Consider the following 140,603-nt stretch of genomic DNA (forward strand, 5'->3'; position numbering starts at 1 on the left):
GGTGATTTGTGGAAGCGAATTTATTCAGTAAGAGGAAAGTGTAACAAACAATTTCCCAAAAACAGAAACAAAATACGTCAAAACAATTCTGATTGGTGTGTTTCCTGAAGTGTTTCGCCTATGTGTTGTGTTTGATAAATATGTGGAAGTGTTGGATCTGGTGTTTGACTGTTTTGTAAAAGCCCTAAAACTATAACTAAATCTATCAATTCGATCTGTGCATTCGAAACTGTCAACAATATGCAAAATCGAACCAGCGAACATTGTATACGTGATCTGTTTGCTAGCCCTGATTCAGTGCACACAAGTAAAAGTGAAAACATAAACCAAACCCAACAATTGGCCATAGCAATTTTTATTCTTCGCGGGTCAGCACAGGCCGAGGCCAGCAAACAAAACAAACAAAAAAAAAAACTATCGACAGGGCACACAAAAAGTTTCACGTGGAGGAGCGGACAAAAAAAAATCACATCGACACCACGTACCGCCAAACAAAAAAAAAAAACCCCGAAACCGGCCCAGCCTATAAGGCACCGCTAGGTGATTTTTCTTGCCAAGAGTTCGATCCGGTTTGCGAGCCCGTTAAAGGTTTTGCTTTGCAGGACCGAAACCTACCGAAAAAATCATTCCGCGAACTTCTGGGCCGGAGCGACACAAACAAAAAAAAGGAATTGAATAAAGGCAGCAAAAATAAAACAAGGGTTGTCAACGTGTAGCAGAGTGGATGGTTATTGATGTATTAATTACCTTCTCTGATTGGGTGCGGTAATGTGGTATGGAACTCAGTGAATGATGTGGGGCTAAGCGATGCATATTCCCGGCCCAAAAATTGTGCACAGTTTGTCAACGCGATAAACGATGCGAAATGGTGAGAAGTGAAGAATCTTTGGCAAAAACTTGGAGAAGGAAAACACACCAAGGGAAAAAAAAACAAAAATATTGAAAAGAAAATAATAGAAAGGCAGTGAGAGCAGTAAATCATACCTCATCAACGAAAGAGAGAACGAATCTGAACAAGAATGAAATGTTGGGAGATTATAAATGATGTTAAGCTCAAGGAAAACCCAACACATACGCAAAAAACGATATGAAAACTCGCCGACACGCCACACGTTCTCGTGCCTTTAACAATCGTGTGCATCGCTCATAACCGATCGTGTTTTCCCTGCCTGGACAAGCAACACGTGTTTAAGATTGGGGCTTTCCACCCCCTTCGTCTAAGTGTCAACTTCCCCCCTCCCCCTCCCCCTCATACCACCGCCCTTGGTGCGTGTACGTGTGTGAATGGTGGGTGATGTGTGAATGGTTTTCTTTTGGGAGTTTATTCTTTTTCCCGTCCCGTTCGCCCAACGCTGCCCTCGACCCATGTGCCCACAATGATCTACAATTCGGAACCGATCGTTAAGCGCCCTCGCTTGGGACGAGAAAAGGAACAACTCCAGTAAAAAAAAAACAACCACCCTTCCGAACCGTTGTCGTTGACGAAAGTGGTCTTGAGAAAATATTGAATTCGGTCAAGTTCAAAGTGACTTTTAATGAAGTGATAGTTTTTTTTGTTACCAGTTCCCCCACCCCATATCTTCCCCCTGCCATCTCAGTTCATCTCACTTTCGTTCGTCGCCAGTGGGATCGGGCTTCATTCTCGCTCTTTTGCACTTCCCGCCCATTTAATCTTTCCAGTCGAATGCATATATCCCTAAATAGGGTTTAACATGAGCTCCAACTTTTTCCCTATCCATCCTCCGCCTGCCGGTACGGCCGTTTCTCATTTTACTTTTCGCTGTTACTTCTCTCCCCCTCTACGCCGTTTCGTGCTCATCATTGCCCGCGACCGGTGATGGTGATGTTTTATTTGTCCACGGATTCGTGACTTCCTTACTCGGCCAGTGTGTCACTACAGTGAGGAACGGGGCGTGTTTTTTTTTATTGTCTTCTCAACGTTATGCGTTTCCGTCAGCGTATACGGGATACATTAGCCGAGCGACGAGAATTCCCATAAGGTGCGCCCCAGTGAGCCGTTACAGTAACGCAACAGTTATCGACCAACTATCTTAAGGTGAGCTGCAAGTTGAATAACTAAATGTGTTTTTATATCACTTCAAGTGTGATGTTTATGACATTGGTGATACAATTTATCGGTGAAAACTGCAGTAAATATAAACGATGAAATGAAGATCGTCATAAATTGAGCAGCTTGTTTGGTAGACGTTATATGTTTAGCCATTTCTAGAATCTTTTCAAGTTGAAGTAGAATATGTCAAGTTTTATGTCGGTTCTTACTTACTTTTGCAAGGTGGAATTGATTTTTAGTACGAAAAATCGACGAATGGACGCTGCAAATTTCTAAGTTGAGATCTTTGCGTTGATCGCAATTCATAAACGAATTCATTTTAAAATAAATCCAGAAAGAGGAAAGGACTCAATATATACGTCTGTACACATTCCAGTTCAACGTGAAAAGAATCCAGAAATGGTTCATACTTCACAGGAGATTCAAAGATGATATTACAGTCGGTGCCATTTCTAGATTTTATTGCCGAGATACCTCTGGAATCCTTCGAAATCCTTATCTGGATCTTGTTTAAAAGGAATCGTATCCTTTTCTGAACTATCTTGAGTGACATACAAGGTACAGAAAATACGAAGAATTCCACATCATCACCGCCAGATGTAGATTCTAATTTAACATGTGCAGAATCTAGAAAAGGCGAAGACTTCACCAGATAAACTCTTAAATACTGTAACTAAACAAGTCCGGTAAAACATCACCGTAGAAGCATTTATCGGATGTTAATTATTTCCGCAACACTCCCCAAACAAACGAGAAAACAATTCACGCTTCTGTGTGGAAAACAACGAACGGAGGCGGAAAACTTGCTCAAATCTCTCTGTAACTAACGTAACTTGTAATTCGTTAGACGTCATCACCGTCCCAGCACTCGTCCGGTTTGCCCTCCCGCGCAAAACCTGCTAACTGCCCCATCCGATTTTAGCATGCCCGGCCAACGTTGGGTAATCGTCACGATGCTCGGCGCGCCGCTCATATTACAGCTAATTTAGGGCTTTTCAATGTTTGCCCCGCATTGCGGCACGGTTTCGAGGCGGCGTGTGGCCACTTTTCCTGTGGCGGAGAAAAGAAAAACAACGCAAGTTCGCAAGTTTGTTGCCTTCCGCAACAACAAAGCCGCTCGTATCGAAACCCTATTAATCATCTCTTTGACCCGGGCATCGAAGCTTCCGGCACATGCAGGGGGGGGGAGGGGAAACTCCTCTTGCCTAGTTTCGGTTACTTTATCCTTCCCTTTAAAGGAAGCCTGTGAAGGCGATTAACTCTAATCAGTGTGGAACGAATTTGCACCACACGTGATTTGATCATCGGATATGTTTGGATCCATTATTGGCCCAACCTCACCCACCCACACGGTAGCTACCAAACCACTGTCTATCTGTCAGTGATTTGCGCGTGCGAAATGGAAACTTTTACTTTCATTCAATTACGAGCCGATAGAAAAAAAGGCACATCATATGAAACAGCTGGTGCTTAGGTTGGTTAGGCAGGGTTCGCTTTGTTGTAGTAGTTTGAAGCGTTTTTCACGCGGTGTGAATAATCGAACCGAAGTGCATCTTGCGCCGAAGATCAGCTCGCTTACGTAATATTGATTAATGTTGGTTCGCGTGTTTAAAGTGTTTCAGTTTTTGTGTTTTCCTCCACAGAACCTAAACGGGGCACTGCATCATTTGAGTGTGGTGCTGGTATCGGTAAAGGAAATGCAAAACGATACCATTGAGAGCATTTCACAACACGATCTTGGTGGCGCGATGCTGTCAAGGAGCTATTTACACGGCGGTTGCTGTTAGAAAATTGAGCACAGGGCTTTTGTAATCGCACCCGCACGACTACGGGTGGCGTGATTGTGCAACCAGTAGCATGACAGGTGCGCGGTAATCGATCATAATCTCGCCCGAAAAGCTCATCCACATAAAACACTCAAACGATGAGTGATAAAGCGAGTGCATCGTTGTAATGAGCAACCAGCGAAAGTGTTTTCGTGGCCATTGAGGCCACCAATCGATGCGGGGCAGTTTGTACGACTCGGGCATCAATCGCACCAGAGGTTGCTTGGTTCCATTAAGACTAATATGTTTATTTTCCACACTCTCTTGCACCACAGATTCCCGCAATAAACGCCGTAAGTCACATCGCGATGCGCCGCAACCGAGTGTGGCCGTGTGTGGTGTTGCTGATTGTTGTCTGCGCGGAAGCGACCGATGCTCACGGGCATGGCGGCGTGGAAACGTTGCTAGCACACGACACTACATCGAACGATGCTCCAAGGGATGATTTCAATAACGGTAAGTGAAATAAGCTGCGATCGACCCGGAACCAACCTTCGGTTTCCTTCAATCATGTTTTCTTTGTGTATTAGCTGAAGTGGTAAAAAGATTAATATTGTTTTCTTTCATGCTATACCAAAGCAAGCTTTCTTGCAGTGGAGTAGATGTCAGACAGTCATTGAAAACGTATCAAAACCAGAATAATAATGTTTAATTAGGAGGAATGGTGTAAATTTTCTTACCGGGAATAGCCTTTAATTTTTTTCAGGCGAATTTCACACTATTTTCTAGCACTTTAGGAGACTTTTTTTTGTAAATGCATTCATTGTTTTGTAATGAGCAAATTAATCACAAGTTTAATATCATCAATTGCTAGTTCATGTATTTAAATATCTCGAATTTTTGTCTAGAAATGGAAAAATTCAAAATCTGATTCGTCTAATACTATCTTCTCAATTAGTATATTTAAATTAATGTGTTTATTTTATAAACAGATTTTCTTACTCTCAGACTCCTCAGACTCCCGGGTTCGTATACTTTCATTTGAAATTACTCAAAAACAAATATTTCACATAGTTTTCGCCTTAAAAACATGACAAAAAAGCCCTTTTTTGAGCTTCCGAGTGTACACTTCTTTTAAATAATAGAATAAAAAGACTGTTTAAACGAAATAATGTTCAAGCAAATAGTGTACAAATTAAATCCACCTTTACTGCCCATCGAACGCGCAGCACGATTAGTTGCGTGCTATTCTTGGCGTTTTAAGCAGCCACCCGATCGCTCAACACAATGCACCTATACAACCCACGGCTGAAAGTAACGTTTAATCGATCTATTTTTATGGCAAAGCTCAAACGCGTCTCACTCAAAAACCGTGCCTAATCCGCACATGGGCAGATCAAGGGTGGGCTTCACGATCAACGGAAACCAGCCACATCGGCCCGAGCATACAATGTTGCTAGATGCAGGGATAGAGCCGCGGCAAAACCTATCTAAACCGCTCGGCAACGACCATTCCAAAGGCAACATTTGGGGCCCGTGTGCTTCGCAAACTGATAAAGCAAAATAGAGGCGCCCTCGACCGGCTTGTGGGATTCGTTTCGCGCATTCACTGCCATGGCCACGGTCACCGTGGACCGGCACGACCCGGGCAAGTACACGGGGCTAGGCCCATTTTGGGAGAGTTGAACCCACCGTTCGGGTCTTAAGGTCTTCACCGGACGGACGCAGAGCGCCCGGGTACGCGGGATCTGGTTCCCAGGCTGGCTGCGTAGCCGCGCTGCGCACGGTCCATTCTGTGCGTCAGCCGGCTTGGTGTCGTGATAATCAACTAAAATATTTTATTGATTTCATTAGTGAAACTACCCCGGCCAGCAAATGGCGACACTATCGACCGTTTGGTGTCGTTTCGTTTTCCCAAGCGCTGAGCGATTGCTTTAGATGGTGGAGCGCTTTCGGGATTCGCAAACCCACGGTACAGAGACTTGTTTATGCTACTTAACCATTTATGTGCTTTCTGTTTGTACTTCATTCACACCGAGCATCGATCGACCACGAAACGGGTGGTGATTGCGACATGTGGACATGATCTGCTGCTGTCTCACGGGCTGATCGAGCAGGCGGGACCGTGTGTATCATACGGGCGCTTCCCAATGTTGTACATGAATGGGCCGATAACCGCCCGGACGGCTGCTGAACGTGCCAAACAAGCGCTCTCCATTGGCACTGCGGGAATATTGCGGGACGAAAAAGGGCGAAAAAATGTTGAATGAAGTCGCTAGCAAGCGTAGATCACGAGAAAGAAAAAAAACGGGTGAAAACAAGAATTTTCCTTCATGCGATTGTGGGTGTTTTGGAGGGTGAATGTAAAATTTTCACCAAAAAACAAAAGACTTCAACAGTCGAACAGGCGACGAACCTTTCATTCTCGTTATTAATAAAGCATTTAAAAGGATGCATTCATGTTTTTTTTTTCTCATGAAGATGCTCATGCACATAAATCACATTATGTGGTCACTGTTTTACTAGCAGTGAGTTGGCTAATACAGACCAGCATCATTTCACCATTCATCACGTTCCTTAAGATGGGTTGCTTTTTGCTAACTTATCACCGCCGGGATAAATGTCTACATTACCGGTTGGCCACAAACCCGGTTCCCGTTTGCACCGTCTGATAAACCACCAGCCACCAAACCGTTGGAACACCCAATACGCTCATAGCTTATTGTCACTTTCTATCCGCAGCGTCCTTCTTCCCTTTGCTCCCTTGACGGCAAAACCAACCAAGCTCGGAAGAAGATTTATCATTCAACTATCATTTAACAGTGGCCATAATTCGCTCATTACGTGCCGCCCGTGTGGCAATGGCACTGATCAATTGTGTTCCGTTTGTCTTCTGCGGCAGGCGAACCAACACGATTGCAGCCGGTTGATACTCGCGGAAGTACGTCGCGATCCCGTGTGCCCGAGCCCGTGTGAAGGAGAAAAAAGCATTTCGCAGGAAGAAACATCGCGGGGCAACCAGGGAAGCAACCGGCAGAAGCACTAGGTGCAGTGAAATGGAGAAGAAACGACCAATTAGGTAACACTGCCAACCGACAAGAGGGATCGGGTTTTCCTTTGCTTTTCTTACATGGCTTTTTTTTCTTCACAACAAAGAGAAACGTCCCGACAAAGAGGAAGACACTTTTAAAAATAAACATCCTCTTGTTCTCTGCTGCTCCCCACATCCGACACCCAACTGATGATGATGGGAATAATGCATTTCCCAAACTTCCAGCAACATCAGCTACAGAATGGCACACACGGACAGGACAGTGACTTCCCAAGACTCAAGGTGCAAGACGCGCCAATGAAAGGGCGACATGATTGACTGCCGGGGAAAAGTGATCACCTATTCGTGGTGGCTGCTGTGTTGGGAAAGGGATCGGGTTGGAGCGTCGTACTGAACACACTGCACACTGGTGGCAATCGTCGGATTCAAACATTCGACATGACCACGAACCAGTAGCCACGAAAAGGCGGTGTAGTTCAATGGTTAATTCAGCACCTTAACCATGACCTAGGGTGAGGAAGAAGCTGCAAGTGGGAGTCAATCTATTCGAGGGCTTAACGTGGTTTGTACAGTGCGGTTCAAGCTTTTACCATTACCTTCGGTTAGCGTAAATATTCAAATTACTATCATCATTCTTTCGAGAATTTGTTCATAAACCTTATTCATAACATTTACACATTTTGAAGAAATTGATCCTAATATTCAGAAATTCTTCACTACCTCAGCTCAAAGCAATAAACTTGAAGCTATCTGTAGTGTCGGTTCTGCAGACGAGTTCAACAGCCTTTACCGTGGCCTATGGTGATGGTGGCACACTTGCGAAGGTTAGCATCATGAAGTACCCAAGATCGCTTACCAACCGGCTCCGAAACAGGTGCAGTTGCGCAGTTCACCAACTGCCATGCAATACGGGCTGGCGTGAGGCTTGTGTGTGTGTGTGTGTTTTTTTATTGGCCATTGTTGTCTCCCGGCTCCTGGTAGGCCCGCAACCTACCACCAAATGACCCCCATAAACGAGACTTTCCATCTCGCAGGTACTTGGCGCATGATCGCATCGTTAGAGAGAAATAAAGGTTGCGGGCTAGCGCTGGTTGCTTACCTTTTCCGTTGCTTCTTCACTATTTCACCTGATCGAATGTTTGAATTTTTCACCAAGACGACGAGTTCAAGGGGATCCGTTTTCCACATACGCAACCAATACGCAAGAAGAGAGCAGCACCTGCGAAATGCGAAATAAAACAAAACGCAATCTCGTCTGTTTGGGTTTAAGATCATCGTGGGTAGGATCCATTTCGCACACGCGTTAATTCCGCCTCCGCGTGACTTGGTTTCGTGAATCGCAATTGACAGCTATCTAAAAGTAGAAGCAAAGCGCAGATTTATCATTTAATTAACAAGAAAACTCCAGGAGCTCAGGGGAGCATGAAACCCAATAAAAGATGATCAAGTACCGGCACCGAAAATGAAATCTCAAGGTCTTTTCCCTTAGACCAGTTGAGCCCGTGAATCTATTTTTAAGCACACGTTGAGACTTAACCGTGCGCTTTGCTTTCTCTTTCAATCTTTATCCCATCCTAATAAAACCAATGACAATGGAACTGCCGAAAGGAAACACAAATGTTTGAAGGTCTTAATTAGGTGCATGAACTGTCTAATTGAGGCGCGTAACGAAACGGTGCAAATCTATCCATATCTCAGATGGGTAATGAAGGATTATGGTTATTATAGGAGTAAAACAAAGCTTCTTGTTGCTCACACCATGATACTGGCACTCGAAAGCATTGAATCTAACGAAGTTGTTGCTTATCGTTTGTTTGATTGTTTGCAATGATAATAAAATGGAAATGTTTAATAAAATATTCTTCTTATTATTCTTATAAAATATTTGCTTCTTGCCAACAATATCTTCTGCAAACTTCGACTGCGTTCTACCGAAACTAACCACTCATATAATTATAAGAATAAATCCGCACGTGCGCACACATCGAAGGTTTGGCACAAAGAGAACAGTTCGCTTCGCGTTATGCGTTGATCTCTTAACGCCGCAGTGCTGCCATCAAGTAGTGTTTTTTACCATACTGTTTATATTACGTATTCTACTAGAATACAACGGATAGCGATGATACATTTATAATTCTATCTTGGCTTACAAACAGATTTGCCACGGAACTTTCCCTCGCCACGGTTGGAATACAACGAATGGTTGCCGGTAGGACGAGGTGATCCACTCAAAAATGATCCAACGTACGACTACAGTCCACCGGTGCTGGACCGCGTCCGGTACTGGTCAGACGGCGCCAAGGATAAAACATCCGGCAACGACATCCTGCTGCTGGGCGTTCCCTCAAAGAAGACGGTCGGCGTCAGCAAGGAATGGAACAGCTTACCCGTGCGTCGTAACTACTACTCGCCGGCACTTCACCAACATCATGCGATAGCAGGCCCGAATCAGTTGCCTCATACCGTACTAATGCCACCACCACTAAACAACTATCCGGCTGGTATAGAAGGTGCTGGATTCTGGGGTGGTGCAACTTCCGCTTCCCAACGAGTCGACACACAACCGGGAGATGGCTTTAAATATCGTCCTGGAAGCTCTTATCACGGACAATTAACTGGTGAGTTGAGCATCTGCGATACGTTTCTTCTATCTACAATATGCATCCTATTTTTCTTCATTTATTCCAAAGGTGGAAAGCCACATCCGGAGCCGCCGATTTCGCAACCCATCACGGCACAATTTCATCATCATCATCAGCCTCAACTGCAAAGTGGCAGTGGGTTTAACCGTCAACAACAACCGTACGTTACGACGATTCGCCTTACCACTCCAGCCGGTGACACTGTAAAGCGACCATTGCTGAAGACAATTCTGCAGAATGAACATTCCTATCCGTTCACTAAAACCGCTATGACCAGTTCAGTGACTGAGTACACTTCCGGTGGATTCTATGATGCACAGAACATCAACGCCATGGCACAAACAATCTTTCATCCTCCACAAACCACGGAGTATCTTCAATCGCAACCACTGCAGCAATCCACTAAAACAGTCCCAAAACTAAACAAGGATATCCGCCCCCAACACGTAACGAATGCCGGTCTGTTCGTAACACCAGTGAGTACTAACATGCCAACTATGATGTCCACAACGACTACGCGAAGTCCAGCGATGACGGTATCGGGCACTTCAAGCACAATGCACATCATGGTAACGACACAGCCTACTCCGCAAACCATGACGACCGATTCAATATTTTCTCACTACAAGCAACCAGCTGCACCGGAACGTTGGTCACCGTACCTCATTATCGAGGGTCACTCAAAGGTAAAAACGTACGGCTTAAACACGAACGATACGCTAATGCAATTGCCGCGAATGGTTCCGGTCACTAGCACGAAAGATCCGATCGTACGGCATGTGGTTAACCGGGATCCCGAAACCGGAGCGGAGCTAGGTGTAACGCACATCGCTACCAAACGTCCTCCAGTGTACGAGGTGCACACGGAAGCGGGTCCTCGGACTACAAAGAAGAATGATTCTGTAAAACAGCGGCAAGACGATGCGCCAGTCAACACACTACTCACACTGCTCGATGAAGCTTCCTACGACGACATGCTGAAGCAGGAAGGAACCGCAGAAAACGTACTGGACGCAAGTGTGGCCACCTCTGGCAGTAAGGATAGCAAGACGCGTCGAAATGTGCGCATCACGAGACAAATTTACCGGCTCGAAAGGCCATCATCTTTACAGTGAGATCAGGACTACCCAGGACTATCCTTTTGCCCCGTTTTCCCTTTGCAAGGCACAAGCAGCACAATCTCAACGGCCATATACCAGGACAGGATCTACTTTCACTGTACCGCACGTTATAAATCAAACAATACAAACCATAGTGTAAAAGAGCACCATTTGCCACCGACTCGGGGTCAACCAGAGATAACACGCACACACACACAACAAACAACCATCGGGCTCGTTTCTTCGTAAGTATTCGTGTTTGGTAGTAGAGATACGAGTTTTATCTGCACAAAGATCATCTGTAAATAGTATGCGTGTATGTTAGGTTATATTTTGTAAGCACAAGTAGGGTAAGTCGATTTGTGAATAATTTACGAATAAAAAGATGGAATAACAGCGAATTGAACCATAAACACATTTTGAAGGCATTTACAGCAGAATGTTTATTTACTTTAAAAAAGCCCGGCCTTTCGAATGCGAAGAAGTTGTTGCCTTTCGCCTGTTTTTTTTTTGCACGCGAAAGTCCCTACCGATAATCGAACTACTCTAAGCATGATTTTATTCTGTACGATAATGAAGATGTCTAATGTCTAAAATTTACTTCTTATTTCTGTAAGAGTTTCCGTTCTTTTATGTTTGCCCTAAAGAACGTTGGATGCCTTCAAACGAACCTCTGCTCATCAATTGGAACTCGATGGAGGCTAATAAAATAAAAGCTTATATCGATCTACACACAATATGCAATCTCGTCTCTTTCCCTACAGAGGCCTAAATAATCTAGAGCGCTAATACCGAACACACGCCAAGTCATCCCATAGCGGAACAATCAGGGCGAATAACGTGAAACACGGATATTGTATAAAGTGAGCGCCATTCCCAGCGAACAATCCACGACGAGTACTGATGGATGCGAAATGCTCCTCGCCATTTTACTTGGGATGTGTTCGTCGGGCGCCTGTCAATGATTGTTAGGATTTTTTCTCGGCCGCCGTCAGCAGTGGTGGTGGTGGCCCTGGTGCCGATCCGGGTGCTCCCGTACCAGCGGACGGTGCCGTCGCTCATAACTTCCGGAGATCCAGCACGAACACACTGCCGTCACTGGCACTGGCGCCGACTTTGCTGCCGCGCGAGTTCCAACACACCTCGAATATACCGCCGGTTCCCTTGTAGCTGTGCACCAGCTGTCCGCTTTGGGTGCTCCAGATGTGGACACACTTGTCGAAGCTACCGGACGCAAGGAATTTGCCGTCCGGGCTGAACGCCACCGAATACACCGGTTCCGTGTGTTTCGTGAGCGTGTGAATGCAAACACCTCGTTCCACATCCCATAGACGTACGGTCGAATCGAAGGAGGCACTTGCCAGTATGAGGTTCATGTTGGGATTCTGCGTACCCGTACCCGTTGGTGACCATTTAATCGTGTAGATCTCTTTCGAATGAGCCTGAAAGGGAATAGAACGCATCCATGCATGAAACGTCTTTGGACCTTACTATTTAACCTATCCTACCTGAAGATCATGCACACAAGTGTCCTGCTTCATCGACCAAATCTTCAGCGTCATGTCGTCCGAGCAGGAAGCCAACAGCTGTCCCTGAGGATCCCATTTGATGGCATTGACTTCATTCTGTAAAAGAGCATTTCAATGAGCTGACGATCGCTGTAGCACGCAAGCCTTCCATTATTACCGTGTGTCCCTGGAACGATTTGATGGGTTTGTCTACGCCTAGCTTGCAAACATGAATGCATTGATCTGTACTGCAACTTGCAAATGATTGATTCGACTGCCAGTCCACATCCAGCGCCGGAGCTGAATGGAAGCTAAATTGCTGTGTACACTGGCCGGTCGCAGCATCCCAGATGATGGTCGTTTTGTCCACACCAGCGGAAAGAATGTAATTACCCCGTTTGTTCCACTTCAACGCGAATATGGGACCTTTATGTTGACCGAGTGTGCTTGCCAGCAATCCATCCGTACGCCAAATACGAGCATATCCGTCGTATGAACCCGTCGCCAGCAGTGTACCGTCACAGTTCCAGTCTAGCGATGTTACATCCTTGTTGCTCGGTACTTCTGTACCACCCTTCTGGATGCAGTGACGCAGTACGAGTTGGTTCGGATTAGCCGGATTATCGGACATATCCCAAATACGTGCCGTGCTGTCACCTGACCCACTGGCAAGCAAATCTGTACTCGGGTTCCAAGCACAGATGAACACCTCACTTTCGTGTCCTCGAAGAACCGTCGCCTTGGAGGCGGGTATTTCAATGCTTTGATCCACTTCCATCGTTTCTACCGGAGCTGGCGTTGTGGAAGCAGTAGTCGTCGTAGTTGGCGGTGGAGCAGTCGGTTCCTCCGTCGTACCATTCGTCTCCGGGGGTTCGGTTTTCGTTGCTTGCTTTTGCTGGTTTTGCATATTCTGCCTGTTGGCGACCACCTCCGGCATGACCGCATCGATGAGACTCAAACTTTCGCCCAACCGTTGCTCGGTACCATCTTCACCTATACTAATTTCGGCTTCGGTATACTGCAACCCTTTCTGTAAAATGCTCAACAGGGCGGCCGGTGGTACAAGGGCTCCATTGATGTTGCTTTGTGAGATGTGTGATTCGATTCCGAACGTGTACGCGGAATGAGAAAACCCTGCCAGAGAGTGCAAAAAAAATGAGCGCGGTGTACCGATGGACACGATCATAGATTATCGTTGTTCATGGTGCGTCTACTTACCAGACTCCTGCAGATAGCGGTAAACTAGGAAGTTTACCTCATCGCTTGAAAAACTCATCTTGCTCTGGATGTGTTTTTGCTTGATCGGATGTATAAATCCACCCGAACCCGAATGCTTCTATGGTTGTAGATTATGCACTAAGTGTAGTTGAATCGTTTCGGGGCGTACTCACAACATAAATTCGCAATATTCTACGCTGGAATGCGATTTGTTTTTACTTGCAATGGTTGTTTTTTTTCAACTCCCATTGACAGCCGACCCAAGCTATCGTAGCGTCTAGCAAAGACACACACCTTTGAATGGGCTTATAATTTTATGCTATTTTTGTAAAAAGTTAACTGAAAATGTAAGTGTGGTTCATTAGTAGGGTAAATGTTTCAAATTACACATTAAATAAGCTAAGAATATGTATTTGTCGGTGGAAAATGCTGCAGGATCTGCTTGCAGCGAGCGTAACAAAAAATGTTTTATCTAAAAAAAACTAGTAACTACAATGCATTAACAGTGGTTTCCATAAAATGAACCAATTCATACGAATGTGCGGTTCTTGTAATAAGAATTCCTCAGTAATTCCGCATAATTAGAGAAAATCCAAATGCCCAAAAATCCTGAAAATATCTTGCAAGAAACATGCTCGTAGACATTTTCTTGACACGCTGTCAAAAGCTGAAGTGTGCTTGGCTAGCGGAACCTGTCCCGTAAACTTCCTCTTTTGTGATTTGTCGTGAAACTGTGCAGTGTTCTCCTCCGAGCTAAGGTCATTTTTTGACGACTTGCGCGGTTTTATTGAAAAGAACCCCCTTAAATAATGGCTCTTAACAAAGCTGAACTAGCCTGTGTTTACTCGGCACTGATTCTGGTCGATGATGATGTTGCCGTGACGGTAAGTTGTCGGGTTTCCAAGATTGCTCCTGTGCTCTAGTGTGGTGTGTGTGTGTATGAGGACACTCGCGGCGGGTTTCGTCGTTTGACTGCAATTTAAATGCTAATTCGTTAGTCAATGCATGGTACCTGTGTGAATGGAAAACAGGAAGATTGAAATTTAAAAGAATGTTCCGAGCATGTATTGGGAATGCGGATTTTCCCTTGCCACATAGCACACTGCGGCTCGTGCTTGTTTTCTAGGTTATGGTTTCGACCGAATGTTTACATCGTCTGTTCTTCTTGTATCTACGAAAACTTACAGGATGAGAAGATTGCGACCATCCTGAAGGCCGCCAACGTTGAAATCGAGCCGTACTGGCCTGGCCTGTTCGCCAAGGCTCTGGAAGGCATCGATGTCAAGAGCCTGATCACTAGCATCGGCTCCGGTGTTGGTTCCGGTGGTGGTGCCCCGGCTGCTGCCGCTGCTGGTGGTGCTGCTGCCCCGGCTGCCGCTGAAAAGAAGGAGGAGAAGAAGGAAGAAGAGCCAGAGGAATCCGATGATGACTTGGGATTCGGTAAGTGATGCAAATGTGGTGTGTGGTGCACAACTCGATCTAATCTGGAACTGTTTTCTTGTCCTTTTCCGCAGGTCTCTTCGGTTAGATCTTTCTCGCCGTTCTGGAATGTACAATGCAAAAGAGAGTTCCATCTCTTTTTACTGTACTGGTATTTGTACAACTATTCTGTACACGTATGAATAAAACATTGATAAATACCTAACATGATGGTACAGACCTGGTGTTCACATTGGCTTAATGAAGAGCATTCGAAATGGATTTGTTTCTGCATTTGATGATATGAAAGCTGTCGCCATGTAGCTTGTGATACGTTGGTCCGCAAGATTCGGTAGTCTTCTCTTGAAACGCACGTGTTTTCAGATATTTATATCGAGCGTAGTTCCGAATTACAATGCACTCACTAGAACTCACTAGGGCGATACGTTTTATTATTCTCAAATATCCGCAACATGCTCCAAACAACGATCCCGGAAGAACTCATTACGCTTTCTGTTCTCGTTTTTAGAAGCCGAGAAATACTTGGATAGTTTCTCGCTTCCATATGTAGCTTTCTGATTACCCTTCGCGTCCCCTTCATCTTCAAACTCCATATCGTAAGCTTTCTTTTCAAGCGCATTGCTCGCAGTAGACCAGCTGAATCGAACCAACCGTGGAAACCCAAACACAAGATCAATTTCTCCCAAAAACCGTTTCGTCGTTGGATCCCCAGGATATCCGCTACCGAAAGTGTTCTCTTTCTCGTTCAGTCGTTCACGGAACCGCCAAACTTTCAAGGCGTGATCTCGCGTAACTTTCGCAGCAATACTTGCCGCCGATACGATTGGATAGGTACTATCGGCTTTCTTAGCGACCGTTATCTTGAATTTGGGAAAGATAGCCTTCAACTTGGCTTGATATTTCTCCGGAGGACCCACCGTGTCCACGTACACCTCGGCAATGTTAACACCGGCTTCGATCGCGGCGTTGATCAACCCAATCGCGGAATCCATCGACACTTCATTTAATGAATGCTTTGTTCTTCTCAACATGCTCATCGAGATCACGTTCGGTGATATAGCTTCAACGGCCCATCCAAGCGCTTCCACAGCGTAATCTTTCCGGTTCATCTCATCGAAAATTTGGTCTCTCTTTTCCTCAGTCAGTTGCTTAGAATCCGCAAATCCCAGCTGCTTCAGGATGTCCTTTTTCGACAGAGGACAGAAAGCAATACCGTACACCATGGGGCCTGTAATAAAGGCAAGGACTATTGCAATCCATACAAATAATTAAAATTTTTTATCTTACCGAGAACTGGTCCACGGCCGGCTTCATCCACTCCCAGCATACAAGGCTCGTCCTTGCACAGCTGTGGTATATCGGAAACGTATACGAAGTTCTTTGCATTATCCTGTTCCAAAATATATGGTCCCAGACTTTCCAAACTATTTATGGTGAGCTGTTGCGTTTCAGATTCGCTCTTAATTTCCTGTTTCACTTTGGTATCCATTTTAAGGGCGGAAAGCGGCAGATCTTTTATTCTGAACTACCAACAGAATTTGCTGATTTGCCGCGCAAAGTTTGTAAACAGCGTTGGAAGTGCTGCCAGTTGTATCGTGAAAATAAACAATTTGGATAACCAAAAAAGTTGCATTTGCTAGGACTGTATTGTTGATAAATGGACAAAAAATGGTGGTACATATCTTGTAATTTTGTAAAATTAAAATTTTCACAGAAATTCTCAATTTTTACATTCTGTTGCATTGCCAAATCTGGCAGCCCAGCGTTTGTTGTGACAGTTACATTTGACAACAGTTCCCAAACTGTTTGACGTTGGACTGTGTATGTGGAACAAATGTTTCGGAGATTTCTTTCCTCTCGTTCGGATTACGTGTGGAAAATCAAAATACGGCCAAGACTATTTTCCCATCTTCAATAAATTCGGTGTATTTGTGAATGCGCGCTCGACGTCCTAGTCCTCTACCATGGCCGATTGGGATGAAATCAAACGTTTGGCCGCCGACTTCCAAAAGGCCCAACTTTCCACCAGCCTACAAAGGTGAAATAAAGTTTGATGTGGCAAAACTGCTCGGAACATTCCTTTCACCAAGATGTTTTCTTCTTCAACGCTTCTACTTGCAGACTCTCGGAAAGAAATTGTATCGAGATTGTAAAACTACTGATCGACAAAGGGCTCATCGATGTGATCTACACCAACGATGGCAAAGAGTACCTCACGCAAGATCATCTGCTGCAGGAGGTGAAAGATGAGCTGTACGTTCGTGGTGGTCGTGTAAATTTGATCGAGCTGGCCAAAGTTTTAAATGTTGATTTTGCAAAGATCGAGTACATTGCCAAACGGCTGGTAGACCGTGAACCTGGTCTGCACCTTCTGCTTGGGCAACTGATCGATACGTCCTACATTCAGCGTGTGGCGTCAGAAATCAACCAGAAGCTGGTCCAGTACGGTGAAATCAATATAGGACAGTTGACTACAACGTACGATTTGCCGACAGATTTTATCCTGAACCAAATAGTGTTGGGAAATTTGAACAAAATCATTTTCGCCAAACAGGATCCCACAAATGCGCACATCTTTTTCACGCAATCGTATATAATGCGCAACAAGGCTAAAATCCGCGGTGCACTTGCCGCGATTACAAAACCTACACCGATTTCCGTCATTTTGAATCTAACCGATGTACCGGCACGCATACTGTATATGTCGTTGAACGAACTGGCGTCGCTCGGTTCGGTCACGGTCCAATCACCGGCCGGTCAATACATACCGCACGTGTACGAACGAATGCAAGCCGAGTACGTGAAAGATTACTTCCAACAGAATGGATACATAACGAACGACACCGTGGCCAAGCTGGGAGTTTCGGATGTTCGTCCGTTTGTGCGGACCCGTTTGCCGGATGAGAAGTTGATTTACATGAAGAACTGCATCGTCAGCAATCGGCTTATTGAACGCGTTACCTACGCGATGGATGTTTGCATAAGCAGCAATTCGTATCTGGATATGTCAACCATTCTGCCCCCGGCCTTCAGCAACGATAATATGGAAGAAATTTTAGCGCACGTTCTAACGCCGGCAATACGTAAGCAGACGTACGTTTTTGGAACGGTTGTACTGACGGTAAACTTTATGGATGAGTGCGTTAAAGGTTGCCAGGAACTGGTTAACGAACACGCAAAACGAGCCGTCGAAAGTGGCAACTATCAGAAGTACATGGCGGAAAAGATGATGCAGCATCAAGATGTGGACCATTTTGCGATGGACGAAGGAAAGGTGGATAAACGGGAGGAACGGCGCAAGAAGGCCGCCACTGGAAAGGGTGGCGGTGGAGCGCAGGGTCGTGAAACAAAAACAAAATCTACCAAGAAACATGCACGAGGAAACAAGGGCAATGCGATGGATTCGGATGACGATGTGGAGATGCAATCTGGTGCGGGTGGAAAGAAGAGTGGAAAGGAACCGCACATTGAGCTGATTACGGTGAAGGAGATTGCGAAGGTGGTGGAAAAAACCCTCGAACCCGAAGGTCTGGAGATGCTCGACAAGGATCTCGCAAATCATTACTACCCGTAAGTGGCCTCTGTTTGATGATTTGTAGGAACAAAATATATTAAATTTTTATCTTTCTAATGATTATTGTTACAGCATTCTTAGTAAACAGGCGCTGGCCAAAGCGCAAGAGTTGTACGAACTGACGCTTCAGAAGAGTAATCAAAACCGTCGTCAGACGCATGCCAGCATCCAGGAGAAGCTAAACACGCTCTACAACGATATCCGTTTGTACGAGAAGGGCTTAAAGCTGTTCCCGTCCGATGTACAGGGCCAGCTGTTAAAGTATCTGCTCAAAACGATCGGCACGGACGTGTGCAACGAAATATGCCTGTACGTCGCGGCCGAATGTAATCTTAACACAAACTTTAACGCACCCCTAACGGTCGAACAGCGCACAAAAATTGCGAACGACAGTGGCGCGGAGTATCGGGCCTCGCTGCAGACGCTCTGCAAATCGCTCACAGCCAGCGAAACCGTCGAAGACTTCCTGGAGAAAACAGAAAAAGCGATGCAGGCGTGCAGCATGATGCTGAAAAAGATTGACAAGAAAAAGGATAGGTACGTGTGCGCGGGGTACGATGCGGAAGCGGATTCCGTTCATTACGGCCAATTAACGTAGATAACGAATTTTAATTTGCCACTCGTTCCGATCCGATACGTTGTTACGATATCGATGCGATGATGCTGCTTTTCCATTCGGTTGCTTATGTTACTAAATTGGACATTAATTAAGTTAAATTAGTCGTGGGGAGGGTGAACGTAACACGATTGATACGCCTAGAAGTGGAACGGCAATGCGTTGGGATCGTTTTTTTTTGTCCAAAGTTTAAGAAATTCTTCATTTTTTATTGATATATGATTGTTCGCTAACTTGTTCCCTTTCGTTGCTCTAGAAACCTAATTCTTTGCCACAAACATGGTCTGCTGGAGCAGCTTACCAACTGTACCGATCCGGCATTGGTACTTCATCTGGCCGTGCTAATTATCTTCACCATTTCCACACAAACGATGCTTCACGCTTCCGGCCGCCATGTGTCTGCCGTTTTAAGCTTCCTGCAGACGGTGCTGACCGCGGAAGACTCAAAAGTGTTCACCAACTATCATGGTAAGTAGAGCAACTTAAGCGTGAAGCATTTAAATTTAAATACTTAATAACTTACACTCTAACTTGTCAGATCTTGTACTGAAGCTGCTGAGTACGGAGAGCGCCAACTCGGAGGAAGCCAAGTCAAATGCTGAAGATATTACCAAGCAGCTGGGCGAGCTGACACCGATCGTGAAAAGTATTGCTGGCAACTTCAAGAAAGCGGGTGTTACGGCCGTAGAATAATGTTAAGATAATCGAACGGCGTCATTAGACGAAACCGATGGGAGTTATGTTACTTTATGTGGAAGTATTCTTCTCTTTCCGCTTCAATAAAGCTAAGCTTGTTAATTATATCACTTAATTAATTAACGAGTTCTTGATAACGTTTCTTTACATTCCGAAGCGATGTAGATTGGTATGAATTCTGGATGTTAGTTTCCATTTGTTTGAACACTACCACACGGCCCATTCATGAGCCATACAAACATACGATGGATCGTTTCGATCAGTTGGTAAATAATTACAGTAATCCAACGATCACAGTAACCAAGCGTCTTACCGACAACGTGACACAACCCGATCATTTGTCCGCAAAAAAAAGAGTTGCGTTCTAATCTCGTTCACTGAAGCGCGAGAAGACGACGTTTATCGACGAATTGCGGTCACGTCTCTCTCTACACTGTCGTGGTCAAAGCGTCCGGCGTCGTAAAACTTGCGCTCTATGCTTTTGTGAGCAAATTAACGCGTACGAATTGATTCACAAGTGGTTGTGTACTATTATGCCGCTAAATGGTGGTTCAATGGGACTAGCGCCTAGGAGAGCTCCCCGCCCAAAAAAAAAAAAAAAATCACAAAGATGAACTCCCCAGGCATTGACGACAGTTTGCCCGGATCGGAACTGGTGTCGCGGTACGGGTGAATCCAGTGTGCGTGTTTTCGGTTTAAGGGTGCAAAGGGGGAATTTTGTTATTATTGCTATTGTTGCGCTCGAGACACTTTCTTAAAAGTGTGAAAACTGTGATACTGATACTGAACCGCTTCTTCACCTAATTGAGACACTCAGGCACAATCTTCACCCATTTGCCATCACGTGGAGACCGTTCCTTAATTCATGACCCAAGCGAATCGAGGTGTGTGAGGAAAGGCAGGCCCACCGCCCTCTTCCCCACTTGCCGTCCACTTTTGCCGGCTGATTCAATCGGAAGCGAATGTTACATCAGTTTTCTGTTAGATGCCGCACACCGACGTGTTGTGCAGGGTCAAATGTGAATCCAGGTTGTTTTTTTTGCAGGGGTGTCCGTCGGTAACCCGCTCGATATGGCATTTTTGATTTCCGTTCGGTCCGGTAGTGAGTGGTGGGGTTGTTTTCCTTCGATAATGGTGTTTCGTTTTTCGTTTCGTAGCTTTCTATTTGCTGTCCCATTTTCACCGTTGCTAAGGAAGTTCAACTCAGCAAACCCAACAATCGTTGCGAACTGCAGCGAACAGGGGTGTGTGTGCGTTTTGTGAGGAGTTTGAACAGCAGGTGAATGTCAAGATTTGCGTTTCATTCGCTTATCGGTCCCTGCACGTGGACCACGCATCCCCGTTACGACACGATCGCGCTGCACTTGTCGGAAAATCGTAACTCCAAACGACCACCGTCCTTGATTGGACTCGGCCGCGTGTGCCGTGTCGTTGTTGATAGTCGTTTCGGTGATAAGATTTAGCGGCACGATAAGATTAACGGTAGTGGCACCTACAGGATTTCCCATTAATGAAGGTGCGTAATGCGAATCAAAGACTCCGCGCAACGGTACGGTACAACGAGACGTTTGATTTGATAAAACCGTTCCTGTCCACGTATTCTCGAGTGTGCGGTACACCGGATTGGTTCATTCAGTGTCTCGACGGTCGTTATCGTGTGCTTTCTTGCCGGGTTTCCCACACACGGCGTACGCAAACATTTCGTCGAAGCGAACGGTTGATACAATTTTCACGGTCACTGGCGTGTAGGCGCCAAAACGGCAAGAAGGGAGACCGCCACTACACGTGATTCTGGAATTAAAAATAGATGCTTCCCGGCACTACACCGAACCGCAACACGCCAACGCATCGATTCGATTCGGAACTAACTTGTGTATGTGATGTGTGTAAATGAATAGCGAAAGGTTAGTATGGGTGAGGAGATTTTCACAGGCTTCTTGGAAACACTCGAACGCGTCCAACAGTCGGGCAACTTCCACGTCTAGTATCCTACACTCGGAATGTCGGAAACCGCGTGCCTTTGCCGTGTTACGCAGTGTGTAACGCCATCGTGTTGCGCGCCCCGTTCAATCGATAATAATAGCACGCGACGGGTGTGTAGTGTCTAACGAAGGGACCCCCATACATGCACACACGCGCTGTCCATTTTAGTGAATCAAACCGGCACGGTCGAGTACGTCAGAGGCGCCGGCCGCTTGCATAATATCGCGTCCCTTGTCCCCGGGTCCTATGTGTGTGTATAAAAAAAAACCCCCCGATAAGAATAGTGTACGTGGTGGTTTTGGGTGTGTGCGAACGTAAACAAAAGGGTGACGTTAAACGTGGCCAAAAAGTAGCAAACGGAGGGAGGAAAGATTCAAATCGCTGACGTGCCGTAGCAGTGCAGAGGTTTGCGGGTTGCTTGGATATCGTGGTGCTAGTTGGCGTCGTTCACACTTAAGCCTCGTAAGCTGGAAAAATACGTAGTTTTGTGCGATTTCCAGACATATCATTGATCGTCGAAGATCGTACGTTGATCGATGCAGGTCGGCAGATAGATGTTTGTGTAGTTGCACGTGCATCATGTTGTATGTATTGTCACGTTATGCGAAAGATATCTTCTTCAATATTTGAAGCGTTTCTCTTGCGATCCTTCCCCTGATTTATGCGTCACGATAAGCGTAAATTGAAACAAAATGGACGGATATCTGATGGCATTCCTGGACAATTCTGTTGTCTGTAGATAAGCAATCAGGTGTAAAAAGTCGGAAAGATTCTTGTTGGGAGGGTGGAGATCTAATTTATTTGTCAAATTATTGGTCGGAGGCCTATTTGCACCAAGAAATATTCAAATAACAAACAAGTCTCAAGGCAATGTAAGGGTTGGTGGTTGGTATCATCATCATCATCACACAATTAACGTCCAAGAGTCCGCTAGTGGACCAAGATTCCTCAGAGAAATAGGAAAATGCCTGTCAACTGATATCAGACTGAGGTTTAAACAATAGCTAGTTTATTGTTTGGTTATTGAATATTTATATACAAATACTTATTTAGTTCATAACGCATTGAATTGCTCAGCGCAAAGTTTCCGTCCCATAGAATATCCGAGAGGACTCTTTTGTATAACTTATTGCCGATAAACATGGTTTGGATATCAAAACTACAATTGATATCTTCAAATATTGATTGATTGGAAAGCTTTTAAAAGGATGAATAAATCTATCCAACAACAGCATTTTTCGAAATTGGAATTTGAGTGGAATTTGGTGTAATGGTCACATACACACCCCCTATTAGAACGGGACGGAAATGTGATCCCTTGCACTTTTATCAACCTCTTCCACTGCGTGCGTTGGGTTAAAAATACATTTCTTAAATATTCACGTCTTCGCTACCGTTTGTACGAACATGACACACTGTTGGCAAAAAATGGCAAAGAAAGCTAAAAGTAAACAAAAACACAAAAAATATGACCTCAGCGAAACTTGACGCGCACGGGAAGGATGCGGAAGGTCCGGGTGATGGCGCAGGTTGTTTTTGTAGGATTTCGGTTTACGCACGTGTTTCTTTGGCTTTCGCGCCATTACTTCGAACGATGCTAGAGCGTCGGTATGTCAGGATGGGTGGTAGCAGAAGAAGCAAAACACATACAAACAGACACAGGTAGTGCAAATTTAAATGTTAGGGGGTGGAAAACCGAGCCTCCCAGTAGCTGTCCGCTCACGTTAGCTGCTCACGTAAAGTAATTCACGTGGAAACACAGCAAGTATAACCGAATTCCCAGAGCGCTCACGGCGAGGAATGAGATAGTTTGCGTTGGTGTGTTTCGAATTGATAAGTTTCGAGTAGAGATCTGGCATCAACAGGCAAAGTTTCGCATAGAGAACCAAATTCCTGGAACTCTTGTTTATTGTCAGTGTCGTAGTCGAGAAATGTTGTGAATAATGTTTTGAGAAGAGTCATTCGTAGGTGCAGTCCTCTGGTAATTCATTCATTCTATACAAGTTTGACTTCAGATTGATTATTCTGAATCAGATTCACCCATCCCTAAGAAAATGTTAAGATCAATATAACATCAAGTACTGAGCTAACTGATCTAACTGAGCGTATCAGACGCTAACTGAGCCAGTGTAGGATCCTCAGAAAATCTTTAAATGTCACTGATGCCAAGGCAAAATTGGCTGCAGCAGAAGATTAACAGCTTTTTTTTGTTAGAACGGACAGGCTTGGATCGATTTATTTTACTTCGTAGCCGGATAGTCAGTCCTAAATACGGGGGAACGGTTCGGATGACATTTTAGGTCGGTATTGTCGTTTGAAGACCCAGTAGTGCCAGGAATAAACAGCGAAAAAATACATAAAATTAAGGTTATATTACAATTAACTGAAAATATGCTGTTTTTTATTGTATAACAAACCTCAAACTTAAAGATGTTTTAATTGTAATAAATTTTAATTGATTTAATTTAATTGATGTAGTAATTAATTCCTATATAGTGTTGTGTTTAATAAATCTTTTGAGAAGAGTCATTATATGAATCTAAAGTAAAGACGGATTCATTTCAGGAATTGATTCCCAAAAGATTCATGCATGAAGGACAAATTCCTTAGAGATTATTAATCTTGAATGAGTCGTACGTATTGGAGGAATCGTTAATTTTCCAAGATTATTGAATCCATAAAATAGAGTTGTAAATTCATTTATTCAGTTCAAAGATTCATTCCGATTCACCCAACACTATAACTGTGTAATCAGTTAAATTATTTTCAAAATTAAAAGCAAAAATTAACATGAGTTTTAGTCACACGAACGAACCGGACGAAAATCCCATCCGAACCAATCCCCCGTAGCAAGGACTGACTAACCGGCTACGTGGTAATATATATCGTTACGGCCAGGAGGCCATTCTAACGAAAAAAAAAATCATTAGTTTTAGAATTAAAAATTATCTTATCTTGTCTGTATTAATACACGATAGCAAGGGCTTAATTGTTATGTGTTAATATATTTCTCAACACGATATCTTGGTCCGTTATCATAATATTGCACAATTTCCTTCCGTCTTCCGTAAACTTATCATCCGACTGCCGGGCGGAACTCATCCCTGCGTACGGAGTGTTGCACGCCGGCTCACCAATCCGGTGCTTTCGTGCCATACGAACGCACCCGATCGACCGCGTGTGTGCCGTTCGCGCGCGCGCGTGCCTGTGTTCGTGGTAACGCAGCGTAACCACCAGTACAGATGGCCGACACGGTCGCACGATGCCGCGTACGGCTAGTGGTGTGCGAGCAAGCGCCGAGATTCTATACTTTCTTCTATCTTCTATTTAAAGCTGCTGCCGGGACATGCTCCGATCGCATAACGGCACCGTCGCTTCACTTGCGCTCTGGTCGTTGTCGTCGTCGTCGTTAACGGCAGTGGACCACACTCGGTACGGTGGACCACCGGTAGACCACCGGCAGGCACATTCGCATCCCACTTCAACGCCAACGCTCGTTCCGTTCGGGTGCGACGTCCGGACGCGTACGATCAACGCGCGCGGCACACATCCTGCTACGGCCGACAATGTCCCACTGCCGGACGGTACACTGTACGGTGTCGTCGAGTGCGTGATCACACTGAGGGGACAGTGAGAGTGATTTACCGGCGCCGTTGATAATCGACTAGCGATCGCGCGGTTCAAGTGAAACTATCGACCACGGACGTGTGATTACGATCAAGGCGAATCAGTAGCTTATCAGTGTTCCGTTGCTGGGAGGGTTGGGTTGGTTTTTGGGTAGAACGAAGACCGATCGGGCGCTGACCGATATGACCGAGAACTCGAGAATCGTTAAAGATAGTGTGGCGCCCGTGATCGTCAAGGGTGCGACCGTGAACGGCCATCACGCGCAGCTGAACGGTGGCCATGCCGCACTCGGGAAGGATGGCAAAAAGGTGGCCGTCCCGCTGCTGGAGGCGGACGCTCACGCCACGTTCGAGCCACCGGACGGTGGCACCCGGGCCTGGCTCGTGATGATCGGTGCGTTCCTGTGCAACGGTGTCCTGTTCGGGGTGATCAACACGTACAGCGTCGTGTACCTGAGCCTCCAGAAGCAGCTGCAGGAGATTGGCGATAATGAAGCGTCCAGCAAAGCAGGTAAGCCGTGCCACGTGGTTTGGTTTGATTTTGCGCTACACAAAAATCGATGGAGGCGGATGGTGATTCACGGTGTGCTTATCGGGCGCATGTTTAGAGTTGCGGAATGTTGGGTAGTTTGTTTGTATAAAATGACGCGTTCGTTTAACCGAGTGCGACCCCACCAGGGGGAGGGGGGTGGTATTGGGGATGTTGGGACGGGCGTATCGAAAATAACTACAACACCTCCGTCCTGGCACACTCTGCCGTTGTATTGGGCTGATGATGGTGGCGTTTGAAAGTTGGCAAGGGCAAGGTTGGCCCATCCACCCCTATTTCGCACTGCTTTGCACAGCCGTGCCGTTTCCGCAGCGGTGGCTGACTGATCTGATGCAATTATTTCGCCGTGTTTCAAAGCAACTTTCATTATTCGGGGCTGATTAACGTTCCGCTAATTTGGTGTGCCCGTTTTTTGGCCGTTTTCCGCGCAAATGGTTTGACCCTGCTGTCAGGCTGCTGCATGCACCCCTAGCATGGTTCCGACTCCGAACAGTCGAGGGGGTGGTGGTGGAAAATGATACGACCGAGAACCCAAATAAACAAAAACACCCATCACGAATTTCTTGCTCTTTGTCTTTCGGTGGCTGGGTGATAAGGGTGCCGATCGTTAACGGAATCGTTCTAGTGCGTTTACTGCGAGGTAAACAACTGCTGATTATGCTACACATTACACAATGGGTTGTTGTCGATAGGAGGAGCGGCCGGCAACGGAACGCATGGTAGATGGCACAGGTCGTTGTTACACTTTCACAATTCAACTGGACCAGTTGAACGACCGGCTCGGGGTAGTTTGGATGGTTTTGGGGGGGTAGTTAAAAAATGACCCTCAAGAAGTGCCATCCTTCAAAATGCAGCTCTAACCCGATGGCAAAACAAAACCTCAAACACCTTGGTGACAAACAAGGTTGAATGAAAGGTTGGGATTACATTTATTGCCACTCAGCGCTATCACTGCCCACCGTATGGGCCTGGTAGTTTTGTGGGGCGGAATTTATGGCACTCTTAAACGGTGCTAAAAGAAGGCATCTAAAGCGGTCCCGGTTGCGTCTCACCCACTTATCAACTCATCCCCCCGCACCGGGGATTGCTGTGGTGCGCAAAATTATATGCAAATATAATTCGCATCAAATTAAAACAACACACCTGATAGTGGCACACCTCGCCCGGGGTTCGGAAGCCAGGACCTTGAGCCGTTTGCGGTAAACAACTCCCGGTGCCGGAGGAAACGGTGAAAGCCCGGTGCTCCAGACGCGCCGTGTTGCTAGGGAAGGCATCACTTGCACTTATTGTGGGTTCATTACGATTATTGCACTAGCGGACGGGCTGATCGCTATCTGATCGAGAGCCCGCAGAATGTGGTAGATATGAGATTAGCAAGCGTGTTTGCTGGTCGAGTGGCAAGCGACACGCGGCCACTTTGAATACGGCAGCAATCGGTGGAATGAGTGGTCGTTTTCGGACCCGTCCACTTGACGACAAACTGGACTGTTTAATTCCATCGCCATCCATGCGATTAGAGGTGTCTCGTGTGTTGTGGCTGGCTGGTTCGATTGACAGTGATCAATCATCAACCGATTTGTAGCCTATTTTGTTTATGTACGTCACCTCCGGGACACGGTCACGCATCGAATTGTATCGCATAACAATGCACTCTGTGAACCGTGCACCTTTCGGGCGGATTAGAAACATGCATTCTGCAAGATCTGATTAGAAACAATGCAAAGAAAACCGGCCCTTTCGTGCTTTCTTTATCACCACCGGTCAGCCGACCCGCCTATCGGTGGAGATTTGCTGGTTGGGGAAACAAATAAATGCCAAATGATTGCGTGAAGCGAGCGAGCCCCCCAAAAAAAAACAGAATTTGTTTGCGTTGCGCATTCACAACACTGCGGCACAGCACACAGCGCGAAACAAGCGGCAAGATGAATGTTTGTCTCGGTAAAAAAGAAAGGATACCTTTTCTTTCCTGCAATGTCCACCCCAAATATATATCACACACACACACAGACAGACAGACAGACATAAGCACAGCATAAGCGCAAAAACATTGCAAACCGATCATAAAAATAGATTCGTCTCGATTTTGCGTCTCAAAAGTCGCATTGGGCAAGGAAGGGGGAAGTAAAAGGTGTTGAAAAGGTGGGAGTGGTGAGTCCAACACTTCAATCACAATCATTAGTAGGATGTTTTGTCAATTTTTAGCTTCACTTTTGCTACACTTTCTCTTTGCCAACGTTTGGCATGGCTTATGTGGTGCGACACAAGCATTAAGGGGGTAGTACACTACTCATGATTAAAAGTTAGGGCTATTTTTTAGCTTAAAACTTGAAGCTTTAAGAGACACATGTCATGTTCATGAGTTTTAAATTCTTACTTTTAAAATTGTAATTACGGGCAGTTTCGAGCCCGAGATACGCTATTAAAGCGGATAGCTATAATGATGCGCGTAAGTTGAATCCTGATGCAAAATCGTTTATACTTCAAAGTTACATAGTTGACTTCTTTCTCTGCACTTTATTTATTCAACAATACAGGTGAATTTTTGTAAAAAAAACATTAAAATATATTAAAATGAAATGTTTTATGTGACAAAGGAACGTATTTTCGACCAACTTTTTATCTGTTTTGCTTAGATTTTGTGCTATAATTAATTCAGTAGTCAAATTTCCAAAAAACCGTGCTTCTCCGAAGAAAAATCGCGAATCTCGGGAACTGTCTGTATCGTGAAACCATGTTTTAATGGATATAACAATTAAAAAATCGTTCGTTCGATTGAAATGCGGTTTAATTTTTAAAGTTTCCACAATTTTCTTTGTCTTGTTCTTTCTCCACAACCTATGTGGATTTTGAACTTTATATTAAAACATTAATTCGTCGGTGTTGGTTCAAAATGTTGCCATTTTTCTATTTTTCATCATGATCAAAAAATGCTACGTGCAATGACAAAAAAAACTGTTGGAAATTATGACAAAAATAATAACTTTGCTCTAACTTCAATGGCGCCAATCAGCAAGTTGTCGTCAGGGGTGTCCAAGGGGACCCAAGGAGTTGCCCTATTTGGACCAAAACATAAATCTTTGTGGTAGGAAAATTCCATACTTACATACATGTATAGTTGACTTGAAGAAAAATGTCTAAAATCCCCTGTTGCTCAGGCCGCCATAGTGACCACCTACCCCCTTACCAGCAAACTACCAACAATGAATTTTCGGTCACATGACGCTATGTTTCGAAGCGGTTTTTTCTATTGACGCTTAACACTTCAGGATAAGCCGATGACGCCAGGACACATTCATTATGTGACCATCCGCGCAGATCCGCTCGGCTACGCAAAACAACACACACGAAAGGGAAAAGGCTTCTTGACACGTGCCAATCATTCCCGGTTGGTCGTCATCGGCCATTGACGCTCATCAGGTGTGCGTTTTGCTGTCTTGTCCATATCGTTATGTTGGAAAACATACTTTAATTTTGGATACACAAAGAAATTGGTCTCCCAATATGGTAACAGCGGCCGCATGCTGGTTGGCCTAAGCGCGATGTGCGGTATTTCTTCATCTGGCATCGCTAATAAAGACACCCGCAACGCGATGTATCAATTGTTGGCGGTTTGTGTCTAGAAGGAAAAATCAACGAAGCAACCCGCGCGCGCGCGTCCCCGATTCATCATGCGATAGCATCCTCATCAACCGCATACAGACGGGACAGTTCAATTGATAGATAATTCGTTTGACCGATTCCGTACTATCAGCTCTCCATCCATCGGTGGAGTAAATTTCGATCGCATCGCGTCGTTTGGGACAATTGTCTCCAAATTTAGTGTGCACAGTTTTCATCAGCAGGGGCACAACATATTTGGACACAAACAGGGCGCAATTTAAGGGGTTGAAACGCAAAACGAAATGCGACAGCAATCGTACTTCACACCATTGACGTAAGTTTACAAAATAAAACAGTTTAAACGACATTTTAAAACAAAACACATTCTAGACGAAGCGGCATCACACACGTTCTAACGCATAACAAAGCAAAAAAAAAGGCTTTTAAGAATGTTTTCTGTTTTAAGTTGTGCTTTATGTGTGGAAAAATATTTTGCCCACAACAAGCGGCTCGCGCACACACCCCATTCTTTGCAAGCACGCACCGGCGATCGGTCAGCGTAAGGAAGGCTGGCACAAAGTGAGTGTGTAACCTTGCAAACACCGAGAACGCCGTATCACCTGCCGCCGTTTTGCTATTTGCTTAAGCCGATGACGTTTTGCCGGAGCCTAAACATGTTTGATCTTTTAAATAATTCATTGCGGGTGCACGTTAGGCGAGCAATAGAGAGGACAACAGAAAAAAAAATCAGTCAGCAGCTCATTTGCAGTGTCGTTTATTGCGTACTTGGTCACGTTTTTTTTCTCCTCTGTGCAGCTTCAAATAGCGCATTTCAGCGCCAATTGCACTTCCTGCATGCCGGAAAGGTGGCGGGACAGGTTGGTATTTAACGTAAACAAACCGAACTGGAATGCCGTGGATGGGATGGGCGGCAACATATTGGTGTCTTGTTGCCATTATCAACTGAACCGAGCGGGATGGGAGAGGTTAAACCGAACTGAACGGGTACGGTGGGATTCTACGATTAGCTGGCAACATAAAGCGAACTAAGTAATGGGTTTTTTGGCGCGTGTTGCTAGTGCTGGCTGATAATGCAGTGCATTCTTTGTTGACGAGTGCGAAGCAGCTAGAAACAGGCACATAATAGATCGTGTTCATATAATATATTGAAAAGAGAAATAAACCAATTTGTTTTATTCATCATCATACAAGACATCTATGTCTGCTTGGATGGATGATTATACAGGGTTTTACACTTTAGTTTTGACTGGCAGCACACATTTTTTGACGCGCCGCACTCAATTTCTTGTCGCCGGCGCATATTTTTGATTACAAGCACCGAATTTTTGAACGGGAGCATTTAATTTTATCAGCCCGATTCTTGAAAGCTTTTAGGCCGCATGTTTATAACCCCCTTGTGAAAGATTGGTTTGAGTTTGAAGCACTTGTTTATATGCAAAATTGTTTGTTTTTTTGGTTACTTGATAATTTTTTGGGCAAAATATATTTAATAAATTATGAGAAAATTTATAAAACATATATTGGGTTACGTATTTGAAGTATTATGCCCAAATCCCTCAAATTGTATGTATGCAACAGATTTGTTTAAATGTGCAGTGGTGGATCCTTGGAGATAAACCTATGTCAATGGGATTGGTTCAACCTAGCTGCCAAATTGTGCTAACCGACAGAATCGCGGCAGATTTGAAATCTTCTCGAGAGTTATTCACGGACAACGGTGTAAAAATTTCGCAAAACTGAATATATTCGCACATAATACTGCTGCTGCTAACAATAGTGTTGTGTGTAATTAGACAGGTACGTAATTGTTCGTTCGAAACTTAGAGAATCTGTTCACCCACGATCTTGTTTACAGGTATCACACAGGTATCAAAACGTGTTACACTTTTGCAACACATGATCTGCAGTTTGAAATCGTATTCATTTTCTTTAAGTTCATTGTGTGCTTCCAATTAATATGTTTGGTTTATTTTCAATCGTTACAACATTTATTTTATGCTTTGTTCTATTTGTTTTGTATTTGTCGTGCAATTGTTGTCGTACTGACACGCACGCCGTATTGGTTAAACACCATGTCCGCCAACACTTTCAATGTTAATGTGCAGTCGTTATCTATCCACAAGCGAATGCTATTTACTGCATCATCTGGCAAGAGCTTAGGACGTTTACCTCCACGTTTTGCAGCCGCAACCTCCCAAGTTTTTTGGTACTTCTTTATAATATGGTACACTGTTCCTCGATTAATATTGAGCATTTCTGCTATTTCTTTGCCAGATGCACCATTCTCGTACGCTGTAACAACACGGTTTCTATCTACGTCAGACGTAGTTTTGTTACGGCGTCGAGGTACAGCCTCCGATGTATCCATGTTTGCTGTAGGATTATCATGTAAACAGAATTATTTCCTTGTTGTATTGCAAGGATAAAATATACATTACCTCTTTTGAATGCGTAGCTTCATGTGTTGCAAAAGTGTAACACGTTTTGATACCTGTAAACAAGATCGTGGGTGAACAGATTCTCTAAGTTTCGAACGAACAATTACGTACCTGTCTAATTACACACAACACTATTGTTAGCAGCAGCAGTATTATGTGCGAATATATTCAGTTTTGCGAAATTTTTACACCGTTGTCCATGAATAACTCTCGAGAAGATTTCAAATCTGCCGCGATTCTGTCGGTTAGCACAATTTGGCAGCTAGGTTGACCCAATCCCATTGACATAGGTTTATCTCCAAGGATCCACCACTGCACATTTAAACAAATCTGTTGCATACATACAATTTGAGGGATTTGGGCATAATACTTCAAATACGTAACCCAATATATGTTTTATAAATTTTCTCATAATTTATTAAATATATTTTGCCCAAAAAATTATCAAGTAACCAAAAAAACAAACAATTTTGCATATAAACAAGTGCTTCAAACTCAAACCAATCTTTCACAAGGGGGTTATAAACATGCGGCCTAAAAGCTTTCAAGAATCGGGCTGATAAAATTAAATGCTCCCGTTCAAAAATTCGGTGCTTGTAATCAAAAATATGCGCCGGCGACAAGAAATTGAGTGCGGCGCGTCAAAAAATGTGTGCTGCCAGTCAAAACTAAAGTGTAAAACCCTGTAATGCGAATATTGTATAACGAATATGAGTCGGTCGAATAGAGGAGTGGTTAACGTAGGGTTCAGGTACCAGCTCCGGCTTGTGTTCAAATCTCAACTGGATCGTGTGTCTCACTTATATTGGGCCCCAGAGTGGGTCATTATCTACTAAAATTGTAGAAGAGAATATAAAGAAGGTAGGGAGAGGAGAAGAATATTTATGAGCTTTTTTAAGCTTCTCTTATTTTTAAAGCCCTGAGTATGTCAGTAGGTCGATGTGATGGTGGCAGTAGTCATCAGATAGAACCGATCCTAGTAGACCTCTGCGAATGATGTAATGAACTGAAGATCATCTGACATTGGAGGATATATTCTTTAAATTAATTTGAATTTATTTTTATTTGGAGGTTTCGCCATTATTACGTATGGCACAGCACTTTCCAGAATTGCGAAAGACGTGTGACGTGCACATGTACTCTTAACGCGTTAAATGACTTTTTCGCTGACGGAACGTTTTGTCACCATGGTTCCGTTCGGTTACGCAGTTTTTTCAAACGGTAGCGAGTCAATTCTCCACCCTGTCGTCAACATTGTTATCCATCGACGGCAAACCACCAGCGTGTGGACATCTTACGCGCTGACCATATTTATAGCTAACCATTTCTGACGCACTCCACCTACCTGCGTTGCGGTAGCGCACTTTGCCACTCTCAAATGTGTATGGCTTCTGGTAAGGAAAGTGTTGGGGAGAGTTGTTGGAAAGTGTAACAACCCCCTAAAACCACAGCTCGTAACAGCAAAACCTGCCTCACTGGCAGCGATGGCACTCAGTTGCAAGCTCGGGCAAGCTTTAACACGCAGTCGCTTCGCTGCAAGAACACCCATTGCGCTGCTCATTTTACACCGCCCTTTTTTTCGCATGGCAGTCAGTCCTCTCAGTGCGATCAGCCAGCGATGATGAACGGTTAAGCCGATCGAATACCACGTATATCGACGGGGTTTTAGATGGTGGGACCGAGCGATTATGTTTCATTTCCGTATCGTCGGAGGGAAACGGTAGAAACAATTCCATCATTCACATGTATTTGCCACTATTTCGAACAAAGCGACGAATGCACCCTCCGGGTGCCATATGTTTTTGATGAAAAATCGGAAAAGACAAACATAAGCGGGGCGAAGAATCCTTACATGGTTTACGCTCTGTATTTACCCGATGGCTATGGTGGACCTCCAATTGCAATGCTGTCCATTTCCAAATCCAATTACGTTACCAATAAATCATAACATAATTTCGTGTTTCATGCTTTTGGGGGGAGGAGAAACGGGTTGAGTTTGGTAGGCAGTGACGTTAAGGCGCCTCTTTTGACATGTTTTTGCCAACGGGCGAATGGAATGAAGCGTTAAACGCCACGTGTTCGTACTAAGCGCCATGTTTGGTGGCAAAACGGGGGAGGATTAAATAAATGGAAGCCTTTAAGGCTGGTCAATGTCCTGTAGTTGAGTTGAAGCTTAAGTTTAATTTTTGACACCATTATGGATATTCATTTGAGCATGTTTCAGTAGATGTCGCAACTATTTCTTTTAAGCTTTATTCCAGCTGATTATACTTTTAATTTTTATGTTATCGTGAGGTTTTTTTTTATATATTCATCTTTATCTTCGTTATCCAAGTCAAACACAATCATGTTAAGAAGTTTATGTTGTGTTTTTGGTGGGACCAGCTGGGTGTAGTGTATTATGAGCTGACACAACCAAGTGAGATGATCTTTGAAAGATTTGTCCATATATGGCGGCACCCGTACTGGAATACCCTGAAAGGAAGAGTCTGCTTGCTATCCTTAGTTGAAAATAAATGTTTTCCTTAGTTTATGGCACTGTTCCTACTCCTTCAATAGGCCAATAGGATGTAGTTTTAGCTGACGTGGAGTGTTTCCATATTTATGAGATAAAGCAGATCAACCGTTTTTGTTCTTCGTGACAAGTTCCGGGAATTTCCTGTGAGATGTCACGATTAAACCGTCAATTATTCAAATAAAAGTGACAGATTTCCTTCCGGTAATTTATAATATAATAAAGATCATTCTTATGTTGATTGATTTAGATTAAAAATCATCAAAATCTATTTAATTAAAATAAGATAGCAAACTTAACGAAACTTAACGAAGATAGCTTACTGACCGACACCGCAGTAGCTCAGTGAGTACATAATTGAAGCAGCACGTAGTATTGCAACAAAGCGCATCACAAACCAGTGATAATAATGTAGCACAGGAACCTTTGCCACAAAGCCATTGTTATTGAGAGCAATTAAATAGTTATGCGCGATTACTTTGCGGCACTGGATCTGGGAGCCTGGCAGGATTAGCATCCGAAGCGTACGTTGTTTGCGCTGATGGGTGTTCTATATGAACAAACAAACCTCTTTCCGGCTGTGGTTCCGTCCGTTGATCGTTTGCAGTATAATCCGATGTAAACAAAGCGTTTATGTGGGGCATTCAGATGGGTGCCGGAAGCTTCTGATAGTGATTTCTTCTATTGGTTAGTCAAATATTAATTCTTTCCCTCTCTTTTTTTTTGGCTTTTATTTTCTACAGCTCTCGTCGGTTCGTTAACGATTGGTACGACTTTCCTCCTTTCGCCGGTGTCCGGCATCCTGACGGACAAGATTGGACTGCGACGCACCACCTTCATCGGTGGTTTGCTCACGTGCGGCGGTATGTTTGCGTCGTCCTACTTTACGCACAATGTGACCGCCCTGTGCTTCACGTACGGCATCATGTTCGGACTGGGCGCCGCCCTAGCGTACACACCTTCGCTCGCAATCCTTGGCCACTATTTCAAGCGCAACCTGGGGCTGGTCAACGGTGTTGTGACGGCGGGCTCGAGCGTCTTCACCGCCATCATGCCCAACTGTTTGAATTACCTGGTGGAGCATAAGGGGCTGGTGACGTCCTTCCGCATACTGGCCGTCATCTCGAGCTTCGTGATATTTTGTGCCCTGCTGTACAAACCACTGCAACCTCCACCGCCCCCACCGAAGGTAAAACCGGGCCGATCTGCCGTCAACACCTTCCTGCGCTCGTTCATCAACTTCGACAACTGGAAGAAGCGCAAGTACATCATCTGGGCCGTATCGATCCCGATTGCACTGTTCGGGTACTTTGTGCCGTACGTCCATATGGGCAAGTTCGTGAAGGATAATTTCCCGGAGAAGGGTGAAAATTTGCCCGTGATGTGCATCGGCATTACGTCCGGGTTGGGTCGACTCCTGTTCGGCTTTATCGCCGATATGCCGCGCATCAACCGGGTGCTGCTGCAGCAGATGTCGTTTGTGATGATCGGCACCTTGACGATGTGTTTACCGGCGACCGGTTCCTTCCCGCTGCTGCTAGCCATCACGCTCGCCATGGGACTGTTCGACGGGTGCTTCATCTCGCTGCTCGGCCCGATTGCGTACGATATCTGTGGACCGCGCGGTGCTACACAAGCGATCGGTTTCCTGCTCGGTATGTGCTCACTGCCACTGACGCTAGGCCCGCCCGTCGCCGGCATGCTGTACGATCAGACGGGATCGTACCAGCTGCCATTTATTCTCGCCGGTATTCCACCGTTGTTCGGTGCCAGCACCATGTTCCTTATCCGATGCGTCAAGGATGACGATCCAAAACAGCAAACGATGGGTACGGAACCGAAGCTGGAACCATTGGCCCATGCGGCTTGGGACTGTGGTAAGTGGAGGGACGGTTTGCTGATTCGCACCCGTGTTTAACTGTATTTTATTTAATTTTAGAAAATCCAACCGATGGCAAACAACTGAACGGACTGCTGCATCCCGAGCGCCGTGCCACGCTTGCCAGTTCAGGTATTAATGCAAAATCTCCACTACTCACTCATGCTTCTGTGTCGTCCCTGATACTGGAAGCCTACATTGCCGACAATCCGGTATTTCGGCTGTACACCGAGCGCAAATACTGCTACGGTATCCTCTAACTCGCCCGTAGACCTGAGGCTTCCAGTGTACAGATCGCAACCTTCATGCTTGTGTGGCTAACATTTGCAAAAAAAAAAAACCCGGAAAGCACACGTGGCATACAGAGTGTGGTTAGCTTTGGTTGCTTTAATTGATTCGTAGCGCTTTCATCACCAACCGCATGTTGCTAATCGTCTAGCTCTGATTATTTGCTTTCTGTGTGTGTGTTAGTGTGAATACTGTATGCTTGGGTGCAATCTTTAAGGCCGTCTGGGCGGAACGCTTTTTGGTTGACCGATAGTAGCGAGACGGTACGGAGTTGTCTACCAATTTTAATTGGTACTTTTAATAATGTTTGGTGTCCCTTTTGTCCCCTAACGAGTTCGTTAGTTCGTTATCGGTTGGTTTTGAGATTGGTCATACCATTTCCGGTGGGAGCAGAACGTGAAGCTGTTCACACAGTTCGACTTGCCTTTAAGAAACTACAAATCGACCATTCTCAATAAGGTCGCTAATCGCCAGATTACATAATGGGTGTCTGCGGCGATAAGACCATTCGCCAGATTTTGTGCGAACGTGTCAGTATTATGTATATTATGCTCTTCCAACATAATCTCCTACACGGGGGGAGGGAAAAACAGGGCCGCAACCGCTCATGCAGCCGTTGCAGTGGCCAGATCACATCCCTTACACGCCTACCAGTGTAGATAACCGCATGCCGATACGGAATTGCGGTCAACCAGATGACCGTGGTTTGGTCGATCGAGATCGAGGATCGGGAAGCAAGTGAAGGTCGGCCAGAACGGAACGAAAGCCGTGTTTTGCACACAGAAAATTCGTGTAAATAAACCGCGCACCAGCAGTAACGAATATTTCTTCCCGCGAACCTTTCCTAACAAAATCGCACAACTGCTGAATGCTTTATCTGTTAGCGCTGCTTACTATCTCCGCTTGTTTGTGTGTTTGCTTTTGTAGATTATGTTATTTTTGTTTTTTTCAATTGGTGTTGTTTTTGTGTTTTTGTTTTGTGCTTTATATTTTGGGGGCTTTACATTTTTCGCGCACTAGCGTTTTGCTGTATTTTTGTTTTGTTTTTGTTGCTTACTCTGTTATTGTTGTTTTGTTTGCAAACATTGCCCAAACAGTTGATAACCCCATTTTAATCATCTCACATTTTTTGGATGAATCTTTCTTCCAGAATCACTTACAGCGGAAAAGAATGAAACGGGTTAGGCGCGGGTGAAGTGAGTGTTGTTGTGTAGTGCGTTACGATCAGGCAGCATCTGGTCCAATTCCGCGCGAATGTAAGGACTGGAAGCGCACGCAAACGAAACACGGCCGGACACGCTAGGCTAATGGGGGGCTAATGCAAGTGAGCAGATCCCAAGATCACTCCATACCTAGCGACGGTCCAAAGCTAGGCATGTGTTTTAACCGTTTTACGTGTAGATAGTTTGTGATTAGATAGTGAAGCCGGACAGGAAAGAAACAAAAAAAAAAACAACCCTACGGTGAACATTAATGCGCCACTATTGGGCGTGTGGGATAGAAACGGCCGTCGGAAGAAACAAAAAATCATACACTCACTCGCGCGTATATAAACAAATAGTCTCAAAGCCAGCCAAAGTGGTTGGGGACGGCATAGCCGGACACTGTATCGTAAAAAGCAGCATTTCTTCAAGGGAATACACACTGTCCAGGTACAGAGTTACGCTTTTGTACAATATTTATGTTCTAGTAAATAGGATGTTATTAATGTAAACAGGAAGAGAGTTTTTGTGTTTTGTTTTAGGGAATAGAGAGAAGCTCTACGCTAGATGCAATGAAGGTGCCGCACGAAAGGGGTGGTGGCGGCAGAGACAAAAATAAAAAAACCGAATCTTAAGCTATTGTACGACGCGACTCCGCTGTTTGGCGTTGATCAATCCGAAACGAATTATTTTACAGTTTTTTGTGAGAATAACACCGAAAGATCCAGCTCGTAAAGTCCTTCTAAGTCATTCACATGGACATAAGAGGCGTGAAGACGTCCCAAATTGATATTGCTGGGGATATTAAATTGGATATCGAAGAAGACGCGACGATCGAAGCTGAAACTATACAGGGACTTATATAGTTCCAGTACTCACATACGCCTCTGAGACATGGACTTTGTAGAAGAGGAAGATGCTCAGAAGAGTTTATGGCCCCGTATGTGTGGAAAGACAATGGAGGAGTCGCTACATTGACGAACTCACTGTCATACAGCGGCTTATGCTCTGGTGGGTTGATCACGTCATGAGAATGACACCGAAAGATCCAGCTCGTAAAGTCCTTCTAAGTCATCCACATGGACATAGGAGGCGTGAAGACGTCCCAAATTGACATCGCTGGGGAATAGGATGTCGAAGAAGACGCGACGAACGAAGCTGACACTATACAGGGACTTATATAGTTCCAGTACTCACATACGCCTATGAGACATGGACTTTGTACAAGAGGAAGATGCTCAGAAGAGTTTATGGTCCCGTATGTGTGGAAAGACAATGGAGGAGTCGCTACAATGACGAACTCACTGTCATACAGCGGCTTATGCTCTGGTGGGTTGATCACGTCATGAGAATAACACCGAAAGATCCAGCTCGTAAAGTCCTTCTAAGTCATTCACATGGACATAAGAGGCGTGAAGACGTCCCAAAGTGACATCGCTGGAAAATTGGATGTCGAAGAAGACGCGACGAACGAAGCTGACACTATACAGGGACTTATATAGTTCCAGTACTCACATACGCCTATGAGACATGGACTTTGTACAAGAGGAAGATGCTCAGAAGAGTTTATGGTCCCGTATGTGTGGAAAGACAATGGAGGAGTTGCTACAATGACGAACTCTATCAGCTATACGACGAACTCACTGTCGTACAGCGGCTTAGACTCGCCAGGCTCTGGTGGGTTGATCACGTCATGAGAATGACACCGGACAACCTAGTCCGTAAACTCCTATCAGGTCGTCCACATAGACAGAGGGGGCGTGGTGGTAAGTAAGAAAATAAGTATTGGAGAGAATGGCGCTCAGTTGTTAGCGGTTTAGAGGACTCCTGTTGTAGCCCAAGATCACGATAAGCCTGATAAGTAGGTGAGTAAGTAAATAAACTACTTTTTGGACAAAAAATAAGAAAAAATAAAATTAAAAATACGTTAAACCGTATAAAAAATTAGGCAAACTCATCAATTCTCAGAACAAACGCTAAGCGTGAAACACTTGACAACGTAATTTTCAAATTTTATACAATAGATGGCGCCACCAGCAACGGTTTGTGTCATGGCTTAAATTGTATGCTTCCCAGATTCCATTTTCCGCTCAAAAAACCTAAAACAGCATAATAAAAATGTGAAAACCGTCTGTGATTTCTTTCCATTCCAAGATGTAAGCCAGTAGGAAGCGACATTTGAGATGTTAAACAAAAATTTGTATAATTCAATGCAGTGGCAACACTGGCCAACAGAACAATCACAAATCAGAACCATTGCACGAGGTGCTCAACGAAAAGCATGTGTGACCATCAATGACAACGATAAAAACCAAACGCTTAATTACCCCTTTTTTTTTGGGGGGGGGCAAAAAATTTCCACCGTAAGCCTGGCCGGAACTTGACGGGACGGAAATATGACAGGATGCAGGAAATAAGTGGTACATGACAAGTGAATTTTACTCTCCCCGTGCACCATCGGCACGACGATGCTGGTTCAAACCAAGGACCGTTTTTAATGTCTTTTATTTTTGTTTGTTACTGTTGCTTTGTCTTTGTTTGCGTTCTTTCGATTCGTTAGCCTTTTTGGCGTGTTTTCGGCCCGCTAGCTTCCCAGCCGAACTAGCGCTTGGGTCCGAAAACTGGTCCAAATGGAAATCTTCCTTTCTACGCACTAGTTGAAGTCTTTCCCAATCACTGGCCGGTGCCGGATGTTCAAACCTTGCATTACGCTTCCGGTGAGCGGAAAACACTAACTTCTGTTGTACCTTTGTTTGCTACCGCTTCGTGTTCATGCAGGCTGACATGTTCCTGTTTTGATTAACGTTTTGCCTAAGTATCCTGTCATACTCCGGCCTCCTTTGTGGTGCTACTGGTAGGCGTGTGTTTGTGTGGTTTGTTGTACTGTTTCGCCTGCCGTTCCTAGGTGGACCGTGTCTCAAAAGTGCATCGTGTATAGGCGTGTGTCTGTCAGGTTGCCAACCATTGGAAACTATTCTAATTTTCCCGTCCTTAGCTGTTCCGTTGAAACGTGTTGCTTTAGACAGTTGTTATATGCTTGCAGCGTGTGGGTTGTTTGCTTTGGTTTGGTTGTTTTGTTTTGCCATTTAGCCATTTATTTGTTAAACCACTTGTTACCAATATAAAGATTCATTTGCTACGATAGTATACTACGGGTGAAAAGTGTTTCCTCTTTGTTTCATTTTGGGTTTTCTTCCTCCCCCACGTCGATAAATATGCAGTTCACGTTCTGTTCGATAGTGTGCCATACTTTTTGCCTCTTGTTTCTTTAACCGTTTACAAGTTTACATGGTAGTTAATAGAAGTGTATAGTTGTACGATTAAACGGGTAGGTGCTTACGATGCTAAAAATTATTTACCTCTGAGCCAGTTTCTTGTCATGTTATCATGTTGTGCGCGGTTTTGTGCGAACCCTGCGCCAATGTAATTAAAGGTGGAGCTTATATGGATGTTACACGATAATATACACTTAATGTTCATTTAGCCTCTATATTGGAATACACTAACGACCAGTGCAATGTAACCTCGGTTAGCTTTTGGTTGTACATTTATGCGCCACTGTATGTGCGGGTAGGTATGTAATAATTCAATGCATTAAACCTTCTCTTCATCGTCATCATCATTATCATCATTGTGCCTGTGCCATTGTCACAGCTGTCTGGTAATATAAGGTATATATATATGCATATATGAGTCTACAACGAGCAATACATGGATGTCTTCTGCAATGGTAGCCATTCAACGTCTAGAAAGTGAGTAGAGTAGAGCAATACGATGTATATGTATAACCGCTTCCGCGTGAACGGCTGAAGCAAAAAAAAAAAACCGTCCTCATCAACCCTGCCGTGTGGTGCATGGACGAAACGAAATCCACCCACGAATGTCACGACAGCAATGATGTCCAAAAAGGATGAACTATGAGCCTCAACCTCAGCATTAATTTTCGACCGAATGCAGTACGCAAACTGTGGGAACTCTCCATTACGGCCCCAAACAGCAGTGCGGGTTGCAACTTAGACAATGACGATGGTATTACCATACTGTCGTGCTATAAACGTGTGGGAAACGGAATGTTTGGAGTAGTAGTACAATTGCGCTTTTACGATGTGCCTCATCAAGATGATTTTCTTTTGTCGCTTCTCTAAAATGCTTTTGCTCAATGTGGGAATGCTTAGTTGCGTTACAATAATGCCGTACGTAGAATAATAATTAACACGTGGTACATTGATTTGTGTAGTTTTTTTTCCGGTATCTCGTGAGCCTTTGGTAATTGTGCGCAAGCAAGTAACATCGATGGTCTGGGGGCCAGGTTCAATGTTTGCGTGGGTCGTTATCCGTGGCCGGCGGGCTTCAAGCGGCAGCTTGTATCGTTCCTCCCTGCTGCTGGTGGCCGGCGTGCGTTGACGTTGCCTGTGACACGCTACGCTTTTTCTTCGACACCATGAAGCGTTTCTGGGGCAGGTATCCTAAAATTTGAACGGATAAAAAATAATTGTTAAAAAAAGTTTTTTATGTTACTGTGTCGTTTGATTTTTTAAAAATTTTTTTTATTATTGGAAGTGTAGGCAGTTCGATGGGTGCCCTAAAATGGTTCCTTAATGCCATCACTTATCGACTATTTTTTTTATTTCATGGTTATTACAGTCTAAATATCTTAATGATATTTTCGTCGCTCTCGAACCTGCGTTGTGGGTACCAGAAGGGTGGGACTTATCATCATCAAGAAGGATTCAAATTCCAGTTTAATACAATTATTTTATATTCCAACCTCAGTAGTTTGAAGAACTGAATTTTGAATTACGATTTTTAAAAAAGTTACGAAAAACTTAATACTTAGTATATTAAATATTCAGTGTTTGTGTGTAGAAGTATACTTACAGTCGTTGCCGCTAGTAAATGTCTAGCAGCTCTCAATTTTCGACAATGAGCATAAATTTTTGTCTCGTAGCCACGAATTTTTGACAATGAACATCAATTTTTGTCTTGTAGTCATTAATTTTTGTCTCCAAGTCACAACTTTTTGTCACTTATTTATGAAAATTTGAATGTTTATTTGTCTATTGCATTTTGAATGTTTTTTTTAGATCGATTAAAACAAATCGGTTGTGATAAAGTTTTTAGTTTTATGAACATCTGTGAAAAAAAACGATAATCACTTTAAATTTCAACTGTATTCGTTTATGCTAATTACACATTACATCAACTTTAATTGTGTTTTATGTTATTTGCTACCTAATTGCATCAAATATTCCATACATGTGAGGTAATCATTCAAATATTCTGGCTACGTGGAGTACTTCACAACTTGAGACACAAATAGATGACTACGAGACGAAAATTTAAGCCCACTTGGATCAAAAATTGGATGCTACGAAACAAAAATGCATGCGTTAGAGACAACATTTAGCGGCAACAACTGTATTAAACAATGCGTTTTAAAACATTGAGAAGAAAAGCTACTGGAAAGGGTTGCAACCTTTTTGGATTGCTACGAAAACGAGAAGTTTTAAGTATCTTTTGACAATTTATTGTAAACCATCTCAGAAGATACTAAATGTTTGAAGATCAAAAAATGGTTATTGACTGCAAAAGTGAGTATTTTACCTACAAGAGCATGAGAAATCAGAAGCATTTGATATTTAAAAAAAAATTCAAGTCAACTGGTTCTCAGGTTTTTGAGAATTCCTGGTGTTGGAGAAATGTGTTTGAACTTTTCGCTGGTGTATTGGCTTTATTTGTCAAACTGTTATTTAGAAAAAAAGCTCTAATCTTAGAGAAAGTACATTAAAACACATTTCCGTTTTACAAACATCCCGACTGTATATTTCCTCTTAAATCTTATTATCTTGTGATCCTCTCATAGTGAGTTGGATTCCATCAAGAGCTATTAATATATGAATTGTTTACTTAAGTACTTCTACACCTGTACTTACCATTCATTGAGCCAAAGCCTTTGCCATCGCTGAGCGCACCGAGAGCATCCAAATCCGCCATCGGAATACCCATATAGTCCACCGAAGGTTCCGTCCATCCGTTCATCCACTCGCCGGCATCATCGTACGCGTAGCCATCCACCGGCAGAGCTCCACCCCGGGCACCGAGAAGCTGCTCCAGGGCCAACGGTAGTGCCACATCCGGATACATTCCGTTCGGTGCGTAAGCCAACCCCTCGTTCGTCTGCTCGTCCGCGATGTAGTCGGACAATGGTCGGTAAGGATCGCGCGAATCCATCAGGGCTAGCAGGGAAAACACTTCGGCCGGTGACAGCTTACCCGAGCTGCGCTTCAGGCTGTGGGTTTTTTTTATTGTGTGTGGGGAATAAAATTGTAAGCAGTAAAATTATTCCTCCGTTTTCCGTAACGCTTTTGTAACAGGGCGCGTAATTGAGGTTGGCAAATAAATACGAGCAATTTCCCACACAGTTTACAATTAATTATTAATCCTCTCAAGCATCAAAGGGACCTTTCGATGGGGGATTTTAAGGGAGGATAACGTTAAATAGCATCGCGTCACGAACAGCTTTCACACCGTTCGGATTGCAAGAGTTAAGTTTTCTGTTGTAAGTGTGCGTTTTGTGACAACAGTAACACTCGGACATAATCACTAGAGTATGCTGTTGAAGTTAATTAATTGCATTGTAATGCAATCATTAGCACGCAGAGACACGAACAGCCGTTGGGTAATTGAGTTCGTATTGAAATTCCAGAGGACTGTTAAGCTGCGGTTGGAAAAGAAGTCTATCGAAATTGCAACCCATATGGAAAAACCCGCAACGGCCTTTAACCATCGTTCAATTCATCGATTGACTCCACAGGTGAGCTTCTTTCGTTCCTCGCAACGTCCATAAAACGTTCGAATGGCACTTTCGGTCCGATCGGAAATCTCCGATAAAAATGTCATCCTCCTTCAGAAAAACCGGGGAGAAAACCCCATTCCACCGTGCGGCTAAAAACCCGATAGCCTTTTTCCGAAATGAACATTTAATTCGATTGCCGTGGAGTGGAGTGTGTTTCAATAATGGCATCCTGAAGCGTTAGCATGGCGTGCAGAAGGTGTCCTGTGGCCTAGAGAGAGAGAGAGAGAGAGAATTGGAGACGAAATGCGTACCATAATTCAATTCCAAACTCCCCCCTAGCTAGGGGATGCTTCCAGCTGGTCAAACCAGGGGGGATTGGGATCATTCGTCTTCGACCTCGCAAGAAGACACCCGTCGCTCATGGTCCTTCTTGCCGTGTCTCGCCACCCCCCCCCAACGAGCACCTGTTTGATTAGCCGATCCTATCATTTGATTCGTTAGTGGCAAACTAATGGGTTCGAATCTGTTCGCTCAAGTGTGCTGAAGCTGGTGTGCTGTTGGAAGTTGATTCCCGTGCCTTAATTAGGACCAGCTGCAGTACGGTCCGTGTGCCAAACATCGTTGCATTGGCGTTCGTAAACAAGCCAAAGATCAGGAACTGGATGATGCATGGTATCGCACCTTCTTGACATCATCTTGGTGTGATAATTGATGCAGCAACACCTTGGCAACCGGGAAAGGTTCGCCCCGGGGGGGACACCGGGGGTTTGTAACGCAAAGCGTTAACACTCTGTCAAGCAATCGCAATAAAAGGATGTTTGGGTGCATCGTGTCGGAAACAAAAAGCGTTTCCACGACAATAACAAACTCCTCATCTCCCCCCCCCAACTCGTTTCTTTACGATAACATGTCTTTTATGATATCTAATTACTGCAGCGAGAAGCGTGGGGGAGGATTCTGATTTCTTTTTAGATAAACACACGTTGCTCTTGTGCGGAGACAATCGTGACCACCCGGTAGATGGTGTGCGGGTGGTTGTTGTTCATTAGTGTGATGACAAGTGTGTTCTTCCGGAGCAGGGAAGATAACCCGGTACGGATTACACCTTTAAGTAAGTAATGCCTGCTGGTCGTCTAGTCGAGGACGAGGTCGAGTTTTGGATGGTAAATTCGTATTTCTCTATTTGCTTTATCAGAAACATTAATTAACGGAAGGTAGTTGGACCGTATCGAGGCAGCAGGGGAATCACAATCCGGAATGGACAAATGGATTTGACCCAAAAGTGAGGGGAAGGCATAATGGTAGGAAAGGTTAATTGTTTGTTGTTTTAAAAGGTATGATTTAATTGAAAGTACTGTGAAAATTCTGTTGAAAAGTCCAGTTAAATCACTAATTTATTTACTAATTACTAATTTATTTTCATTAATTTTAGCAATTTAGTAAATTAAATTAATAATCAATATTGTACTACGAACAAACAATTCAATTACACGAAACTGAATAGAGCAGCACAGAAGAGTTAAGTTTGAATAGATAAATTTCGTCCCAAAAGCAAGATGATTCCATTCACAATGTGATTATGTCCTATATCTCTAAAAACTAGACCAACATATGGCGCACTATAGCGAACCCAGCCCAAACTCCAACCCCAAACAGTAGCCCGACGTGCATTCGGGAGTAATTGCACCGTAAACCCCTTGCGGGTATGCAATCCGCACCGATCCGCATCAGCATCAGCATGACAATCGCTTACAGCAAACCGCAACCATCGTCTGGTCCGACGCCATCCGACGAGTGAGTCCCATTAACGGCCTCACTTATCAACAGATTGATGAAACCCAATTACCCGAACGTGCGATATCAACCGGTCGCATCAACGAGCGGAAGTCCTTGGGCGTCCTTGTAGGCCGTACGACGTCAAAGCACTGTTTTATGGTCCCGGCCGGCTCTCTTTCCCACACGCACGGATAGCTGCACAAAGGTGCGTTACACCTGATCGTTTGCTGGAACTGGTTGTTATTCAATTAAAAAATCACTTCACGTGCACCACCGCATGCCAAGTTTACAATTACGAGCACAAAAAGCAAATTCGCATCCTTACGAATAATTTAACAACTATACGGTACGGCTGTCGGATGGTTTTATCCTTTTTCGAGGGCAAGGGTGTGCTGTACCAACACACGAAAAAACCACACCTTCGGCAGGTAAGGTTAGTTTCCGACGGGTTTTTGTTTGCCTTCGTTTGTTTAGGGGGGGAGTATTGCATTGGTGCCTTTTGTTTCAGCGTCTTTGGCGCAGTGTCTTCCAGCAAGGTGTGGGCCATGAAATTCGGCAAGTTTACTGCGACACGGGAAAGACGATCCGATGAAAGCGTCTTTTGCGCAAAACTTGCTCCGAAAACGGCAAAAAAAAAACATTAATCGGAGAAACATGAAAAGAAAATGGACCAACAAAGAACAGAAAACAAACCGACCATCAACTCACGATATCTTCACGAACTGGCACGAAGCAGAAAACAAAACCCACGGACCGATTCCGTTCCAACATTTATCACCACGCTGGTAATCCGGTAGTGTTTGGGAAGGTGCGTAACATGGCAAGAAAACGGCTGTTCAGAGTAGCATCGTGTTTTTCCAAAGCTGTACACGTTTTTGCGATAAATATCTAATGGCGTGAGTATGAATTAATGTTTAATGTTTAATTAAACTTCCATTTGCTAAAGCGCACCACTAATGAATTAATTTTAGCAACGAATGTTCATCTGAAGGAGGGGGCAGAAAGGGACAAATTTTAAAGCAAACTTTACCTTTTAAGTAACTGTTTAAATAATAGTATAGTAATAATTTATTCAAACACCGCAGTATACTAAAATTACTGATGTTGCCCTATCCACCAACAGATGGCGCTAACAGTCATGAACAAAGTCATGAGAAATGGGGTAAATGTGGCTAAATGTCATTACTATTTCGCCTTTAAAAATCAAAACAATTATCATTAATAGCTTCCGGTTGGGAAAACGCAATTTTATCACATTTGCTTCCTACAGTACGGTTCCACGTACAGCAAATACATCACAATCCACCTTCACTTTAATCTTTAATCTTCAGCACACACCTTTCGCGATGAGCCAAAATTAGACTTTCGGGATTTGGGTGTTTCCACAAGCAAAACCAAGTTTCCGGGGCAGCAAAAACAAAAGGTACAACAACGTTTTATCAAAGTGCTCTCTAATTGAATTCTTTCTGTGCGACCTTCGGTGGAGCTTTGGAGTGCGCACACTAATGCTGCTTCCCGATCTAAACCCGAACGCTTCGGGATTTAGCACCGGATTGGTAGTTTGTTGTGCATGAAATGTTTAAATTTTGAAGCAGCATTAAGCAATTCCAACCCACATAATCTTGGTTATTGCGACAGAAACGGAACAGTTTTGAAGACATTCGAAAGGGACAAAGTTGTGTGCAGTTGATGTGTTTTTCGCCATATTTTCAAGGTTGCTTCACTTTTCCATATGAAACTGGTGACGCAAAATTGAACGTTGGTTGTCAGTTAAGCTTGCTTTCTTTCCCACCTGTCACATCCCGTCGGTGGGAGAGCTTCTCCCATCCTAACCGCTCCCTGTTCTCGTCCTCCCCCAACAACCTGTTGCCTTCTAATTACATAATTTACGCGCTCACTTCCACCGTAATCGAGTTGTGTCGCTAGTTCGTGCGCTAATGGCCCTACTGCCAAGCACCTTCGGGAAGTGGTGAATTACATTCCATCATTATCATCCCATCGCCCTGTCATCATCGCGATCATCGCCCGGGTTTTGCCTTTGCCAGCGCACACACTACCGACACCGAATTCCGATGCAAACGGTCTCGGTGTCCCACTCGCACGGAAACGCTTCGACCAGGCAATAGATAATTAACTAACTCGCTAATTAGAAATGATATATTTCCCAGGTGGATGAATAATTAGGCCTGCCCGTTCGTTCGTTGCCGTCTGGAGGTAATGGGGTTGGGAAGCGACTGCAGTTCCGTTTTGTGCGTTTGCGATTTGCTTCGGCAGTAAGGAGTGTTAAATGCGCTTTTTGCTCTGCACTCCATCACGCTAACGAGTGGGGTTATTCGAGCCCATACCGAGCTGTAATCCCAAAAGCAAACCAAACCAAACCCGAAGAACCCGTAAGAGATCGAGTGCCCTCGATTGAACTGTTCGGGCGTTGATGGGAATCATAATTTACGAGCACGATCGTAGCTTAATGGGTACGAGCGGTTTCGAAACCGATGGTAAACGGTGAAGGTAAATATTTGTCCGCCACTTGACTGGGAGCTTCTCCACGAGCTTCCTGGACGTTTCCAACCGGGGAAGCAAAGGGGCAATAGAGGACTAATCCTATTTGTGAGTTGAACTTACACTTAGTCTCTGCTTGTGCGAATGGGATGGTACAATGAGTCACAAATCGGTTGGCAAGTACCTATCTAGAAATAGCAAGGTGCTTTAGAAGATTAAAATCATGCATCTTCCAGCTGGAGGTTGTAATTTGAATATAAGATTAGTGGTTTTTAAGTAAAGAGTATGCTTGGAAATTAAAGACAAAAAACAAAACCACCATCGCAGAGCTTTAACCAAGGAGTAACCCATACACCCAGCTGGTCAACTCCATCTGCTATCGCTTAACGTATCCGGTGGCATAAAAGTGTGAAAGCAGGCGGTCGCTTTCCGTCGCCGTCCCGTCCCAGGCTGGGGTGTACATTATGTGACATCATAAAAGCATAATGCATAACACTGCAACGCTGCAACGCAAAAGACACCCGAGAGTGTGGAGCATCGGTTTGACATCGTATCCAAGCAACAGCAGCAGCAGGAAAGGAATCGTGTGCATGGAAAATAGCCCCCGAGCATGGTAGCGAGCGAAAATGCATTTCCTTTTCTCCACTGCACGAACGATTGATGGCGTGGTACGAAAGCGGTCCGGGCGCAACGGCGCAAGGTAGTGAGTGACTTTCTCCTTAGCTTGTTGCGTTTCCTTGAGCCTGAGCTGTGGGGCAGGGCAAAGAAAATGGGACCCCGGGCATGGACTGGTAGCTTGTGGTTGGTTGCTTTGTTGATTTCCCCAGAGCAAAAGCGGAAGGATGTAGGTTTGTGTACGACGCCAAATAAAAGTACACTGTCACTGTTGCGATTTGAATTTTGGGACGGGTGAGCAAAAAAAAAATTGCTGCCTTAAAAGTAACGAAAACTCGGTTTGAAACTCGGTTGAGCCTGACAGGAAGGATGCAGGTGCGGATTTTTCCAAAACGCTTCCTGTGACAGACAGTGGAGTCTAATTTTGTCCAAATGTGTTCCAATGAGTAGCATGATTATGGTAATAAAAGGAAACAGAAACATGTGTTAGACAAGGGGGGAAAATGGTAGAAAAATAATCATTGCTACTCGAAACGGCAACTTCAACCAGTATTAATATGGCTGATAGCTATAAAGGGGCATAGCACCAGCAAGAAGGAAGTTTTCCAGGTAAAGCATAAAAAGCCGAGATATAAAAAAAAGGATAGGACATGTCAGAGGCAAAGGCAAAGTAACTTCGAGCAGGATATCGGTGATAATATGGAAAAGGATGTCAGGATAACAATGAATAACTGCAACCAACTGGAAGATATGTAAATGTATTTCATTGTTAAACGTACATACATTTCCCATGTAAATGTTCAATGTGTGTATGTGGAAATGGATAAAAACGAACTATAAATATTTCTGATCAATTACGCACCAATCGCACAGACACTCAGAGGCTGTGTCGTGCAATAAAACTATTTTCAGGTGAATGTGTTTCTACACAGCCAGCCATAATTACTGATCGCTTTGTTTGTGTGTGTGAGTGTTTTTTTACCGTCGTTGTAATTGCGTCAGACAAACAGCGTATTGTTCGATGGAGACGCACGGTTGTTTACAAAACTGTCACAACATTCACGATGGAGACGCACGGTTGTTCATAAAAACCTGCCACGGCATTCACGGTGGAGGCGCCCAGTGTTTTCTGCTAAACGCTTGGAAGAATTTACCGATAATTGTGCTTTCTTTTTTTGTGCTGCTTTGGCCTTTGTCCAGACATCCGGCAATATTTTGCATACCGTTATCGGACGCCAGTGAAGTGACTAACGGACGGCAGTTCCCTTTTCGGTCTGTCGTTGGCAGCAGTGGACTAGTTGTTTGTTAATTTGTACCGTCTGCTCCGGACTGCGCGTTTAACGGGAGCAGGACCGTTTTTTTTTGTGCTGTAACTTCCTCCTTCATCGTAATGAATTCAAATGTAGTTCGTAATTATCAACGCGATCGAGTTGGCCTCTGGGGTTGTAACAAAACGAGCATTGTCTGACGGTACATTTGTGTTTCAAAATTTGCTTCAAAAGTTTGTGTTCCCTTACTGGGAAATATGCTTTTTTCCCCCGTGTGTGTGTGCTTGTGTGCAGGGGGATGGAATGAATGGATATAAAAATCAATCATCCGTTCCTTAATGGGTAATATAAACGGAAAGGAGACGCTGGAAAATTGATTTCCTAAACAACAATTGCGCTGACGACGGTACGGCTCTGCTGACGACGACAAACGATCGCCGTTCATTGTGCTTACGGTATCGTTATACTGACGGCGATCCTAACATACTCACCGTGGTTAAAAATGTCTGGTATTTCAGTTGCGGTACACACGCAGGGTAAACCTTCGCTCCGGTAAAATTCGCTCAAAATCTCCATCCCTTCCGGGGATATTAGGAACCGAATTGTTGTATCGGTTGCTGTAACCGCAACACTCTGCTGTCAGGCTTGTATGATTTTAGTACGAAAAAATTTTCGCTCAAAATGTTTGCGACATAAGCTACACCTGGAGTCGGGCTTAGTTCGATGGATGAACCGGCGATTCGTGTGAGATAAAACGATAGCAACTTCAATAAGGGGGAAAAAACACACACACACGCACACAGCAGCGAAGGAAAATCGGACGATTTTGGGATCGATTTACCCGCAGTCTTTAAATTCTTCGACTGCCAGCTGTTGCTGTGAGTGTTTGCCATCCAAAAGGACAACTGACACTGTGGAATGCAAAACGTACGTCATCTCATCGGAACTGTTGCTGTGTGCCGTTTTGCTGTTGGACACACGTGCCGTAAAGGCCCCTCGCTACTGCGTGGAGCAAATGGCAGAAAACGTTGGCAAAACGTTACGCTAACGCCACTCAAACAGCTCGTCGTTGCGAAAGGTTCCGGAAACCCCTGAAAACAGAACGACGCTAAAGCCGCATTACGGTATTCTGCATGCAGCTACATCTCTTATGTGGCTTTCGGCCTGTTTGTGTGTGTGCGGGAAAAGAAGAAGCAGAACAGCGAAAGCAAATCGGAACGGCTGCAAGCGACCGGAGCCACGAAGACAAGAATTTGATTTTATGGAACCCCCTTACACAGTTCGTTTGCATTTGGGAGCAATATTTAAAAAGCGTCACGCATTTGCAAGCGACACTCTGGCCCGGGCTCGGTACCAGCCCCGTCCGCGGATGTACGGTGTACGGGAGGTGAAAGTTTCCGTTCCAAAGCCGATTCTGTGGCACGGTCCATAACTACGAACGTAAAAATGGTGCAGCACAACTTTCGAGTGGCAGTTATCGCCGATTTTGGGCCGGGGGTGGTTAAAGCTTTCGCACGATGGATTAGGAATCCGGTGACGAAGGATAAAAACTTTTAAATCTTCGCTTTGCAACCGTTCCGCACGCACACAGCACATACGTTTGGTAGTGGTTGTGTTTTATTTTGTAATTTAAGTACACATTGTTAAGTCAGATTTGCGGAGAGAAATAAAAAATCATTTCCAACAGTGGGGAGTATTGAGCAAATGTTGGGATTGAAATTTATTTTAGGATTTTCCGGGAAAAAATCAAGAAATTTGGGACAAAAACAAGTCTGGAAAATGAACTCTGAACTTTAATATCAATACATCAATAACGTTACGGGTATCTAATACTGCTTCAATTTGTCAAAGCAATTTTGTGACAATTTGACAATTACTATCGGAACTTAATTACTGATGTTGGTCATTTTGGACCAGTTTTGGCAAATTAGAGCTGTACAGACAAAAACGCTCTCCAGCGGTCGCTAATGCACTCATCTATCCATTCCGTTAAACTTTATGACAGCTATCAACAATTTCAACTCTCCAACTTCCGGTAGTAAACTTAGTTTTTGAAGATTAACTTATGGAGACGCCTAGTTGCTTATGATGCTTTAATTCTACGCCTACTCCATAATTGCATTAAGTTGCATTTTAAAAACTTTTCATCAAAAGTTTTACCTTTCATGTGCTCACGAGAACAAACTTGAACAATAAATTATATTTAATAACTTTTTTTTTCAAAAGAAACGGAATCCTAAAATATGATCTAAATCGATCCGTACCTCAAAGTACATCGATTTGAAGTTTTATTTTCCAAATCTTGACTTCAATAGCCTTGTTTCTATGGAGTCACATCAAGAAGAGAATCAATATTTTGAATTTGGTCTTATTTCAATATTGATTGAACATTCATATCGAGTTCGCTGTCAGTAAAGAACTCAATTTTGGACTTTAATTCCGTCAAAATCTCAATGCGCAATGGTGTAAATTTCGTATGAATTGAAATTCTTTCAAATAGTTCTTACCTCACAAAAAAAAACAAGCCATCAAAGATGCGGCATTGTATGATCAGCAACACAAACAGGCGTTAATTGTGGCAATAACAATTTTTTTTACAGCGTCATACAGCGCCCTCGAAACCGGCACGACACGATCTAAGCATCGTTTGCATTGATTGATTCTAAACAATTGCGCATAAAATCGGTACTTCAAACCGTTGCAGACGCCGACGATTTGCATCAATTTGCATCACATTATCCGCTGCTCGGTTGTGGATGGGGCTGGCTGCTTAATGATGCTCCGCGCTGTACAAATCCGCCCGGTCGGTTGTTTTCATCCACCGGAATAGAAAAATTGGTTTCGTGGCACACCACAGGACAGTGTTGTGAACTTTACAGTGATTTTGATTTGCCTCTGTCGCACAAGTCCGCACTCGCATCAGTAAACATAGTGTTTTCATCGCACGACCCCGGGGACGGTACGACACGGTGGGCGGTGAACCGGATGTCGGCACACTTATCACCAACTGAGCTGCCCGGAAGATTATTAATATTAATGTGATCCGCACACCCGCACCACCAGGGGACGGTCCATCGTGCGGTTCTGCATATCATTGGCAGCCGTTTTGGATGGGATGATAATATGTTTCCACTTCCTTCCAGTGCAGCATAAATCAGACTCTTCGGGAGACGCTGTTCAATGGGGCATGGCAAAAAATTGAGCAAAATAACACGCAAACTTTCGACAGCTACGGCAACGGAGTGTCCCGCTGTCAAACAGGGTCGGTCAAGTGCAAACCGTCGTACGGTTGGATTTGTTTGCAGGACATTTGACACATTTTGCAGTAGAAAGAAAACAAATATTTCTGCCATGATTGACGTCAGCTCAGCGTATAATGACACACATCCGAGCCAGGATGAGGGTGGGCGGTGATGGAAAATGATAATTTTTAGTCCCATGTTCGACCTTTCGCGATCCAATGGCGGGTACTTGTTTTCCAACGATCGAACCTTGGCTTGTTTGTAACACACCATTGAAATGTATGCATTTTTGTTGTACGTCTTTGTAGAAATGCAATCTCAAGAGTTTCCGCCACAAAAGCATTAGATTGTCCATCACCGGTCAGGATCAAATTATCACACTCGACCAGCCCGACTCGTTTGGAAATCAATTCACTGTAGGCACTGGCGAAACAAAAAAACTCGGCAAAAACCCACCGGGAAAACGGAAAATCATCATTCATCCCCAAAAGCTTCTTGGCTGGATGGAGCAGGGTGGATTTAAGGGCTTTTAATGAAATCGAAAGGTACGATGACGCTCGGGAATTATGTTTGACGATTGTTGCCCGATTCGATGTATTTGTTTCCGAGGCGCTTGTTCCACCTTTTTCTTTTTCGCCTTCTTCTTTTCGTCCTCCCCCGAGAAGCAAACACCGGGCGGCTTTGTTGACAAATGGTACACCGCGTCAAGAGGGCGTCTGTATGATTTGTTCCTGCTCTGTGTGACGTTAGCCACACCGTTGCCGTGGTTTAGTTCTTCGCCGACGGTGGTTATCACAGATAAAAAAATGGGCAAAACAAAACCCACTGGTTGGTTGTGCAAACAGCTATTACCGGTTCGTCGTTCGCGTAATGGTAAGGTCTATCGATTTGTTTTAAAATCAATGTCCGAACGGCTAAACGATATTGCCAACCAATCGTTCACTGGGTGGGCTGTACGAGTGGGAAAGATATTTTTATCACGGTTAGTTTGTTTTATCACGTTTATTGGCTACGTGAAGCCACTTCTCTTGGAATTGTCATTGTTTTCTACTTCCATTGCAAGAGCTACATATAAAATCAATCCGTATCTATAGAAATGCTTCATAAATAAATGGTTCCTTTTGAATGTAAATCATAGTTCAATATACACTACATTACATAATTATAAGACCACTAGTTACGAATTTAGACAGATAAATGAAAGCGGCTTCGTCCGTAATATCTTCAGGTCTTAATACATTCAAAAATATAATTATTTTAAAGGTATCTTGAGTAAAAGGTCTAAAGGATTATTGATTTCTCTCCAGAATATTCAATTAAATGATTAAGTGATGATGACATTTAGTGTCTTAGTCAAAATATTAAAAATAAATAAATAATTACTGAGAAAAACAAACAATTTCCAAAAGAAATATCATTTAACAGAGAGCCCCAGTTTGTCCAACACTCCACAGGGGAATATTTAATTTAGTAAAGCTAATATCTTAGCAAGAAAGTGGATGCCTTCTTCCGAACGGCATCCACCTAATTGGTGGCAATCCATCTTCGCTCCGACTGCAACAAAACGGTGCGGCCACCCCAAAACTGTCTAACTATTGTTGGAAATTCGTTTAAAACTTTCGCAACCGCAAGATAAATACGCGCACAAACCCGTCCCGGAACTTACCGCATCAGGCGGGAGTGCGACTTTCCGGTTGCCAACGTGCGCTTCTTACGTTCGCCGTAACCGGCGGCGCCGCCGGAACCACCGTGGATTCGTACCGGGTACCCACCGGACACGGGTCGGCCGACGAACAGTGGATTGTACGAGGGTGGCCGGTTCAGCAGGCTCTGAAGCACATCGTACGTCCGCTGCTGCTGCTGCTGCTGCTGTGAGCCGTACCGTTCGAGTGGGCCCGGCTCCATGGGTGCATCGAACAGTTCCATCGGGTACGGCATGCCCGGCAACGGTACACCGACATCCTCCCAGACCCCGTTCTGCGGGATGGAGTTGCCGGAAAAGTCGTTCCGTAGTTCGGTCTCCCGGTAGAGCAGCGGGTTCACTGGAAGTGGAGCGGAAAGAAGCATTGGTTGGGTGCGTACGGAGGAGAGTCAATGAAGCGATGCGCATTGGGTTGCATTGGCAAGATGATACGGTTTCGAGCGAGTTAATCATCACGGTGAATCTTGCACGTACCTCCACGCTTCTGAGGATTCGTTGGACCTGACCGGTCGTCGCCGTACGAGGCATCATCGGTGGTCAGCTGATTCTGCCCCGGGGAAGCCGTTACATCGCGATGGCCTGCAAAGAGTTAAAGTGCAAAGGACAAGAAATAGTTTTGTTTTAGTTTATACCATCACGATCTCACATCTTTAAGACGAACTATTTAAGTAACACAAAGCACTCGTAAAACAAACACTATAAACACTTATTAAAAACTTTAATTAGGACACCGTTTCCAAACAACCATGTTTTGTTTTGGGGAAAGGAAACCAAATTGTCTGCATCATTCGGTTAGTTATTCAAGGAAAAAGCTCAGATTTATATTACGTTCGGTTGCATCCAAAAGAGAAGACAGGGTGATCTCCGTTCCTGCTGCAGGGCCAATGAATATTTAATGTAATATTTTATCGTAGGTGCTAGAGGGAAGAGTCAGAGCAGAGCCAAAGCAGACATCTCCTATCTAGAAGGAGCCACACCAACCAAACATTGTAACGAAAGCGCGTGCAGGCGGGACAGCAAGTGGCAAAGGTGTTTTTGGAACGGAGGCGGCCATTGAACTTTTTTTTTCTGGACACAGCGTTGAAGCAACACGCGTACTGGTGGTGGAAGTTGTTGTTGAGCCGGTTGAGCGCTTTGTCTTTGCGATCTAATCTAGCAGGATTACATTTAGGACACAATAAAAATTAAATTCATTCATAATTATGCGCGATAACATGCGCTCCGCTGGGGATATACGTTGATAAGAACGCGAGATAACAGGGTTTGCCATGGTCTACGCGCACAGTCGTTGGACAATCGTTAATCGCATTGGCGTACTTGGCGCTTAATGCAATTACCATTAGCATTATGAACAAATGTGCAACAAAAAACGACTAATGAATGATGAATCTTTTGACATTTTTTAGTAAATTGACACACATTGACATTTTCGTTGTAAATATTTTAAAAGTTTATTGATCTCTAAAACAGCCAGTTGACATTTTATTGCAGCTTTTATTTTTTAATTATTCCGTTCGAAAAGTTTCCCCCTTGCGTGCGTGGGTTTTAATCTTCCGGCACTGGTTCCGGTTCGGGTTGGGGTTCCGGTTGGGGTTCCGGTTCCGGTACCTCTGGCTCCACCGGTTCCGGGATGGGTGGCGTCGGTTGGTTGTCTTCCGGGACTGGAACCTGGTGCGCGTTGCAAACCATCTCCAGCTGCATCTGTGCCAACTGCAGGGCGGACATAAGCAGCTGCTCACCCATCGTCATGCAGCTCACATAGTTCATCCGTACGGCGTCGAGCGAGTTGGTGAACCCGGCAACAGCGTCCAGCAGCTCGCTACCGATGTGCGTGGGGTAATCTTCCAGCCGGAACATGCGGCTCTCCAGCTTCGCAATGATGCTGTTCGGATTGAAGAACACGTTTTCATCGCGGAACTCCTCGAACAGACCGACACCAACGTATGCCGCCTCATCCATATCCAGCCGCTCGTAGAACGACTTGACGGTGGACACGAGCGTATCGCCGGCGGTCGTAATGCAGGTGCTGTACGACACACCGGCCAGGTTCATGTTTACCTCCGCACTTTGGCGCACGAAGCTCAGACACTGCTGATCGACCGACAGCGGCTGCCCGTTGATCTGGGCCAGCAGGTTTTGCTCCTGCCGGATCGACGTCCCGAGGAAGGTGCTCTTGATCATGATGATGTCCCGGTGGAAGTCGTAAATTTTCGCCGAGCTCGAGAGCCGCGCATCCGAGATCGTGTTGATCACATAGTCCTGGATCTGTCTGTACAGTGGGTGCACTTCGTACAGCTTGTCGATAACGGCCACCGTTTGGGGGCGCTGAGCCAAGGCAACCTGCAACATGAATGGAGGGAGGATGTAATGTCCACACCGTCCTTCAACCGATCCCTCCCCGTACAAGTAAAACCACAATTACTTACGCCTGCCAGAAGTAGCACCAAAATGAGCTTCATATCGATATCAAAATGCCGTCGTGACTTGGTTGGCGAGCAGGACCGAACTACTCCGAATAATCTAGCCAGGGTACCAGCACCGGCCCTTTATATGGTTCGCCAGTGGTTCCGGGTTTTCGGAAACCGCCAAATCAGTGATCCCAACTTTATCAAGAACGCGCACGAAAGCATGCTTATCGAGCGTCGATTTAATCTTTGCTGTTCAGATTTTTATTGTCGTCTCCGATAAACGATGAAAAAGCGTCTCAATCGAACGCTTGTTTTTGGGGTCGTACTGTCGCAACGCTCGGTATGAGTTGCGCGATTCGCAGCGTAGATTATTTGCAATTGCACAAGGTCATGCCGGTCGGTCGGCGATTCCGTCCCCGAGTGTCGGCTAATCCACCTTCCACGCCAGGAAGTGCCGGATTATGGTGTTGCAAGTGAGAGTGGAACGATGCGTGTTGCGAAAAAACAATTCCCGGTATTCTGTGGGCTAAACCAGTGACACTTTGGGGCGACAAGATCGTCTGCCGTCACGACCCCGCGGGGTGGGTGGGTGTTCAACTGTTTTGAAGAAGCTAGAACTTGTCAATACTTCCGCGCAAAAGAGAGGTAAAGTTCAAAGTACAATAACTTACCCCGGCGAAGGACACATTGGCACATGGGGATGCGAAAGAAATATTTGAAATTCAATTTCTCACCTTTTTGCCTCACAAAACCACAACTCATGCCCGTGTGTGTGCTAACCAATCAATCACAATTTGTGTATTATGTGGCACTGGTCCACCATTCCTTCATTTTGCTCCCCGCTCAAAGAAAGCATAGGTGTCAGTGGGCACGACCATCTACATCCGACCTTCGCAAACTTTACACAGTGAAAGGTGTAACCACATAACGCCAGACACACGAGTAAGGTGTGCTCCGTGCTCTTTTCGGCACGTGCATGAGTTTAAAACCTCCGAGCGGATCCGGCGGGTCCGGCGGGAATCACATCCTTGCCAAAAAACGGTGAAAAGTTTCTTGCCCCAAACGCTTCTTTAGCAAGCAAACAGCTGGTGGGCATTAACAGTGGATAAGCAAAAAAAGATCAAATGGAACTCGCTTAACTTTGTTCTCGCTCTCGCTCACAGGGGGAAGGGTTTTTTTTTATGAACTTTTGTGAGGCTTTTTAAGAAGTTTTTTTTTGTTATCTGGTTCGGTTTTTCCTCCGTCTTGCAATGTGTTATATTAGCTAAAAGCGTTGCTTATTGTGAAAAGACTTCAAAGAATTGTCGTGCGAGTTTTTATTTATGATACGATCAATTTGTTGCATGACATAATATTTAATGTAGCATGGTTATTGACGGAATAAATCAAATTTCGTTGCTACTTGCCGCACTCCTGCGCCACTGCGGCTGGTGAGCTCTCTACGCGGCAAGGGTCGTAGAGGGATCCTGCTCTTCCAACTGTCCCAGACACACCTGGACCACCTGTGTGCGGGCGATTTGCAGCGTGTTTCGCAACAGCTCCAAACCACTCTCCAGACACCCATCATAGCCCGCTTTCACCTGCCTAAGCTCCTGCTCGAACTCCACTATCACATCGAACAGTTCCGTCGCAATGAAGGTCGGATTTTCGCGCAGCTCTTCCAGCCTTTCGGTCAGCTTCTGCAGCAGACTGGCCGGCGCATGGAAAATGTTCTCCCCGCGGAATATTCCGAACAAATCGCTGCCGGTGTACCGTGTTTCGTCCTGCTGAATCGTCCGGTAGAACTCCTGCACCACGCCACCCAACGAGTCATCCACACGCAGTATGCAGTTGGTGTACGAAACGCCCACCAGGTTCACGTTCATGTCGACACCGTTGCGCACAAAGCCGAGACACGTGCGATCGACCGCTTCCGGTTGACGGTCCAGAATCGTCAGTACGTCCCGTTCCTCCTCGATCGTGCTGCGAACGTACTGCTCCTTCGCGGCGATCACATCGGTGTGGAAGTTGAAGATCACGTGGGAACTGTTCAGGCGCGCCTCGGTTAGATGGTTGATGACGAAATCTTGAATCTCACGGTAGCGTGGTTGCAACTCCTTCAGCACGGTCATCACCTCGATCGAGGGATCTCGCGTTTGGCCGAGTGCCACACCGAACGACGCAAGCAACAAAACGAGCACTACTTTGACAGCCATTTTAAGTGTGGAAAATACGTTTGTAAAAGTGGTCAAGCGCAGGTGTTTGAAAGCTTCTGCTGCTGGTCCAGTTGGATTATAACTTTAGAGCAGCGCCTACTGCTCATTTTATAGTCAAATATTGCCCATCTCCATGTGCACGTCGGGTGAATTATCATCAATTCCCACGGCACTTCTTTGTGCAATCTTTAATCAATCAGTGGTGCCGCACACGGATGAGACAATCTCGCCCGAACGGAACTTATCGGTGCATTGGACAGATCGGGACAGGTGAGTTTATTCTTTTCTAGGTCAGCCACTGCTTCCGTATCGGGCTGACCGTCCGATATCCGATTTGCATCGGCAGCTCTATTGAGGCAGGTCCAGGTGTTGATGGTCCGATTGATTCACACGTCCATCACCTTCAGTTCAACAACACTCGGGGTCGTGTTGCAATTAGCACGAATCTCCCGTGGGTATTGTTTTTGCAGCGCGAAACTAATCGATCATTTACGTTTGCCAGGACATGTGGACATGGGTGTAATGGGAGGACCTTCCACCCATCGACACCTTTCAATCTTCATCCACTGCGAATGTCTGCCGCCGCTTGGCTTGGTGCGATAATGATAAGGCCCCAGGGTGCTGTGTGAATCACCGGAACGAGGTTTAGGTTGGTGCGATTCACAATCGCCGTCGTTAAGACCGGCGGGCGCTACCTTCGCGGCACGATTGTAGTGTTAAGGCGGTTTTCAGATTTTCTGTGCGGCTTATCGATTGCAGTAAACCGCGTACAATCAGGCTACAAATTCCCGTCACGCACTTTACATAGCTACGTGCTATAATTAGACCACATCCTGGATGGTTCTATTTTTAAAGTTTGTAAATCATCCACTCTTTTTTGTGAGTTGGAGTGGAGATTACTTGCAGAAATGCGCTCCACAACAAGACGTTACTTGTGCCAGCGATAAAAGCTGAGCGATTGCTCTCAAACTATGAACACCGGCATTCCGCAGGATAATCCCCAAATGGTCATGTGCTCGGTGTGCATAGTTCAAACCAGTCGGCGACTTTTAAATTCTGGGTCACTGTAAATTACTTCCTCGTCTGTACTTTGTCAACTCGTGTACTGCTGGCGCGGAACGTGTAACCGGAGGCGCACGGATCGCTGAACGTGCACTGACACCACAGCAAAAGGTGAACCCGGCAAAGTACATTGCTGGCGAAATTGGGAAAGTTTGTACCGAGCGATCCGAAATTCTTGCACGACAACTAAGCAAAAAAAAACCAGTCGGCATACCGCGTGGAAACAAACAAGACGGAGCGAACGGGAAGCTAAATAAAAAGTGACCCCCAAAACCCCAACTCGGGCAGGTCCTTTGAGGTGCTTCATCTACTTTGTCGGTAGGGTTGAGTGAACGCTAAGCCGTCGGGAAGTCAGTGAAAACTGTCCACCCGGGAGGGTTGTGAAGACAATTTAGCGGTTTTGTTGGGTCCGGGCGAGCTGTCCGGATGATTGTTTTTCTGGTTTGCGTTTGTTTGCTGGTGGAAAAGGCGCGATTTGGCGCAGTTCTGAGAATGCGCTTCGAGAAAATTGATAACCAAATTGCCAACGGATCCGCAGCTTCGCATCACAACTGGCTGTACAAATAAGAGAATCATTGTGGGCAACTAAATGGCACCTAACTGGGCGTGTAATTTGATTTTCCAACAAGAAAAAAAGGTCAATAACTCATATAAGCTCCTGCATTGCGATGTTTAATAAAAGAGTCTTCATGAAATAAATTCTCACATTAAAAAACATGTAAATCCTCCTCTCCAAAAAAACACATCCAATCGTGGAAGACACCCGCCGTAGAGTCAATGCAACATCCACTCCAAAACTTCACGCGCGTCAGCAGACTGTTGACTGTTGCGAACAAAGCTCAAAGAGCATCATCGTTACTGAAACTTTCTCCACTACAATCGATCGAAACAAACACGGTACGATTGTCGCGGCACTTCAGCGTACACGATTGTTCGCTGCGTACAGGATGCCCATTCCGCGAATCCGAATTGCACGATTGGAAAGCACTGCCTACTTAGGCGGCACGTTTTGGCTCGCGCAACACCCCGCGAACGTGCGGCGTGTAATGTGCCGGCCTTCTAACACATTCCTGGTCGTCTGTTCGAGTGGGTCATTCTATTAACAAAAAGCACCGATTAACGATCCGCCTGCTTGAAGCGGTGGCGCTCGCTGATCCAGTGCTTCCCCTCGGCGGGGTATTTAGCTCGGGGATGACACTATACTTCCCTGACGAGTGCCATAAAGTAGTGTAAATCATCGTACTATTGATAGGCCTTGATCTAATCTGGTCGGTTTGTGACGTGTCTGTGTGTGTGTGATTGGTGTAATCATGACGCACTGTCCGCGGTGAAGTTATCGATTTTGGACCATATGCTTCCAACCCGGCATCAATCATGCTCCACTTAACTTCTAATTATGCAAACGTGCAATTTATGAGACGGTACCGTACCATACCAGGTCCCTTATCATTCGCCATACAGGTAATTCGATAACGGGCTGGGCCACCCCAACAGTGCCCAGTGCCAGTGAAGATCGGTGGAAAACTTCTTGCGGTCTGCAACCTGTGGCATTTTGATGATTTCAATCGTGCCAATGGTTGATTAGAAATTTCTTGACCGGTGTGAGGGCGTGGGCGGGGAGGCAGGAAACCGGAACGAAGGCTGCCCATCGCTCGTGGACAGCACTCGAGGGCTAGCTCGTCGAATGCGTGCGATAGTAGAGGATGATGAAGTACTTGAAAACTAATTCCAACTTGGTATAAAAACTTCTGACCTTCCCGGTTCCGACAGACAGTGCCATCCCCACAGCAGTTACTAACGGCTCGTACCGTAGAGGACGAAGTAGAATAGAGCAGAAACAAGAAAAACAAAACCAGAATAGCTTTTGCACAAATTCTTCAAAATGAAAGCGTTTCCCTTGGTGGTTGCCGTGTTCTTGGGAGTTTTGAGCGTAAGTTATTCGTGCGGGCCGGATGCAACGCAGCCTAACCCAAGCTAACCTTTCTTACGATTTATCCTTTCGGTGCAGGTCACCCTAGCACAACGCGAATCCTCCCTGCGGGTCATCGACGCCTTGCGCGAACTGCATCCCGCTTACAAGCAGCTGCGCGATGTGGTCGTGAATGCGGTGGCCGGAGCAAAGCTCAACAGCTCCGAGGTGGTGTACAAGTTCAACCTCGACATTGCCGCGCGCAAGGAATCCTTCATGCAGACGGCCATTAAGACGGAAGCGAATGTGCTGCGGCAGGTGAATGGGCAGGGCATCAGCATCGATACGAGCTGTCTGGGCTTTTTGCGCCAAAGCGTGGACGTGAACATGAACCTGGCCGGTGTGTCGTTCACCAACTGTCTCAACAACGTCGACGCGTCGCTGTCGACGGAAATTGCCCGGGTGTACAGTGAGCTGGCGGTGAACGAAACGAGCTTCGTGAATCTGAGCGTGTACGATGTGTTCCGCGGCCAGAACGTGTTCGTCAACCCGCAAACGATCGTCGATCGGCTGGTGGAGAAGCTGTCCTCCCTCCAGCAGGCTCCCGCTGAACTGGCGGAAGAGCTTTCCCTGCTGGTCGATGCGTTCGAGGGGCGCCTGGGTGATGTACGGGCGGCGTACACTAGCTGTCTGACGATGAACGATCAGCTGCTGCAGAACACACTCGGCACGGTACTGCAGCAGCTGCAGCAAATCTGTCTCGGTGCGTTGCTACCGGAAGAGCCGACCGAAACAACGGAGGGCCCGACTGAGGCGACCACAGAACCGGCCACAGAACCGGAGGTCGAGCCGGAATCGGATACTACACCGGGGGAAGAAGCGGAAGTACCGACTGAAAATCAACCGGAGCCTTCTACCCCGGAAGCAGCTCATGCGTTGTAGGACACGATTAAATAACAGCTAATAAAGATGGGGTTTTTATTTAAACATAAAATTCTCTGTGGGTTTTCATTCTTGTTGATATAAGTTTGAAGTTGTCGAGTTTCCGTTCGAGAGCTCATCAGAGCAGCCCCATGGCAACCCGAGAGTCAGAAATGTCAGACAAAGATTTCAAAGCTTCCTGTGATTGAAGGGTCAATAGGTCGATAAAACCAGTTCGCTTGGTGCACATCGATTCAAGGAGTTCAATTCCAGAAAGGGAATTGAGGAATTCTTGTTACATTCAAGTTGCGTGCATCTCAAAGTGCTACGAAAATAAAGAAGCTTCTTTTATGTGATTTCTGAGTGGAGTCTGAGTCGTATCTCAGTAAGAGAGAGAGAAGGAGCAAGTCAACCGATTCAAACGTATGCGTTTTTTTTTGCAAGGAGATCAGTTTGCTCTTGGACTACAATTTACAAACATTCCTGAGACGAGAAATCTGAACAAATTGAATAAATTGAAGTTATTATTTTATCAGCTCAATTCGACCAGCCTAGAATAAGAATCTCTACAACAAGCTTAAGAGCGTGTTCTTTTTGACTTAAAAGAGCAAATCTCTTAACTTAAATGCATTGCCATTTTGAGATCTTAAAGTCACTCTCAGGTTGGCAAATGAGAATGTTCAAATTTGCAAACATTATTTGCCCATGACATCATGCATTCCAAGCAAAAGTGCAGTATAATGTTTGTGCTGTGCTGTGCATCTAAATAAAGACACGTCTCTTTAGCAGTAAGCTCCAATTCTTCAAACCAAAATGAGCGATACATTCCACCGAATATGATTGAACGTTGTCTTCCGCTTTATCGATCAATTTTGCATACCGCAGCCGTTGTTGGTCATTGCACGGTTGCTGTTGTAACACTTGACCGTTTGTGCTAGTAAAAAAAAAAATACCCTTCTTTAAGTGCACACACCATTACACCCCATTTCTGCCGAAAAGGTGAACTTCCGATCCCGTACCACTTCACGCGGGGATCCGCTCGTGGTGCTTATCGCAACGGTGCTTTCTTAATTCTGCCTCACGATAGCATCCGCTTGATAAGAGCCACGGTGCTGTTGATCACACGAACTCGAGGTTTTGAGATAGCGAAAAGGCTGCCCGGCGGGAGTGGGTGAGGATTCGAAAACGATATAAAACGTTTGGACATAGCCGGGAGCTGGTTCATTCGCTTACCGCTCCCTTGGGAAGGCAGAAGTCATCGTTCGAGGACGAGAACTACCATCAAAACTGGAAATCAAAATGAAGGCACTGCTCTTGCTAGCACTGCTGTCCGTGACTATTTCGGTGAGTTCCGATTGGTTCGTGTTTGGCACGTGAAGGTGGAGTTAGTTTGAAGATTGTTCCATCCTTATCGCAGGCTATCGTAGCTGATCGCGATGAGACACTGAGCCTGTTCACGCAGCTGAAACGCGTGAAGAAGGGCCGCCTGTTCGGGGCGGAAGATGATTTCGTAGCGTTCGCACAGTCAGAACTGCTGCTGGCTGAGGAGGAGTACATCCGTTCGTCCATCAACGGGGAATCATCCATCCTGCAGGAGCTGGCCAGCGCCGAAGCGCAGGCCAGCGGTCCGCACTGTGTAGACTTTATCCGCCAGAAGACGGCACTCATGCTGAACCTTGCCGGTGTATCTTACACGACCTGCCTGAACCAGGTGGACGACGCGCTGTTCGAGAAGCTGTCCGGGGCCACGGATGGGGCGGTATCGCGCGACCAGTACGACCAGGCCAACGTGCTGAATGCGTTCCGGGGTGAGAACATCTTCGTCGATCCGGCACGCATACGCGGCAAGCTGCAGGAGCGCATGCGGGCCACGCTTAAGCTACCGACGTTGAGTGCGGCCGCGGTGAGGACGCTTCGCGAAGAGTTGGGCGAAGTGAAGGGACGGTTTGTCGGGTGCATGACAGAGGCACGGGCTGGATTGGACACGGCACTGGAAGGTACCTCGAAGCAGTACCAGATTGTGTGTGCGAAAAAGGAGCAGTAAAATGCTGAACGTTATGCAATAAATGTTGTGAGCTTATGTTTTGTGCATTGAATGTAATAAATTATTGACTTTAAGTGACTTGCGTGGTGCTCAAGGGACACATTCATGTGGGAGTTATACAGTTTGGTTTGAGAATATACCCCAAACACATAAAATGTTCGGTAAATAATGATTTTACGTCGCAAATCAACATTGTATCGATCGCAATCACATCACGGTTTACATTGGGAAATCTTATCTGGAGATATCATATGGTACTCACCGGTGAAATTTTGAGCAAACGTCACTCTTGATTTTTGTTTATCAAAGAATATCCATTCAAAAGAATTTTCTTACTGAATTTTACCAAGGAACATCTTGTACTTCCAGCGGCGGTGAATTTATGAGCCTTGCAGCGAACACTGCATTCAGTTTACATAAGGCAAAGACCTGAACCAAACACCGGAAGATACCAGCAAACAGATAAACCTTGACATAGAAACTTTGATTCATTCATTTGTAGAAACACACAAAACAAAAAACAGATAATAAAAGTTTGCTTAAGATGCTAAAATTGTAATCTAACGTAAACAGATCGCGTGTATGAGATGCGGTATAAAAGATCTTTTCCCCTTGGGCGTGTTATCCAGTTTGTTGATCCTCGTCGAAACCCGAAGTTAAACCATGAAGAGCACCATCGTGCTGCTGGCCATGATCGGCATCGTTGCCGCTGGTCGCCCAGAAACGGAAAGCGTTATCGCAACATTCAAGCAGCTTCTGCCGCTGTACAGCACCAGCTTGGACGAGGCGCAAACGGTAATCAACGCCATTAAGAGCAACGTCACGAAGCAGTTGGCCGACCTCCATCTGTCGATTATTGACAGTAAGGAGCAATTTGTGCAGATGGTGATCAACCGTGAGGATGAAACACTACGGGTGATTGCTGCCAACAGCAACACGGCTGACCCGCTGTGTCCGAGCTTTATCAAGGACATCAGCCAGATGAACGTGAATCTAGCGGGTGTATCGTTTACCAGCTGCATCAATAAGGCAGATGAAGCGCTGAATGGTAACGTGTCAACGTACTACGGTTATGTGAACAATTTGGAACAGCAGATATCGTGGATGCGCCTGCTGGACGTGTTCCAGGGAAACAATGTGTTCCATAGTCCGCAGCCAATCATCGCTAAACTGAACGCCAAGATGGAGTTGCTGCGCAACAGCAATGGAACGGCAACGGCGCTGGAGAATGTAGTCGAACGAGTGTACAACGATCTTAGCTTCATCCAGCAAAGCTACAATGCTTGCATGGGCGCAGCATTCAATCTGTTTGAACAAGGGGCCAACATGTGCCGGATGCAGTTGACGATGATTTGTGGTGCCGGCGCATAGCATAGCGAATGAACTATGTAAGATCATGTTCAAAACTAGAAGGTAGTTAATAAAATTGAGTTCAAATCCTTGCAGTTGATATTGTAATCATGTTCTTGTTGTATTCTTACTTATTGTCAATATTTTCTCTGACTACTAATTGTTTACTACTTAACTCTCTTACTCTCTTACTCACTCCCCTTAAGAGTAAGAGAGTCTGTAGTTCTGTATAAAAAAGATCCTGAGTGAATTGATATATGTGATCTTCTTTTGTGACTTACTGATGATTACTTACTTACTTCGTGATAGTAAATAAAAAAAAAACATTGGAGTTATAATAAAAAAATATATTACTAATCTGCATACAAAAAAATTACTAAGAATTGCTAAGATGATTAAGAGTTTTAATTTAAAGTTAATTGGATGAGCCTCACAAAAAAATAATGTTCACTAGGCAAACTCTGCTTCAAGATTCTGTACTTGCAAGACATGATCTTCCTTAATCCACACATCCGTCAGCGAGATAAATCCTTCTTTCTGGCCGATGCTAATCTTATCTGAACCATCATGGCACGATGCAAATGGTCCAACACCTTGAACCGTTGCTGGTATACATATTTGGCAGTATTTAAGGTAGCGTGTGACAGTACTCGTTGGATCGTCAAGTTTTCTGGTGCGTTCACGGTAGAGATCGCGAGGGAAAGCAACATAGAGATGAAGCTCTTCGTTCTGGTGTTGGTGTTGGCAGTGATCGAAGCAGGCAATGCAGATCGCCCCGATGCCCTGCTGGTGATCGATACGTTTAAGGAAATTGTGCCACGGTACCTGGAAAAGGTGGATGGAGACCTGCAGCAAATATCCACGCTGGAACGGGAAGGGGCGGAAGCGCTGGCACAACTTCACACCGATGTTATGCTCGCAAAGGAAACGTTCGTCCGGTCGGTCATACTGCAGGAAGATAAGCTGAATGGTTTGATGAGCGTCCAGAACACAACCGCCACCGACGGGCAGTGCATGGAGTTCATCGCGACTGCTGCTAACCAAACGGTTAACCTGATCGGTGTGGCGTACACTACGTGCATTAACGCGGCCGATGAATCAATCGCAAACACCGTCTCTTGGTACTACTCCACCATGCGTACGTATGAGCAATCGACCGTCAACTTACAGCTGCTGGATGCATTCCGTGGCGATAATGTGTTCTACACGCCGGGCAACATTGTGGACCGACTACGCGAGAAGGAGAAAAATATGATCCTACACCAGCCAACCTTGCCAATCTTGCTCGATTCCCAAAGGACAGCACTGCAGGACGATTTGCTGGGAATTCGCAGTCGTTACATCGAGTGTATGACCACCGCCGAATTGTCCTTGCGAAGGTACATCGAACTGGCGCACCAGCAGTTGAGCAACATTTGTGGTGGAAATCTGAACGCTGTACCGCACTGAGATGTATCCGAAACCGGGGAATGGTTGAATAATTTGAAACGAGTTTCAATAAACACATGCTGCAAAATTGTTTCCCTCACGACCGTGAGATGGGCGAGTGATGTCTGCAATCGAGTGGTGGTCGATGTGCTTTAAGCGTATTTCGGTGAGACCAAAACGGCCGAAACGCATTTATGTGCAATTAAACGAGTTGCTCCATGATACGAGCTGTGGTAATTTCATCCTAAGCAAACAACCAACGCTCAAGTTTTCGTCGGGTGTCGGGTTTGAGGTCATATGAGGTAGCCACCCGAAACAAGGCGACTAGAGGTAGACCATCTTCCAAGTCCATCCCCTACTATCAAACTCGTACGGTAACCCCTATCACTGTGCAAACTGGTGCTCTCGTGTGTTTTGCACGAGATAACACACGCCAGAGAAAACGGTGAACTGAATTTTCGACAGCATCAGTCCCCGAGAAAAAGGGCTCACAGATGCAGGACATTACGGCTACTAGATCAAAAGATCACAGATTTTTAAATGCAATGCCGAATGTAGGGGCCCGATTTTACGCTACAAGATTGGATTACAAGAAGCTTTTGAACCGGAAACGGGATTTTAGGCTTTCTTTATAACTTTATTTTCCCGTAGCGAGGTAATCAAGTCCCTATGGAGAGATTGGGTCCGGATGGGATTTTGGACCAGCGCTATCCGTGTGAAGACCGTTGACGCTACCAATACACCGCCAGGGCCGTCACGGTGGGTGCGGATAACGAAACACTTTTGCTGTACACTTTACACGCCAACTCGTCCAATTCTGCCTTTCATTCTCAGAGTGACCAGCTTCACACAACTAATGTGCTGATGATGGTGCCATATGAGATACTTCCAGTTCCGGGGTAAAAAAAAAAACACACGAAAAAAGTTATTAAATGCGAGATTTGACGGGAACGTGCGCGGCAACCGACCGTAGATAAGTTCGCCACCGGGTTTGCAACGCGTGAAGGATGCGAACATTCTGATGTCCATTAACGGGACCGGACCGAAGTAGTATCGTAAATTAAATTTTATTATTTCATTACCTTTTCCGCTTTCAACGTGGCGCGCAAGGCGCACCAGTTTGATATCAGGGGTCCGTGTTCCTGCTGCGGGCAACCTGTTGTTAGGGTGAGTATCAAACCTTCCTTCCCGCACGGTATCGTAAAGTGACCCGGATTGAACGCATCCCTTAAAACTGTTGCGGAAGGACAAACGATTCTCCGTGGATTATAGATTCGGTGCGGTGAATCATTACGGTGCAGCATGCGGACAACGGTCAGCGCCATAAACCACGAAACCGAATCGTCCAACCTCAAGCTAATATGTTTCCTTTTCCGACTGGGCACACAAACAAAAAAAAACCACTGCAGCCATGCACTTACGCCGGAGTTCCAAGCCATAATCTGCTCAATCTCCCAGAACACTGATGACGGCGGGCTGATGTGGTTCCAGAACTGACCAAGGCTCACAAAAAATACTTCAACATTCACACACACATATATATACACACAATCCACTTGGTACACAAAGCCTACGGCAATTGGAAGTTAGGGGGACCCAGTGCAAACCGTAATTGAGTTTACCGAAACCGCGAATGAAATTTTGGGCTGATTGTAATTTCCTCCGCACCAGTGCTGCATTCTCGGGGATTTCGAGGCGATGAGGTGATGAATTTCAATTTCTGACTTCTTTCAGTATGCAAATGAAGAGTTTGAGAAATTGGAGTTACAGTAACAAAAAAAAAACCTTACGCAGATTGTTTGTGATACCAGATGTGTTTTTTTTCTTCCGTAACAGTTACCTCGATACGACACTCTCCCACCGATTATTCCCTCAATAGTGATCAAATACAGGTCACCAACGTTGCTTGTTTCACTTGTGGTGTAAATCATCACTCACATTGGAGGTCTGGGGAAGTTCTCCCATGTGTGTTGTATCTGGAACATCTGTCCGCACCAAACTTTGGTCAGGTAACGTGACAGGATACCTATCGTCCTTCCGACGACTAATGAAACCCAAAGTCAAAGTGTCAACGAAGCTACCGGACAACTAAGGAAGGTAAAATGTGATACCGTTTCCGTGGGAAAAGGTGCCACACATGGGTGCCGCAGCGTGTACGAAACAAAGGTATGCTGGCTGTTCGCCACTACACAATTCCTGCCGTTCAGCGTACGGGATGGCAAAGCATGGTGTAACACAAGTATCCTCCATCAAGCTGGGAGTCATCGGATCACCGTGACATCCACCTAGGAGCCCGACGCGCCACGTGAAAATGCAATTTTCTGTAGTGGATCGGCGCTGCGAAAACAGTTGCGCTCGTTGTTACACAGAAATTTGTTATTTTCTTATCATCTCGCTGCACCGGAAAGGGGCACCATCCTTCCAGTGTGCCCGGTGTAGCAATCTCACCGTCATCGCCATTGGAAGGCAAATGTTATTCCAGTGCCATTTGCCGTCGCTTTCAATTATTACAATACGGAAGCGGGAAGGGGAGGGAAAATGATAATTTATCCACGGACAAGTCCGTGTGACCACTTACCGTTGGTGTCCTTCGAGTCCGCCAACACCGAGGTCGGAATGGCACCGACCGTGGCCAGCGACACCAGGATTGCTAGTGCCGCCGCATGGCCGATAGCCAGGTTCGCTTTGGCGGTCGGTCGCATCAGTTCAAACGAAAGCCCGGTAAAACCTTTTGCACAGCACTTGCACTTTTACGTTTCACCCTGCGAGTTGCAACCGTCGGGACGAAGATAGAGAGAATGCAATCAGAATTACAAACCAAACGACGTACTCATAGAAGATCAAAAAATAACAAGTCACATGTCTAAAATATAACAAAACAATAAAAAAAAACTGCTCAACAAGAAAAGAGAAAAAGAGATCGGATGTGTTCAATCACTTTACAAAAATAAAATGGACGGCTCACATGTAAGATTCACTTTTATCCTTTGCTTCACCCACGGGATAGAACTGCGTGCAAAAACTATTTGCTGACTGAGTGCTGGTGCCAGACACCTGGAAGAAGCGCGACGGAGTCACACTCGGTGTGTCTCCGACGGAATTCGAAGTCAACTGGTGGAAAAACACCGTTCAACTGATTTTTCGCGGCACATTTTCTTTTGATATATACTTTTTCCGGAGCACTCACACAGGCGCGCGCAATACGCAAAACGATAACGGCACACATGACGATGACGGAAGCTTCGGGTTGTAACGCGCGCGTATGTGAAAGGATATTTTTAGAAGCAAACAAAGCTCCAGGAACATGCGTGAAGCTTTGCGCGAAAGTTTGTAGTTTGTTAGGTGGTTTGAATGGCGCATTTTATTTGTTGGGGAAATAATTTCAAATTATAAAACAATCATAGAAAATCTTTTAAACAAACCATGCTGAAAAAAATAAGTGGTTTTCGATCACCGTAGCTGGATCGACCACTGTGCGAAAAGTGCGTCAGTCAAACCCTGCATGTCAAACTGCGGAATGACAGTGACAATTAATAAACACAACATTCAACACTCGCAGCTCGTATGTGCTATCTGTGCAGAACTTACCAAAGATGTGCCGTCGACAAAAAACCTTAGTTTATTGGATTGGGTTTGCTTTAGTTTTTGGTACGATTGGCTTAAGTTTAGCCGCCTCCAACGATCCATACACAATCCTTGCAGTACACAAACGCGCAACGACGCAGGAGATTCGCCGTGCATATAAGCAATTGGCCAAGGAATGGTAAGTACTGTCATGGAAAAATCGATTCGGTAATAAAACTAGCTACTTTGTTAACTGTGCTACTGTGCTTTTTCCATAGGCACCCGGATAAATCGAACCACCCTGATGCGGAAACGAAATTTGTAGAAATGAAACAAGCGTATGAACTGTTGTCCGACACGAATCGTAGGCTCGCCTACGATCAGTACGGAATCACGAACGAGGACGCTGTGCTGGAACGAAATCGACCGGATAATAGCAATTTTGGTCGATTTCAGGATGCTTTCGAGCATTTCAACGGTGCCCATAACTTCAACTTTCACGATCAAGATATAGGCCTGTATCATCGGCTTTCCATTACTAGCAAATATTATGAAACGAACATTGTGCCGAAAAGTCGCGTAACTCCGCATATACTGATGTTTTATGCGGATTGGTGCTTCGCATGTATGAAGGCGGCAAATTCGTTCAAGAAGCTAATCGACACACTCGAACCGTACGGAGTGGTGTTTGCCACCGTTAATGCCGGTCACGAGGAACAACTTGTGCGGAAGGTCGGGGTACACTCGCTGCCGTGTGTGATTATGGTGTTGGATGGTCACAATTACGTGTACAAAGATAGTGTATTTAACGCGCAGCATGTGGTGGATTTTATACGCCAAAAGCTGCCCTATAAACTGCTAACGCCGGTAACAGACAGTACGCTTGATACATTTTTGGGTGGATGGGCAGATAATCGTGTTCGGGCTCTTATTCTGGAACCAAGAGCTCAACCCCGATTGCGATATCTAATAATCGCGTACTACTTTCGTGAACGTGTTGCATTCGGTTTCGTGCAACTAAACATCAACGACACCTCGAACATTCAAGCAAAGTTTAAAGCTCATGCCTCACTCGATACTTTGCTGCTCTTCAATGAATTCCCATCTCAACCGATCGCTTCAGTTACCATGACGGATATACCTACGGCGACCTTGAACAACATCATTTCACACAACAAATTTCTTATTTTTCCACGTCTATCCTCGCAAGATATGCTGGATAGCGTTTGTCCTGCTGAATGGAATCGACCGCGGAAGCGATTGTGTGTGGTACTAGTCACTGAAAATACCAGTTCGCATGATGGCGCACGCACCATTATGCGCAAGATAGCACTCGAATCGGGCTTTAGTCGTGAAAGAGTCCGATACGCTTACATATATCAAGAGAAGCAAAACGATTTTATCGGTGCACTTTCCAAGCACAATCAACCCAAAGAAACGCTTTTGCAGATTGTGATTTTCTGGCGCCGAGATACGAAACAAATTCGCTACGAATGGGTCCAAGAGGTTGTGCTGCCAGTCGATAAGGCGCTGGAGAATGATACGGAGGAGCAATACTTTAATTATACGAAGCAGAAAATGGACACTGCAATCCATCGATTGTTACGCTCGTCAGAAGCACTTAGCTATGAAACCGAAGTGAAGGTAATTAAACACACACATGTCTCAAACCATTCCTTCAGTACATTCATTTAATGCTTTTCCTTACAGGCGCTTCTAGACGAACATGCCGAACATGCAGTGATGCGAATGGTGAAACGTGTATTGCTTGCATTAGAATATATGGTCGACAACTTAGGACAGGAGCACATTCTACCAGCGATATCGGTTATCGGAACAATAGCCTTTATACTTGGCATTGGCTATTTTATGTCCTATTTACTACATTTGGAAGAGGAAGATATACAACAGAAAAAGAGCAAACACGTGGACGATTCTGGCGGTAAGTGATCGTATAACAAAACGTTGTTCTTTAATTGTTTGAAATCGCAAGATTAAGAAACACTGATTTCCATGTTGCTGTAGTTACGCCTCTTTTGCTATTTCTAGTGTTCACTTTCTGTGTTTGCTAATTCTACATAATTTTTTATTAAAATCATAAAAAAATAGTTTGCTGAAACTAATGTTTGTCGTTTTATTTTCAGGAAAACCTGTGGGATATGTCCCCGAGCTTCGTTTACATGAATTACGCGCTGAAAAATACAACGGATTGGTTAGACTACTTAAGCCCGGTTGCCGTACGATAGTATTGCTGACTGATATGCAATCCAGATCGAAATTGATTCCATCATTTCATAAAGCAGTATGGCCGTATCGAAAGTATGATCTGGATGATTTTCTTTATGCTATTTTCTATGAAGGTTTTTTTTTCTATTCTGCAGGAACAAAACACTTATGTTTGCCCACATGCTAATTGAAAAAGGTATTGGATGGTACGCAGAATTGTTACGTTTGTCGCTGTCAGAATCACGCGAGATGGAAATCAATCCACGGAACTGTATTGGTACGGTCATAGCTTTAAATGGGCACCGCAAATACTTTTGCATGTACCATGCTAAGCATCCAGAGTCGAATCGTGGAGCAAAGGTAATTGTGTACATTGTTCTATTATATTTCCTTCAAACAACGAATGACAATTTATCATTCTATTTGTAGCGCATGATGAAAATAACGCGCCATCTTAGTTCGATGCCATCAGATCCCGAAGCTGGAGCATTCCTCGGTATGGATAGTTCTGATTCCGAAACATCCACGTCAGACATATACGAACCAAAGATTCTGCTTGAAGAAAATCTACTGGACGGTTTGCCAAACTGGCTCGACCGTTTGTTTGAAGGGAGCACGCATCGGTACTTCGTCAACTATTGGCCAGATTTTCCTTCAAAATGAGGGCAATCAGTAGTGAATATTTGCGAATTTTAGGTATGTTTCTAGTCGGATTGTTAGGTTGGTATATGGTGTAATTTTGTTACAACTTTACTTGGGAAGGCATACAATCGCAAAGCTTAAAGACGATATTTATTATTTAATGTATCGTTCATCGTTGTTCATCGTTTGATAGTTTGTTAGTGATTTTGTTTAACTTTTTCTTTTAGACTAAAAAAAAGAATCCATTTGTTCAGATAGATCTTTCATTTTAGATAATTATCATTACTCATTCATTGAACCACAACTTACAGTCCCAAAAATTAAATGCATTTAATAAGACAAATGTCCTTAAGAATGGCACTTGAAAAGGAGCAGGAGTCAAGCTTCACTTCAGTAGTGTATCAGGAGTAAAGCTACAATTTGGATATTTAAACTATAGACAACGTTTAAGCTCATGATCATGAATCAAATGCTAGTGCTAAACTATGCCCAGAGACAGTACTTGCCGATCTAGTCAATGATTCGTTTTGTGTAAACGAATGTTTATGTTTCATGTTTAAACGTAAAACAAACGGCTTCTACCAAACATCCTAGCTAACAATTATCTGAATAACATCTGCCTTTTAGGTCGAAAATAAATAGGGCTTGTCCTTTACGTCCACTACAAGCAATATGTCCAACAATTTCTAAACTTATACCGTAGCATAATCGAACGAAATAAACCATAGACATCTAACAAATGAATTTCAAAAATGATCATATCGTTTCATACACATCTTGGTGTCGTACGCCCAACTGTCAGAATGACATCCAAAATGCCCATGTCAACATTGGCATTCACGAGCCACCCCCACCCTCATTGCTCAATAAACCTTGGCTGGCACTTATTTTGTTGGCCAGAAAGTGAAGTCAATTAGAACCGAATCGGTGCAAACAACAAACTGCTTGCGAATAGTTCCGTAGCGCTAGAATTGTTAGCTGATTGGTTTGTAGTGTTTGGTTTGCAATGACGATATTATTTCCACGTCGTGCCGCTTGAGAAAAGACGTGAACGGAGAAGGATACCTGCTCGGAACAACAACACACTTTCTGCTGCCAGCCGTATTGCTCAAACGCCCTGTGCCAGTGCACGGCAGGATGGAGGACGGTTTGTGGTAAGAAAATCGACGTCACGGTACGGTGAAGACGGTTTCGTGCCGTGGCACTGTACCCTTGATGTGATAAGCGGATGATAAGCGAACCCCTTTGGTAGCTTGACTCACACTCGCCAGTATAGCCTGTCTTTTGGGTGTTCCCATTCTTCTGACACTTTTCGTTTGTGCATACGTGTGTGTGTTTGCTTGCTTTCGTCATCTTTTTTTTGCTTCTCTTCTCCATGGACAGGTTGATTGAGCTCGAATCGGCGCTACAGGATGATTGCACGGTGGACGACATTTACGCAATATGCCACGGCAAGGCCCTGCCTGAAGCGTTGCGCCTCGATGTGTGGCAAGTGTGCCTGGGAGTGCGCAACAAAACGGACCAGCTGGCACAGTTCAACGAAATCTATGATTTGCCCTTCCAGGCACAGTTACGTTCGGATTGCGAGGAGTTTGTCAGCAAGCTTGGCAATGAGGATGAGGACAAAGTGTCGGTGGTGTGTGATCTCGAATCGATACTTACGTTTTACTGCAAAAACCGCAACCTTGTGTACGAGGCGAACAATGGCTGGGTGGAGTTGATGTTGCCGCTGCTCTCCTTGAAGCTGATCCGCTCCGACACGTACAACCTGTTTGAAGCGATCCGTGATACGTACATTCCAAAGGGCTGCACCAAGAACGGTACGGTGTTTAATGTGTTTCGTCTGTTGCTGCTTTACCACGACCCGGAGCTCTGTACCATCCTTGACACGAAGCGCATTACGCCGGATTGTTATGCGATGGGATGGTTCCAGACGCTGTTTGCTTCCACCTGCACGCTGCCGGTCGTACTGTCCATGTGGGATCTGTACTTCCAGCAGTCCGATCCATTCCTCGTGTTCTTCCTCAGCCTGATCGTGCTGATCAATCAGCGCGATCAAATACTGGCGATGAAATCATCCTCAAAGGAGGAACTCGTCAGCTTTCTAGTCAACATGCCCTGCAATATCGAGGCGGACGATGTGCTCGATTTCTGTTCGCTCGCCCAGTATTACTCCGTGAAAACGCCGGCCTCTTTCAAGCGGGATTTGCTGCAGGTGCTGTTTGGTGCACAGCGAGGAAGCAGTAAACCGGAAGGTTCGGTCGTGTCGCAAGCCCTCTGTTTGCCAGTGTCGGTAAATGAGCTGATTGAGAACGCTTCGATACAGAATCCCCATCCGGAAGCGGTACGCTTCTTCCTGGTAGACTGCCGTCCGGCGGAACAGTACAATTCGGGCCATCTTTCCACAGCGTTCCATCTGGACAGTAACCTGATGCTGCAGGAACCGGAAGCATTCCAAACGGCGGTGCAAGGGTTACTGCGCTCGCAGCGCAATGCCATCGATGCCAATTCCAATGCCGGTGGAGAGCATCTGTGCTTTCTAGGGTCCGGTCGGGAGGAGGAGGATCAGTACACACATATGGTGGTGGCTTCATTTCTACAGAAAAATACCAAATACGTTTCGCTGCTGACGGGTGGATACGAAGCGATACACGAATATTTCGGTGAGAGCATGGTAGATTGTTTGGAGGATCACGATCCGCTGAAGTGCTTGTTGTGCAACAAGGAGCAGGTTCGGTATGGAGGTAAAGGAGGCGCAAATAACAACAACCAGAAAGTCCTAAACAGTGGTGCCAACAGTGCTAGCAGCAGTGCAACGAACAGCCTCAAACGAGGCAATCAACGAACGGGTCATACGGCCAACAATAATGGCACCGCTGGCGATCGAAAATCAACGATCGATCTGTTCAGCAAACTATCGCTAGCTATGAAAACCAAATCGGCCGAAGTGAAGGAAAAGCTTATTGACTACATTTCCAACCCCAGTGCAACCGAGCCGGGATCGAGCCGAACCGGGAACGGTGGTGAGAAGCACGTTTCGCGGAACGATCGTAACGGTAAGCGATACCGAAACGTGCCACCGGTGTTCAGCATCGGCGAAGATCATGAAGAGGACGATGAGCTAAACTCAGCCGCTAGTGAGTCATCGTCGGTGGCGCGTGGAGCTAAAACGAACTCTCAGCAACAATCCGACCCAGGGGAGGAGATCGTTTCGATACAGAGCTTCTTGAAGGGTCCGGATGTGATACGACACTTCAAGTGTCAGGAGGTCCACCTGAACGGGTACATGTACGACAGCTATCTGTTGGTGACGGCGACCCACATGATCGTGCTGCGCGAGCTGGAAACACGTCGCGATCGGGCTCGCATAATCGTGCGACGGTTGCTGCAAAGCATCGTCAAAATTACGGCTAAAAAACGACATCGGGATCTGATCACGTTCAAATACGGCTACCCGGAGGAGGAGAACCTTGTCATCACGGACATGGATCGGTTTCTGATACCGAACGCGAGCGAAGTGACCGATCTGATATCGCGACACATTATAAAGCAGACGTGAACCTAAACGCGAGGTCTTCTGGACAGCAGTGTGTCCTCTTCGGATAGGTATAGCGTATTGTTACCCCGCCCACTACCCAGATAGCCATCATCTCAGAGTGCTGTAGCCAAGAAGTCATCTAACCTGTCGTATGATTATCGTTGTTAAATTCGTAGATTTTTGTTTTGTTTCACTTTTTGATTGGATATAGCTCCGTATAGCTCCTTTAGCTCCGAATAGTGATGCTTATATATTTTATTATATTTACGTATTCTAAGTCCGTCGTCATGTCATGCACCAATGTCCATTACTTACCGTGCGTAGAACATTCGACCGTGCTGCTATAGCATTTTGTATAGCTGCACACAAAAGGCATACTGCTTGGCGAAGTTTTAAATTGGTTTCCTTTAAATTAACCCCCTGGAGGAGTATTATTTATAAGAACAGTGAACTGAATCCGAGATTTCCAATGGTTCCCGTAGTAGTGAGATGTGAGCAAATGGAGGAGCAAAAGCTTTGTGTATAGAAATAAACCGTAAACCAAAACCGTTTCCTTCCCCCGTCGTGCAGGTAGCAAGCTGTGGGTGTTGTTACTTAAATTTTAAAACGTAAAAAAATGTGTTTTTATTGGAAATTCGCTGCAGTGTTGCAGTAATGCATCTGAACTAGGTAAAGCTTTATAGAAATGTTTTAATCTGATGGGTGGGAAACATCTCAGATTCAGATAAAAATTTAAAGGAAATATCTCGCCATTTACAATAAGTGTACAATGTTTTCAAAATCTGTTTTGCAAAAAAAAACTGAAATAAAACTGTCATTTTAATTTGTAAAATGATTAAATCGTTGAATCGTTGTCCGTTGGCCGAACCACTGTGATACTGAGCGACATGTCAAAATCAGTTGAAAAACAAAAAAATCGTGGGAAATCTGTGTGTTTTTTGCTTGTTCGCTTGCTTACGGGTAAAAACTGATTTTCTTACCGAAAGCTAGAACCAGTGCCAGAGATATCGGCATTCATTCGTAGCAATTGTCGTATAATGTTTGGAAAACTGGTAATGGAACTGCTCAAATAAAGTAAAGTTGCTGTAGGTAAAAACCGTTAAGAGAAATTTTCATCAGTGAAAGTGGCGCGTGTGTTCGTGGTCCGCTTTTAGTAAGTGGAGCATTCGCTGGTGAACTATTTTTGTTTGCTGCTAAATTTCTCTGGTGCATCTATCGCTCGGTCGGTTGCATCTATCGGTCGGTAGCTGCTAAACGCATACGCGGGTCTGTGAAAAATCAATAACATCATCACACCTGAGGCGGTGCTCTACCCACTTCGGTGCATTGGGCTGAAGCCTGACGAAGGAATTACGAAAAGTAAAAAAGAAACAGTTTGTTTTCATCTGGGAAGGTGATAATTTTGATAACAAACATCCAGCCCACACTGAGCATCACGCCATTCTACGCCCCTTCATTACGCTTCTCCCGTTTCGTTGGACCATCGAGCCGGAGGAACACCACAGGTGAGCCTTTTTATCTTGTTGCTACGCTTAATTTCGCTTGGTTATTTTTCTGCACGACCATTATTTTTTTTCCTTAAGTGTCCACTGTTGTCGCTATCAATGGATGGGACCGAATAATATGCCCCCACAAACACACACACACACAAACTCCACACCCGAAACCCGGCGAATAACAAACGGTAGCTACTGCGGGGTCACGATTTCAACAGTTTAGCTGTGTCAGTCTATTTGAGCGGTGAATATTTGCCGACCCAGCAGCTGTGCCAGCTGTACTGGGCATGGTTAAATTGTCAATCGAGGAGGCAAATTTGCGAAAAAAGAAGCATACTGTTCGAAGCGAAGGTCCCTTTTGTGGAAGGATAGGTTGGTGTAAATTATTTTGCGCTTGAAAAGAAAAGATGCATAGCTGATAGTATAGATAGATAATGTATGCATTGGTCATCTGGAGCATCACGCCATCACCCGGAAGGACGACTATTTGTAGTGCAGATGTATGCATTTTGAACGATGGTAAAAATAAGCCAGCCGGTTTATCTGTACACACGTGTAGGCGTCGTTGGCTTATAATCTTCCCCCTCCAAGTTTTTTGATGCCTGCTTTACAGCGGACACGTTTTGTAGATCTCCCCGCTGTGACCGATAAGCGTCTGTCGCTGTGTAGCGCAGCGCTCGGCACGCCACCTTCACGTGGAATCTGGTGCAAAAAGTGGCCAGAAGTAGTCTCGCTATAGTAGGTCGGACTGTACTCTCGATGTACTCTAACCTCTTGCTTCGGGTTGTCTCATTAAAACTACAATCTGTCACCTTGCGTTGGGTCGGTAGAGTGGTCCCTTCCCAAGAAGCGGTATGTGTCTGCACACTTGTGCTTTTACCTGATTTGAATAAGTTAACCTTTCTTGACATCGCCGTCCAATGCGAACGAACGAAGCGTGTGCGGGGAAATGATATGCGTGCGTACTGATATACCCTTGGCGGTTGGCCCTTAATCCAACCGGGAACTGGGGAATTTCTTTGTCCCGGGTCACCAGAAAAAGGAGCATCAACACTGCCAGCGCCCCATCCGTTTATAGCTAATTAACTGCCTTGAATAGTCATGATCCTTCCGCGTTGAACCGCTGTATTCTAACTAATGAAATTGTTTCTGTTGTTTTAGGTCAAACTTACCGCCCCACCCGGTCCAGCGGACAGTCCAAGAGCGGCGATTATAAATCCCCAGGGAAACGAGACGGTTCCTTCCACCGCAAAGTGCGTAAAGACTCGCCCACTATGAAACCGTACGATAATGGCACATTCGCGCCGCGACACTTTGTTTCCGAATGGGAGGACAATGTGGTGTTTGATGCGGATGATCCCGACTTTTCGGTCGGCGGTACCGGTGCGGCAAATGTTTTAATGCGCTCGACAACCGGATCGCAGCAGCTAGCCCGGCAACTTGTATCGTCGAATATGACACGATCGGTTACTACCTACTACGGGCTTAACTCCGCCTCGGTTGTGTCGAATTTGAACCAGCTAATGAAAGGTAAGTGGATAAAGAAATGGAAAATCAAATACTGACCCAGATTCACTTTTAAAGCGATTTGCGATTCGAATGCTAAAGTTAAGACATAAGGTTGATCGCGCTGCTTATTTAGAATGATTTTATTTTGAACGCGTACTGTTTACCTCTCCGGTACTATTTTAAGCTCACTCGGGCGATAATGGAGCATTCCAGTTGGTGCGAAATGTCGTAGATCGTTGGCGAAAGAAATATTGATGTAATGTTTTAGCAAACTCTTTATCCGTAGTCGACGACCTATTCATTTCGGTTCGAAATCAAACATTAGCCTCTATGAGAGGATCATTGCAAAAGATCCGTGTCGGAAAGTAAATACATGTCTGCGGTAAACAGCACAACTAGCGCTGACGTCCTTTCCCCACTAATTGTTCACTGGCCCAGTTCCTGCTGTGGCTGTGGCATGCAAAACATTGACAAACTAATAGTTCGTCCGACGGGTCCGGGCAACCGCACAATAACATAAAACTGGAGCAAACAAGCTTATTTTTCAACCGTTTGCTGGGGGATGCGGCTAACGTCCTTCCTTGAACGGTACATGTACGCGTACTTGCCCCAATGTGTGAGTTGCGTGTAGGTTTGTTGTCTTTCTTGTGCACCATTTCTTTTCCTGCCCGATTATGGTATGCTTTATATGCCCCCCCCCGTTGGTGTCCTGGGTGACACTCTGGGGGGACCTCTCCGTTGAACTTGCTCTGTTGATCGTATTCATTCGGCTCCGACTCCTAATCGAGATCGTCAACAGAAATAAGGAACTTGTTTTTGAAGATTTGCAGCTTCACTGTTACTTTGCTTGACAAACACAGTGGAGTATACGTGTAATATTCTGCTAATAATCCGTACAACAAACACAATCATACGATCGGTTGGTGCTGATTGTGTGCGATTTTTTTTTTTGCTCATTGCCGTTTGCAGACGATAAGATACATTCCAAATTTTCATTTAGTTTTTTCAGGATGTTGCAATAAAGTTAACCAATTTTTAAAACATTTAATAGAAAATCAATTGTCTGTAGTGGACCGTTCGTGCAGTGATTTCATTTCTGTACACAACTTTTTTGTTGTTGTAAAAAAGGCACGGCTCGTGTGTACGGGGGCGCCCGTTTGCGGGTGTTGTTTGTTTGTTCTGGCCTGGTACCGCCATCGTGTGGGCTTTCATCGGGTGAAACGGTGGTCTGGCAAAAAGTGGCAAACATAATCTAATCGACAGGACGAAGGTTCGAGGCCGCATTGAGATGGCCTCTCGGCAGATGTGGAGAGATGATGTGAAACCGGGCACTGATGTGTTTATTCGCATACGCCCCTGCTCAACCATATTGATGGGGTCCACTTGGGTATTGCCGTGTTGATTGCCGTCGGTAACGGTACGAGCCTCCTTCCTGATTATGATGATGGCACATTTGATGTCTGTGTACATTTTTCTCCCATCTGTTTGATGCCCGATGTTTAATCCGACAACGTGCGCTGGTGATGTTTTTGTTGTTGTTGTGGAAGAGGTCAGGCAAAGGTTCCGCAGCACGTAAAACAGCCAGGTACACCTCGTGGTGTCGTTTTTATATTACTATCATCGCCCATATCGGACCACCCCCAATTCGTTGTTTTGCAGTTGTTTTTTTCTTTCTTCTTCATCTTAAAATTAATGTCCAGTGTCGTCTTCCTCAGCGTCATCGACTGATGGAACTGTGCTCTGGCCAACTTTACACAGGCGATGACGTCTTTCGTGATATGATCTGTTTACGAATCGTACATAACCTACGCAAACAGCTTCCACCGGGGCAGTAGAGTGGCTGTTTGCGGCTGTTGTCCATATGATTCTTGCGCTCCGATTCACTTTCAACGCGATGAACCTGTTGTACATGCATAGGTATTGAAAGGGTCCATTTTTTAGCGCTGAATCGCTTCCGATGATAAGATTGCGATCGATAATCAACCGTCGTGCGATATGAATGAATTAGGATGACGCAATTTCTCTGTCCTGTGGCGTTACCATCGTTGTAGGAGGTAGATGATAGGAGTTCGATGAAAATTAAGTTATCATCCTATTAATACGCACAGTAAAGGTTTGTTTTTATCACGTTTTGATTACATTTCCAAATCTAATCAGAAGACATTTAAGGTTAGCGTTTATTGTGTTCAAAGAAGTGCGTTTTTCACACTTGAGACGAATATTTGTCTGGCCGTAACTACGCACCATTCGGGGCGACTGCACAGATGTGTTTTGAAGAATAACATGTTTTGGTTCTACGTGTTTTCCCCATTTGCGCATTGTTTAATGAGTGACAGAGCTGGGGTATGATTTTTGTTTATTTATTGGAAGGCATAAACAAACTTGAAGCCATGCGACAGACAAATCAAATTAAGTACATTAAATAGATAAAATTAACTAAATTGTAGCGTTAACATGGAAAGCGAGAACCATACACCAATCGGCGGTACCTCAGGCCAATGAATCTTTAGGAAACAAAGCCTTTTTGAGATCCAGTGTATCCATAGGTATTGTTGGGTATAAGAATTGAAATAAGAGTAGGCATTCGAGTCTCTAGTTTAGGGACTAGTATTATGCGAATCTAATTCAGATTCATGAATCTGAATAAATCTTTGAACTTAATGAATGAACCTGAATCCCAATTTCATCCCGTCCGCCCCTTCTTCCCAGTGGACATCGGATTCAGGGCTCAACAACATATACCTTTTGGACCAGGGGTATGATCCACCACTTGCTCTAATGAGTCATGAATCTTTTGCCAGTCGATTACTGATTTAAAAGATTTCTCATCAAAGATACATATAAGAGATGTGCACGCTGAGTAAGAGTGAGTGAGTGATTTGAAACCTTCGAGAGAGTGAATGAATAGAAATCAGCACGAAGAGTTTTTATGACTCCTTTAGTACTCTTTTACTCACTCTTACAGAGTGATTATAATCCAAAGAGAGTGATAATGCTCTTTTACTCACTCTTACAGAGTGATTATAATCCAAAGAGCGATAAAACAGTTTTACTCACTCCTGAGTGAGTTTCTAGTCGGCACAAAGCGTGAGAGTGAGTATAAACGCAAAAGAGTGGTAAAAACATAAATGCAGTGTAATATTTTTTAATGAATCTCAAAAGAGTGAGTAAAGGTTAGAAAAACTTTAAACCCACTCTTTGACTCCGATTCAAATCATTGAAAAAAGTGATTATTCTCATCTCATCATCAAAAGATTCATTAAGCTAGGAACTAGTGTTAAGTCAATCTAATTCAGATTCATGAATCTGGTGAATCTTTTAGCTGAATGAAAGCATCTGAATCGAGAGTCATATGAATGATTCTTCTTCTCATAAGATTCATTAACCACAACATTATTAGAAGACCAACCTGTTGCTGTCGGATTCGGATATCGGAAACTAGCAATAGGATCGGTAGGTTCCGTTTGATAAAGTGTAACAGATATATTAATGTACATTGTAATTCTAAACGAGACTCATAAAGTGACTTGAGCCATCTAAGCTGTCGAGAAGCGAGCAAATTTCCAACAAATTATTCATTTGAAGAAATACAGAGATTAGCCATCGATTGGGCTGCATAGACTCTTCTCTAAAGTAGTACATATTTCGCGTTTAGTAAATTAGAGCGCAAATCACGTGCAATATCTTTTTGAAGGTACACTTGTCCCATTGCGAACAATTTGGACACCAATCAATATAGTTCCAGTATGATAATTGAGGGAATACCGTGGGGTTTTTATCCACACTACTAACCATCCTAACTAACGAACATCCAATCGCACGGAAAATCACGTTCCATTAGCATAGCCGTTGCGACAAAAGCCCCTCGATCGTTGAATTGATCATGAACTCCGTCGAGGCGCATGCATTTCGATATATTCACGCCGCCTAGTCGTTGCTGGAAATTAGCATATTATGGGTTTTCTTAGTTTCACCACGCCCGTGATCGATCATCAAAAACCCGTTTCGGGTGACGTTTCAAATTCTTGATCCACGAACCATGGGGCAAAGGGGGATGGTCATGGTTGCGAAATTCCTCCCCGCTCGTATGAAAACAAACATCACGTGACCGTTTCGAGCTAGCGGTGAAATTTTATCCCACCTCCAATCGGTCGGTACCTCCGGGAACTGTGACACACGTGGAACAGGTTTTTGTACAACTGATATCTACAGCACCGCCCATGTCCGCGGCGGGAATACTCTGGAATTGGTAGGGTGACCGTGACTGCCAATTGGGGGGCACTGGGATGGAATGCGGAAGGAACCGTACGTGGGGCAGAACTGCAATGTATGTGTGTGCGGGTGGTGCGGGAATTGCGGCCTTGCCCGAGTGCTCTGCAATTGGTCTAACGTGCGTAAGTGGCGTTTGATGTCTTGTCGTATCGCTCGAAAACTACGGTGTGATGTCGCCGGATGTTTGTGGTCGGGAAATTCCACCCATTCCCCACCGTCCATCCACCGTCTTATCAAGATTACCCGCGCAGTTCTAGACGGGGAAAAGCCACCCCGACACTGTCCGCAGTTTGCGCGATGTAAACAAAAGCGATGCTGCCCGGACGGCTCTCGGTCGATGCGGCATGAACCGGTTCGGACCAGTTTGATGACACCGAGGATCGGATTTTGCTAACCCCGGCATTCCGCCACCATAACAATGTTGATGTGTATGCTGCATTGAGGTTGTTCGCGCTCCCCCTCTTTTTATGTCGTGTTCGCATCCATATCACAAGACGAGACGTTCTTAATGGCATTTAAATCTCTATTATGTTTACTTCTCTTTTAGCCATAGCGCGCAGCCGGGGGTTGGATTTCCCCGTCAAAATAAAATTCGGCAACAACCTGCTTTAACCGTACCGGAATGGTGGAAGCCTTTGCATTTTGTGGACGCAAGTGACGTAAATTTACATGCCCGAAAATTGCGTTGTTGATTAGTGCGGCTGGCTAGTAGTGGCGGGGATGACGATCAACCTTCGACCAGGTCAATCCGCATGTGACGTCGCACGCGTAAACATTCGTGTGCCTTCCTCCCCCCCCCCCCCCACCTACTCGCCACGCTTCGGACATTGTTTGCAGACGGTGTGTGTACCCTCTCGCTGGTACCGGATTATCCACCGCGCTTTGTGTGTTATCCGTTTTTGGGTAGGTTTGTATTGCATTGACGCGAAGGTTGATATGATGTGCGCATTGACAAAATGTTCAATTGGTAATGTGCAGCTTATGCTAAACTGGGGGAGGTCGGTGCGATGGCTAGGTACCAACCTTGGCGCTGTGTTGGATGTCTCGTTCTGCAATCGCCATCGGGGGAGGTCGGAGTAGTTTTGGGATTCCCGCCCGGGCGAGAGGTTGCCGCTTCTTGAACATTCGGGCACATGCAAGACATTTGAAGCAAACAAATCGATGTGATAATATCTACATACGGTTGATTTGATTTCGACTTGTAGTGTAACAAGTGGGCCGGTCTGGGTTGCTGGTCTCGTGCTGTTATTTGCTTTTGTCCAAGTGGTGAATTTCCGCTTGAAACCAGCGATCGTGCCTGTGGTGTAGAATTTTCCGGGGATTTTTTCGCTGTTTGTTTGTTTGTTCTAAACGACTCACAATCACAATGCATTATCACGACAGGGAGCAGCTTGTACCGAAACAGAATTTAAACGCACGCAACACGTTTGAAGGATTTCTGCGTCAAACCTTCGCTAGTTCGTTCATCTGTGTGTCCCCGTTACTAAATGTACGACAGCGATTCATGACTCATAAAACTAACAGTTTGTGCGATAAATCCTACCCATCATTGTGTACATATTACACGGTCACCAATCTCAGCGACGGTGTCGGATGATTATTATATGGTCGTTTGTATAATGTCACCAGGAGGAATTAGCACCATGCAAATGGCTTCTTAACACTAAATCTACCAAGCGTTTTAAGCGTTTTTTTATTGATGGTCAATGCATAAACTATTCCGATGTCCTGGTTTAATTTCCAATACGTTTTTGAGTTCATACTACAGAAAAGATATGTGGAAGTAATGTATCAGCTATGGTGGAATTGTTTTACCCCAAAAATTAATGTAATGAAAATGAAGCGTTTCAGTAAAAATAACTGATCCGGTAGTTCTAGTGCTAAACGCTAGTACGGTATTGCTTTGGTTAGTTGTAATAATTTAAGTAAAATATGAAAGATATTTCACCTCAGCTTGCATTTGCATTGATTGATTGTTTTGTTTGTTTGTTGTTTAAACATAAAGTTCATTCAAGCTTATTTTTAGTAGTTTTTCCGTTGATCCGCAGGTTACAATGAATTCCAATGTTTGTTTAATGGAAGAAATTTTCTATTTTGATTCTAATTCGCAAACGTTGCAATACATTCGGTGCACGGTTGAAGAGAGGCGGGGTAGAAAAATGTTTGCCAAACATTTGCCATATCCCGGGGGGAGTCGGACCATTCTTCGCAACAAAACTCCTCGCTTGGTAGCGTGCCACGAGACGTGACACGCTAAATTGCGATTGCATCAGCAAGCATGTACCGGCTTGCACCGGGCGTTCGTTGCGTTCGCGTGCTGATGCCACCAATCTCCCCACCGTGTGGCCCCATGCGACCCCAATCCGGGATGAGCTATCGGGCAGTGTACCTACCGATAGAGATGGAATCGCTCTTGCATCCCACGGGAAGCGCAGAGTGAAAAGGAAAGGCAAACATACAAGCGAGATGCATCGGAACGGAACAGCATGAAGTGCTGGCGTGATGTTCGTGATGCCGCGTACTGCAAGTGTCGGTGGAAAAGTACGGCACAATAGCCGAAGTCTGTGTCTAACATAATCTGCTATCAAGGCGGGATTTGTCCTGTCAATTGCATCGTTCGACTGTACCGCAACAACAGGTGTCAGCTACAGCTCCGATGAAGATCGCCGGTCCGGTGTGATCTAGCCTGAACAGGTTGCGTTGGAAAATACGGTCGCATACAACACTACCCACACACACACACACGTATGGATTGTGATGTTTGGAGAAATGTTCATATTCTCAGGGCCCGCTCGATGAATTTATTTTGAGATAAAATTATTTTTAAACTACAATATACAGAGCTTCACTTTTTGGCGATCGCCGTTATTCTTTTTTCACTCTTTCTTTTTAGTGCTAAGCTGCCCGATGTCACCAACCGACAAACCGGTGGTGCTGTGCTGAAAAATAAATACCCAAACAAATGCTGACCGAGGTGTGAACCGCTGAATGGGCGGGGATGATATACATTTAACGATCCAAACAGTACGGTACGGTGTGGCGTGACACGGACGCACCGAGGATTGTGATAAATGATTTTCGGTGTGCCTAGCAACGGTGTGATTTGGTAACATGCAGTATATATGTGTGTGTGTGCGGTTTTTTTTTGTTTTACTTTTAGGGGTGTATCGGATCTACAACCCTCTAGTTACCCACACAAACCTGCCCGACACAAGCCGACCATAATGCTTGTGGGAAGCGAATGTCATCCACACACGCTGCGGCACCTTATCAACTGTTGAAGAAGCTGCACGCGTTTACGCTTATGTATTTTAACAATTATTTCAAATCGAATGCATTAGAGCGGCATTCCTTGCTGTTGTGTGATGGGGTCACCGTTTGCTCTATATTATCAGTTCTTCCGCGGGGTACACGGGATGCACGGGTAGAAGCGAGGGGTAATTTCTTATTATATTATCTTATCCCGAAAGGATCGCTTTTATATTTATCTGCTCGATAAAGCGGCACTCACCAAAGGTCTTTTTGCATTGCCACCCCTTGTTCCCCGGGTGGCCCGTGTGTTGCATTTTACAGCTGATTACTGTTAATCCGACTTGACACGAATGTGGTGGCCTGTAGGGTTTTTGTGCCACTTTTTTGCGCCCTGCTGCTGCCTACGGCGCTCTCATCCAATGAGGATTTCACCGTGTGCCGTTCGAAGTCCGAAGGATGATTTTTTCCTGCTATGCCGGCTGTAGAGGGTCGAAAGCGCGTTTGTTGCCAGTTCGTGATAGCGCAGCTTAATGTGAATCTTTTACACAGGAAAGAGAAAAGGTGATTATATTTGTCGCTTAAAAAAAAACAACATCGACGGTGTGGGTGAGTTTGCATTTGCCATGTCATCTGCCGTGTGAGTGTTAACGTTTTTTCGTGGTATTTTTGTTCACCTTCCATGTGTTAAGCTTCCGCTGGGCATTTTCTATCCCATAAGACCGGAAAGGTAATGATATCCGTTTTCGGGGCAAAAGGTTATCGAGGTTGAGAAGGTTCGATTTTAGATATCAGTTAAGGTCACAGGAGAGAGTTTGGGATTACTGTTTGTCATTATCTTTTGTGCCGTTGCTCATTTTTTGTTGTTGTGATACTTAAACAGTTTGGGGTCTGAACAAGAAAGTTTCCAGTGTTTTGCGATAAAAAAGACACCTTGCGTTCCATTACGGCCGAAAATATCAGATCTCATGTGTCATATTTGTTGGTTCGTTTTGAAATCTGTGATTGCAATTATTGTTATTGAAAGTTGCAATATTATTGCTTCATTAAGCATTTTTAACGATTTCGAATAATTTTTCGTGTGAATTTCGTTCCAGGAAACTATGGCACCGATAGAATGTTATACTTAAACGCTAAAATAGCGGCCCCCAGGAAGTCATAATCTGTAAATGGTGGGATCAGCATTATTTTATCTATTATGATCCGCTTCCTAGTGTTCAAACCATCAAAAATTTGGTCAAAAATTTGGAATTTTGGAGAATATTGGATGGGCATTTATAGCTCATTCGCAGTATAGTGTTTTGCTTAATTAATCTTTTGAGAGGAATTATTCACATGAATCGTTAGTGGGGGAGTCATTCAAATCAGGAATCGACTCCCAAAAGATTCATGAATCATGGGAACAGGTGCTTGGTACATGACGATCATGTGGTCATAAATCTTGGGTAAGCGGTTCAAATCAATTAATTCAGCTCAAGGATTCATTCAGATTCACGAATCTGAATCAGATTCACTCAACACTAGTCAGATCTTCGCCGTTCAGTGCTATTACTCGAGAAAATCACGAATTGGGAGCTCAAAACACTGCTCAAAAAAACTTTTGGATTCAAAAGAATTGAATTCGTTTTGGTTTCGAATCCATAATTTTCCAAAACATAAAGAATAAGTTGTACTTTCGAATGAACTCCCTTCGCGAAATGTTGTCCGCATTTCATTCCTCTCCATTCTGTCTTCCTTGTGTAGCGATTCGTTCAACCCGTGACGATCGTGCCGATTTCATGACGTTCTTTTAATATTACAACGACACAATCACTTCGTCGTCCAGCACCATTCCCTTGACCGTGTCTCCAGGGCTCAATTATCGGTCACGTGTGAAAGAAATCGTTGCAACGGCAAGTGGTGGTAAAAACATGCCTACCTTCATGCCAAGTTTATTTTTTTCAGCATTGGTGCTGTATTAGCCGCAAGTGAACAAAAAGGAAGTTGAGATCGATTGGAGGAGGATTGGTTTTTTTACCATCCCCACTCCCCCACGAATTTTGCATGTGCATATTCGTGTTGGAAGCTTTTTTGGGTTGTTAGATTAGTTGGGGATAGGAACTTGATTGGCACGTTCATCGGCACCGCGCAGTGCCTAAGTGTGTCCGTGAGGAAGCAAGACAAATTTCAACCACCAATACGATGGCACAATGCATGTCATCATTAGAATAATGGAAGAGGTTAACGAAAAAAGAACACCGCAATGCAATTACTCTCCGCCTTGAAGGTTATTTAATGAATCTTTGTGGGATCCTGGTTATATAATTTCGCAATTACATCAATGACCGCTTGAATCTGACTCCTTCTCGAGGCCAATTGTATGCAAATCATAGGCGTGCACTCTAACATCTTCCCGTACATCCACCCGAAAGGTTGGTGCCGGCCGATCAAACGTGACACGATAAACGCATCACTTGATATGATAGTTTTTCTTTATCTTTTCCACCTTCAAGCACCCGCCAGCATTCGAAATCTGGCGATCGAGCGGCAATCAAACGCTTGGTTGGACAGCAAAACCACCACCCATCCGGTGCACCGGTGCTGTTGATGCTGCACGCGATTTACATAATCCTCACGTTGTCCGTCACATGCGTCGGAAAGGGTGTTTTCTTTATGTACCGCTTCCCACGTGCCGCAACTTAGTACTAGGATTTCATATTTTCTCTCCGCCCGATCTACCTCCTCGCTGCTACTATTGTGCTGTCACCAACGCTACACGCACACACGGCACAACCAATTTTGACGATCGTGTGTCAGGTTTATTTTTCCACCTTACCGCACCATTCGAGTTCGATCGTGCCGCCAGAGAGGGAACAGTGGATCACGATTGATTCGCAATAAAGTGGATGATGAAGAAACACATTCAACTGCCAGGGTTTGCCTCTCAGCGCCAGGAGGGGGTCCGCAAGGGAACCCACCTGTTTGGAACCTCTTGAAGTCTTAGCTCTTTCTTTTGCGCGTGACCGACAAGAAACGAGCTCTTAAACAGTCACCTTTGTTTGCATAAGTGTTTGCGGTAGGGTTTTTTGTCGGTCTTTCTCTCACACTTTCTGAATATTGGTTATTGATTGCTACCAAAAAGGTCTGCGGTCACACACGATTTGCGTCATCGCGTACGTACCGTGGTCGAACGATCGCGACTGATCGGGAAGTTGTGACAACTTGCTGTGCCGATGTGGGAAGGATATTGCTTGTTTGGCAGATGCGAGAATGTTAGGAGGACGTATTATTTAAGTAATTTGGTAAATGAAATAGTAGATTTGGTGGTAGTTGTAAAGTATGTGTTCAATCTTCTCGATTGCGAACTTAATGCCATGCTATCCCCGTGCTAATGTTTATCTTGCCTTTTGTTAGCAAGAATTCTGTAAAGACAAGACTGTGTATTCATAGAATCAATACATTTCCTAAATGATCATCAGTTTAACGCTCACAAATTGTGTTTGGAATTTTCCTACCAGCACGGAGGAAAAACAACATTTTCTAACTGCTATTCATGCGCAATTACGTTTGCGTACTAATTTCCTTCCCTTTAGTCGTTGCAGCAAATTTCCGGAATGAATTAAATCGGTATTATTGTTATACCGTACGGAACAACATCCGAATTCGCCGAATTGCCACCATTCCCGTTCCAGATGTTTGGTGCTGCTTTCTGGCCGTGTCGACCAGAATTCGGTCATCGGTAATATTAATTTCCCGATGTATTTACGCTTGCCGCTCGGAGCCGCATTTTGTGGAAAATTTAACTCCCACCAAACTCTTACTTCGCCAATGGTAAAACGCGACAGTACGGCGCTTATTTTTCCCGCACAGATCCTACTTCGCTGGGACATGCTGGGCAGCGGTGGCAGATGGCATTTAACCACCTACACACGGTGTGCAACGACACACTACCCATAAATCGTGTGGGCAGAGGACGACTGTGTGCGTTCGGTTGTGTTGTCTATCAACAATTGATTCAAGCACACGCGCCGAGCGTTCGTCTAATCACTTTGGGCGTCGTTGGAATCATGCAATTGAAGGCATCCGGACGATGCGCGGCTAGAGGACGGACGTTCGCGTGAGAGAGTCTCCATCCAAGCGCTCCAGCGGCATGGCGAATGGAAGCACGAGGATGAGCAGCTCGTCGTTACTATAAATATACACCAATTCGATGTGGTGGCAGGTCCAAAAGGCATTTTGAGCGTTGGAGATTAACTGATTCATCTTATCATCAAATGCGGTTGAATGCATTTTGTCGCGATAGCGGACACGTTTCATTCTTAACGTTTCGCTCTTTAGTTCTCAATCAATTTCCACTGTGAAGCACGACCTTTAGACTTCCTTTGAATCCACTGTATTAAATTTAATATGAATCTTTTATTTTTAGGAAATCAGTATTATTATGGTAATAATCAAACTGATGTTGATGATGCGATGAACTTGAAGTTCCCATGAACTTGAAGCTGAAATTGGAGTCCCTATTTTGTTGGTAAATACTGTCCGGATCAGCTGACAGTTTAGACAACAAAGTAAAGCACGCAACAATAACAATCAATATGCTACAAACTTTGGCATGTTGGCCGCGAATCCGTCACGGTCACATGACAGTGTGGCGATGTCCATCTTGGTGCACAGATCTCCGCGTGCATGACGCACAGGAGGCAGGCACAGGCAGGCACATCACATCGCATCGCAACATCCATATGACACCCGCCGCCCCGACCGATGGTCCCGTGTGAGGAACCGTCGACTGGCCGGTAATGATGCTGAGTATTTTTAACATATTGGTTCGTAGCAATACCACCCCCTTGCCGCCCCCGAATCCGTCTGGCTGTGCTATTTTTACACCCTCGTGGAAGGATAAAATATACCCGGTTGGGGAGGCGAGACGGTGACGGACGGTCAGTAGTACGGTGTACTATATGTCCGTCCATGTCCGTCAACCAAGGGCACGATTTGTGTGAGATTTTCACCCTTTCCCAGTACCAGACATCTTCGCGGTACAATAAAGAATGCGCCGTTCTTGATGACTTGCAGGAGGCTGAAACAATACCCTTGTCCATCATCGGCACTGAGTACAACGGAGGAGAAAGTTAAATTTATTTGCGCACCTTATGGTAGCGTTGAGAATAATCTTGTTGGCTAGACAATGCCGGACGCTGTTGAATGGTCGGGACCATGGAAATTGTTGGCGGCGTTGGACCGTTGGCGGAAATGCGAAAATTGCTCCATTCGAATTCAATGCGATAGCGCTACAGGTGATGTGCGAATCGGTTAGTGAAGGCAGGTTCTCTGAGTAGACGACATAGTAGACGACGCTTTGACGCCCGCCAGCAGTTGCATTCTGTGCTATTATTAGCGGCGTCGTGGAAGTTATTTCTGACGGTGGAATAAGCGAAGAGATAACCGATCAGGGGTGTAAGGAGAAGTGTCATTCCACCTCCAGAGCGCACAGGTGGATAGAACGATCAATGGAAGCAATGTTTTTGTAGTCTGAATGAGAAATTCTAAAGATGCATGGTGATGTGGGGGTTAGTTATAGTTATTCTAGAAAATGGAATGATGCTGACGTAATGTGCAAAATGTATTCCTTTACGTCGTTTCTAAAGGCTTTCGTGTTACGTAAAAAATTCCTCAATAATGTACAGGTTACTTCCTTTTATGGAGCATGGTGCACTTATTTACCTGTGCTCTTAGCTACCATTTTTTTCAGTAAACGTAATAATCTTCTGTTTAATGTAAAAATGGAAAAAAAACATTCGCATCGACATCTGTTCCCCGGAAAAGGCGAATCGTGCGCGTCGTAAGCCATTCTCTCCCGGTTCGGTTTGGCGCGACGCCCGGGCTATTGGTGATTGATTGACATTTAATGTCTGTCGCGCCATGCACCGGAGGCGTCGGACACTAAACCGCACTGTGCGTCCCTTAGCCGGGCGCATTCGAGTCGATTTGAAAGTGCACCATTTACACGATTGCGCGGCGACTGAGCTTACCGCTAACGGCGCGCCAGATAGTGCTTTAAGCATCCTCATTCCGACCGGTACGGTGCTGCCAACCAGATGCGAAGATTTATGGAACACAGGTGCAACCGGGAGACGGTTTAATTTGCACGCCGAAGTGCTTTTCCTGAGGTGCAAAGCCAGCTGCAAAGAAAGTGTCCTAGCATCTACCTACACACCGTGGCCGGGGTGCCGTGTAAGTGCGTGTGTATCGCTCTTATGCGGAGCCGTGCTTCAACAGGAATCGGTTGTGGAAAAGACACACATTTGCGCCTTACCTAGAGCGGGAGGCCCATTTTACATCATCTCATCTGCGGAGCGAAGTGAAGTTTCCTTATTGACCGTTCGCTGTGCGATTACCCTCTCTAGACGCGGTGTGTGTAGGAAGACACGAGATATCTACTCGGTGAAGTACCACCCTCGATACTTTACATTCACCCACCCGGCAAATGCCGAAGCCACAAAAGCTGCTCCAGAGCATAGCAATCATTCACGCGTTCGATTCCCCGTTGCTCCCCGTGTTTTATGGGGAATTTTAGCGACCCGAGATTAACACAACAAGCGCTACTTTGTATGAAAGGGGGCTCACCTTGGTTGGGTAATGGTTTCGGGTTTATCCGCGGCGAGTTGTGCAACCGTTGCATAAGCGCAGGCCCAAGTAGTTGCTGTCTGCTAATTGCAAACTATTTTTATATTTGAATGCAATTGTCTGCAATAGAGTTTTATGGGTACATTATGTCTAAACATACCATTTTCGACGTACATCATAAAAGGTTAGTAAAGACGTTTGATCCCATGCTTCCCGATCGATGTCTCACATGATCGGCTTCGCTTAGGTACTTCCTTTTTCCAACGTAAGGCGGCGATAAGACGTTACAGCGCGTCGCCCGTTGCGTCAATTAAAACATTCAACAGCGAAGCGACACTCACATGCGCCAAGCTTCAACGCGACACAGAGCCACCCATCTCGATGCGGCAAGTGCAACGATCCTCTCACACTTACCGATTGCTTACTGCTTCCACCAACTGTGGCTGTGGCTGCAAGATCTCGCAGGAATGTTGCAGATACTCATTACGGATGTAACAACTCGACGAGAGTTCGACTGATTGATCACGTTCCCGGAGGATGATGATCTTCCGTGTGCGCCGCCCTCGTGTGGGATGATGGAATTTTTCGGGATCCACCGGGTGTTGACAGCGTGGCGAACAGTGATTGCAGGTGGTGCGAGTTCTCGCCGAGCAGCACTAATTAATAGCCGGGTAATAGCGCATATTGTCTGGTGCTGTTGTTACATCACCCGAGCAAGCCGAACAATTCGCTGTCATCGGAGGTACTGGGAAAGCAGGTGGCATTTAAGTAGTGTTGTCTAGAATGACGTACGCCGTACTGATTTGCCGATAACTTGGTACAATGAACTTCAAGAATGTCAGATTTCAAACGAATGCGAATTTCTTGGAGTTCGATCAAGCTGGTTGAGTAATCGCAACCCTGCGAGAAGAGCTGCAAATGGGGAGTTTTCCAATATGTCTAGTTAATGAATTCCGATTTTATTTCCAATCGTTCCGAGCAGGGAAGAAGAAACACATCCTCCGGTTTGGGGAGATAGCCACCATGAGGTAACCGCACCGTGAGGAAACACACTATCGGACGCTGATGCAAGAAGCTTGGTGGAAGTCCGTTACACACCGGCGAGTAAATGTTTAATTCGACACATATATATCTACGGAGGCAACAGCAGCAGCGGTAAAACACACGACAATAAGATACGGTACGGTTTCGTTATGTGTGCGCTACCTTTTTCCGGTGGGTTGACGCCCTCGGAAATTAAAATGGCGACACGTTGCGGAAAGCGATTGAAAGTGGTAGAAAAAAAGTGACAGTGGGCAACGGAGAAGAAGCCGGATGGCGTGGTGCTCAATTGACCGTTTTGCTGCACCCGTACACCCGGTGGCAGTAAAGGATATCGAGTGATTCGAACGCTATTGCGGGGTTTGTGAGATGTCGAGCTGCTGTCTTACAAAACGCCCTGCCGCTGCTACGGTGGCAACTGTGGACACACACAAACACCTGTCGATAGTGAATTGTTGTTGTGATGTACTTTTTTTTTTGTTGGTTTCTACACGTACTTGCCCTTTTTCGTAACAATCTCACTATTGCGCAGATGTCTTGCAACAATTAGTCTGTCCACCGTTCGCTCAAGTATTCCGCTGCTCGTGATCCTGATGGAATGCTTTCATTGGCCAAAGAGGCACAAAGCTTGAGCGGATCGTTTGCATTTGGCAGCAGCGCAACCCAGTGTCGCCGGTGTTGAGGGTTAATTTGTAGAAGGAAATTAAAAGTGGAAGCGTACCGTAACACGAAATCGTCTCAATTTCATTCACCGAAACGAACCCTTCTTGGCGTCAGTTACAAGATAGTAGTAACGGCGACAAATCGCGTAACGGCGCCGGGCCGCCGAACCAGCTGCCAACGCCGACTGTTGGCGACAGTCGACGCCCCCTGTGGTTTGTAGAATCGCAATTTGTGGTGCATGCGGCGGGCAAGCGGGCGAATTCCGACATGATAGTAGCGTCATTCTAATTGCCCTATAATGAGGCTAGCGATCGGTTAGACAGAAACACCGATGGTGGATGATCGTGGTGAAAGTGATCGCCGATGACCGCAAGCGAATATTGCGCGTAACTTGACAGGCATCCACGCGCGATCATGATCGTCGCGTGGTTTTACGCTCCTCCTCAGGGTCGGCTGCTAGTGATTGTTGCTGTAGGTCTGGTCGACCGGTGTTTTGTGCACTTCAAGGAACGGGTCATCGTGTCCCTGGTGTTGCGTTCTTCCAGGAACAGTACACGCCCAGACGTTGGTGTGGTATCCGATATCAGCGCCGTGTACCATGCGCGTAGACATTTCACTCCGAACAATTCTGAGCCACGGCACGAGGCATCGCGCTTCTCTTCCAACGGAAAGCGTTGGACACCTACATCAGTACCAACTCTCCCCATTAATAATCCAGTCAAAACAAAAGCTGAATTTGATAACTGGCTGTGCCGGTGCCCGGGCAACAGCTTCTCAGGTTGGTGGTGTGAAACGGCATTCGGCTTACCGCGTGCAAGGGTCGTGCCACGCTCGCTATCACAACCGCTGTACGACTGCAAGCCGAGCGAACGGTGCTGTGGGCACGGTCCCGATGCCGGCTGATCAAGTGACAGGAGGAGGCATCTCGGTAGCCCCGGCCGTGCGTTCAAGGGGCGTTGAATCATTTCGTGCTGCGTGGCCCCGTTTCATTTTCCAGTCGCACACACGCGTACGCGCTCGGATTGCGGTACTATGCATGGCCGGCGATCATGAACTGCCGGGAGCCGAGCAAGATCGCATGGCGGTGACGGGGAAACAAAGGTGAACACTGATTACGCGTGGATGATAGTGACGTTTTAATGTGACATTTGTCCTCAGCGGTGATTTCTGGCGGGAATGGGTACAGTTGGTTTAGAACGTTACTTTTTCTGTCGACTTGCTTCCAATATAATGATGATCGTTTGGGCAGTAAAAAGGCACACTTAAACTTACTACAAAGAACTTCAAGATGGATGTGTCGGTAATTTGTTTGCCGCAGTCGAAATGGAACAGCTATTTTAATTTACATTTTAAATGGTCCATATTCGCCCGTGCGGGGTAAACAACCCTTGCGGGGTAGCCCAAAGGCAACAGGAGCGCAACCTTAAAATAATCGGGACAAAAATTTAATAATGCGACATTGCAACAGCTGCCATCGATGGGATTAAATATCGTGTGCTGTTGACACATATATAAATACAAAATTTGGTACACATAAGTGCACACGTGCAAGTCCACCGCCCCAAGTCCCACTGCATCCAAAGGGGCAAACGCAATGGTTTTTTTTTTTTTTTTGCTAGCGATGACCATAAACATGATATGGGGGGTTTGTTTTTCCCCTGTTGCTCTCACTCGCTGCGTTTTCGTGAGCGGCTCATTCTTCGTCCTCAAAAAGCAACCTCACGATCACCTTCACTCGCGCATCGTTGTGCTGTGTGCGGCGGGTGTGTCCGTGTGGCGTGTGTTTACACTGGGTGATATTGTTGGAAGGTCGACGTATCCACGTGCCCGTCACCCCCAACCGGTACACCCAAAAACTGTGCGATGCGTGTGTGATACATTCGTGTTCGGGGGGTTTTTTTTTTTGCACTGGTTTTTGTTTTTGTTTTTCGTTAGTTCGCCTTTTTGGCTCAATCGGTGTGGAACATTAATTTCTCCATCCTGCAACACTTGGCGCGAACGGCCGATAATCAGCGCGACTGTGCTTTCTAGCAGCGGTAACGAATGCCACCGAAACTTCTTCCGTAAGTTTGCTTTCGCTTGACGGCGCCGTTCGGCGGATCGTTCGTTCAATTACTACCAACTCCAAACAAAGGTTAAAACCCCTTTAATTTGCACAACCGTTCAAGGGTGGAAATACTGTTGGGAGTTGCAGGCATGACCCCAGCATTTCTTGGAGCATTCTATTTCCTGTGTTTCGATTGTTGAAAATGGGGCTTCTCCAACTGCGCGAGATTAACCCTTCGGTCAAGCATTTCGTACCGTAATCCACAAACAATGCATTGCCACTGATAGGAGAGATTAGAAGCAAAATTTCCACCATCGATAGGCGTCAAGTGCTGGTAGACGAGAATATCCCAGGAATTTATTTTTATTACAACTTTGTCAGTCACTCGGTACTTGGTGACGATAGTTGAAGAGTACACAGTGTTGTGTTTGTTCGATCTTTGGATATACGTAACAAATCACCTTATTTGTTCCATTTTGAAGCACAATAATGTTGTTGTTGATTTCTCATTGTCTCCGGAACCCCGTATTTGCCCCGTATGCGCTTTATGCTCTCAACCATTCTGCGTTGGAAATAAAATTCGCTTGAAGCGAACGCAAACCAACCATACCCGTTCGATCGTATGATCGATACTTCATTTACTCCGTTTTTGCACCAACGACTCGTTGCAAATGTCGCTTTGACAGCACAAAATTGTCGAATGATTCGAGCGATCGCCTGTGTGGAGCGCGTCTCTATACGCGCTGCGCATTTTACACGCGTCAACAGATCCGTATTCCAACGTAATATGGTGGCCTCACCTTCAACGATGCTGTCGATCTGTCATTCGAACCGAATCCGATCGGTTTGCATCCCAAAACAAACATTGACCCGCTTCGGCTGCAAGCCAGTCAACCTTCTCCCGTTCCAATTACCCTTCCTGTGGGGGGGGTGTCCTCTTATAAGGGGTACGTTCCGGGTGCGCGCTATGACACCACCGCATCGAGACAGCGAACCGGATGAAGAAGCGTCCGCGAATTACACCTTCTAGCGAGATGGTGGCACGGTTACTCGTGTCTCGGTGCGCTGGCTGCGTCATGAACCGCTCGATGAGAAATACACTGGCGTAGTACTCGGTTCACTCTACCCTACGCCCTTGTCACGGCATTGCTTCTAACATGCATTCAAAACTGCGTCCATTCATCAAACACCTCCCCAAACCTCACCATTATCAGCATATATGAGATAGGATGGTGAACGCGAGGAAAAGTTTGGTTTGGTGTCGCTGAGGAGGGTATCGCCTTTCAAGAATCTGTAACTGTTACAGTATTTCAGATAAGTCACCTTTTTCCAACAACATGTCGTGACGGATAACACGGCACGGTGTCCAGGTTGAGATTTTAGCACAGCGTGACTAACCCGTTCCTAACCTTACTTTTCGGGGTCCTTTTTTTTCAAGTGCATCAAACTAGTGATGGGGAAATCCGAAGTTGTGTCACGAATTCACGACGCCGCCGAGGTTGAAAAACCGGATTCAACTCCAAAAAAACCTTAGGACGTGTCGGGACTCATCTTTGAATTGAGGCAATTGAATTAGAAGTCGGAGTCGACCCCTCAGAAGTCAGTGATCTAGAATTGAATCTAGAAATATACCAGGAGTTGAATACATATTTCAATAATGGAGTTAAATTCGAAATCGAAACCTGAGTTAAGTCGAACTCGGGTTTTAAGTTGGAGTTGAGCTTGGGGTACAGCCCAGAGATACATCCGTAGTTGATTTCGGGGATGACACTCTTCTACTCTACCAGCTGGCTGTTGTGAACCGATAAGAATGCGCACAGCAACTATTCGATAATTATTTGAAGTTATCCGGCGACGACCCCAGAATTACCCCCGAGTTGGGTTTATTCGACTTCCCAAAACTATGGATTTTCCCGTACCTGAATATAAATGAAATGTTCAACTTTGTCTTCTCTCTCCGAGTAATTTCCAAATTTCTACGTCTATTTTTAATATCGCTTAAACATTCATTATAGAGAGTTGTATCACTTATTGCATATGACGCACTTGCAGAAGAATCATCCAGTAAAGATAGAACCAATGGAGAATGGAGCACATCAAAGCAGATATTCCCAATCGCCCACGCGATTGAGCGAAAAACAAAAATCTTACGATCACGATCTGTATGTCCTTATTTACTCGTCTAATGCTTACTTTCTACCGAAACACGCTTTCCAGTCGCGCTCTACCCATGGGCACCCCGCCCGCCAAACGTCCGAGACGGTGAATCCGAGTATTTTTCACAACCCCGCAACAGGGTTTCCCCGAAAGTCACCCCCCATCCACCCCCCACCCTGTAAAAGCGAACTCGCCCATTCACTCTAGCGCACATTCACAGTTCCATTCGCTTCTTTTTTCGCCCAAACGCACATCACCCACGATAACTACCCCTCGTGAAAACCACCCCCCCTCACGAACCCCCACACATCCCATCACAAAAACGGGGGTTTTGTGGAGGAATAGCGGTCTCGCTCCTTCAACGCGTCGTCTGTCGTTCAATTCGTTTCTTTATGCTTCTTTTTTCTCCTTCCTTTGCTTCTCAAGCGCCAAGCCTCCCCTAAACGTCGTCGGTTGCGCGGAGGAGGGTGTGTTGTTTGTGAGCAGGGTGCAAAAAGCGGAGGGCGCCTGTGGGCCCCCAGTTCGCACACGATACTATGGCGTGTTGATGGTGGGTGTGTGTGTGTGCGTGTGGTTGCGCGCATTCGAGTTCGCGCGTCGATTTCGTCGCTAGTTTATAAATACGATGGTTCGGTTGGTGCCGATCGTCAGTTGTCGTTCGTTTGTTCGTCCGTACGGAGGCTACAAAGCTTGGAAAATACCGTGTGCCTAATCGCAGCAACCATTGAGTTGATCTGTAAACCACTTGGGAAAAATCTACCACAGTCTACTGTGTCGACCAGCTGGTTTCGTGAAGTGGAGTTTGAAGTTTGACCGTGCCATCATTTTGTGCCTTTGTGAAGCGTGTGCGGTGTTTGGCAGCAAAAACGCCCAACCCAAACAGTCGCAAAGCTCAGTAGTCTGCCATTGGAAGCAGTGCCTATACGCGCCGAGTGTGTTTGCCGTTGACTCTAGTGGTGCAGAAACGCAGTGCAAAACCGTACCGAGGGAGAGAGAGAGAGCATAAAGTTAAACAACAAAGTGGTATGAGTTGGTGAAGAAACGTATAACATAAACACTCGGTGAAGCCAGCAGTTCAAAAGCTAGCGTCAGCATCATCATCCGTCGTCGTCGAGGCGGAATTTTGTTTTGAAATGTAAGTTGAGCAAGATGCCCCCACACACACGCACCAATAGAGGCCTCATAAGCCTGGGAGGGAAAGTGAAGCAATTGACGCAAATGGATGTACGGATGCGATTCTGCAGTTTTTTTTCGTTTGCCAAGATGACGCGGTGAAGATTGGGGAAAGTTTTGTACGTCGGCGGGCGCTGCCTGAGGTGGGGGACTTCGATCGTGCTGCACTTGCAACCATAGGTCAATGCCGCCGAACGTAGACGTACGGAGTTTGTGTCGAGTGGAGCATTGGAAACAGTTGTTAAAACAGTCAGGCGCCGCGGTGGAAACAACAAAACCCACGGTTGCGTTATGTACTTGGGAGCAAAACAATTAGCACCACAAGGGGACGACCGAGGCCCTGTTCATTACTCCTTCGTGACACGAATTCCTTGAGCGTTCTCTTACCGGGCTTGGCCTACCCTTACCCGGTGTCGCTAGATCTAGATCGCACACATTGATCGGCCAATGAAATGCACGAACGAGACACCCAACGGTGGAATCATTGCTGAAGGAGGAATGTATCGTATAGCAAACCACAACAGCGGGGACAAAACCTCAATTCCAACTCCATTCCGGATGCACGCCAATTCCCGCCCGTTCCTCAATATCCCGCTTTAAATCCGGTGGCCAACCGACCGTATCCGATCGATGGCGGATCATACCGATGCAATCTTGCCCGATCGGGACGCGCGGGAAACATTTCAATCAGTGGCAATTTAGTGACGCCGTCCTTCCCGAGTGTTCCCCGCGCGGGAGTTGGCGATGCGCCGCGATTGGCGCCGCTCCACGTTTTGCGTTTTTGCAACGGAGTTGGAGGTGTTGCTGAGTTTATTGCGGGATAATTGAGTTTCAACCAGTTGACACTGGCCCGTACCGAGGCGGGGTTGTGAAAACCCGTTTGATTGACGAATTTATTTGCCGCGGGAAAGGGTTCCCAGGGTGGCCCCCTAGCGGGAAACAAGGGAACTACGCTTCCAGGATTCCTTGTGCCGCGGTGGAAAACCCCCGCTTAAGGCCATTGGAACTCAGGTCCTCCATCCATCCTTGACATTATTTTCGCGGGGAGGGGGGGGGGGGGGGGGGGGGGGTGTGCCCTGTTTTGATTTTTGGCCTGTCATTGTGTTTGCGGTCGGGCAGTGAGCCACGTCGTAAAAAGAGGAACCAAGGACAATGTTTTTTTTTTGTTTTTCTTTCAGCTCACTCTGACGTACGAAGTTTGTTGTCGGTGCTCCAAAAGGTCGGTCCCACAAAGTAGACGGGTTAATGTCTAATCGAACAAACTTTGTCCTTCTGCTCGGGAGAAACAAAGGACACGGGAAGTAAAGATATGGAAGGCATGATATTTATGCTTTTTATCCAGGGAAAAAACAAAACAAACATTCACAGCGCTTAGTCACGATGTCTGTGGGTTACTTTTTGGCCAATAAATTGGTGTATAATTACACGAGACCACCAACTCTTGCTTCCAAGCTCCGAACAACCGCAAGAATGCAGCTGAAATCTTTTCTTTCGAATTAGCAATTTTCCGTTCGCCGGTGAAGTTTTGTTTATTTATTTTCTTTTATCGATGGGCCCGATCGTTGCGCTTTCCATCTGTGCGAGTCGGTAGCTTAAAAATAGCTACCGCATATACTTTCACTGCAAGAAACCAAATCACCGCGGCGAAAGATTGGTAGTCGGGGAGGGAGCATTAGCTCGGGATGAAATTTTTTGGTTGCACACACACACACAATGTTTTGCACAAAATTATACACTCGTGTGTGCAGAAACACGCAAAAAAAAGGTGAATCATTATGAGGGTGCCTTTCGTGACCGGTGGGCGGGTGTGCATTGTGATCGATGGAGATATTGTCCGAGGGAAGATGAATTTATGTAACGCGAATTGCTTTCGAATTCGCGCGCCAGCATAACATTGGGCCACCTCTCCTTCAAGTTGGCGCCAATCCAAATACAGTTCTGCACAGCAAAATTAAATTAATCCATCATCCCTTCAAAAGCGCATTGCGCTCTTGCGAATCGCGATGCAACTTTCGCCCCCCGTTGATGCTCTTGTGTCAGAAAAGTAGGTCAGGCGGTTGTGTGATTTGAGAAAGATCATCCTCACACACACGCATCATGATCGTCGTCCGTGTCGGCAAGGCGCAGGCGACATCCCCATCCACGCTAATAACCCCTTCTTTTATGCAGTAGGATCTGTGACGCTTTCGCTCTGCCCTCCGATATGGTCGATATTATTGCGATCGCGATCCATAGTCAATAGCGGGCTGAAATGAAGCCAGTGCGGACAACAAGGCCACGGCGTCATAAGATCGGGTCACCATGCTGCGTTACCCGCCGGCACAAACGTGCGGAGAAATCGTACGTACAATTTCGCAGTGACATTCGCTGCTTGGGGCCGTGGGAAGGGGTGGATAAAGCGATTTTTCCACCTTTAATTTTCCACCATTTGCTGCCGCTCTCCAGGCACTGGCGCTTCGCTTTTGTTGGTGGTTTTTATTAAAGGAAATGGATGTGCACCCAATACGAGGGCGTCAAAACATTTGACAGCGGTTGCGGCATAGCAGGTGTGTTTCAACCTGCAGCGAGGGTACGCAACAAGGAAATGGCCGCGAACAATCCACCACCACGCTCCGATCAACCGAACAGCAGCACTAGCGCCACTGCCAGCTGTGGTTAAAAGGTGTTCGATGGGCCCCCTTGCACTGACTTGTCTGCGAGCCCAACTGCCCTTGAACCATCGGTGCGACCCACTTTCCGGGCTGGTGTGTGGCACATGGTTACAGCAAACCGTAGCACCACCACCAGCAAAAGCTGTGCGAGCATCGCGATGTGTAAATCCATTTTTGTGCTCGATCAAGGTATGGGTTTCACACGGAACAAGGGGTTCGCCACCGGGAGCGAGGCGAGCGATCAGCAGAACAAAGGGCTTGATGAAGAGGTTCTAAATACGGACGCAGCAGCGCATAACGCCACTCCACATATCCGGGGAGGATACTTCTAGTTGTGGAGTTGGTAGAAAGCTAGCACTGGAACACGGCAAAAACCCCACGGGGTGTGATGTAAGGAAGGTCATCGTGCCATTAGCACGCCGGAAGGCAGAAACCATTGCGTAATACAGCGACCGTCCGCTAATCAACTTCTGGAAAGAACGATCGGTCAAGCGTGCGCGCACCAAGATCGACCAATGGAACCGGGGGGGGGGGGAGCGAGGGAAGTTATAACTCGTGGTGACAATTGTTCCACGACCGGTGCGCCGTTCAGCGAACGAGGGGTTGAATTACAGACTGCAATTGCCACCAACCCACTGCTGCTGCACTCGTTAGCCTGTTGTGTGCTACTGACATGCCCCAGCTTCAGATAAGTGGTGATGACATATATTTAACGCGGAACTACCGTGTGTACCTTAATCGAATTCAATCACGACCATTCTCGAACTCGCATCTGATGTTTCCTCCGCATCACGGGAGTACATTCCGAACGAATACGCTTCACGTGCATTGGTGGTGATCACGATGCTGAGATTGGGTGGTACGGGTTTAAGCGGATCTAGCAAGCGGCGGTTGATAAGGATGCGTGTCGAAAAATGGATGATGTAATAGAGCAGAAATCCTTGAAGTTTGGCATCACGCATCAGCGGCTGGTCCGCCTGTGCTCTAGTGGCCTAGTAGAGTTCACTGGAAGACTCCTCTTCTCCCTGAGGATGGTGGTGATTCCCAGCCACTTTCGCGATTGCAGGGTCAAATGATTATAAGAACCTGTGGTGAAGCTAAAAGTAGAGCTTACGAGCGATAATACATCCGCATGCGGTAAGCGGTTCCCTCTTAACATCGGTGTGGAGTGGGCGCAATGTTGTTAGTCGTGTAAGCTTGTAAGAAAATCAATACACGACGATGTGTCTCCCAAGAAGACGGTGCCCCCGCGTTGAATGTTACAGCGAGCGAAAACAATTCGTGCGAATCTGTCCGTCAATAAGATACCATCCCGATGCGCCACTAATCTTACCCGGGATGTACTGGTGGGAAGCCTTTTCGAAGGTGTGAGAGTCGTGGTCGTTTGACTGACCACCCGGATGCCGGATGGGAAGGGCGGAAGCACTGGCACAGGAATGTCACGCTGCAGTTTGATGATACAATTCAGCGTGACTAATTCCAATGACATCAGTGCACGTCTAGACACCTTCTACGAATAAGGTTATCTGTCTCTTGCGCGTGTCCCACAGTGGGAGGGGAGGCACGGTTTACCGAGTTGGAGTTGGAGATTACAAATACCTTTCCAGGAGCGAGAAACGCGGGAACCCCTGCAATGCGGGATGTAATCCACTACTATAATAGTTTGCTTTTTTTGTTTCTCGTTTCATCTCCACCTGACGTACAGTGTCTTCGAGTGCGAAGCTATCAGCAATCAGTAACAGCAGCAGTATGTCGGTGGCCAGCGTACAAGCACCCCATCTAGCGGATTTGTGCAGCTCTCTGAGGTAAGTTCCGCAAAAAAAAACCGCACAAATACTCACACTGGAATTCGAACAAAGAGATTGGAGAGGCTGGGTTTTCCCGTAAATATGTTATGACCACCAAAAAAAAAAAGGAAGAGGTTCATTTACTTTACCGTGAAGCCATTACACGTTAATGATGGTGTATGGAGCACTGTTTTTTTTTAGTACAGCCCTAGTACTACCCCGGTTGAATGCTTTAGATTATTTACATTCCATCACGTTTGTATCTCCCGTTTGCGGGACGGAGAGACTGGAAGGACAGGGCCGGGGTTTCGAGGATATTACCATCAATCGAGGGTTTATTTTTAGCAAAGTGCTCATCTCCTAAACACCGTGCTGTTAATCTCCGTTAACACCAGCCGGTGGCAACAAGTGGCCGTTTCGGGTTGGAAGATAGGAAAGGACGTGTTTGGACGGGAATTGAGTTTAATTTGAGCGGGTAATGCTACAAGATTGAAGGGAACTCTTTACCGCGGAGGCTTCTTCATTCATAAATCGTTTTCTTCAAAGCCGGCCACCTGGAACACAAACAAACAGTTTTATCACACCCAAAAATAGAACGCCACATCAAATCGTACGATTGCCCTTTAAGCGTATCTTTACAATACCTTGGCTCCTTACAAGTCCAAGTGTGACTTGTCTTCAATCCTCCCCCTCCTACACGTGACGTAGTTGTTTGAGCGGGTTGTGTTTGTCTTGCCGTGTTCATTCTGTTGCAGGAAGGTTTGTTTGTTTGTATTCGCGATGAGAATATCAGTCGGCGTAGTAAGAATGAATCGTCAAATCATTTCATCCGACGTCATGTGATGCCGCGTTTACGCAAGTTTCCGAGTTGCAATTGAATGAACGTTCTTCTTTTTTTTTCTTCTCCCGATCTTCTTACTTACAGCCGTACCAGCTTGAGCATGTCGTCGTCGCTGTCGGATCTAGTCGGCAGCCCATCGCTTGGTGCCGTGTTCGACTTCCACTCGTCGGATGCGGTGCTTACGATCGAGGAACTGCGCGAGCAGCTCGGCTCATGCTACACATGCGGCGTGTCCTGGACCGAGGATCAGGTATCGCTCGATTGCAGTGAGTGCGGCGGTTACAGCCTAGAGCGACCGTGCCTTATCTGCGAAGGCATCTGCGGTCAGCTGTGGAAGCGTGATTTCACCATGGTAGGTGTTACTATTTTATCACCTTCGTCATTGCCAGTCTCGTGGTTGTACTAACGCGTTTTTTTTCGTTTATTCCCTCTCTTTCTCTCTCTCTCTACAGAGCCACGCCTGCGGTAAATCACGCTGGCAGGGTGTGTGCACCAAATTCCCGGCGCAGATGATTCAGCTGCAGTCATCCGCACCGCTCAGCAGTTGTGCCAGTTTCGGTAGCCATCACCAGCTGACGGGTTGTGCGGCGGCCGCCAACAATGGTGCCAGCACCGCCAGCCAGCAACATTTCCTGCAGCAGGAACTATGCGCCCGGCTCGAGAAGCTTTCCGCGAATGCGCACTCGTAAAGCCCGCGGGCATCCTTTCCCGGGCTCTCCGGTGTTCCGGGTGCACACTATTGCAGGCTTTGTTTAGGTGTTAATGCAGGAAGAAGAAACCCCCTGACGGAGGCATCCGTGTTAGATGGTAGAAGCCTCTCCAGTTTAGCGTAGCATTGTTTTCCTCCAAGAGTGGTGGAATGCATCCACCTTCCATAGCGAGGAGATATGCTAACGTGCATATGAGTTCCTACTGATATTGATTATCAAACCGGCATTGTTACACAGAGTTCGAGGCGGTGCGAAAGAAGGAGAGATAGAGAGGGAGGAAAAGAAAAGGAAAACAATGTTCAATAGTCGTGAAATACGGTGAGGATCAGGATCGCATTTGATGTATAATACTGTATCCTGCTTTTGATTGATTTCCTCAAACCTTTCGACGGGCTTAGTAAGATTTCATCACTAGTGATTAGCTTTCTTTCCCACTGTGTTTTATGTGCAGCAAATATCAGACATAGCTTCATCCCAAAATTATTAGTCCAAATCATCGTAATGATGCTCCCTTCCCCTCTAAATCATGTGATAGAATTCGCTCAATCAATGATTAAAATCAGTGGTGAACAAAAAAAAAGAAAATGAACGAAAACGAGAGGAAACTTCTATCAATACCAGAACGTGTACCGTACGTTATTAGCTTAATTATGAGCGGAATGTTTTTCTGTGAAAAACATTAAATTTATTATATCGCTAGGAGTAAGGGAAAACCACCATAGTGTAATTGAATAAGATGTGCTAGACAGATATATGGCGTTTAGCAACGCATCAGATACAGAGGCACTAAACGATGGTAAACATTATAGGAATAGACGTTATCCGTGGCAGCTGCAATGATTCTCTTTGGCATTGCACGATACTACCACACTGAACATCTCGGATATCTCGCAAAGGTAGTGAAACGTGAGAGAGCGCGTAAAATTTGATATTAGATGAGTTATCCAGCAAGTTTGGTACGGTCACAGAACCAATTGCGCTCAGTAGCGCACAAGGCGCTGAGTTTGATTTGGTAGTTCAACGTCTATTTACATCAGTTGTTGCGCTAGCATATGCAACAAACCTTGCAGCTTAATTAGGCTTAAGGTGTTCTTATTAAGAGGAACCATATTCGGTCGAATGTTATAATGGTTTTGTGTTTCTTTGTGGTTTTGATGATGATGGAAATGTGGCGGAATCGAAAATCGCAAACAATAAAACAAACTATACTAAAATATGCTTTGTGCTCTGGGTAAACAGGAAGGAAGTTTGAAGTTGTACGACGATATTATTTTATTACAAACTATCAATCGGTTCAAACCGATTCGCGGTGAGTTAAATTACAAGGCGTTTGATTATGTAACTGATTGTTGGATGACTCATCTAATCATTTCAAGCAAAATATTGCAATACGGTCGGTTATCAAGACCTAAAATAAACATTTAACACGCGGCAATATATTGCTCATAATACTGAAAAATTTGTTAATGAAGATAATTTGTACTTCGTAAAAAAATGGTTGAATATCGATTCAGCAAATGTTTCGTAGGGAGAAGTTTGAGACCTAGATGGCGCCCTCATCGCACATTGTCGGGGGATTTATGCTGCATGGGCAGCCAACATGTTTGACAGTTGATTCATCGAGATGAGTAGGATTTGAATAGGCAGTTTATGAGCCATTTAGTTTGTGGTCCTGGATGTATCAGAATGAATTACTTTTCGTTTCATTCGATGAGAAATCATTAAGAATTGATAAAACCTTCGTAGCATAGCTGCAAAGTAAAAAGATAGCGCTACAGGCAACTGGTGAAAGCAAAAAAGTACTTAAATTTAAAATTGTTTTTAAAACTTTCGTTTATTCTATCAAGTTCGATCGTATTTGAGTATGATTTAATCATTTATCACATTTCTTTAAGTTCGTTTAAACACCATCAACTCTCCCATTCGCCGACGGTTCTTCACTTTCGGTGCTAGACAACAGTGACTTGCCACGCGTTTCCGGTAGAAACATTATGATTAATATAGCTCCAGCGACGCATACCAACGCGAGTCCTCCCATAGTTCCCGCCAGTCCGACCGTATCAAGCAAAACCGGGAACAGCTTCAAAGCAGCAAAAGAACAAAGGTACAAAAGTAAAATGGTGCGATGATATTAGCTTGAGCGAGTGTTCTAACGTACCTTCAGCACGATGAACGCGGACAAAGCGACGATCGTCATGCATATTGTGCTGCCAATGTTTCTTATCTGCGGGCCGCATTCAGGCATGAAATGGAGAGCCAAAACAAAAATTAAACAAATAAGAATGCATAAACAAGCGTGTCCGATGATGGTATGAAATGGCAGCGGGGGATGCTGTGCATGCTGTGTCGCATGCAAGCGGTTGCACCCGTGTCGAATAAATCGTCGTGAGAATAAAAGCGCAGCGAAGACATTCAGCCCAGGCGAAAACATATCCAGACGATATGCAAATGGCAGAGGCAGACAGAGAGAAAAAAAAGCCAACAAACAAACAAAACACACATACACACAAGAGGCAAAAATAATAAACATGCACCAGGGATACGACAAACTGCGACATAACCTAACCGCAGCGGCCACCACCGCATCCCGATCGTGCATCCCATCTCACCGAACAGCGCATTTTTCTAACGGACGCGACCGACGCCGGAACCGGAGAATGTCGATGAACGATGCGCGATAGCCGAATGCCAATGTCAAGGTTAAGGCTATTTAGATAAACCAACACGCGCACGACAAGAACGAACAGACAGACACAAGCAAACGCCGGCCAGATGTACTTCCACCGCAAAGAATCCGCCAAGTCACTGCGTGCGGGCGATCGTCGATCATATGGAACACGGAGGCGGCCGCTTTTGGCGTGCTTTTGGTTTTGATGGCAAAATTGATCCGACCTTCGACGGCAACACCTCGGCCATGACGACGAACGGCACGGTAAGCAATCCGATCGACGCTAGCAGGATGCTAACGGACAGGCTACAGATGGGCAGGAACTGGCTGACGCCTGTTGGCATATCGTCCGGAGATGATAGGAAAAACTGCACATAACCGGCTAGTGTGAGGTATCCGAGGGCCACACCCAGGCAGGACACGATCAGCAAGATCTTGCGCCCTATCCGATCGACCAGCGCTAGGGAGAGAATCGTTCCGAGCAGCTGCACAGTGGCCAGGACGATGGAGGATAGGGAAGCAGGAAGGATGGCGTATTGTCCGGTGGCTGACGGAGGACCGGCCAGCTCGAAGATACTGCTGGCGTAGGTAATAAGCGCTAGTGTGCCACTGGTTTGGGTAAGCAGCATAAGAAGCAAACCCATCGCAAGACCCCGGCGGGCTGGTTTCGTGGCTGTAAAACAAGAAGGATATGAGAAGTATCAGAAACTTCAAGATATGTTTTGTTATTGACAAGTTTGGTGATTGTGAGTGGAACATGTCAGGAAAGCACCACCGTACAACCCAGTGAAAGGGAGTGGTCGATGGATGAATATTGAAGTTGATGTAGTCCATTATTGGAGGTAAGTTAATATTTGCCTGAATTTCGATAATTTGGAGTAACTTCTACATAAAAGAGTTCGACTATAATATGGATAAAATAATATTCTGTGGACTTGAGAGTTCCACAACTCATACAGGATAAGGCTATTGGGATCAAGAACCATCCAGAACTGTTGCTTGTATTAATAGTAACCTTCATTGTGGTTAATTTGACTGCGTCCCTACCGTTATGTAACGGAAGGAATTCAAGGCGTAAAAACAACCGAAAAGCAAAGTAAGAACAAAACCCCTCCGGAAAGCAGCAATGGTACGATATGACGAATGGAGATGCCACGTTCCGATACGTTACACGCTGCAACAAAACCCAAACTTCGCACCCACCGATAAGTAATCAAAAGCTACATTCCCCTTTTTATTTTTATGCCGCGCCCGATAACGGCGACACTTCCAAACGCATCCTATCGCATCACCCTTGGTTTGGAGGCCGCTCGCATGTGCATTATGTGTGGTGCATGTACCGACCGGTTGACAGCCGCCCCAAGGTGTGCTGCGGTGGTGATGCAATTTGCCAGCACCTAATCGCACCGGTAATCGGGTGTGATTCGGGGCGAGATTGGATCTGACTGAGACGCACTAGCAAGAAATGCGTTGGGCCGGTGTTGGGCATTCCTTTACAATGGAGTAACTACGCGTGAGGAGTGCGGGAACTCTGCAACACCTGCGCAACTATTACACAGCCGGCCAGGGATGAGGGGAACTCTTTGCCGGCGTATGGAGCCAAAACATAGCAGCAACAACATCAGCAGCATGAGAGAGTGATTTGTTTGTGTCCGACAAGGCGTTTGTTATCTCTCAAGGTCAGGTTTGTTGTATTCCTGAGTAGGCGTAGGCTATCAGCACGAACGTGTGCGCGGGGTGCGAGGATCACGATAACGAGGTGCGTGTGTGGGCAAAGAGGCCTGCACGATGTAATCGATTCAGTGATTTAATAGGCACTTGCTTAAAATGGCATTTGCTTGCAACTTTCGACAAGGTACCAATAAAACGGTAAGAGTGTCGTAACATGTGTAATTTACCTCGTGTTCTCGTGTACTTAAAATGGAGTTACTATGAATTTCCCTTAGAAATGTCGCTTGTCATTTAGTGTGCCTATCTTATCTGCAGCCATTAATTTGTGCAAATATTTGCCTTATAAACTTATGCGTGTCAGCTTGACGTATTGTTCACACTCACCGAAGTCGTTCCACGACAGAGCAGCATCCGGAGCCGTCCTTTCGCGCTCGATCACATCCTTTAGCTGCTGGAGCTCGTACCGAAATGCGTCGGATTTGCCAAAGTGTCCCCGTACGCCGCGGTAAAACATGAGCGACCGTTCCGCCTGCTCGTTCCGGTAGATGCGCAGTAAGCAGGCCGGTGTTTCCGGTAGAAATATAATCGCGACCATGAAGAGTGCTGGTAGTGCTAGCACTACTAGAGGAAACGTTCCGAACGGCACGAGCGTTCCGAGTATGAACGCCAGCACGGTGCCGAGATTAAAGCAGACGGGTAGCAGCGATCCAAGCATGCCACGAATGCGAGGATCCGCGATGTCGGCTACGAAGAGTGGCACGATGCGTATGATGCCACCACCGGCAACACCGGCCAACACACGGCCAACGCATAGCTGGACGACGTCCGTTCCGAAGATGACAAACATCCAGAATGCCTACCAAGAAGCGGGATATAAGCTGTCCGTTACCGCCTGAAGATGAAGAATTACATCGAAGTCAATGCGGACTTACCACATGCGGAACCGCGATACACTGCAAAGCCCTGCGTTTGCCTATCCGGTCGGCGAGTGATCCGTAAAGTGGCACTCCAATCATTCCACCGATGCAGAGTGATGAACCCAACCAGGAGATCTCTTCGACCGTCATCGGCCCTCCGGCGAGATGCGTATCGTTTGAACGCAAATATTCCAGCGAAGGTGACACCCAGCCGAGCGTGAAGCCATGCGCAAGGGCGATGAGATTAGCTGTGGTGGAAAATAAAATCACGCTTTGCAACTCGCTCCGTGTAGAAAGTGCTCATTAGCAACCTACCGACGAACGTCCCCAGGAACTGATTTCCTATCGACAGCAAGGAAAGCTGAGGCTGCATTCCGCTTGCTAAACTTCTACACCTCTGCACCGGCTTAGATCACAGTAGGCAATGTTGTTCGCTACTATCGCACCTACTATGATGCGAACGATGGTAACGTTCGCTTGATGGAACTGCTGTAAACTGGGCATCCTATCATGCAGCCGCTTGTGACGAAAACCAAACAAATGCATCCCGTATGGCAGTGGCATAGTACGGAGGGATTAAGTGTGATGCTTATCTACTGTTGCAAGCCATTCTCTCAAACAACGGCACGTGTCAGTGGCTAAGTAGGAAAGGATTCGTAGGGTAAATAGCACCGTGAAATTGAACACAGCTAAGATCTGTTGTTTAGTAGCCATGTGTGGCTCGTGCAAAATAAGTCGCTCAAAATTCACTCTCGCGCGGAAATGATGGCAGCTCCAAAATTTGCATGGTAGAGGGTCAATCCCGCAAAGATAACTGACTATTTTTATCGTACATTAACCGAATTTATCTAAATAGCTTCGTCTGGATGTAGGAAAAAACCTTATCTTCTGGAATGTTGGGTGTAATGGGGTAATTCAGAGGACGGATAACAAGACGAAGTCATCGTCTATGTACGCTGTTAAGAGTTTTTGTTTGCTCTGACCTCTCACGGAACTTTGTTGTACCAAGATAGTACGAATTCTGCAGATACCTGAAATTGCATGGTGAGCGTCTCAAACATTGTTAAAACTAGCTTCGAGTGTTTGCTCAGAGATGGCGCTACTATGGGCGGTTTAATCGATCAAACAGAAGATCCCTCTTCCGTTCCGAAGAGGAGTAATGTACGGGAAACAGCGGATTGTTTAGTTCTTTACAAATGCCAATTGCTGAGGCTGTCGATTTAACATAAACAGAAATCCTTAGAGCGATTATAGATGATAGTGTGAGTGTGAAATCTTTAGTGATATTCGTGTTTTGACATGCTGTTCGAAATTGAGTTCTCTTCAGTTCCTATTCCAGTGCATATCAAGTAATGTGGGAAGACTTCAAGAAATAGTCAAACTTACCGCTAGATGATCAATCACAAGAACTTTGTTTAATAATATTTAATTTATTTTCTCCTTGTTTCATGAGATCCTTTCAATTATACTTAATAATTTATAACAGATATTAGATGTAGGTAATCACAAAGGCATTGGATTTACTACGGTTGATCATCATTACACATTTTGTGCGGAAATAAGATTTTTTCCTTTCGTTTCTGGTACGATCAGTGCGATAACTGCAACGCCAGCGAAAGATATTCCTGCATACAGTCCCAGCATACCGTACAGATTGATTAGTTCCACCATTATGGGGAATATCTGAAGAAGAGAAGTTTCAAAGTCTCATTGGTTATATAGATAGGGCATATTGGTTATATAGATAGGCATAGAGGAGTTTCGAGTTACCTTTAGACTGATAAAAGAAAATATTGTAATAGAAACCATGCTTAGGGTGTTGCCAGCATTGCATATCTGTGGGTGTTTGGAGTCAAAAAATGAAGTACGTTTTATGCCATAGCTCATACCATTCTACCTACCTTTGGTGGTAACAATTCCGGTAGTACGAAGAAAGGAATACTGCACAACCCTATCGAGAAGAGGTACACCGTTGCCGAAAGGCTTACGATGGGGAACCAGCTGTAGTCCTGCATCCAACTCCCAGCAGAACCATTCACCGTAAACCAGTTAAAGACAGCCAGCAGGAAAAGCCCCAGCCCGGTACCGAAGGTGGAAATGATGAGCAGTACTTTCCGCCCAGCAAGATCAACAAACACGAACGATGACAGCGTACCAACGATCTGGATCGCGCCCATAATAATAGCGGACGTGTTTGGGCTTAACGTAGAACCAACACCAGCGAAGATAGAGGCCGCATACGTGAGGATCGCAAAGATGCCACAGAACTGGTTGATGAACATTAGAAACACACCGATAAAGATGCCCAGTTTGGCTTCGTGTGATTCTGCAAATATAGCGCACATAGCAATGGCATGATCACTTCGACTTGGAAAAAACAAAACAGCCACAGCAGCTTACTAAAGTCAGCCAGCGTAATGCGGGAGCTCTGTCCGGCGTTGTGTTCGATAAATTTCTCCATATTGTCAAACTCCTGCCGGAAGGCACTAGTCTTTTCTGCCGGTGTTTGAATGCCCTGGTAGAACATGAAACACCGTTCGGCTTCTGAGGCCTTTCCCATCTTGAGACACGTCTGAGGGGTGTCTGGAACGAAGCACATCAGCACGGTGAAGAGGAAGAACCAGCATGGTAAGGCACACCGTATGTAGCGACAGCACATCACCGATGATGTACATTAGCAAGATCCCGGCGTTGCTCGTCAGCGCCAGGAAGGAACCGAGAATACCCCGTATTCTAGAAGGGAGATAGATATCTCGTTTTAAAAAGGCGTGTTCCTGGATGTTCACAAGCACTCACTTCTTATCGGCTATGTCCGCAATGAACAGCGGGAACACGACAATGATTCCACCGCCAGAGAGACCGGCGAGAAATCGGGCCAGATACAACTGATGAACGGAAGTAGCCGCGTAGGTAATTATCCAAAATGCCTGTTCGAACAACAAAAACAACCGGAATGATGATGTTGGTGGTAGATACTCCATCAGGGAAAGGGAGAACAAGAATACTTACAGAATGAGGTATTACAAGTGCCTGCAGTGTGCGTTTGATGCCAATCTTTTCCACCAAATAGCCGTACAGAAACGCACCGAAGAGGGCCCCGAGACAAAGAATTGATCCTATCCATGATCCTTGTTCCACCGTAACGGGTCCATTATCGAGCAGCGTTTGTCCCGGGGACATCAGTACGGGTAGATATGGCGATACCCATCCTAATGCAGCTCCATGCGATAGGTTGATCAGGTTCACTAGAAAACGCAATTTATCAGCATGCGGTACACTTTCGAAAGGACTTTCCCCCAAGTACTCACTAACACCGGTGGCAAAGATTTGGTTTCGAACACCCCTACTGGAAGTCATCGTGATCTGATCGAGTTTCGCGCACTAGTTACCCTAAAGAGAGCCCCACATTTGGGAACACGTACAACGAACGATGTCCAGCTTGCAAACCGGACTGTGAGTTGTGTGGTCGTGCCCGCGATGCCTTAACTTAATTCACCATGTTCCGGTGCCAGCGAGCGAGAGAGCGTTGTTTGATAAGCGTAAATCAATCCACATTAAGCTGGCAGCGGCATCTGGCATTTCGCCATGCACCCGGCTGAACAGTAAACACATGTCACACCAGACGCGTGCTGATGGCTGGGAATGCCTGCCGGCTGATTTGGCAGTTGCTGAGCACTCGGAATGGAAATTGTTAGTATAGCCGGCGCGCTCTGTGACGTTGGCGGTGACGTTTGCCAGAACTGGACAATACTGGTCCGCAAATTTAATGAGCCGGACATGAGTAGCCGAGATGAGTTTCAGTAAGCCTCAGCCATTATCATACTGATCATCTGTTGAACGTGTGGAAAATAATGTTATAATCACAACCAGAGATAAGACAGGAAGTGATTAGCGCGTATTGTGAAACTGTGGTCGAGCTTTTTTAATACCTAAGGCAATACGCAACATTCATGCACGTGTGAAGTTAGTAGTTGTCTTCCAGGTTTCGAAACAATTTTCTTTACATTCCATGGAAGATAAACTGATTGGTCTACCGGTACAACGAATACGAATAGAATATAAATTTATTGAGGATATAATTTGTAATCTCAACAGGAGAAAAAAATATACAGGACGCATTGTTTGTACTGTGCACGAATGTCGTAGCGCCGAGTGGATCATCTTTTGGTTTCGCTTTGTATGTTTAAGTTTTTCCCCTTCGTTTCCGGTATTAGGAAGATGATGACGAACACACTGACCGCACAAACGGCGGACGATATCCATACCGTACCATGGATGTGGATCGTCTCCATCAGGATGGGGTATAGCTTTACGCAGACGAATGCAAACATGCACAGCAGTGTGGCGCTAATAGTGCTTCCGATGCTACGCAGCTGGAAGCATAGGAAGGGTGTGGGATGACGCAAATCGTTTGCAAATGAGATGCATGCACAGTCGGAACTTACCTTTGGTGGCATCACCTCCGGTACGATAAAGAAAGGAACGTTGGTAATACCGATCGCGGCTAGGAAGAGTGTTAACGACAGTGCCAACACTGGTAACCATTCGACACCCTGCAGATTGTGGCCGTTGGTGAGCAGGTACGAGTGAGCACCGAGCACGGCCAGCGCCAACCCGACCCCCGATGCGGACAGGAGCAGCAATATCTTGCGCCCGACACGATCGATGATGGTAAACGATGTGACGTTGCCGCAGATGTTAAGCACAGCCAAGAGTACCAGCGCCAAGTTCGGGTCAATCCCCGTACCGGACATCTGGAAGATTGTGCCGGCGTACGTGAGGATGGCGAAGATTCCGCTGAACTGATTCAGTGCCATCACGAACACACCGATGAAGAGGCCTCGCTTCGCTTCCGGTGTGGCTGCAACGGTACGGGTAATGGCGAGGTTAGACCGAAAGGAGTGGAAGGTCCTTGAAAGGACCAATTGTATGGAGTTCTTACTGAAGTCGGCCCAGCAGATTCGGGACTGTGTGCTTTCCGTTAGGATGAAACTCCTCATTTCGTCAAACTCCGTCGTAAACTCGACCGTGCGGTGGCGTTCGTCTGGTATGTTGCGATAAAACATGAGGGACTGTTCCGCCTCTAGCAGACGACCCTTGCGGAGCAAACAGTATGGCGTTTCCGGCAGGAAGCTCACCAGAATAATGTATCCAACCGGAGCAACCAGCATTATCTTCGGTATCACGTAGTAGGGCAGATAGTTTCCTGCTGCGTAGATGAACACTAGCCCAATGTTGATAAAAATGATCGTCAGTGATCCAAGCGTTCCGCGAATCCTTGAAGAAAACGGGACATGATGAGTCACGGCATGGAGGGTATTAGAAAGCACTTACTGTTTATCCGCAATATCAGCAATGTAGAGTGGTACGACGCTGATGACACCACCGCCCGTAAGGCCACTGCAGAAGCGTGCCCAATAGATGTACCACACGCTGTCACCGATGAGAATCAAAGTCCACAGGATGAGGTGTGGCACAGGTATGAGCAGCAACGCCACCTTCTTGCCAAAATACGTATGGATGAGGGCGAAGAGTATCGTGCCGATCGTACCACCGATGCACAGAGTGGCCCCAATCCATGACGCTTCCTCGACAGTAACTGGTCCACCTGGGAGTGGCGTATCCGGAGATCTTAACAACGGTATGATCGGTGCAGGCCATCCAACCGTCACTCCATAACTTGCCGTAATGATGTGAACTGTGAACAATCGAGAGATAGAGAGAGAGAAAGTGAGGTAGTTGTGGAACTAATCGAACCGTTTCGGATTGGGATGGAACACTAAACTTCCTCAATGTTGTCACCATACTTCTGAGCACTGCCAGCAGCTGGTTGACATTTTCACGGGCCCAAAAACTTCTCCGACGCGGCACAATGTGTTGTACGTCCACCATCGTTGGCGAAAACTGGGCATTGTTTACGATTCGCAAACCCAACGAATGCAAACAAACCCCAACCGTGGGGTTTGCCCCGTGCTCTAGACACTTTGACAATTATCTAACCGATTCTAATATTAAACGCGCTTCGTCCAACTAACCAATGCGCGCATGCGCCAATGTGCATGTTCAGTTCGCAACCGGACCGCTGTCAAACGGCTTTATTGGCGGACTTTTAATCGGGGGGTGAGTTCCATTTGTTTGAATTAACGAACGGTGGCAGCTGCGTTGGGACGGTCGGGATGTTTTGACGTCTTCCGTGCCGTTTCACGATTGGGCAATCGATCGGTTCGGTCCTGTGCGTTCGAGCATCGTGAATATCGCGGCTAGCTTCGATCGAAAAAATAAAAACACATCACAACTTTACATTCTGTTGCAAAGGTTCGTCTACCAACGGGGCAGTGAACCGTTTCTATCTGCATTGCAAGTATGGGGCTGAGTATGCCATGACTGCTCGCTGGATGAATAATGCACCCGGCTTGTCCATTTATTCATCGTGTCCTCTCGCTGCGGTCCACCGTCAGACGACATCGCTGAGCGATGTAAATCGTGTCCTCAATGTTGATGCTTGAATTTCAGTTTACAAATTTTGCGACAAGCTCCACATCCCGGAGACTTTGTTGCTTGTGTCACACCGAGGTTTAGCTAATTATCTACCGTGGCTTATGCTGTGAGCAGGAATCCGGGGAAGAAGATGCTCTTGTGTTGGGTAAATACCGCACAACCCCGGACACCGATGCGCGACTGTCTAATGAACAGATCACACATACCCAGAATCGATTCCGAATGACCAAGACCGTGAAGCATGAGCGCAGGCGAAAAAAAAAAAACAGAGAAGCAAATTGAATGATAAAGCGTAAGCAAAGTTCTCAAACCCACCGTGGTTCTCTTCCGGTTGGGTTAGAAGAGCTTTTTCTAATGCAAATGATTGTTTGTGCGACGGACTGGACACCCTGCAACCGACCGACTGGAACGGACGGACCGGCTCGTTTCGACGTCATTCGCATGCAGCTTATCACCCGGCTGTCCCGGTCGCTCGGGCGTTCTAGCGAAAGGGGGGTTCTATTTGTCCATTTATTATAAACTGTTTGCCAAAGCGCGTTCGCTTTGGTACTTGTGCTTAACCCACACACACACACACACACACGCACACTGTCTCTTATTCTCACGTAGTCACATTCTTTGGTGCGGCAAGAATGGTTCGGCTAGAAGAACGATCGTGCCTGACTGATCTGGAGTCCCGGGAGTCCCGGGACCAAAGACAGGTTCGCACCTTGCCGATTGGCTTATAGTTCGTTTCGGTTTTCCTCTTGTTTCTGCCTTTCCTTGCTGTATGCTTGCTCGTTGGATTCCGTACCGCCGTCACCGTCCATCCACGCGGGTGCCCTGGCACCCTAGGTTCGCCCAAGCTGTCATCGACTAACTCACCATCAACCCCATCACGACAGGGTGGGAAAGGCAGTTCAATGAACCATGTGCGACTGCGACCACAAGTCCCCCCCCCCCCCCCCTCCCTACCCCCCTCTCCCTGCCCCATTGTGGGTGGGTGTAGTGCGTCATCATTAGCACACGTCTCGGCACCGATATTGTCGCGTCGCCCGATCCGCTTACTTACCGGTCGCGATGGCAGCGAACTGTTTCCAGTATCGGCGTGATAGAAATTCCAAAAACATGCTACCAGGTTGGAAGACACGGAGAACTTGCGCTTGGGGCACGCACCGTTGCGATACTGACCCGCTGCCGGATGGGCTTTCGGCACGCTTCCGAACAGTGTGGGTGACCACCTGGGATGGACGGAGGATGTTATCTTTATTGTATCATCTTCAGCGACCCGGCACACCCCGGGCCGTGATTTACGATCAGCCAAGATTTGTTCTTACCGACTAGACGGCCCAGATAAGCAGGCTGGATGTTTGAGCGCCGGGCCAAAGTTTGCCTATCCATTGACGAGTGAAACCAAATAACTGAAGCAGACTTTCAATTGCAATTTTTGGGATTTTCCATTCAATTATTTCTATTATTCAATTCCATTTTAAGTGTCATAAAGACACTGATTATGCTAGGTATGAGGTGCATATGAGGCCAAGTGGGGTGTTGTTAAGAATGAGTGAATTAGTTGATCGAATAGCAAAGCAAATAATATCAGAAATTAAAGACACACCTTTCTTCCTGTTTTATATGAAAGTTTTTATTTAACTTAATTTATTTATTCTATTTCTAGTACATATGAAGTTATGTTGTATGTAAAAAATTAGCTCCACATTCGATGATTGGTCTAGGCTTAGAACCCTCACAGCTTTCGGGGTTTTATTTCACGTACTTCATTTTGAATGAACTTTCGGTAAGCAAGCGTATATGCCTTATCTAACATACTAATACATACATACTAACATACTATTATTGCTAAGAGACGAAAGAATCGCTTCGGAACCATAGTTTCTTTATGTCATATAATATTTTCTGTATTCTGGTATATCTTTTATTTTTGTAAAATTAAAATAAGAAGCTTTTATTAGCGTTTGTCAAGTGTATATGTTTTTAATATTATTATCTTTATTGGTATTTTAGTATTTTATCTTAACACCCTTACTCGCTTTCCGCTCGTTGAAATCTTCGTCTTTTTAGGTAAATCCTTGTGGAAAAACGGCTCATAGCGTCAAGAGGTCATCACTAACACATGAATAATAGTAAGTGTCCTTTATTTTAACATTTATTATAGTTCTCTAAATTTTGCACAAGTTATGTTTGATGGTTTCCTACAAATTGGTTATGAAACCTTCTGGAAATTGTTGATAAAAACCGCAAACTGTTGTTGTCGAGAGTGATATACATGTAAGATGAGGCAGTCAGGCCCTGCCCCCGTTTCCTGGTTTTAGCCTGCTGCTGTAGTTTATATAAGTGCTAAAATGACTGGGCCGTCCGGTGTCTTTGTCATGACATGACCAACCCACCAGAGCTTGACCTACTCAGACGAGGCAGTAAGAGATATAACGCCCAGGCTCTTCTAGGGGATTGATTCGCCATTTGTCTCTGTGCAAGTGGACGACCTAAAATGACTGGGCCGTCCGGTGTCATTCTCATGATATGACCAACCCTCCAGAGCTTGACCTAGTCAGATGAGGCAGAAAGAGATATAACGCCCAGGCCCTTCTCGGGAATTGATTCGCCATTTGTCTCTGTGCAAGTGGACGACCTCACATGACTGGGCCGTCCGGTGTCATTCTCATGACATGACCAACCCACCAGAGCTTGACCTAGTCAGATGAGGCAGAAAGAGATATAACGCCCAGGCCCTTCCAGGGGTTTGATCCGCCACTGTCTCTGTACACGTGGACGATCTAAAATGCCTGAGCCGTCAAGTGTCATTCTCATGACATGACCAACCCCATCAGAGCTTGACCTAGTCTGATGAGGCAGAAAGAGATAAAACGATATTTTCACTCGCTTATAGTTACTCCTATAAGGAAGATTACTAGTAATATTACCAGCAAATGCTCAATATTATTATGCTAACAAACTGTTTGACCAAACACTGGGTTAGCGGAATTGCGGAAGCATATCCTAGTTGCTTGCTCAAAAATCCGAGGAGATTGCAACGATGGACAAGAGATGCGAGATCCGCTCCATTTCGTGTGATATAACTTCACTATGAATCATTCCTTTTGGTTCCTAATCTGAAATCTTACCTTTAAAAGCACCAGCGTCAACCTGTTCCCGTCCATCAGCACTTCTTTCACATCAACAACACTCGCCAAGTCGTACAACGCCAATGTTCTATTTAGTTTATTGGTGTATAACTTTATTTCATGCCCGCAGTGTACACAGGCACCAGGTTAACAAATAGTCTTTATTAAAGCTTAGTAAAAAGGTTTCTTGCAAAATGCTGCTCCTACCAGTCTACCTTCCTATCTTCCCCCGCCCGTACAGTATATGTAACCCCCGTGTATCTCCCACAATTCTCGATACGCATGCCCGCATCCGCGGGCTAGTGTAGCGTTGCTTTTGTTCCTGTTGTGTTCAATCAGTATCAATCTCCTAAATGCTTCGCTAGCTACTACTTATTTATTGTACCGTATCGTATCATATAGTTTTTGATGCTAGAATATATGCGGTGTGTGCGGTTTTTTGTTGTTCATTTGTGGATGTCAATAGTACATCCGCAGCTTAGCTCCAACGCAATAGAACTAGGGATTTAGTTCTTAGTGTTATGCTTCTTGTGCATGTGTGTTTTGGGGTTGTTTTTTTTTTTGCTCTTGTTTTACACTCACACACACACTTCGATTCAGATTTAGAAAGAAAAGTATGCTTATGTCATGAAAAAAGTGTATAATACAATTCAAGATGCTTCAGGAGGTAATTCATAAAGGGTATAAAACATAACGAAAACAAATGTTTTAAAACATACGCCAGCGTACGGTTTGGCGTACGCAGACGTGCGTACCGTCCGTCGCACGTTAGGCCGTGTGTCAGACGGGCGTGGGGGCGACATCCTTGTGGCCTGACTTCTTGCCACCGTTGAGAGATTCGGAGATCTGCTCGAAGCTCTTGCCCTTCGTTTCCGGCATGCAGGTAAGGACGAAGGTGGCGGACGCGACGCAGCAGCAGGAGAAGAACCACATGCACGCGTACATCCCGAGCTGCTCGACCGCGATCGGGAAGTACTTGACGACTAGGTACGCGACGCCGGAAAACTCCAGCAGACAGAAGGTGACGACCGAGCCGCGGATCTTCGGCTCCAGGATCTCGGTCATGATGATGAATGGCACAATACCGATACCGATGGCATTGATGAAGACTAGGGCGGACATGCTGGCGACCGGCACCCACCGGAACCAGTCCACCTCCACGCGCATCTCCTGCAGGAAGGTGTACGTGCCCATCGTGATGGTGCAGACGGCACAGCCGAGCGTGGACACGACCAGCAGCACACGGCGGCCCGCCTTCTCGACCGTCATCGTGGAGACGTACGAACCGATCAGCTGCAGCGTCGCCACCACAATGGAGGACATGGCCGGGCTAAGGTTGGACTGGGACTCCTGGAAGATGGTGGCCGTGTACGTGATGAGCGGTATCGAACCGGAACCGGCCGGGAACATGATCACTATTACGCAGATCAGGATCGGCTTCCAGCGCGATCGGGTCACTAAAGAGCAAAAAAAGGACGCGAAGAAAGGATGAAAAGAAAGCAAAAACACACCCCCAATCAGTTTTGTGCTCGTGCCCCGGGGAACGAGGGAAACCCTCCTATATGGGTGATCTTGATTGGATCGGACTTACGGAAATCTTTGATGTGTATCTGGTTGGAGTCCTTCTTCTTGAGCGGGCCAACATTGTGGATGTCCTTGAAGCGGGCCACCTCAGCGGTAAATTGTGATGTTTCACTTTCGGCTTCCTCTCCGCGATAGAACCGCAACGCCTTTATCGCTTTCTGCAACGAATAGAACGCATTGGGTCCGTAGAGAATTGGAGCAAAGTAGCCACGAAAAAAAAAAACAAAGTAGGCAAAGCAGAAAAAGTGTGTTTTGTTCTTGGTTACAGTACTATTCGCTCTTATGGAAACTTACACACTAACCTATATAAAGATTAAGTACATTATCTTAGGTCGCGGTACTGTTTGACACAAGCCGTTTTTTTTTGCTCTTCCTGTTGATAAGACGCTTGTTTTTTGTCCCACAATCGATGGAATTGGTAACGAATCATCGAAGAATGTAACGAACGATCGTGCCTCGTTAACCTTTCCGACCTGACCACGCCAAGATGTATTCTAATGAGGCATGCGCAGGCCCGCACTATCTTCGCACGAGTTGTCACTAATGATCTGTTTTTTGTTTGTTTGCTTCTGCTTCAAACGGATGTACCTTTTTTTTGGAAGGGTTTGTTCATGCAAACGATTACACAGCGCTCCGTTCGGTTATCAGGGTTCGAAAGGAGTCTTCTTTTACAGAGACAATAATGTTTTCTTTCGTAGGTCAGGGAGCCTTCAGACGTGACATAACCAACGAATTCGCCCTTTGTCTTTTGTTTTTGCTACTGGACGCTAGCATCATTCAAGTAATAATTCCGACTTCTAATCGATTGATTCACAATCGGTTAGTAACAGGCAATACATTTTGAGAACGAACTTAAAACAGACCTTTTGGATGGCAATAATTGGAAAAAAATAACTATTCCTGGTAATTTGGCAGGAAGTTTTAAACTATAAAACTGTTGCTTAATCGCACAGTAGCGATAGAGCTATTAAAGGGCAACGAAACATTGTAAAACTGTGAAGCCCCTAGGACTTAGACATACAGAAAGACTTCAAGAATTGCTTCTTCAAGAAACTTTCCTACGGTCACACTCACATTCATCTTAACCGCTTCTAACCGTAGATTAGCTTATCGCGCTTTAACTTACCTCCTTCTTCTTCTTGACAAACAGATACTGTGGAGATTCTGGCAAGAAGCAGCAACCAAGCGAGTAGACCACGCACAGCAGCAGCGCAAGGTACGTCACGGCCCAGCAATTAACGTAGTGAGATATGATGAAACCGAGCAGGATTCCAAAGTTGCATGAGATGGCGAGCATTGTACCGAGCGTTCCTCGTATTCTGTACCGCAACGAGCCGAGAAGAAGTTCCAGTAGTTCCGAATGAATGTTTTGCAAACGGTCGTTGAGGGACTTTAAGCGAAATCCTTACCTATCCTCCGATATCTCCGACACGAACAATGGCACTATGGACAGCGTTCCACCGCCGGCAAAACCGCCAAAGATGCGCGACGCATAGATCACGGACAGGCGGGTAGCGAACGGCATCACCGCCCAGCTGATCAGCTGCGTCACCCCGATCAGCATCAGGGCGGACTTTCGGCCAGCAATTTCGGCCACCCAGCCGCACACCAGCGGTGCCAGCATGCAGCCGATCGTACCGATCGAACCGACCGTACCCTGTTCCTCGCTGCTGATCTTACCCGTCACCAGCGGCGTCTCGTCCGAGGACATCAGGATCAGGTTGGGCGAAAGCCATCCTATCGACAGACCGTAGATCAGTGTGGCGAGATTCGCTGGAACGAGAGAAGCAAAGGAAGAGACAGCATGATTAATGTGGTGTTCTACCGCCGGGAACCGCAAACCGGGTTAGCAAACAGCTCATAGCTCAGGAGGGCGTGGGTCGACAGGCTGGCAATATATTATACTTTCCGTTTCCTTCACCTATTCGAGGTCACCTGTTCCCGCTTTTGCATCGTTAGTTGTGAGCCCTATTTAGCGTTGAAGGTATGGAGTTATTTTTTTTTTATTTCTCGCAACCCCCCCAACCCCCCACGTTTTACGGTTTGTCGGGACGGATTGATAACGCGCTATCACTTTGCCCTTGAGTACCCCAAGGTACGGTGGGTGAGAAACTGGCTTTCAAGGGTTTACCTCCTCCCCCTTTTTTTTCGTGGCATTCCAGCTGACGTTCCGAGAAAATAGCGCAACTATCTTGTACGTTGCAAGGCTGTTGACGTAATTCGGCCTGATTAATATTGATTGTGGCCCCGTGTATATTGGGGGTTATATTCTGGGGCGTTTTAAGCCTCCTGATATCCTCCGGTCTGGGCGACAATTGGTAATGTTCTACGATGCAAAGCATCACAGCACAGGCAGTGGAAAAATGTTCACTCCAAATCAAAACCTATCAGTTAGTGGTGGCTTTACCGCGATGACCCCGGCCGAACGCGCGCTATCAACTGGCAGCGAAGTGTTAATTCCACCATTTCGCTAACCATTGCGGCACGAGCACGGGCCGAAGGGGGGAGTAGGAAATGCGTTTGGAGGATAATTGAGTTATATGTTGGTGGTGGCGTGGCCATAAGTGGGACCGAATGCGGCAAGATTCAATCAGCTGCATTTCTGGTCCGGCTGCAATCGAATCAAATGCACTCCGCACATGAACGAGATCACCGGCCGTTTACTGCGCAGTATGATGCCCGCCAGATGGCCCGGGGGGTTTCACTTTTCAGGCCAGCGCAAGTTGATTTAACGAGGCTAAGCCGGACCCCCGTTTGCCGGGATCGTCATTCATCCGCATGAAGCTTGATAAGGTGAATAAACATGTAAAACACACACACATACAAATTGGACCAGAAGCACTGTGAAGACTTTGCGTTCGGGTGTCCTTTCACGGTATGTGGCCCCGGTCTGTTTGGGGCAAAATTTTCCCGCCGCAATGTTTACCGCTCACTGTGTCGCGCTAATCAAAGTGCAAACAAATCAACGTGGCGCGCGGTTGATCGACCGTATCAACCCGCCGGCCGGATGATGGCGTTGCTAGGTTGGCTGATAGTGGCCGTCACAAACCAGGCCACCGTGCCGTGCCGTGGAGGAGAATGTTTGTGAATTCTGACGGCGAGTAACCAGACACACGCCGGCGATCACCGGCCGGTGAGTGTTTGTGGCGAGATCTGTACCGTTCAGAAGACTTCCATTGCGGTGTTGTTGTTGGCAGTGCGAACGCAATGGAGGGAGAAATGCGCGAAACAAAAAAGGGGGGCAACGTCCGCTGATTCACGAGGAAACCATTTCACCATCGACCATCAAAAATCCTCTCAAGTACCAAGTGGCTGGAATTTCCAGCAAAAACCACTCCAGCCTGACTCATAAACCCGTCCCGTTTCGATAGCGTCGGCCGAATGGAAACATTCCGATGGTGGTAAACAAACGATCACGGTCATCTTCCGCTTGCCGGACGGGGGGCCTTTGGACAAAAGGGCACCAAGAAATAAAAACCGCAATGCACTTTGGCGCACCTCTGAAAGCGCAAGCGCAAAAAAAAAACCCGTTGTCTTTCAACGACGCTTTCTAGCAGGATGAAGATTATCGTTTCATACAAAACGGCACAAAAGAAATGTAAATAATGATGTAGCAGATTGCTTCTCGGGAGAAGATCATTTTTTGGCGTGATCTAACATTCGGCGCAAAGGGATTGCGCGGCATTACGCACCGCGGTGCTCAGCGGGGCACTCGCGAGTTTCCTTATCTGCCGTAGGTGAGCTACGCGTTTTCTTTCCTTTTTGGTAAGAAGAGAGCGGGGAGAGATAAAGAGAGAGAGAGAGAGCGAGAGTGGTGGCTGTTGAGAGTGAAAAGCAACAGGAGCGAACAGTGCGCGAGAGATAAAACGGGTGGGTTGGTGTTGGTGTGAAGAAATTAATGAAGGGAATGATTTTGAGATGAATCGATGAAGAGTCGTGGTGGTTTCATTTCATCGAGAAATGAGAAAGACACAGGGTGGCTCATCTGTCAGCCAGCGTAGGTGGCAGTTTAGAAGTATACTACCACGCGTAGGGGTGGACCCCCATGTTTGTGTGTGTATGTGTGTGGGGGGGTTGAATTGTGCATATGCGAGCCGAAGGAAAGAGGTGTATCCACTCAAGTGTCTGTAAAGCTACCACCAACAACCACTCAAACCATGGCCACCCCCCCCCCCCCCTCGCCTTTTTGCTGGCCCCAAAACACCCTCCCCGACGTGCCACACAGTGTTGCCTGTGTGTCGCGCGGTGTTATCTTTGCGATGGTAGTGATGAGTTCGGCCAGAACTAGGCCATCGGTAACGTTCGATCAGAGCAGCTGTTTGCAGGGCAGGGTTTGCGGAAGGTGGTCACCCGGTGGCAGAACACACAGTGGGGCCACCGCTAAGTGCGTCGTCGATGAGGTCGATTTGTGTTTTGGATGTGTTACTGACTCGATTTTTTGTGAGTGTATGTGTATGTGTGTGTGTACGACAAAAATATTACACACCCCTCCCCCCCAAAAAAAAAAATGAAAGCAAAAAAAAACGCACAAAGTATATGACGAACGGCTAACAAAAGACCTTCCCGCTGTTTGGGGTCGTCTCGCGAGGAACTCGTCATGCATGTGTTTCGGGGTGGCTTTTTTTGTGGGTATGTTTGAACGCGAAAAAAAAAAACAAGCCTCCCACACCCTTACAATGCTAAAGCCAATACAAAGGAAAAACAATAAAACGGCAGAAGAAAACACGAAATATTTGGCCGACATTTTGGGTTTATCAGCAATAATTGAACAACGGCACACAACTAGAGCAAAGCAACAAAACCCGCCCCGGGTACGAAGACCCGGCGTAGGTGCGTCCGGGTAATGTTTTTTTTTTTTGGTCCCGAAATGCGTCTGAGGGTGTGCGGGTTCCCCGGTGCACCCGGTGTTACGTCTGTTTACGCGCGCGGGCCCCGGTACGGCACCATCGACGTCAGCCATGTGCGCGCACGGAATTTCGTAGCGGAATGCAACATGCACAGGAATACGCGTTGGTTTGGGCCCAGCAGCCCAGCCGGTAAACGTACGCGGTTGGGCCAGCCTGCTTTGATGTTTGGAGAAACCAATTTGCGGTAGCAGCTGCGAGCGGTTCGCTTCTTTGCTTGGGATGGCGAATTTCGTACCAATTGAATAACAACGCGTTCGGCAACTTGAACACTATTGTCCCCAACTTTTGAACACTCGACGCGCCCTGACGAGTTCGTCTAAGACCTAGCGCACTTTGTTCTATGGGAAAGGGTAGAGTACCAGCAACCGCCTCTTTAAACCGCGGAGGGCAATTGTTTGGCGTTGAAACCGATCGATTGAACCAATCAAAGGCAAAGCGTTTCGGTCAACATGTGCTGGAAGAACAATTGTCAAGTGTGAAGTATGCTCGATGGGTTGGCTGAACGATGCGTGCGCAAGAGACCCCCCCCCCCTCCCGACACGACGAACAACAACGATCGGAGAACTAGCAGATGAAAGTGAAACGGTAACGGAGCCGTACTTCAGTGCCTCTGCGGGCTCAACCAGATGGCCAGATTGAGAGGCTGCCGGGTGTGAAGGCGAGCATAAAACAGAGCGAACGAGAGCGAGATCGTGCGCGGGAAGCATAATTTAAATATGTCACGGGCATAGGTGAGGGGCGAAGGCCGCCGAGGACCTAGTTTCGCGCGCTAATGAGTCAGCCGTAGGGCTACGACGGGGCTTTCGACCCTTTCTGCTGAAACGGGGAAGGCGGGTTTTTTTTTTGCGCTGCGAAACGTAGCGAGAAAAGCGCCCCTCGACAACGGTCCAATCGCAGAGCGAAATGATGCTGGGGCGTACAATGTTGCTGCGCGCACCCGTTGGTAACTTTAACGACACGTTCGGGGACTGGATGCCCCTTGCGTGTTTGTGCCCCTTGTCAGCGATCGGTTGCGATGAGGATTAATGCATGTTTGATGAACTTGCTGCACCCGTGGGTGGGATCGTTGGTGATTGACGTTGTAAACATATTAATTGTACTCGTTTAGCCACCGGACTGTAAACATTTTATTTTCACATCTTCTTTCGCACATGCCAAGAATTCGTCTTATTTGGTACGTTCAGCGCGAGGAACTTATATTTTGTAACCAGCTGGTATGTTACACGAAATATGGCAAACGCGCGAAACATAACTTGAGCCTAATGGACACGTGACTTTATGAGAATTATTACCGCCCGGAACCGGTTGGGTTCCGAAATTGGGAAAGAGATGAAATGTTGTCCGACTACGAAAGGAAACTTGGAGATATTTTGGTGTGTGTGTGTGTGTGTGTGTGTGTGTGTGTGTGTGTGTGTGTGTGAATGTGATTTCAAGAAAAAAAAGCGCTGCAAAAAAGCCGCTTATAAGACTAACCCCGGTCCGGTACGGCTGGTATGTTCGGAGACAGATCGTAGACAGGGAGGGAGATTTAACATGTAAATCCAACCGTCTGCGGAGAAATCTGCAAACGGCGTGCAGGGAGTGCCTGACACCTGGAGCACCCGGCACCGTCCCCGGCTACCAGCGTCAGCCGACGGTCAGAAGCCAATGGCAAAGCGCAACGGATCGGAGTACGCGGAGCAGGGTGGTGGTGGCGGTATAGAGCGAGGAGAGAAATCGAACACAGCGCACGATCGCGTGGTCACGAGACTCGACGTTATTCATAATTCTCTGGGCCTTTTGGGGTGACCGGTGTACTACTGTCACCACTACCAAGAGCGTTTTCCTAACCACCGACTACCTCTGCCGGGAAGTCGCCCGAGTCGGTTGCGCCTACATGGTCACGGGGTTTGTCGTTGTCGATCAGTCGAAAAGCCGGCGGGCAGCCGGACTGCCATTCGGTAGTCCCGGGGAGGGGGGGGGGGGGGGGGGGGGGGGGGTCCCACAACGCCAGTGAACCAGTTTGCAATTTAGTAATAATAATTTCACTTTTGTTCCACTGGCACCCAGCGGCAGTGGCCAGCGGAAGAAAGTTTTCGATTGCTCAAGTTTGTGCCGTGGAGTTGGCATTGCCTGGGTTGTAATACAATGTCACGCGGATGGGGAAAAAGGGGTTGAGCGTTAAACGGAAGCCCCCGTAGCCCATGGTAGGCTGTCGGAATTCGTAACCGAACCGTATGTACAGTTAGGAACGCTGTAGCCACGACGGGTGGCTGTGATTTGGTCGCTTTGGCTCGGTCCCGCTTTGTCGCATCCTGTCGCAAATGCAAATGCTTCACTCGACAGATAAACGCATTCGGACTTCCAAATGAGGAACAGCCCCCATAAGACCGCATTGCATGGCGCGGAGCGACTGGATGGCAGTGTTTGTTTGAAGTTGGGTGACAATTTATGCGTGGACGAGTCAACTCGCGCGCACACACGTCGGTTGAGCTCGCGTTCGTGGCTGTCAAACTGCTGCCTGTCCACCGGTCATCCGGTGTGTCATCCAGCACGGACGGATGGTGATGCGATCCGATGCCGCGACAAGACACGATTGTCAGAATGAAGGTACCTCATTGCTGTGCCGTCGGTATTCAAGCTTTTCGGTGAAGATGTCCCGGGATAATGGTGGCGTGTTGTTTGTCGCCTGTCTTCAAGTGTCTAAGAAGTTGTAAAACAAACTTGTTGTGCATCGGGTACTTTGCAAATAAGAGATAAGAGCGACCAGCACGGCTGTGGCGGGGTGAAGGTTGCAAAAAAAAAAAGGGAAAAGAAACCCTGCAGCGTGTGAGCTACCAATGGGCATAATGGTTTTACGGTTTCGTGGTTTATGGTTGGACGAAATTTGCATTTTACGGCTTATCTATAACAGTTAGTACACTAGTTTTTATGTGCCCCGGGGGCACATTGTGTAACTATGTGTCCGGGAACACAACCAGTAAGATCTTCTTCTTTATCGCCAACAACAACCTCAAGAGGTCTAATGCCTGCCAATTCTGGCTTTTTGTGACTTTATTTACTCCTAGCTGGATTGTCAGTTCCACGTACGAGCGATCGGTTCGGAGGGGATTTTGGTCCAGTCCGTTCGTGTGAAGACCGGCCCCGCTACCATCATGCCACCGGGCAGTTTCAAGAAAGGCCCGCAAGATCAGGTATATGTTGTATTTGAGGCGACCTGATTGAAGTTAACCAGCAGTTCGTCCAAGAAGCCAAATATGGTCTGCAATACTGCGAAAGATGACAACGCAAATAGCGGTGCAGGTTAAAAAGAGCCCCATTTTTGTCCAATTAATTTACATCGATTAGCTGACAGTGAAAAGGAAGGGAATACTAAACCACAAGCCTGCCGGTGCACCGGGGAGTCGTGCACCTTAACCACAAAACGGTAGTCTGGAATTTGCCCAACGGGCAGGAGCGCATGCAAAAGTTCACCGCGGCCGTTGCATGCAAGCGATGAAAGCGAACGGTAATGGGGCGCCCGAACTGCAGCGATCTCATGGAAGGCTCGTTAGCCGGCCCGATAGCGAACTGCAGCGATCGGTGGCAGTGGAATGATCCGCAAGCTGTTTGTTTAATGGCAAACCCGAAATGGACGTTGATTTTAGGAAGTTGCCCGGTGCATTGACCACATTTAGGGAACGTTGGATGGGGGATGTTTTTTTTCTGTTGCTGTTGAATGCTAATTGATTATTTGCCGATCGACAAGAACTGCTCCGGGCGGGCGCACTAGCAGCGAAAAGATACAAAACCATTGTTCAAGCACATCGGTTGCAAATTATCGTGAGGTTTTTGTGTAACGACACCCGAAATTGATTTGGGCACTGTTGTCGGTACCGCAACTGCGTGGACGACTTTAATGATAAGCAATTTCAACACCCATTCTGCACTCCAGCAAACGGACGACGGATGGAAGGAATGATTGTTATAATTAGTTATAGAATGTCTTCCTTCAAAGGTTGCTGGGTGTTGCTGGGTGAGGGTTGGATGGTGGATGGATGCATGGGTGCCGACCGGACACTTTGTTGTTTTTTTTTTTAAGAAGATCGTACCGCCGGTATACCCGTGCACGATCAGTCAAGCGGCAGCACCAACGCCAACAGCGCCACAAGAAGTATCGCTCTTGGCTTAGGTTACGTGCCCGCGTTCTCAACCTGTCCATCGGCGATCACCTTTTTGCGAGATCGAGGAGGCGTTTGTAATTCCTTTTCTTGCTTTTTGTGTGTGGCGCTGTTGTTTTTTTGCGATGCCGTTTTTTGGACTTGCTTGCTTTGGCCGGCCGCACATCGCAGTACGCTTCGTTTGCTGTGCGGTTTGATGTGTGTGCGCGGCCTCATAAATGAGCCCGCAGGTACGCGTAATTCGTGCACGGTCTCGAACATCCCATGTGGGGTTTTTTTTTGTTGTTGTTGTTTGTTCGCTGTGGTTGGTACGAGTACCTTCGCCTGTTTGGCCACAAAATCGAGCATCCTTTTATCCTGACCAAGGGTGATTATGGCAACAGCGGCGGTTGGGGGGAGGAAGAAGGAGAATATTGGGACCGAGGGAGGGGGGATGTATTCCGTCGGCAGGAGCGCATATTTTCGCAAGTTCAATGAAATATACGCACCGACCGGTGTGCGAAGGTCAACCTGAAGGTGAAATTACTCCTGGCCGAGGTTGGCAGCGTGAGCAGCACAATCGAAAAAATAACAAAACAAAACGGAAACAAAACGGAGCATTATTTTGGACGAGCAGATTCTCAACCGACGGGGATGTGATCCCCAACAAGAAAGCAAAAAAAAACCAACAAATTAACACGCAGAAGATGGCAATTTTGTGAAGAGAGGGGTTCGGTGGGAGGTTCGTTTTGTATTCCAATGTTCTCCCGAAACGTGCCAGGACCAGTTGTTTGCACGGGGGTTGATGTGAGTGTGTGCCGTTTTTTTTTGTTGGGTTGTCTTCCTTGCTCCCTTTCATGCATTAATATGCCGGGTAGAACGGAAACGCGAGATTCGCAAAATAACGACAAATCGCGAATCTCCGCCGGTCGGTTTCATTTTCGGCGTAAATATTTGCGATCTTTCGCGAGCAGGGCTGGCAGGGGGTAGTTTGGTACGGGCAGCGCCAAGGGGGAGGTTTGGCAAAAAAGGCAAAAATGGCGTGCGGGCTAATGCGAAAACTGCACGGTGATCGAGGACGACGGGTTTGTGTGCGAGCGCGATCGTGACAACTTTGTGCCTCCGCTCGCAGATACACGCGGACAGGACCTCAGACACCCCTCAGACAAGGATGGAGGTGTCATCTTTGGCATTTTTCATTAACGCCTTCACAGTGCGGTGCGACATCGATTCGGGCGTTCGAGTTGGCCCCGTTTTGAGTGGAGTCTTAAAAATCGATTCAGCGTTGTGGTATGAATCCTGCGGGCTTTTTTTTGTTGGTTTGGTTTTGGTCGGTCCCCTCCCAAGTTGTTGCTCTGTTGTGGTACGGTGCGTTACCTTAGCAACTTTTCGGCCACGGGGGGGTTTAATGACCACCGAAAATGTTGGGCTTCATGCTTTCGGGGTGTGAATGGGGGGTGCTACTAAAGCCATTCATTCTACAACCACAGACGCTGAACCATAGCCACGTTGTATGTCTGGCCTGGTTGAAGCTTTACTAGTGAATAATTTATTTCCAGGTTAACTGATTCTGGGTTAAAGGGGTCCAATAATGGACCGGATCATACATTCAGCTAGACAGCTAGAATCTTCAGACGGCATCTGTTAAGTAATCCAGCAACTAGGTTTAATCATTCTAAAGAGCATCGTAAAGGTAACAGCATTTTGGGAATGTAGAATGACATTAGGCACATTTAGAGGCAAATCAATTAAAGTTTAGTAACTCAATACATTGAAAACAATGTAGAAGGATGATTAATAAAGTAATCCAATATTATAAGCTAGCTAAAAAAGCCTTCTAAATTTGAAAACCATCTGTTAATAACCCTCTAGAGGAAGTTGATTCCATGCAATGTTTGAAGAAATTTACAAAAGATTGTTCAAAATTTGTTGAAATCATTTCAAATTTCCTTCTACTTAACACAAAAAGAGATTACAAGATTAAGCGTGAGACAACCTCACCAAGAAACTTTTTAAGTGAAACCTAATCATGTTTAAAGGATGAAAAATATTTAGTTTGAGACTTAACGAAGTAGGTGAAGCCAAGTATCCATACCGATGATGAGAAAATTACGCACAATAATCATAATGTAAATTCGCAGGTTCGATATGATTTTAGCAATAATTACTTTAGTTTTTTCTCTGGGATTTTGGAATGCAAACGGTGCCGAACTAAATGTGTTCATGTTTGTGTGTGTGTATCCACATGTGTCAAACCGAATCCGAATGATATGCAAGCAAACCAGCTTTGAAGATGGCACTTTTTGTGTAAAATATTGCTTAATTTCAAATAATACAAAATAATTTGTTGAAAATATGCACGATAAAGAAGTTAAAATTAATTTTGAAAATAGCGTACAAGTCACGACCAGATACAGCCCATAATCCCTGTGAAAAAGCTAAAGCAATCGTCGCTAACATCATATCGAGTAGGCGGATTTACATTTTGAGCGGGAGGAAATATTTCATAGAACACGAAATACATTTCAAGACTGGCGAAGTATGCCATTCAAAAGGTAAAGTGACTTGATCCCTGTACACGCTTTCTTTTTCGCTTCAAGACTGTGATAAAAATAAAAGGAAAGAATAAAAGAGTCCCTAAACGTCAAAACGCGTATAAAAAAAATTGGTGGAAAGTATGATCTGGCCCAATCACAAAAGAGAACCAATTTTATGAATTAATTCCTTAGAGTTTGGAGGTTAATTCAGAAGAAGTACCGTCCTTTTTAAGCTTTGTGGATTACATGGGGCCGGTCTTCACACTACAGGACCGGTCCAAAATCCTGTTCAGATTTTGCCATGACAGGAGCCATCCCACAACGGGTAAATAAAGTCAAAGAAAACCACAAATGACAGGCCTTGACCATTAGGGGTTGTGGTGCCGACGAAGAAGAAGGATTACATCATTTTGCGCCATTTTGACCGCTTTTTTCCCACTGAACAAAAAAGTTAAATTACGGATAAAAAAAAAGTGAAGCGTTACCATCTCCATACGGCTACAAAACCGGACAGTGCTGCAGCGAATTGCAACGTGTGTCGTGCTGTGGCGCATCTTCATCCTGAAGGTCTACCAGTATTCATCCGTCCGACCAATAGGACAAAAGTCACCGTAACCGGATACTTTTTAATCGTTGCGAGTGTGCTTTTTTTTCTCTTCATTTTATTTTCTGATACACCACCTGCATTAATGGTACCACCAGCACCGGGGTCCGGGGTGGTCATTTCGCGAATAAATGCGTGTTCACGTAGCGCCGGCGCGGACCGGAACCGAATCCGGCACAAACTTTACACACGCCAAAAAAAAAACACACACAGCCAGACAGCGCTACCAATTTACTTTTGGCTGCCATGCTGCATGTTTTGGGCTGTTTGGTAAATGTATTTTGGCAGACTTGAATTTTAATCAGCGCACACCTGATTTAATTTCCAATCAGCATGCGAAGCCCGGGCCGGCGAGCCGGGCGAGTGGTGCCAAAACTTTCAAACCCCAAACGACGGCTGAACGAACACCGCACGAAACTGCGTCGTCCGGGTTGGTTGTCGCGGGCCATGGGTCTTATGGGAGAATATGTGTACGCGTATGCAAGCATTATGTGGTACAATGAAGCGATGTGACGATGGGACGGCTCGCTTTTTTTTGTTTGGTGAAGTAGTTCAGGAAGGGTGAAAGGGGGAGGGGGAGGGTGGGGGGAAAGGGAAAGTGTAAGGACGGGAAAGCTCCCAAATATGGTGGCGCAGGCAACCGATGCGCTCCTACTGGTTTTGTTTTATATTTTGATTTAAAGTATTCGCGCACAGCGAAACGAAACCGAAAGGAGAATATTTATGAGACAGAGCAGAGTGTGGTATGTGTTATAAATGGGCGTGCGAGGGGGTCAGTAGGAGGTGGGAAAATTTATGGAGCGCATCAGTTTGGGAAGCAAGGCTTTTTTTTTTGGCTTCTTGTATAATTCTTGCATTAAAACGCAATCAGCCGATCAGGTCCGATTTACAGGCCGTTTCGGTTTTGGGATTTGTGGCGTTATTCGTGCTTTATTGCCATGATTATTTGTTGCCCCTTCTTCCCTTACAGCTGCAGGTTGCAAATCAGCGTACGAGGGTGGTTATAAAAATGTCGATACCGTGTTGACTCGCGTTGGTAATAATATTTCGCGTGTTAAGCTCCCGATCGTACAGTGCGGTGCTGATTGCCCAATCAGTAGCCTCATAATTCATGTTCACAGCATGTGTGATGTATTAACAAATTGCACTATATTCACTCGCTAATTCTGTTTTCGAGCTTTAACAGCAAGAGCAACTCATGGGTTGATCCTCCGTGCGATCGCATTCCGCAGCACACGATGCCACCCAGCCCGGGCCGGGGGTGAAACCGAGCGCACCGGTTTCGCACCGAGAACCTTAGCCCACATTCGGTAGGGTGCACTAAAAGGAAAAGTTTCGTTGCACATTCGGGTCGAGCCGGTCCGAAAGGAACATTCCCCCCCCCCCCCCCCCACAAACGCCACGTTGCAGTTGCTGGAGAACCTTTCCCGGTCGAAATAGTAGGTCGCCCCGGGGAAAAACGGGTTCCCCACGTACACATGGGTCGTGGGTTTTGCGCTGTTTTTTTTTGCGCAAATCGAGCCTTTGCGAAAAATGCTCGTCGACTAGTTTGACCCGTGCGCCGAGTTTCACAAATCTCACAACCAAACTCTTTCCCCGGTGCAGCTGCACAACTTCCGCTGCTTAAGCAACGTTTCGCTTGCCGTACCGACTGCCGAGAGTCGCCCCAACTTTGACCCAATAAAGTGTGCAGTTCTGTTCCTTCAGGTGGGGTTTTTTTTTGAATCAGATCGAGTACGCGATCCGTGAAGGTAGTCGTCGAAAACCAAGAGCACCAGCTTGTGCTGGACAGGTACATGTGTAGATGGGGAGCGAGAATATTGGCGAGTCGGTTGGTGGAGTTTGTTGAAGCAGTCCGAGGAAGTCCCCGCCGGACATGCGGACAGATCGATTGTATGGTAAATAGTGCTGTCTGGATGGATTCCACCGAAACCGGGGGGGTTGGATTGTGGAGTGATATGCCAGAAAGTAGCAGTTATGTGCAGAGGAGTTGCTGACAGCCAATGGCGAACCCAACTTAATTCATGTCTCGACCGCAGGGGAAAATGTAAGTTTCGCTTTTCCATTCGTACTGCAAGCAAAAGACGGCACCGTGCGCGGTAATAGACGTACACTCGAGATATATTCACTTTCGGTAAATTGAGCCAGTGTCCAATGACTGCAATGAGTACGAGCGGAGGCCAGCTGTCTGCCTGTTCGCAATCTTTGTGTCGCCTTTGGCGAGTGAGTGAGTGTTGTGGCCTTAGGAAGCCGGAGGCGGTGAGATGTCGATCGGGTGGTGGTGGGGTCTAAAAAAAATCTGGAGACATCTAAGACTTCAGGTGGCACAAAACGCAAACCCCCTCCCCGTGTTCGATCGGATCATGCCGCACCGTGCGGTGTGGATGTCGAAATTACCGGTTTTTGCTGTTTGTGTGCTTTTGCCATGGTTCGGCTCGTTCGAACCAGTCTCCTGGTGGTGGTACCTGCCCCCAAACTTACCGGTCTCCACCATTCCTCCCCCCCCCCCCCCACGGGGGGTGATGGGTCTCTAAAGTTTGTTTATTTGGAATCCCTCCAGATCTCGCCCGGCTTAAGAAACTGGTTGCGCTCGTGGCGTTGGAGCGCTGGACAGAAACAAGTTTTGCCTTTTGGCGAAATTCTGTGTGTGCATGTCCATCATTGAGAGCCAGTGTAATAGCGAGTTAGCACCAATCACCGATTGCTAGTGCTGTGGTATGCCGTGGACGTTGTGTTGGGCGTTTGCTGATACCCAAAAACCTTCCAATCGGTCTACCTACCACGTGACCTTTCCGAGTTGGCCGT

The 140,603-nt window shown here is 46.0% G+C and overlaps 15 protein-coding genes and 1 pseudogene across 15 annotated transcripts in view; 9 read left to right on the plus strand and 7 right to left on the minus strand.

The window, feature by feature from the left end:
- The first annotated feature begins 4,205 nt into the window (after positions 1–4,205).
- LOC128712336 (uncharacterized) lies at positions 4,206–10,646 on the plus strand. Its single transcript, XM_053807232.1, has 3 exons — positions 4,206–4,353; positions 9,046–9,507; positions 9,580–10,646. Exons 1-3 carry the CDS (start codon positions 4,206–4,208, stop codon positions 10,644–10,646), a joined length of 1,677 nt encoding a protein of 558 aa, XP_053663207.1.
- A 1,043-nt stretch (positions 10,647–11,689) lies between these two features.
- Positions 11,690–13,415, minus strand: LOC128713743 (F-box-like/WD repeat-containing protein TBL1X). Its single transcript, XM_053808609.1, has 4 exons — positions 13,358–13,415; positions 12,318–13,273; positions 12,140–12,256; positions 11,690–12,073 (listed from the first exon to the last, which is right to left on the minus strand). Exons 1-4 carry the CDS (start codon positions 13,413–13,415, stop codon positions 11,690–11,692), a joined length of 1,515 nt encoding a protein of 504 aa, XP_053664584.1.
- Positions 13,416–14,048: 633 nt separating this feature from the next.
- LOC128712337 (60S acidic ribosomal protein P1) lies at positions 14,049–14,885 on the plus strand. The gene is made up of 3 exons (XM_053807233.1): positions 14,049–14,241; positions 14,545–14,797; positions 14,872–14,885. Exons 1-3 carry the CDS (start codon positions 14,167–14,169, stop codon positions 14,883–14,885), a joined length of 342 nt encoding a protein of 113 aa, XP_053663208.1. The 5' UTR covers positions 14,049–14,166.
- A 349-nt stretch (positions 14,886–15,234) lies between these two features.
- On the minus strand, positions 15,235–16,286 carry LOC128714365 (ribonuclease H2 subunit A). Its single transcript, XM_053809239.1, has 2 exons — positions 16,085–16,286; positions 15,235–16,025 (listed from the first exon to the last, which is right to left on the minus strand). The coding sequence occupies exons 1-2, from the start codon at positions 16,284–16,286 to the stop codon at positions 15,235–15,237; spliced, it is 993 nt and encodes a 330-aa protein (XP_053665214.1).
- A 475-nt stretch (positions 16,287–16,761) lies between these two features.
- LOC128714528 (E3 UFM1-protein ligase 1 homolog) lies at positions 16,762–19,680 on the plus strand. The gene is made up of 5 exons (XM_053809403.1): positions 16,762–16,835; positions 16,919–18,367; positions 18,444–18,908; positions 19,244–19,455; positions 19,526–19,680. Exons 1-5 carry the CDS (start codon positions 16,762–16,764, stop codon positions 19,678–19,680), a joined length of 2,355 nt encoding a protein of 784 aa, XP_053665378.1.
- Positions 19,681–25,475: 5,795 nt separating this feature from the next.
- LOC128711695 (monocarboxylate transporter 10) lies at positions 25,476–37,768 on the plus strand. Its single transcript, XM_053806578.1, has 4 exons — positions 25,476–25,803; positions 35,160–36,293; positions 36,356–36,427; positions 37,734–37,768. Exons 1-4 carry the CDS (start codon positions 25,476–25,478, stop codon positions 37,766–37,768), a joined length of 1,569 nt encoding a protein of 522 aa, XP_053662553.1.
- A 4,367-nt stretch (positions 37,769–42,135) lies between these two features.
- LOC128711200 (uncharacterized) lies at positions 42,136–71,702 on the minus strand. The gene is made up of 6 exons (XM_053806065.1): positions 71,579–71,702; positions 59,591–59,593; positions 56,158–56,262; positions 55,648–56,023; positions 43,719–44,074; positions 42,136–42,251 (listed from the first exon to the last, which is right to left on the minus strand). The coding sequence occupies exons 1-6, from the start codon at positions 71,700–71,702 to the stop codon at positions 42,136–42,138; spliced, it is 1,080 nt and encodes a 359-aa protein (XP_053662040.1).
- On the plus strand, positions 65,356–66,222 carry LOC128711202 (uncharacterized). The gene is made up of 2 exons (XM_053806068.1): positions 65,356–65,522; positions 65,596–66,222. The coding sequence occupies exons 1-2, from the start codon at positions 65,478–65,480 to the stop codon at positions 66,220–66,222; spliced, it is 672 nt and encodes a 223-aa protein (XP_053662043.1). The 5' UTR covers positions 65,356–65,477.
- LOC128711201 (uncharacterized) lies at positions 68,287–69,021 on the plus strand. The gene has a single exon (XM_053806066.1). It carries the CDS (start codon positions 68,287–68,289, stop codon positions 69,019–69,021), a length of 735 nt encoding a protein of 244 aa, XP_053662041.1.
- Positions 71,703–72,593: 891 nt separating the features above from the next.
- On the plus strand, positions 72,594–75,453 carry LOC128713744 (dnaJ homolog subfamily C member 16-like). Its single transcript, XM_053808611.1, has 6 exons — positions 72,594–72,763; positions 72,843–74,208; positions 74,275–74,506; positions 74,709–74,883; positions 74,946–75,150; positions 75,220–75,453. Exons 1-6 carry the CDS (start codon positions 72,594–72,596, stop codon positions 75,451–75,453), a joined length of 2,382 nt encoding a protein of 793 aa, XP_053664586.1.
- A 1,116-nt stretch (positions 75,454–76,569) lies between these two features.
- Positions 76,570–78,991, plus strand: LOC128711769 (TBC1 domain family member 23). The gene is made up of 2 exons (XM_053806655.1): positions 76,570–76,586; positions 76,816–78,991. The coding sequence occupies exons 1-2, from the start codon at positions 76,570–76,572 to the stop codon at positions 78,989–78,991; spliced, it is 2,193 nt and encodes a 730-aa protein (XP_053662630.1).
- Positions 78,992–81,740: 2,749 nt separating this feature from the next.
- Positions 81,741–109,151, plus strand: LOC128711895 (protein pinocchio). Its single transcript, XM_053806784.1, has 4 exons — positions 81,741–81,996; positions 107,540–107,639; positions 108,547–108,814; positions 108,915–109,151. Exons 1-4 carry the CDS (start codon positions 81,741–81,743, stop codon positions 109,149–109,151), a joined length of 861 nt encoding a protein of 286 aa, XP_053662759.1.
- Positions 109,152–111,072: 1,921 nt separating this feature from the next.
- On the minus strand, positions 111,073–114,801 carry LOC128712339 (facilitated trehalose transporter Tret1-like). The gene is made up of 6 exons (XM_053807235.1): positions 114,744–114,801; positions 114,444–114,676; positions 113,896–114,367; positions 112,065–112,513; positions 111,331–111,396; positions 111,073–111,252 (listed from the first exon to the last, which is right to left on the minus strand). The coding sequence occupies exons 1-6, from the start codon at positions 114,799–114,801 to the stop codon at positions 111,073–111,075; spliced, it is 1,458 nt and encodes a 485-aa protein (XP_053663210.1).
- A 1,166-nt stretch (positions 114,802–115,967) lies between these two features.
- On the minus strand, positions 115,968–117,785 carry LOC128712341 (facilitated trehalose transporter Tret1-like; annotated as a pseudogene).
- An 800-nt stretch (positions 117,786–118,585) lies between these two features.
- LOC128714975 (facilitated trehalose transporter Tret1-like) lies at positions 118,586–122,035 on the minus strand. The gene is made up of 5 exons (XM_053809858.1): positions 121,978–122,035; positions 119,763–120,126; positions 119,371–119,705; positions 118,874–119,289; positions 118,586–118,801 (listed from the first exon to the last, which is right to left on the minus strand). The coding sequence occupies exons 1-5, from the start codon at positions 122,033–122,035 to the stop codon at positions 118,586–118,588; spliced, it is 1,389 nt and encodes a 462-aa protein (XP_053665833.1).
- A 2,793-nt stretch (positions 122,036–124,828) lies between these two features.
- Positions 124,829–140,603, minus strand: part of LOC128716274 (facilitated trehalose transporter Tret1-like) — a 20,936-nt gene continuing 5,161 nt past the window's right edge. The window contains exons 2-5 of the mRNA XM_053811194.1: positions 127,042–127,405; positions 126,759–126,951; positions 125,640–125,790; positions 124,829–125,505 (exon numbers count right to left, since the gene is read on the minus strand). Coding sequence (XP_053667169.1) covers positions 124,829–125,505; positions 125,640–125,790; positions 126,759–126,951; positions 127,042–127,405 — 1,385 coding nt within the window. The remainder of the gene's footprint in view (positions 125,506–125,639; positions 125,791–126,758; positions 126,952–127,041; positions 127,406–140,603) is intronic.

This window comes from Anopheles marshallii, chromosome 3 (genome assembly GCF_943734725.1).
Source record: "Anopheles marshallii chromosome 3, idAnoMarsDA_429_01, whole genome shotgun sequence".
NCBI lineage: Eukaryota > Metazoa > Arthropoda > Insecta > Diptera > Culicidae > Anopheles > Anopheles marshallii.

Excerpts from the sequence above, each read along its gene's own strand:
- LOC128712336 (XM_053807232.1), top strand. The coding sequence starts at position 4,206 with ATGCGCCGCAACCGAGTGTGGCCGTGTGTGGTGTTGCTGATTGTTGTC. Across the intron at positions 4,354-9,045 it reads AAGGGATGATTTCAATAACG|ATTTGCCACGGAACTTTCCC; the intron begins GTAAGTGAAATA and ends GCTTACAAACAG. Across the intron at positions 9,508-9,579 it reads TTATCACGGACAATTAACTG|GTGGAAAGCCACATCCGGAG; the intron begins GTGAGTTGAGCA and ends TTTATTCCAAAG.
- LOC128713743 (XM_053808609.1), bottom strand. The coding sequence starts at position 13,415 with ATGAGTTTTTCAAGCGATGAGGTAAACTTCCTAGTTTACCGCTATCTG. Across the intron at positions 13,274-13,357 it reads CCGCTATCTGCAGGAGTCTG|GGTTTTCTCATTCCGCGTAC; the intron begins GTAAGTAGACGC and ends ACTCTCTGGCAG. Across the intron at positions 12,074-12,139 it reads CTTGTGTGCATGATCTTCAG|GCTCATTCGAAAGAGATCTA; the intron begins GTAGGATAGGTT and ends ATTCCCTTTCAG.
- LOC128712337 (XM_053807233.1), top strand. The coding sequence starts at position 14,167 with ATGGCTCTTAACAAAGCTGAACTAGCCTGTGTTTACTCGGCACTGATT. Across the intron at positions 14,242-14,544 it reads ATGATGATGTTGCCGTGACG|GATGAGAAGATTGCGACCAT; the intron begins GTAAGTTGTCGG and ends GAAAACTTACAG.
- LOC128714365 (XM_053809239.1), bottom strand. The coding sequence starts at position 16,286 with ATGGATACCAAAGTGAAACAGGAAATTAAGAGCGAATCTGAAACGCAA. Across the intron at positions 16,026-16,084 it reads CGGCCGTGGACCAGTTCTCG|GCCCCATGGTGTACGGTATT; the intron begins GTAAGATAAAAA and ends CCTTTATTACAG.
- LOC128714528 (XM_053809403.1), top strand. The coding sequence starts at position 16,762 with ATGGCCGATTGGGATGAAATCAAACGTTTGGCCGCCGACTTCCAAAAG. Across the intron at positions 18,909-19,243 it reads ATTGACAAGAAAAAGGATAG|AAACCTAATTCTTTGCCACA; the intron begins GTACGTGTGCGC and ends TCGTTGCTCTAG. Across the intron at positions 19,456-19,525 it reads AGTGTTCACCAACTATCATG|ATCTTGTACTGAAGCTGCTG; the intron begins GTAAGTAGAGCA and ends CTAACTTGTCAG.
- LOC128711695 (XM_053806578.1), top strand. The coding sequence starts at position 25,476 with ATGACCGAGAACTCGAGAATCGTTAAAGATAGTGTGGCGCCCGTGATC. Across the intron at positions 36,294-36,355 it reads CCATGCGGCTTGGGACTGTG|AAAATCCAACCGATGGCAAA; the intron begins GTAAGTGGAGGG and ends ATTTAATTTTAG. Across the intron at positions 36,428-37,733 it reads TGCCACGCTTGCCAGTTCAG|AATCACTTACAGCGGAAAAG; the intron begins GTATTAATGCAA and ends TCTTTCTTCCAG.
- LOC128711202 (XM_053806068.1), top strand. The coding sequence starts at position 65,478 with ATGAAGGCACTGCTCTTGCTAGCACTGCTGTCCGTGACTATTTCG. Across the intron at positions 65,523-65,595 it reads TGCTGTCCGTGACTATTTCG|GCTATCGTAGCTGATCGCGA; the intron begins GTGAGTTCCGAT and ends TCCTTATCGCAG.
- LOC128711201 (XM_053806066.1), top strand. The coding sequence starts at position 68,287 with ATGAAGCTCTTCGTTCTGGTGTTGGTGTTGGCAGTGATCGAAGCAGGC.
- LOC128711200 (XM_053806065.1), bottom strand. The coding sequence starts at position 71,702 with ATGCGACCGACCGCCAAAGCGAACCTGGCTATCGGCCATGCGGCGGCA. Across the intron at positions 56,024-56,157 it reads GAATCCTCAGAAGCGTGGAG|TGAACCCGCTGCTCTACCGG; the intron begins GTACGTGCAAGA and ends CTCCACTTCCAG. Across the intron at positions 44,075-55,647 it reads TCGCACTCCCGCCTGATGCG|CCTGAAGCGCAGCTCGGGTA; the intron begins GTAAGTTCCGGG and ends AAAAACCCACAG.
- LOC128713744 (XM_053808611.1), top strand. The coding sequence starts at position 72,594 with ATGTGCCGTCGACAAAAAACCTTAGTTTATTGGATTGGGTTTGCTTTA. Across the intron at positions 72,764-72,842 it reads AAGCAATTGGCCAAGGAATG|GCACCCGGATAAATCGAACC; the intron begins GTAAGTACTGTC and ends CTTTTTCCATAG. Across the intron at positions 74,884-74,945 it reads GCAGTATGGCCGTATCGAAA|GAACAAAACACTTATGTTTG; the intron begins GTATGATCTGGA and ends TCTATTCTGCAG.
- LOC128711895 (XM_053806784.1), top strand. The coding sequence starts at position 81,741 with ATGAAACCGTACGATAATGGCACATTCGCGCCGCGACACTTTGTTTCC. Across the intron at positions 81,997-107,539 it reads TTTGAACCAGCTAATGAAAG|TGTCTTCGAGTGCGAAGCTA; the intron begins GTAAGTGGATAA and ends CCTGACGTACAG. Across the intron at positions 108,815-108,914 it reads GGAAGCGTGATTTCACCATG|AGCCACGCCTGCGGTAAATC; the intron begins GTAGGTGTTACT and ends CTCTCTCTACAG.
- LOC128712339 (XM_053807235.1), bottom strand. The coding sequence starts at position 114,801 with ATGCAGCCTCAGCTTTCCTTGCTGTCGATAGGAAATCAGTTCCTGGGG. Across the intron at positions 112,514-113,895 it reads TCTGTCGTGGAACGACTTCG|CCACGAAACCAGCCCGCCGG; the intron begins GTGAGTGTGAAC and ends CTTGTTTTACAG. Across the intron at positions 111,253-111,330 it reads CCGCGTTCATCGTGCTGAAG|CTGTTCCCGGTTTTGCTTGA; the intron begins GTACGTTAGAAC and ends GCTGCTTTGAAG.
- LOC128714975 (XM_053809858.1), bottom strand. The coding sequence starts at position 122,035 with ATGTTTTTGGAATTTCTATCACGCCGATACTGGAAACAGTTCGCTGCC. Across the intron at positions 120,127-121,977 it reads GTTCGCTGCCATCGCGACCG|TTCACATCATTACGGCAAGT; the intron begins GTAAGTAAGCGG and ends GATTGTTCACAG. Across the intron at positions 118,802-118,873 it reads CGGAGGTGATGCCACCAAAG|CTGCGTAGCATCGGAAGCAC; the intron begins GTAAGTTCCGAC and ends CTATGCTTCCAG.